We start from the raw sequence: 125,075 nt of genomic DNA on the forward strand, positions 1-125,075 counted from the left end.
CCTAGCATATAAGTGATTAAAATATTTGCTGATCAAATGAAAGTCATATCTATCACTTGTTAAAATTGTCCAAATAAGAACTTAAAAAAAAATTCACTTATATTTACAATTGCAGTGGTGTGGAAAATAATAGAAGCAGTAGCAGCAAAAACAACAATCTAGTAGTTTTAAACCTGAAAACAGAAAACTCACAAATTTCTTTATGGCATTTATTCTGGATAGAAAAAAGTATAGACATTCTAATTATCCATTGTAGATGTGAAAAGTTATGTTTCTGACTACCACTTTAGACACCTGAAAGCCCAAATTAGTCGCTAGCTAGGTGGATATCTGTTTCTCTCCCTCTATATGAGTATATAGAGAGATATATTGGCTACATTTTATATGTTTTAATAATATAGTCACTATATATCTAGCTAATCTATTTATATATGGCTATGTATTAGCTATGTTATAGGCATATATCCAGTTCTATATCTATCTATATGGCTATATTAGAATTGGAAATACTGTTTAAAGAAACCCATGTGATTGTATGAACAATAGATTTAAATATGAGAGTTTCTAAGCTTTAAACTTGTTTTTGTTAATTTATTTCTTTGCTGTTCTACCTCCTACTATTATTTATTTAGAAAATGATGACAAACAAGTGGAATATCACATATGTTAGCACAGTGATAAGAATCTTTCACAATAGATAACAGCTGTGGTTGGGAGACTGGCCCAACTTTAGTTTCTGAATATATCACTTAATAGCTGTATGTATGACCTGGTGTGGGTCAAGGTCCACTCAGAAGAGACTGCTCCTATGCATGAAGTTGTTAATTAGGTCAGAACAAAGAGTGATTCATTGACATTGAGGACCTTAGGGGAGGGTTCCTGCGGGAGTGGGACCTGGCTCTCTAAGGAGAGGAGCTTGATAAAGCTGATTCTGCAAGTGTTGGAAAACCACAAACTACATTCTTATGCAATTACAAAAAGGACTTCTGCTGCTTCAGTGGGGAACTATGCCCAGCTAATATATGCCCAGTGGGAGCACGACCAGATAAGAAGAATACAGGAAACCCACGGGAAGCAGCCTGGAAAGTCTCCTGTCTTCCACCTCCAGCCTTGCAGTCACCCTCTTGCATCCCCTCTTGGCAGAGCCTAGCATAGATCCAGCTAGAAAAGCAGAAATGTGGCTTTCCAGCCTTAGAATTTCAAAGCCAGCTGAGGAGAGAAAGGTATTTTGAAGCTGGGATATAGGTTAATAATTAGTGCAGGTAGCATAGTGACAAGAAGTATATTGCATGGAAGATAAGAGCTGGGACTGGTAGATTGCTTAAATTTAGCACCTGACCCCATCATTTAATAGCTATATGACCTTTGGCTACTTATGCTTGATAAAATCAATTGGCCCCAGGTATAATATGGGAACAACGTCAACATCATGAAGTTGCTGTGAGAAGTAAATTTGATAATGAAGTAAACTGCTTAGCGTGCTGCCAGGCATAGCAGTATGTAACAAATGTTAACAACTACACATTTTGTTTGCTTCATATAGCAAGACAGTGACTTGATTATTTAAGTAAAATCTTTTGATTATATTGTAGCTCAGTTCTCAATTTCTGAACTAGAAAGTATTGGATTTTCAGTAACATGCCTGGAAATTAATACGCACATTTCAAACAACAGGAATTTGAAAGTCAATTATCATTCATTTATTCATCATTTTCCCATTATGTACATATATTTTTCATTATATAATTTACAGTTTAGCTCGAGGATGCAAACAACTAAGCAATTACATTAAAGCAGCATAAGGGCCAGACTAGGAGAAGTATAAAGATATAGTAGAGATGAACAACCAACCCTGAGAAGAGCTCAGAGGATATTTTCTGAAGGAAAGAGAACTAAAGTGAGTCAGGCAAAGTTTGCAAGAAGAGAGGCATACTACTTACCTTTTAAAATTAAAAATGAAGAATTTACAAATGAAGGTTTGGCAACATTAGTGACAATGGAGAAGCTGATATTCAAGGAACATATTAAAGATCTTCATATTGCACAGTGAGAATGTTTAGTCCTATCTCTTGAAATGACTAGGACAATCTCATATGCTTCTTTTCAGTCCCTCTCAATAACTCAGTGGGGTGCTGAGTCAAGACTCAATATACGCATGTTGAGAAGTACAGTTCTATAGTTTTGCATTGTTATGGCTCAGGTCTGTCTGGTTAATTAATATCTGTTTCACATTGAGCTAAACACCTTGACATATTGGAACAGAGATTACAAAGTGAGAAAGGAAAAGAATAGTATGCTGTTAATCATGTGTGTGTGTATTATATACTTTCAAAATCCTTTCACACACATATATATGTCATATATAATATATAAGCTATATATACTATATATAGCACTTTCACCAATAGCTGGGCATTCCTACCTACAAGACTGAAGGAGTGATGCTTCAAACCCATTGCATCATTTTTTATCCCTCTTGTTTTTTTTTTTTTTTTTTTGGCTTTCTACATCCATTGTGTTACAGAGATGAAAGAACTATTATTATGAACATATCAGCAGAGTTATCATTTCAGTGTGAAATGACTCTAGATGTTCCTGACTTCTATTTACAATTGAAATAACAACTTAATTATAAAAGATAAATTAAATTTTTGTATGTAATTTGCATACATGATGTTATTTGTTGGGTAACATCATTGGCCAGGAAATATAGCCTCTTAGTTCAATTCCAGACCTGCTTTTAATTATCTCGCATTCTCTGAGCCAATAAGGAAAACTTTGGCCTAGACTACTATTTCTTTGTACATGTGAGATTTATCATCAGGCTGCCTTAAATGATTCTACAAATGACTCCTGAGACAAGGCTTTCAAAGCTATTTGGTCTTCCCTGGGGAACCGGTACCTTGCATGATACCATCATTAAATAAGAAAATGCATCCATATATACCTGAGAAATAATGATAACATAATGATGATAATTCTTTACACTTTGTGTAATCAAACTGTATTAAGAAAAGAAAAATGATGAGGCTAAAGTGATTAAAACAATGTAATACAGGTACAAGATAAGCAAAGATACTAGTGCAACAGAAGAAAGTGTCCAGATTTAGAACCACACACTAACCTAATTCAGGTAAAAACTACTATTGCGATAAAATAGAGTCTGCAGAATAAATGCTTAATAAATTGGCTATTTCTTAAAAGCAGTTATTATGTATTTCCTCCTTCTATTCTGCTTTGGTGTAAAAGTCTTGATGTAGCTCAGCTATTTCAAGTCATCAGGATTGACAGTAAATCTTCATATTTCTTCCTTGAGTAGTTCTCACCACCTGAAATGGCTGTTGAGAAGTAACTGAGCAGATATTTGCCTTTCTAAACATGAATATTACTTTATTATATACATATAGAGGAAGAGAGTAAAGTTATAAATTTGTGACTCTTCATTTCCTCTGGATTATTTAATTTTTTCCTAAAATGGGAGAGTGCTAAGAATAGTAATCATAATCACAGCTTATGGAATTTTTGTGCAAGGCAATGTGTTTGGACTTCATACGTGGAATCTCATTCAGTGACAATTTAACTGGTAAACTTAAAAAAATAAACAGGTTTTAAAAAGGGGCAAGAGATTATTTTTATAATATTTTCTAACATGAAAGGAAGGATGCCAAAATATAAATGTGTCTATATGTGTGTGTAGTATGTGTTGAGAAGAAACTAGCTTTGTGGTGAATAATTGGAAAACACAGAGATTCTTGATGTCAATTTTAGCAGAGACAGTATACAATTGCAAAATAGGGCTGCTCATAGCAAATACAGAAAATCCATAAATTGTTCATTAATCGAATGGAGAAAAAGACTCAAGAAGAAGAAATGCCTTTTTCTAAAGTTGTACAAGTAGAGAGAACGCAGAGAGAGGGTGCTTATCTTCCAGGCCAGATCAGGTCAATAAATAAGCATGTGCTAAACATCTTCCTTGGTAAATGTCAGAGTAAGAGGCAGTTTTTCAGAAATGTTCAATTTAGTAGAGTTTCCAACTCTACATAGATTTCTACCATATTAAGAGAAGTAATGTGTAGGCAAGGCACAAACTTGGGGTCCTCGTGATTAAAAATACATCTATGCCCAGAGTGACGTGCTGTGTTATATATATGTGCATGTGTGTATGCGTGTGTGTGTTAAATTACAATATAATTAGGAAAGTTAAAATAACTTTTTTTTGGAAAAACAAAGTAGGAAAATGCAACAGGCCAAAGGCAAACAATCTGTTATGGAAACATCTTACACTGGGGTACAATAAATATTCATCAAATTAATATAAACATAATACACTAAGATCCTATGTCAGTTATACTTTCAAAATATCTGATCATCCTTCACTATTTTATATTTGCCTGTTATTGTCATATATTTAAGTTAGAAAGAAGAGTAGCTCCACATCTGGGAGGCATACTCACTGATACTAACTTTCTTTGTGGACTGATTTCCCTTCTTTTAAGTGTAGTTAAAATCAAATTCAACTATTTTGTTACGAAAACTACACTACTGCTCCCCCGGGGTAATTTTCATAAATACTACTTATATGACTTCTAAGTGAACATCTAAAGTTCTAAATAACTTTATGGTTTTCTAATTACTTACTTCGGTAATTAAGACATTTACACGGCAGAGCAAACTACTTAACTTGTGAAGGGCTGTGCCAACTACCATGGCTATATAATCTATAAAGTTTTTGTTGTTGCTACCAGTGTGTGGGCCAAGTCCATGCTCAGATATGCAATTGTGGATCTATGTAATCTATATTGCTTCTAAAAACCTAGGTAATTATTTTATATTATGAAGTTTCTCATGTAGGAGTATATCTTTGAATATGACAGTAGCAGGCCTAATGAAAAATATAGGGTCTATTATGACACATTTAAGTAGGCTACTTCCCCCTAAGCTGAATTTCCCAACACTTTAAATCAATAGGAAGATTACATTTGCTACCAGGTAATAATCATAAAATCATAATAAATTTCTATTTTCAAGCAAGTGTTCTTCAATCTATTACTTACTTAAGATTGACTGCAACTCAGTTATCCAATAGCATTTATCAAGTGCCTATTATGTTCTGAGCACTTAGGAGAAATGTCTGTAATACCTATCTTACTTCAAAGATATAGTTTAAATATATATATTTTATGCTAAGCTGATATGTTTGAGGCTAGTATTAAAATTAGTTTCTTGTGAAGGTAACTATACACACACAAACTGATTTTAAACATAATTTCTAATATAACTGCCTAAAATAATATTGTCCTTCAGGTAGATTCTGGGATGTCCTTCCTGTCTGTTCTCAAAGTAGGTTTAGAATATTCCACTTGGAATTGTTTCTAGAGTATGTTAACAAGCCATAATAAGCATATAAGATGTTTCTTAGTAGTCACTATTTTTGGACCAAAATATTGCCATACACAGCTTGACTACCTATCCAATTCTCCGGGCTTGGCTCAAAATAGCATTTATGTATTTCCAATAAGCAAATTTATTCACGAAAGACAAAGATTTCTTATTACTAAAAATAGTCCTAAGAGCTATGCCATAGGCTAATGGCAATGCTTTAAGATTAGTTCTTAGCCTGGCGCGGTGGCTCACGCCTGTAATCCTAGCAATTTGGGAGGCCAAGGCGGGTGGATCACCTGAGGTCAGGAGTTCGAGACGAGCCTGGCCAACCTGGTGAAACCCTGTCTCTACTAAAAATATGAAAATTAGCCGGTTGTGGTGGTGGGCACCTGTAATCCCAGCTACTCAGGAGGCTGAGGCAGGAGAATCACTTGAACCTGGGAGGCGGAGGTTGCAGCAAGCCAAGATGGTGCCACTGCACGCACTCCAGCCTGGGCGACAGAGCGAGACTCCGTCTTAAAAAAGAAGAAGAAGAAAAAAAGATTAGTTCTGGCTTTCTTTGACCAGTGGCTACTTTGGAAGTATTCAGTTTCTCAAGGTAAGTACTTTATAGGAAAACATTCATGTGTATGTCTAAGTTCCGGTATTTTTGTTAAAATGATGCTTCATTAATTTATATTACTTGATATAGGCATTGAGAGTTAAAATGTAATGATTATCTCTGCCATTTCACAGCTCTTACTGCCACTTCACCCAAGCTTTAACAAAATCATTTGACGGTAAGCATTAAAGCAATAATGGATTTTCAGGTATTTTTACTGATTAATGAAATCAAGGCCAACAAATATCTACTGTCTATATCACAGTAATTACAGAGACTATCTTTTGTGATGTTATAGGCACTAATGGTTTCTTTTCCAAGAGTTATTTTTCTTCCATCACTGTTAATAGAATCTCGATTTTGTTCAGGCATGATGTGCCAGCACTAGTGGGTGTATTTCAACTGTCTGGGCACATCATAGGAGTACCCTTCCTTCATGTCAGTTATTGTACTCTATAACTTGGCCAGTGAGAAGTGAAATCTGTTAAGAAATGTCTTCTAGATGGGCACGGTGGCTCGCGCCTGTAATCCCAGCACTTTGGGAGGCCGAGGCGGGCAGATCACGAGGTCAGGAAATCGAGACCATCCTGGCGAACACGGGGAAACTAAAAATTTTTAGTCTCTACTAAAAATACAAAAAAATTAGCTGGGCATGGTGGCGGGTGCCTGTAGTCCCAGCTACTCGGGAGGCTGAGGCAGGAGAACGGCGTGAACCCGGGAGGCGGAGCTTGCAGTGAGCCGAGATTGCGCCACTGCGTTCCAGCCTGGGCGACAGAGCGAGACTCCAACTCAAAAAAAAAAAAAAAAAAAAAAAAAAAGTCTTCTAATAAAGACATTCCTTATAAAAGAGAAGTGCTCAAGAAAAAAATTCTCTGTTCCTGTCTTTGCCTAGCCTTCTGGCTTGGAATACTAGATGTGCAGCTATGGCATTCATATTGCAACCATAAAAGTAGAAGATAGAAAAAGCCTAAATCCTGATATCACCATTGAATCACTGCACCAAACTTCGGATCTCCAACCTCCAGGCTTCTTACTATATGAGATCAAGATCTTATTATTTATGCTACTGTAGATGTGTAATGCAGTATTTGCTGATGAGAGCATCCTAACTGATACAAGGAATAAGAAGCATGCAGCAACTTTCAAGTGATGATCAAAAGGCATTTTGATGATGTGTAAAAGCTATTGATTCTGTAGCTATCAGAAGCAGAGATATAGTTTCCCCTAAATAAATAACTAACATGAATTGCCTGATTTTAATAAAATACGTCTATCAGAATCAGTAAGTATTATTTTTTTTGACTTCTTTTTTTTTTTTTTTTTTTTTTTTTTGAGACAAGGTCTTTCTCTGTCACCCAGGCTGGATTGCAGTGGCACGATCTCAGCTCACTGAAGCCCCAACCTCCTGGGCTTCAACAATCCCCCCACCTCAGCTTCCTGAGTAGCTAGGATGACAGGCATGTATCACCACACCCTGCTAATTTTTGTATTTTTGGTAGAGATGGGGTTTTGTCAAGTTGCACAGGCTGAGAACTCTTATCATTGCAAAATATTTATATCACACATTCTGATTACCTTTCTGTTTATTTTGCATAGCATCTTTTACATCTTGCATTGCCATCATAAGTCTTGTATCAGTACTTCTTTATCATTTCTTATTTTAGAAAACATCAAGTCTCTTTTTCTGTAAGTATATCACGTTATAGTTTTCTTTCAACATTCACTCAGGAAATGATTATGTGTGAGTATGTGTATTTGAGGGGAAGTTATAAGAGGTAAGATCAAATATTAGAATGAAAAGGTATCATTCATGTCTACAAGGAACTCACATTCTTAAAGGAATTTGAGATGTACTTAAATCAGCACAGACTCTATTAATTTCAAGAGAAAGACCTGACCAAAGAGCTATGGGTGCATGATGGAAGTCAGGGAGATCATTTCAGGAATGCCTCACCACGGAGCTGACGTTTCAAAGATGGTTAGTATTTCTTTTTAATGGAAACGGGGAAGCATATGTTCTGCAACTTTTTTTACCATACAGCACATGTCCATAGCTTGGAGACTCTTTCGTTTTGCTGGAGTGAAGGTTTTACAAAAGGATGCAGTCAGTTCAGGTTGTATCTCAAAGATTGAATGTCTATTCAATGTCTGCATTGAATGCCTATTGAATGTCTGCAATTAGTTTCTAATTTTTCCTCATTCTATTTACGTTCATCTGATCCAAAAAAAACTCTGTGAGAGTTTTTCATCATATAAATATTTGGTCCACCTGTGCAAGCCATGTAAATGTATGTATTTGTGGGGAATTGTAGTGGAATAAGCAGGTATGCTTGCCTTTTCCTCAACTTAAGATGACTTTTTATTTATTCTTATTATCAGATCCTTCCTATTTCCTAAAATTCTTCATAGCCACCATGGAAATTTGAATGATCTAAGATGGAGTCATCTGGTTAATCAGCTTGACTCATGCTACATTTCAAATTATGTGAAAAAACATAATGGTGTCAGGAGTTGCCATAAAAGATATTATTTGACTGTCTAGGAAGTAAATGTTTTCATTCAGCTGCTCCTATTGCCAAGTAGCCATTCATTTATTCATCCATTTAACACAGGATTTTTAGCATACCACGAGCCAGGTAGGTTTCCAGCAGTGAAGATACAAAGGTGAATATAAAAACCAAAGTCCCTCCACTCATGGAGATTAAATTTTGTGGTAGCTTCTATTAGTTTGAAAATAAATTATCTATCAAATTCTGTTCAAATGTGATTTTTCTCCAGAAAACCTTCTCAAACACTTTTTTGGCTCTGTTCCCATATTACTCTGTTGTTAGCGCTGCTAGAATTTTCTTTCTCTATGGCAGTGATTTGCTCTTCTCTCTCTCTCTCTCCTTCCTATTTATTTCCCTTCACCCCTCTTAATAGGCTGTCACCTACTTTAAGACAAAAACCAATATCTTATAATCTTTGCATTAAAATAAAATATACTCAATAAATATTTATAAGTTTATATTTATAAATATATTTATAAATATAAATATATTATATATATTTATAATATTATACTGAATATAGCAAATATTCAGTATCCACTCTATTTGTGAAAACTTTGGGGCATTTTCAGCAAGATCCTTCTCAACTTCATGGAAATGAATAAACTTAAATAGAATGCACTTAATAGAATCCATTCAGTATATGGAGCTCCAAGAATATGAACCAAACTTGAGATTCCATAATACATCATGAATCTTTGATGGTAGATTTAATTAGCAGTCAGCAGTAACAGTGTTTTAGCTTGAACCTCTGGGCTATAAGATACAAAACTCTTAAAATTATATTGGAGGGAAATGTAGGCAATTGCTCCAAATGTTTCAGATGGTTTGAAGCTGGGAGTTTGTATGATTTTAGGTTAATACAGTTGGTAATGATGCTATGTATTATCTAGTTGTGCCCATGTTACATCATACTATTTATTATTCTACGTTGTATTGAGAGTCTGTGGGAAAACATACAAGAAAGTTGTCTCCTAGAAATGAAATTAAAATTGAGTTGCAAAGGAAGGCATTGTTGAACAGTGTACTTCATTTTCACCATGTCTAAATATGTTGGGAAAGAATAACATTTAGAAGTTGAGTAGCAACAACCTACAAGACTTCAGTTAATGTAGTGTCTACTATATCCAAGTTCTCTGCACCAAGGCTTAATCAATTTAGAAAAAACTGATTTGACCATTGAAGGCCAATTAAGAAGTAACTATATTTTTTCCTATATAGTGCATGGCAGGGGTCCCCAACCCCTGTGCCACAGACCACTACTGGTCTGTGGCCTGTTAGGAACTGGGCCACACAGCAAGAGGTGAGTGGTGGGCAAGCAGCATTACCCGCTGAGCTCCACCTCCTGTCAGATCAGCAGCAGCATTAGATTCTCATAGGAGCAGGAACCCTATGGTGAACTGTACATGTGAGAGATCTGGCTTGCACACTCCTAATGAGAATCTAATGCCTGATGATTTGAGGTGGAACAGTTTCATCCCAGAACCATCCCCCACCCCCTAGCCCCTGTCCATGGAAAAATTGTCTTCGAGGAAACTAATCCCTGGTGCCAAAAAGGTTGGGGACAGCTGGTGTATGGGTGTCCTTAGAAACTGCAAAGTATTCTCAGAAGTGGAATTTGGTGACATACATCCATAATATACCAGATACTTTAGAATATTCTCATATATGTGCTACTTCATTTAATCTTTACAACACCTCTGTGGAGTGGGAATCCCGTAGCCATTTTGCAAGTTGGAAAACTGAGGCAATGGTTGTATGTGCTATACTTAAGTTCACACATACTTAGTAAGGGACAGTACCATTGTAAAATTCCAAAGCTCTTTTCACTAGAGATAGCTGTCTCTGTGAGCTAGCCAGATATAAAGGGAGGCATGTTAGAGGATAGAGATAATAAGAAAAATCAGTTGACAATAAAGTATGTTGTAAGTGTGATGGGTGGGATGAGAACCTGTGTGTGGAGGTGATTCCCTTCTAGGAAAACTACCAGGAAGTGGGTGTGAAGAAAAGTAGAAAACGTTAAGATATACTTAAGAAGGGAGGACTTAAGGAGAAAAGAAGAAACAGAAAATAGATTCCTATTCTTTTAAAAATGGATACTTTTCAGGCTGGACATGGTGGCTTATACCTGTAATCCCAGCACTTTGGGAGGCTGAGGTGGGCAGATCACCTGAGGTCAGGAGTTGGAGACCAGCCCGGCCAACATAGTGAAACCCCATCTCTACTAAAAATACAAAAATTAGCCAGGCCTGGTGGTGCGCATCTGTAGTCCTAGCTACTTGGAAGGCTGAGGCAGGAGAATTGCTTGAACCCGGGAGGCCGAGATTGCAGTGAGCCAAGATCATGCCACTGCACTCCAGCCTGGGCAACAGACAGAGTGAGATTCTGTAAGAAAAAAAAAAAAGAAAGAAAGAAAAGATGATTTTTATTTACTTTATTTAATACTAATGGGGGCTGATTTTGAAATCCACTCCATTTTTCAGTACCATTTTAAGGGCTTTAAAAATAAGCATTTGTTGCAATTAAACTACCACTGTTATATTGCTATAGTTTAGTTAAAACTCCAGAATACAAATTATGTTTAATTCTAAGGTATTTCAAAAAAACACTTGTAATCACAATTTACAATTATAATTTAATAACAATTATATTATCTCTAAAATTATTAGAATCAGGTGAGTACTTACAATTCAAGTGTCTCAGTTTTCTCATCTGCAACATGATGGGATAAAATAAATCTAAATCTGGCTGATAATCAAAATAAAATTGAAAGCTTCTATGTTTAACAATTTTAAAAAAATTTGAATAGTTTTAGATTTACAGAATACTAGTTAAAATAGTACAGGATTCTGATATACATCACATTTATCACCTCTTATAATTAACATCTTATTATTTACATTGATGTGGTACATTTGTTAAAATTAATTAATCAATATTAATCCACGATTATTAACTAAATCCATACTTTATTCACCTTTTCTTAATTTTTAATCTAATATCCTTTTTCTGTTCTTGGATCCCATCCAGGATACATTGCATTTAGTCAACATGCCTCCTTGGGTTGCTCTGTGTGCAACTTTCTTATACTTTTCTTTCCTTCCTTCCTTCCTGCCTGCCTGACTGCCTTCCTTCCTTCCTGCCTGTCTTCCTTCCTTCCCTCCCTCCCTCCTTCCCTTCCTCTCTCTTCTCTCTTTCTCTCTTTTTCTCTTTCTTTGATGACCTTGACATATTTTGAGGAATACTGGGCAGATATTTTGTGGAATATTCTATTGACGGTTGTCTGATGATTGTTTTCATGATTAGATTGGGGTTATCAATTTTGGGAAGACTGGAGATTTTTTGTTGCATTTCTTTCTAATTTGGTGAATCTGGAGTAGTGCCTGAGAATTTAAAACTTTTCAAGTCTCCTCAGGGATCACCGATGACATTTTCTCTTCTAGTAGGTGCTGGTTGGTCTGTCTAGTGAAAAGCAGATACTAGTTAACATCTGAGGACCTACTCTTTTCTCTATTCTGGAAAAATTCTTAGTTAATATTTTATATTTCTTTTGATATTTCCTTCTTTCTTTTCTTCTGAAACTCCAGTTACATATATCATTGAGTCAATATATTCTTCAGGCCTTTTGGTGTGTATGTGTCTGTGTGTCTCTGTGTGTTCCTTTCCTCCATCCGGATTGAATTTCTCATCTTCAAATTTGCTAATTTCTCTTCATAAATGTGTAGAATTTATTCCATATAATGAACTTTTATTTTTAAGATTTCCATTTTCGTTTTCATGTTCAAACTTTTATTAGGACGTGTTTCTGCTCTCAAATTCTAATGACTTTTAATAGATGCTATTTCTTCATTAAGCATAACTGTTCCATATAATTAATTTCTCCTGCAAGGAATTCATGCTGGGACACTGTGGTTTTTGTTTGCCTTCCTTAGCAGTAGCATTCTTCATAAGTCTTTGAATTTAGGTATACGTCTTCTTTCGACTGGAGGGAATGATTTTCTTTTATTTGGTCTCAGCTTCCTACACTAATAGTTTTCAAGTACCTGAAATTGCCGTCACTTGGTACTCCTGATCCACCAATCCAGAACCAAGTTTTATAACTTTCTTTTTCTTTTTTTGTTTAGAGACTGTGTCTTGCTCTGTTGCTTAGAAAAGCAATGGCATGATCATAGCTCATAGCTCACTGTGACCTCAAACTTGAGTTCAAGCAATCCTCCTGCCTCAGCTTCCCAAAACACTGAGATTACAGGTGTGAGCCACCATGCCCTGCCTATAACAGCATTTTTAAGGGTACTGATAGGTGTGGGGAGTGGGTTCAAAGATCCAGCTGCTACTAGCAACTTGACTCAATTCCTGGTTTTAAGTTCTCATACTTCTCTATAGCCATAGTTTTCTATTTAACCAGGTAACCAGCCTTTTTATTCAGACACTGTTCACATATGTGGGTGTGCTGGTTCTGCCCTGGTTTCAAGCAGCGAACCTGGCCTTGATCCTTTTCTTATGTAAGGTACTATATTAGGTATTCTCATATAACATATAACCACCAACTCAGCACATTAAAACACACATTCATTATCTCACACTTATCCCTACAGTCATGGAAGAAGGGGAAGCAAACAAGTCCTTCTTCACATGATGACAGGAAGGAGAAGTACTGAGCAAAGACGGAAAAGCCTCTTATAAAATCATCAGATCTTGTGAGAACTCACTCACTATCATAAGAACTCACTCACTATCATGAGAACAGCAGCAGGAGGTTAACCCACTCCAAGATTCAGTTACCATCCCACGACATGTGAAGATTATAGGAACTACAATTCAAGATGCGATTTGGGTGGGGACACAGCCAAACCATATCACACCTTTACCATATTCTAGTGACTAGAAGCAAGTCACAGATTCCCACTACACACATAAGGTGGGAATTATAGAAGGCATGAATGCCAGGGGGTGAGAATCATTGAATCACCTTAGGGTCCATCTGCTATATGCACCCTTAGTCCCAAAATCACCATCTATGTTCTGTCCCAGAAGTCACAGCCCTTGGCCTCAGCTTGGTTCCTTGCTTTGCATTTGCGTTTTATTTCTAGTTCATGAAAATGTTTACCTCATTTCTTAATTTCTCTTATTTTTTCCTTTTTTATCATTCTTCATTTTCGTTTGGAATAGAAAGGTTACATGAAAACATAAACTTACGAAGCCATCTTATTCCATCTGTGTTTTGTTAAAATTTTCACTTGAACTGTGCTAGGACAGATTTCTGAAATCCTAGGTATGTTCAATGGCAGGCAATTTTTTAACCAAATACTTTGGGGAAGATGATCTGGAAGAGAGGATTATTTTTGGTCTAAAAAAGAGAGATTAGATAAACATAACAAGGGGCATCTTTAATTAGCCATCACTTTTTAAAAAACTCTTATTTTAGGCTCAGGGTACATGTGCTGGTTTGTTATATAGGTAAACTCATGTCACAGGCATTTGTTGTACAGATTATTTCATCACCCAGGTGTTAAGCTTAGTACCCAACAGTTATTTTTTCTCTTCTCTTCTCTCTTCTTCCACCCTTCCATCCTCAAGTTGACTCTTGTGTCTGTTGTTCCCTTCTTTGTGCTCATGAGTTCTCATCATTTAGCTCCCATTTATAAGTGAGAACATGTGGTATTTAATATTGTTTCTGTGTTAGTTTACTAAGAATAATAGCCTCTAGATCCGTCCACAAAGGACATGATCTCGTTCTTTTTTATGGTTGCATGGTGTATATGTACCACATTTTCTTTATCCAATCTGTCATTGATGGGCATCTAGGTTGATTCCATGTCTTTGTGATTGTGAATAGTGCTGCAGTGAGCATTTGTGTGCATGTGCCTTTATGGTAGAATTATTTAGATTCCTCTGGGTATATGCCCAACAATGGAATTGCTGGGCTAAATGGTAGTTCCGCTTTTAGGTCTTTGAGGAATCACTATACTGCTTTCCACGATGGTTGAGCTAATTTACACTCCCACCAACAGTGTGCAAGTGTTCCCTTTTTCTCTGCAACCTCATTAGCATCCATTATTTTGACTTTTTAATAATAGTCATATTGACTGGCATGAGATGGCATCTTCTTGTGGTTTTAATTCTCATTTCTCTAATGATCAGTGATATTGAGCTTTTTAAAATATGCTTGTTGGCTGCATGTATGTCTTCTTTTCAAAGGTTTCTATTCATATCCTTTGTCCAGTGGTTAATGGGGTTGTTTTTCTCTTGTAAATTTGTCTAAGTTTCTTATTGATGCTGGAATTATACTTTTCAGATGCATAGTTTGCAAATATTTTCTCCCATTCTGTAGGTTGTCTGCTTACTCTGTTGATAGTTTCATTTGCTGTGCAGAGCTCTTAAATTTAATTACATACCATTTGTCAATGTTTGCTTTTGTTGCGATTGCTTTTGGCGTCATTGTCATGAAATCTTTGCCCATTCCTATGCCCAGGGTGCTATTGCCTAGGATATCTTCCAGAGTTTTTATAGTCTTGGGCTTTATATTTAGTCTTTAATCCATCTTGAGTTGACTTTTTTATATAGTGTAAGGAAGGGGTTCAGCTTCAATCTTCTGCATATGGCCAGCTAGTTTTATCCCAGCACCATTTATTGAACAGGGAGTCTTTTCCCTATGGTTTTTGTCAGCTTTGTTGAAGATCAGATAGTTTTTAGGTGTGCAGCCTTGTTTCTGGGCTCTCTATTCTGTTCCATTGTTCTGCGTGCCTGCTTTTGTACTGGTACCATGGTGTTTTGGTTACTGTAGCCTTGTAGTATAGTATGAAGACAGGTAATGTGATGCCTCCTGTTTTGTTCTTTTTGCTTAGGATTGCCTTGGCTATTTGAGCTCTTTTTTGGTTTCATATGAATTTTAAGATAGTTTTATTTAATTCTGTAAAGAATGTTTTTGGTAGTTTCGTAGGAATAACACTGAATCTGTATATTGCTTTGAGCAGTTATGGCCATTTTAATGACATTGATTCTCCCTATGAGTGGGCATAGAATGTTTTTGCATTTATTTGTACCATCACTGATTTCTTTGAGCAGTGTTTTGTCATTCTCATTGTAAGATCTTTTACTTCCCTAGTTTGCTGTCTTCCTAGGTATTTTATTCTCTTTGTTGCAATTGTGAATGGTAATGCCTTTCTGATTTGACTCTCAGGTTGGCTGTTGTTGGTGTACAGGTGTGCTAGTGATTTTTGTACATTGATTTTGTATTCTAAAACTTTTTTGAAGTTGTTTATTACTTGAAGGAGCTTTTGGACCAATACTATGGGGTTTTCTAGATATAGAATTGTGTCATTTACAAACAGGGATGGTTTGATTTCTTCCCTTCCTATTCAGGTTCTCTTCATTTCTTTGTCTTGACTGATTGCTCTGATCAACACTTCCAATACTATCTTGAATAGAAGTGGTAGAGGAGGGCATTCTTGTCTTGTGCCAGTTTTCAAGGGGAATGCTTCCAGCTTTTGCCCATTCAGTATGACGTTGACTTTGGGTTTGTCATAAATGGCTCTTATTATTTTGAGGTATGCTCCTTCAATACCTAGTTTATTGAGAGTTTTTAACATGAAGAAATTGTGAATTTTGTCAAAAGCCTTTCCGCATCTATAATCATGTGGTTTTTGTCTTTAGTTCTGTTTATATGAAGAATCACATTTACTGATTTGCATATGTTGAACCAACCTTACATCTTGGGAATGAAACCAAGTTGATCATGGTGGATGAGCTTTTTGATGTGCTGCTGGATTTGGTTTGAGAATATTTTGTTGAGAATTTTTGCATCAGTGTTCATCAAAGATACTGGCACAAAGTTTTCTTTTTTTGCTGAGTCTCTGCCAGGTTTTGGTATCAGGATGAGACTGGTCTCATAGAATAAACCTACTCAAGAGTCCCTCCTCCTCAATTTTTTGGAATAGTTTCAGTAGAAATTGTACCAGCTCTTATTTGTATGTCTGGAAAAATTTGGTTATGAATCCTTCTGGTCCTGGGCTTCTTTTGGTTGGTAGGCTATTTATTATTGATTCAATTATGGAGCTCATTATTGTTCTGTTCTGGGAATCCGTTTTTTCCTGGATCAGTCTTGGGAGGGTTTATGTGTCCAGGAATTTATCCACCTCTTCTAGGTTTTCTATTTTGTGTGCATAGAGGTGTTTACAGTAGTTTCTGATGGTTATTTTTATTTCCGTGGGGTCAGTATTAACATCCCCTTCATCATTTCTAATTCTGTTTGTTTGGATCTTCTCTCTTCATTAGTCTAGCTAGCAGCCTTATTATTTTTTTTCAGAAAACCAACTCCTGGATTTGTTGATCTTCAAAATGGTTTTTCATGTCTAATTTTCCATCAGTTTAGCTCTGATTTTGGTTATTTCTTGTCTTCTGCTAGATTTGGGGTTGATATATTCTTGCTTCTCTAATTCTTTCAGTTGTGATGTTAGGTTGTTAATTCAAGATCTTTCTAACTGGGCATTTAGAGCTATGAATTTCCCTCTTAGCACTACTTTAGCTGTATCCTGGAGATTTTGGTATGTTGGATCTTTAGTCTCATTAGTTTCAAAGAACTTATTGATTTCTGCCTTAATTTCATTATTTATCCTAAAGTTATTCAGGGGCATATTGTTAAATTTCCATGTAATTGCATGGTTTTGAGCAATTTTCCTAGTCTTGACTTCTACTTTTATTCTGCTGTGGTCCGAGAATGTGTTTGGTGTAATTTCAGTTCCTTTGCATTTGCTGAGGATTGTTTTACATCCAGTTATGTGGTAGATTTTAGAATATGTGCCACAAGGCAATGAGAAGAATGTGCATTCTGTTGTTGTTTGGTGGAGAGTTCTGTACAGGTCTATCAGATCCATTTGGTCCAAGGCTGAGTTCAGGTTCTGAATATATTTGTTAATTTTCTGGCTTAATGATCTGTCTAATACTGTCACTGGAGTTTTTAAGTCTGTCATTATTATTATGTGGTAGTCTATATCTCTTTGTAGATCTCTAAGAACTTCCTTTATGAATCTAGCTGCTCCTGTGTTAGGTGCATATATATTTAGGATAGTTAGGTCTTCTTGTTGAATTAATCCCTTTATCATTATGTAATGCCTTTCTTGATCTTTGTTCATTTAAACTCTGTTTTGTCTGAAATTAGGATTGCAACTCCTGCTTTTTTTCTGTTTTCGATTTGCTTGGTAGATTTCCCTCCATCACTTTACTTTGAGTCTATGGGTGTCATTACACATGAGATGCATCTCTTGAAGACAGTGTACCATTGGGTCTTGCTTTTTTACCCAGCTTGCCACTCTTGTGCCTTTTAACTGGGGCATTTAGACCATGTACATTCAAGCTTAGTGCAGACATGTGTAGATTCGATCCTATCATTGTGTTGTTACCTGGTTATTCTGCCTTGCTTGTGTGGTTGCTTTACAATGTCACTGGTCTGTGTATTTAAGTATGTTTTTGTATTTGCTGGTGGTGGTCTTTCCTTTCTGTATTTAGTGTCCCTTTCAAAATCTCTTGTAAGGCAGGTCTGGTGGTAACAAACTCCTAGAACGTTTGCTTACCTGAAAAGGATCTTATTTCTCCATCACTTAGGAAGCTTAGTTTACCTGGATATGAAATATCTGTTTTTCTTTAAGAATGTTGAATGTAGGTCCCCAATCTTTTCTGGCTTGTAGGATTTCAGCTGAGAGGCCAACTGTTAGCCTAATGGGGTTCTCTTTGTAAGTGACCTGTCCTTTTTCTGTAGCTGCCTTTAATATTCTTTCTTTCATTTCAACCTTGGAAAATCTGATGATTACATGTATTGGGGGTAATCTTGTGTAGAATCTTGCAGGGGTTCTCTGTATTTCCTGAATTTGACTGTTGGCTTCTCTAGCAAGTTTGGAAAATTTTTGATAGACAATATCCTGAAATATGTTTTGCAAGTTGTTTGCTTTCTCCCTTCCCTTTCAACAATGCCAGTGATTCATAGATTTGGCCTGTTTACATAATCCCATACTTCTCAGAGGTTTTGCTCATTCCTCTTCATTCTTTTTTCTTTATTTTTGTCTGAGTGTCTTATTTCCAAGAGCCAGTCTTCACGTTCTGAGATTCTTTCCTCAGCTTGGTCTATTCTGTTGTTAATACTTCTGATTGCATTGTGAAATACTTTTATTGTGTTTTTCAGCCTTGTCAGATTCATTAGGCTCTTTTTTATATCAGCTATTTTGTCCTTCAGCTCCTGTATCATTTTACTATGATTCTTAGTTTCCTTGGATTGAGTTTTGCTGTTCTCCCGAATTTTGATCTTCATTTCTATCCATATTCTGAATTCTATTTTTGTAATTTCAGCCAGCTCAGCCTAGTTAAGAACTCTTGGCCGGGCACAGTGGCTCACGCCTGTAATCCCAGCACTTTGGGAGGCTGAGGCGGGCGGATCATGAGGTCAGGAGATGAAGACCATCCTGGCTAACATGGTGAAATCCCGTCTCTACTAAAAAATACAAAAAATTAGCTGGGCATGGTGGCGGGCACCTGTGGTCCCAGCTACATGGGAGGCTGAGGCATGAGAATGGCATGAACCTGGGAGGTAGAGCTTGCAGTGAGCCGAGATTGAGATTGTGCCACTGTGCTCCAGCCTGGGCGACAGAGCGAGACTCTGTCTAAAAAAAAAAAAAAAACTCTTGTTGGAGAACTGGTGCAGTTGCTTGGAGGTGACACCACACTCTGGCCATTTGCATTACTAGAGTTCTTGCATTGGTTCTTTCTCACGTCTGCATGTGAGTGTTCCTTTAAGGAGGCATAGATTGAGTATAGTCAAGAGACTTCTTTTACGGATGTTTTCACAGGGCCAATGCTTTTCGCAGAGTCTTTATTTGACTCTCACTGACTTGTTGTCTTTGGTTTCACAGTGGGATATGTTAGCAAGGTATATTTGTAGCTGAAGCTTTGGGATGTGATCCAGTAGGAGGTGCTTAGGTATACTGGTCTCTTGGTAGACTCTTGCTTGGTTGTGTGGCTCTCCTTTCTTTCCTCATAGTTGCAGCTGTGTGCCCTCTCAATGCTCTGAAATTGTGGGCTCCTGTCCCCTTTGACTGCTGGCTGGAGATTGTGGCTTGGAACTCTTGGGCAGCCTGCTGTAGCTCTAGAACAATTTCAGGGTATATGTTCCTTCCTCAACTTGGAGGCAGCAGAGGAAAGGACCTTAGAAGTGGCTGTGACCAAGGGTCTTTTGCTTGTCCCCTGGGGGCTTTACCCTAGAAAGATGCAGGTCAGCAATCACTCAGTGCAATCAGCTTAGGATGGACAGTCTGTAGCCATCACATTTAAAAAACCAATTTGTAAAAGTAGTCTGTATCTGGTTTACAGTAAGAACTTCAAATTCTGATTACACCTTGGAAAAACATACGCAAACTGATGTCCTTATGTAACAGAAATATGCTATAACTGGCCAGGCTTTTTCTACCTAGCTTGCCCTTTTATGTGGAATATTCCTTTAGACAGTTTGTTTACTATGCCATAGTCCTTTATTACAGAAACTAAGGGAGGCAATGAATGAGAAACAAGGCAATGGAGATACTCACAATGAGATTCCAATCATGAAGTAAAATACACACAGGTAACATAATAAGTCTGAACACTAGGGGCAAAGTCCTTAGTGCTTATTTTTTCTCATGGATACAGAAACTACTTTCTTTGCGGACCAAGGGAGGGTCAGGCTTGGGACTGACATGTACAAACAAACATATACTTAGTAGTTTCATCTGGGAGCTAAAGCCTGACCTGAGAAAGTCACTACTTAAGCATCATTATTTTAAGATAACCAAGTGAAATCATGGACACAAAATATTGCTTATACCAATTTACCAGGGCAAGCCCCTTACTTCTTTCTTAAAACTAATACAAGTGGTTTTTATGTTAAAAAGCAGAGGGTATTGCCCTAAAAATAATAGTAGATTTTGAAGTCTTCTGTAACCTTCCTTAGTCCATTTTCTGTTGCTATAACAGAATACCAAAGACTGGGTAATTTAGAAAGAAGAGACATTTACTTAGCTCAAAGTTCTGGAGGATGAGAAGTCTAAGATTGGGAAGCTGCCTCAGATGAAGCGCTCCTTGCTTCATTATCTCATGGCAGAAGGGTAAAAGGGCAAGTGAGTACACGCGAAAGAGATACCAGGAGCCAAAATCACTTTATAACTCCCCCACTCCTGAGACAACAACATTAATCCATCCATAAAAGCTCTGCCCTCATGACTCAATCACCTCCTATTAGGCCTCACCTCTTAACACTGTTGCACTGTGGATTAGGTTTTGAACACATGAACTTTTGGGGGGACACATTCAAACCACAGAAGTTTCCAATAAGACTAGGTTGACTAGGTCGGGCACAGTGGCTAATGCCTGTAATCCCAGCCTTTGTGAGGCTGCGGCAGGTGGATCATGAGGTCAGGAGTTTGAGATCAGCCTGGCCAACATGGTGAAATCCTGTCTCTACCAAAAATACAAAAATTAGCTAGGCGCGGTGGTGGGCGCCTGTAATCCCAGTACACGAGAGGCTGAGGCAGAAAAATTGCTTGAATCCAGGAGGTGGAGGTTGCAGTGAGCCGAGATCATGCCACTGCACTCCAGACTGGGCGACAGAGCAAAACTCTGTCATGGAACAAACAAAAAAAGGGTAAGCTGACTATGAGAGAAACTGTTTGTTTTGGGAAGCACAGAAACCATGGTACTGGGGGGGATATGATATAGGTCAGAAAGTTTTGATATTTTTGAATTATGCTTAATGGAACTGAGAGCTGCCATAGAAGTTGACAATTAAAAGAAGATCTGGGTGAAGATTAGCATCTATAAAATAAAAAGAGGATATTGTGACCTCATTCACCTAGTGCTGCAATATTAGAACTACTTGGTATTTCCTGGAGCTTGCAATTTATTTACATAAAATAAAATAAATTATGGTGACACTAAGGTATTATATTATGAAGCTCTTTATTCTCAGGAGGTATTACAGCCCAAACCCAGAGAGGCTGTAATAGTAAGTAACACCCACAAAATGAATGGGAAGAAAGCTGTGTTTTGGGTATAGCCTTAACTTTGACCTCATGCAGTATTCTCCTCTAAAATCTTGATTGGTCTTGAATTACCAGAGACTCAATATAGGCTATCTAACAATCCAGTATAGCAAATTTTCCAGTCCTGAAAAGTTTAAGGGTTATATAAGATAGATTTTCTATTTCCATAGATTTTCTACAACTCACCAGAGTTCATCATGAAGTTTTTGAAATTGTTTAAAAAGATTCAACTACTAGGTATTAGATTAGAGAGTAGAGTTTCATTGATGCTATTTTCTAATCATGAAAATACATATTGCTTTAGAAGGACATATAGATGTCTCTATGTCTACATGATGTCTATAATCATGTAATTAAAATTATTAAAAATATGAGCATTTTTGGTTTGATCCTTTATGGGATAGTCCTTTAGACTGTTTATAAAATATTTAATGAGAGTCTAGAAGTTGTCAGGCAATACAGCTATCTCTATCATTTTCAAAGATCTAGAAATCCCTTTTTGCTCCTCTGATCCTTCTCTATTAAAATTTGATCCATGCATCAACATTATCTAATGTAGTCTCTAATGCCTAACAAAATATAATAAATTATTAGAAATGAAATAAATTAATCAACACATATAAAAATGTGCTGTGGTGTGTAGTTTATACATTTGAAGTATATAGTTAAAACTGAAAGCAAGAAACTAGAGTTTGGAAGAAAATAAGAGATGATGGGAAAGAAAGAATGAAAGAGCAAAAAGAGAAGGTGAAGATGTGATGGTATATTTTGTTATCATATGGACTTTGTGCATGATCCTCATTCTGTTTACTATCAGGTTTAGTGTTCTTATAAATATAGCAAGCCAGAATCTGCAGGAAATGGGAATTAAAACAAAAAATGGCACAATATTAAAACTGGATATATAGGAAATTAAGGCCCAATTATCATGGACATTTTTGGACCATGACTTATTTATAAAGCAGTTGTTCTGGGGTAAAAAAGGAGACATAACAAGGCAGTCTGGGATTATGTGCTCCTCGAATTTGTAGGGTTTCTCAAATGGCCAGATTGGAGTCATGCTCTTCAACCTTTCCTCCCATCAAGATTTAAACTGTGCTATGAGATCCAGTCTTAATGGCCTGCATAGTTCAGGGCATGATCATTGACTCAAACAGACCTCAATTCAGTTCTCAGTTTTGCAGCTTTCCAGCAGTGACCTTAGATAAGTTTTATTCCTAAACTCTCTGCTACTCTAACTCAAGCAGGGATAATAACAGTACCTACCTCAAGGATTTTTATAATTAAAATTACACAGTAATTGCACCTGGAAAACACTACTTAGGATTCAATGCAGAAGCCATAATTTTTATCATTATTATTATGGAGAGCAGCATCAAATTAGACCTAATGAATCTTTGTGTACATTTAGATGCTCTATGTTCCTCAGGTCTTCAAAATAGACAATCACATTTAAAGAGCTCAAAGAGAAGAGCCGGTTTGTGAAGTCAGTGATGTTGTCAGAGTTATAAGGTGCCCCATCACAATATATTCAAATACTTGGATCTGTTAGCAAAGGGGTGTTGGAATGTACAGCCACCCACATTTCTCTCTATGATTGAATTTAAATCCATTCTGGTCTATTCTACTTTACATGGTCTACATTACAGGGTCATTTGATGTAAAAGTGTACCATTAATAATTTATTTTGGGAGGTATCATTTTTGAAAGTATTAAAGGAAAATTTGTATATTACTTTTAAAGTATTCATTAATCATGACATTACAAAAGTATATTCTTGCAAGTAGTTTAATATCTGAACACACAAAAACTTTTTAAACCATGTTGCATTTACTATAAAATGCCTAAAACTCATGTAGAGCTTTGAGCACACTCTTTTTTCTCTAGTATTCTTTTTCAAAAAGTCTTCATTTTAAACCTATTCCTGACTTCAGTAAATTTTCAGGATACAAAATCACTGTACAAAAATCAGTAGCATGTCTCTACACCAATGACATTCAAGCTTAGAGCCAAACCAATAATGCAATCCTACATACAATAGACACACACACACAAAATAAAATATCTGGAATACATCTAACCAAGGAGGTGAAAAGAGAACTACACAGCACTGCTAAAAGAAATTATAGATGACACAAACAAATGGATAAACATTCCATGCTCATGGATTGGAAGAACTGATACCATTAAAATGGCCATACTACCTAAAGAAATTTACAGATTCAATGCTATTCCTATCAAACTACCAACATCATCATACTGTAAACCTCAGCATCACACAGTATAACCAAGTAAGAAACCTGCACATGTACCTACCTCCTGAATCTAAAATAAAAATTGGAAAAAACCAACCAACCAAAACAAAACCTATTCCCATTTTCACATTCTTCTTCCGCAAAAAGATGTATACATGTATTATAATACATGTATCTATCAATATTAAGGTCTACTCTTTCATTCATATATTATTTTGTCAGTGGGTAATGTCTCTACTATTTCTACTTGAAAATGAGAAAAAGAATCAATGTAGTAATTTTATCAGAAAATGTTTGAGTCAAAATATATTAAGGTAACTATGGACAAAAATGGATGAAGTTCATTAAAGTGTGAAATGTAATAACTAAATTATTCCCTCTAATTGAATTTTCCTTCTTTTTTTGACTTACGGAACTTTTATTCATCCTTTAAAACACTGTTCAAATGTCAATTATTTGTGAAGTCTTCTGAAACTTTCTCACACAATTATCGTACTTCCTCTGTATTACTTCCATGCTTTCATCATCTTCTATTTTTACATGTGTAATATATTTACCCGTATTTCCCACAATTCTGAGTTCCTTGAGGATCAGAGGATCATGACACATTCATATTTGTGGCTGGACTGTCTAACAGGGCCTACACCTATAGTGCTCAACTGTTTATTCATTTGGATTGAAACAGTATGAAAAGTACAATTTAACAAAGCAATATATTTCAAGTTTAATATATAGAAAGTACTTTTAAAATTGTAATATGTATTTTAAGGTAGGTTTATTCACTTGATTTATAAAATTGTCCAAGAAGTATTACTAATACATTATTTTATTCTCAGACAAAATACCCTTTAGTTCTTGAAGAACTAAAAAACCTACCTGTTCTTCATGCCCTCGTCAAGTACAATCTTTCCCAATATCCTTTGTCTAACAAGTCTAGCTAATATTAATTGCCTTCTCTTCTTTCTCACTACTTGTTTTTATTACATGTTTGACAGTTGATTACATTTAAATACAGTATGATTATATACTTACATTTTTTTCAAAATGTTTTTAAGTTACTTCTTTCCCCAGCTTGTTAAGGACAGAATCAATAAAATAATTTTTGTTGGGGGTTAAGGGAGCAAATTCTCTACAGTGTTTATTAAAACTGAGCATAAATTGGGTGTTTAACAAACATTTGCTAGATGGATGAATGCAGTACAGCTAGTGAGATGAATAAAATGAATGTAAGAACTGTTTTAAAGAGATACTAGGTTACTTACTATAATAAAAGGCAAAGTATTAGAAGAACTTGGTCTTGTCAGAACACTGTATGAAAAATCAGTCCTGCAGTCACAAAAAAGGTAGCAAGGAAGCTAAAAAAGGACATTTTCCATTATGCTGTGCTGCCTCCAGTAACAGAAAAATTCCCAATTAAATCTGTCAATAAATATAACAACCCCAACAAAACTTAGAAAGCTGGATAATTTTCTCAATTACCAGTTAGAGTTGTAGATAGAGAATACTGTTAACATGTATTGAGCACTACTAGGTGCCAGGAGCTATGTCTTGCTTTATGAAATAGACACTACTATTATATTCATTTCACAGATAAAGAAATCAAAACACAGAAAAGTTAGGTAACATGCCAAAAAATCACACATCTAACAAATGGTGAGGCAGAAGTTCAATTTGTTGTGGGACAATCAAAGACCAGAGAGATCGAAAAGGTTCAGGAGAGTCTATTAAGGTGATCACCGGCCCAGCCGGACATATGTCCAGAAAGTATGAGCCCCAAACTAAGGGCTTTTCCTACTTTTAAACATCTTAAGGCAGGAACTATGTGAGGTGGGAAGCAAGTTACAGAAGTGAGAAACAAAGGCAGTTAATCAAGCATTACAACATTTCTTACATCTTGAGAAAGACATGTCTTGCAACCTAAACGTAACGGTCTTGTGACCCTGCAGCCATGCAGGAGCTCACTGGCCTGTAATAAACCTGAAGTATTTGGAGTTGGGGAGTATAGATAAGGTCCACTGTCCACAGAGACAAGACAGGCTGTTAACATTCTCTTTTAACTTGAGTGTAAGGCCGGCGGGGGAAGGGGGGGCGTTGTCACACTTCACAGCAACTTTAAGAGGATTTTAAAATATGTATTACTACTACTATTAATTTATAGTTGATTTCATTAATTCCTTCTTCATTCTCCCCTTTTGGTGCTTGACACAAATGTACCTTTTCCATCGTCATCAATTTGTAAGCAGCAATTTGTTAAATTAAGTTTTCCACACACTCCTCCTAAAGCTAAAAGATAATCCAGTGCTAACCTGTTCTGATAAATGGCATCTTTCATCTAGATCACTTGTATGGCTAGCAAGCCTAAGGCTCGGGCTGTTTCATTGACTATAATTTCCAGAACTGCTGGCAACCTTATGATGTGGTTTAACATATAAATAGGAGTACAGTATCCCCATGACCCATCCTGTGCCCAGGTGGCTGGTCCACAGTATTTGATAATTCTTTCAGGGGGCCATTTATTATTGTTCCAGCTCCCCATTTCAGTGTCCTTTTTAATGTTAGTATTTATTTTTTCCACAGTACTTATTTTTGTAAACACATGTCTTCTGACTCTTTTTCTGCCTTCATCATATCCCAAATAGCTTGGATTTTCCCTTTGCTGCAGTGGGAGTAGGAAAAAAGATGGCTATATTTTTCCTAATACACATGCCCCTGTCCATTTATCGGGTAGTAATTGATAAACCTTTGTTCCACAGATGCAATATAACCCTGCAGGTTCTCTCTAAACAGCTGGAGCATCTAATTGGTACCATGATTGATTTAGTGTTGGGAACTGCAAAAAGGGATTAAAATCTGACACAGAGGAATTGTCTATAAAGCTTCTCCCTTGTGTTCTGTTTTCAATTTCTTCAAAATATTGTTGACCTAGGCAAGTTGTTTCCCCTACCTGGTTCTGAAAGGCCTTGCCCCAATGGGCGATACAGTATTTTATGATGATGGGGTTCCTTAATAGCCAAACACTTGGATTTGCTGAATTTTGTAACAAATTCAGGCAAGGTAAAATTGTCTTGTGGCATCAATTCTCTGGCATCCCAGGGCCATTGATCTCACATATTAGTACCTCCACATACATAACATGAAGTAACTCGTAAATTATTAGCAATACTTTTGGCTAGCTGGGCAAGCAGATTTTCAGCTGATATAGGAGGAATTTGAATTTCTGATATTTCAGGATTAAAGTGTTCAGGATTAAACTGAAAGATTTATAAAATCTAAACTGTTGTATCGGGCTAACTTGAATTTGGGTCCTTTGGGTTTTCTTTGTGATGACTAGAGGAATACCAAGTCCTAGGAGTGCTCCCACCTGATCAAAAATTAGTAACCCTTTATACCCTTTAGTCCAGAAAGGCATATTTGGCTTTAGTATTGTCAGATTGAGTGGGTTGCATGTTTCAGTTGTGCACCCTATAGTTGCCTCTTGGCTGGCAAATAGAGCAACCCTTCCTGTGTAGAGGTGCTGTTTAAATTCATGTGTGGTCCACTGATTATCACAATCAGGGCAGTCTTTTTTGGACTCTCCTATTACAGCCTTGGTGGCTCTGTGCTGACTCTTTCTTGTCCTAGATTTTTACAGATGGTCCCAATATTACTTAGCTTACTGAGATGTGCAGCTTGGCAGGCATCAAAATGTATGAAGACAGGCCCTTTATGAGAGTAAGGGAATAATTCCATTTTGTTTACAAGTTTACTGACCCCGGTTTCTGTGGGGTTTGTGTATGATGGCATTACGGGTTCGCCAATTTGGACTTCAAACCAGAAGTCATAGGGCAAGAACTCTGGGTCATAACATACTTGGGGCTGCCTGTTTCCAGGATCACAGACTGAGTAACTAGTCTGGTTATAGACACAAGTTCCTGTATGAGTCCCTGTACACTCATAGTAGGTCTGGTATAACAGAGTTTTAGTCACACCTTTTCTGGACCAGTCTTCTATCATACAGTGATGACAGTCATCCTGCTCCCCTTTTATGACCATAGGTGAAAGTGTCAGTGGCTTCAGTATTACTAATATGATTAAACTTATACTATGCATGGGCACCCTTCTGGGCAACAAGCTTGGCAGCATTTACAAAGATAATATGACAGCAAAATAAATCAGTACAAGTAGGAGTATAACTATTGTTTGTAAATTCAATCCACATTTACTTATCTACCATTGACTTCCTCAGGCTTCGGCCATGAGTAGACTAGTCAGCTTCCGGTTGTGTGACTAGAGCAGGGCTTGATGTTTTCTCAAGCTTCAGCTGTGCGTGGACCAACCAGCTTCCAGTGTGATCGGAGCAGGGCAGTTGTCCTTGTCAGCCGTGGCTTGGTTTCACCAGTGTCGGGTGGTCTGGATTTTGTTGACTGGTCCACTGGTCCTGGGCAGTGGCTGCTGCTGGTTTCAGCTGGCTATGATGAACCCAAGGTGTGATACCTGCAACTTTAACAGCAGTGGTGGTAGACAAGATCACAATATGGGGGCCATCCCATAAAGGCCCTAAAGTGGTTGGGTTTCATCATTTGACCTAGACAGAGTCTTCAGGTTGGAAGGGATGTACTGCATCTGTGAGGCTAACAGGTATTCTTTTTCTTACCCACCCTTGTATTTCCTGCATGGCCTCACCTAAGGCTTGCATTTGCCTTCTTAAGGTTAATCCCCCAATTTCTTTCTTTCTTTCTTTTTTTTTTTTTTTTTGAGACAGTGTCTTGCTCTAATCCCCTTTTATCTGAGTTATGATTGCGGGTGGTCAGCTGAACACTATCTCATAGCGTGAATACCAGTTAATTTAGTAGGGGTGCACCTGACTCGGAGAAGGACCATGGGGAGCACCTGATCCCACCTTAGATGAGTTTCTTGGCAAAACTTCTTTAACAGCTGTTTGAATGTCTGGTTCATTTTTTCAGCTTTTCCAGAACTCTGTGGGTGATAAGCTGTATGCAGTTTCCATTTGATTTTTAACATCTGCATTAACTGTTGTACTATTTTCTGCCGCAAATGCTGGGCCACTGTCTGATTCTAAAGTTAGAGGCAGTCCAAATCTAGGAATAATGTCCTTTAGTAAGATCCTGGTTACTTCCCGAGCTTTCTCTGTCCCGGTGGGAAATGACTCGACCCACCCTGAGAAAGTGCAGACAAACGTTAACCTCCTGTACCGGTAGCCTCCAACTCGAGGCAGCTTGGTAAAGTCCACAAGCAGGTTTTCACAAGGTGTAGCTTCAGTTTTTTGAATCCCTGGGGGCTGTGTTGGCCCCTGCAGTGGCTCACAAATGGTTCGAGTGATGGCAATTAGACGCGGCACATAGAAATGCCATCCTACAAGAGTCTCTAATGCAGTTTTCTCCATATGCGTTCCTTGATGAAACTGCTTTATGAACTGGGGTGGGGGGGCTATTGCTTCTGGGATGGCGAGCCTCCCATCTGAGAACTTCCACCAACCTCCTTTCTGGTAACTTCCATTCTCCTGCTCAAACCAAGCCTTTTCATTAGCAGAATAGTTAGGGGGTTCTGTAAGGGGAAGCTCCAGTAAAGGCATAGTAAGGGTTTCCTTTTCCTTCTTAGTTACCTCTGTCATTGCAGCTCTTTTGGCTTCTCTGTCCACCTTTCTGTTTCCTCTAGCCTCATCACCTCCTTCTGTTTGATGCCCTTTGCAATAGATGACTGCTACTTCTTTTGGAACCCATACGGCTTCTAAGAGCTGCTCTATTTCCTTTTAATTTTTTATTTTCTTTCCTTCAGTAGTTAACAACCCTCTTTCCTTATATATGGCTCCATGGGCATGCAAAGTGGCAAAAGCATACCTTGAGTCAGTATAGATGTTTACTGATTGTCCTTTTGCCAAGAGCAATGCTCTAGTGAGAGCTATTAGCTCAGCAATTTGGGCTAAAGTTCCGACTGGCAGAGGGTGGGCTTCAGATACTGAATTCAGTGTTACCACTGCATATCCAGCCCATCTGACACCTTCAGATATGAAGCTGCTCCCATCAGTAAAGTATTCGACATCTGGGTCTTTTAAGGGCTGGTCCTTTATGTCTTTTCGGCTTGAGAAAACCTCATCCAGTATTTCCACACAACAGTCATACCCAGGGCCACACAACATGGGCTTTCCATGCTCTACCCATTCTATTGGCAGCAGTGTGGCTGGATTTAGAGTATTCACAATCTCCAAGGTTATGTAGGGGTTTTCACACAAAAGCCCTTGATATTTTAACATCCTAGGGTTAGAAAGCCAGTGATGCCCACTCTGCTCCATCAGGGTGATGACCGTGTGGGGAACCCAAATTATCAACCTTTGTCCCAATTTGAGCTTGTTAGCATCTTCTGCTAACAGGACAGTGGCTGCCAATGCCTTGAAACACGGTGGCCATCCCATAGCCACCAAGTCTAGCCCTTTGGACTAATATGCCATGGGCCAATACCATGACCCTAGTATTTGTACCCAGACTCCTGTAGCTATTCCTTAACTTTCATGAACATACAGGTAAAAAGGCTTTTTCATGTCTGGCAGTCCTAATGCTGGGGTCTGGATCAAAGCCTTCTTGATTTCTTTGAAGGCCATGTTCTGCTCTTTTCCCCATAGGAGGGGTTCCTTTTCCCCCTTTTTGTGGCTTCATATAATGGCTTAGCCATGAGCAAGAAATTTAGGGTCCAAATGCGAAGAACCCTGCTGCCTCTAGGAACTTTCTTATCTGGCACCGGGTGGTTGGAGTAGGAAACGCACAAACAGCCTGCTTTCATTCACCACCGAGCCATCTTTTCCCTTGGCTTATACAGAAGCCTAAATACTGGACACTTTTAAAGCAGATTTGAGCCTTTTTTGCCTGACACTTTATATCCTGCCTTCCACAGCAGGTGCAGAAGGTTTTGGGTTTTTCCCGGGTGCAGTAGCCCTTGGCCAGTGGCTTTCTTATACCATGGTCCTGACCATTTTCCTTATTCTTGACATTCATCCTTTCAGTGTCCTTTCCTTTTGCACCATTCACATTAATCTTTTTCTAGCCTTGGCCAGCTCTTAAATCCCTGTCCAGACTGGCCTCTTTCACGACTGCACCCACGCCTCCTTGCAAAGTCAGCTTCCCTTCCCGTGAGGGCTGCTGCTAGTAAATCTGCCTTTCCTTAAGCTTCCAATTAGCTTCCTTCTTTGCCTCCTGATCTCCGTTAATGTACACCTTCGTAGCCACTTTAGTAAGCTGAGTAGCACTCACGCCTGTGGAGCTTCTAACTTCTGCAATTTATGCCTGATATTTCCCTGGGCCTGCCTTACAAATGCCATATTTACCATGTACTGTTTTTCAGCAGCCTCAGGGTCAAATGGCATATGAAGCCGGTAAGCCTCGCAGAGCCTCTCGTAAAATTCACCGGGACTTTCATCTGGCTTCTGGTGGACCTCTGAGACCTTTCTGATATTGGTGGCCTTTTTCCCTCCAGCCTTTATTCCATTTAGGAGTGCCTCTCAATACCACTGCACTTTGTAGCCCTTGAGCCTGATTAGGGTCCCAGCCTGGGACAGCCTCCATCAGAAGTGCTTGTTGTGCATACTGCCTGATATCTCCTGTGCCTGCAGGCGCATTGTTCTCCAGCCACTGGAGAGCAGCTTATATAACTCTTTGGTGCTCTTCCATATCAAATAATGACAGAAGAAGTTGTTTGCAATCAACCCAGGTAGGATTGTACATTAGGAAAATGGGCTGCATTAAATCTATAAGAGCCTGAGGCTTTTCTGTATAGGAGGGAGTATGTTGTCTCCAATTTCAGAGATCAGTAGTAGAGAAGGGCTGATAAATGAAGAGCCATTCTCCCCCTTGGACTTCATTCTGTGCATTCAAATAAATTTGTCCCCATGTTTATCGGAGGGGCATCTGCATTGCTTGGGCATGACCTGACCTAAGATAGCCAACCTCATCCCCCTGGAATTCCTCCCTTGGGTTTTCAGGTAAGGGCTCTGACTTCTGTCTGTGTGGTGTTGCCTGAGGGATGCTGTCTTCTGAGTCTGAGCCTCCAGAGGCAGCCGGGGCAGCCTCCTGTCTAAGCCTTGCCAAGGATGGATAAATTGGTGCATAGGGGGTAGAGTTCTAACTCTTCAGATGGGGCCTGTAGGACAGGTTTTTTCTGCTTTTCCTGTGACTCTTTTTCTTTTTCTGATGACTTGCAGTCTCTTTCTATTGTTCCTGGTTTTGTCCAGGCCATTAGAGTCTTACAGTAGGTCTCAAAGCAGGTCTGCAGCCACTTAGGGAGGGTCTGAATTACACTTAGCTGGGAGTCTGTATACGGGAACTGATCTGGGTGCCTGGGCTATTCTCCAAGCCCAGTGACCACCTGAAACACTTGGCCAATTATCTCCTTGTGTATGGTCCCCTCGGCCAGCCACCCTACATTAAAAGACAGCCGGTTTATCTCACAAAAGGTTCTCAGTTTCTGTGGAGTTAGCTTAACCATTTAATCACCATTTAAACCTTTTTTAAAAGTTTTTCAGCATGCACTCCAGTGGAGTAGGCTTTGATGCTTTTCCTCCCATTTCTTCCCTCACGGCATGCTTTCACTGTCACTTTCACTCTTGGATCCACCAGACCAGGTCCTATTATGGGAGGTTCGGATGCTGCTTAGCCAGGAGAGTGCCTTCATTCCTGTTACAGCTAGCTGCAGCCACGGTGGATGCTGCTTAGCCAGGGGAGTACCTTAATTCCTGTTACAGCTAGCTGCAGCCATACAGCTGGTCCTATGGGCTGTATGCAGTGTTCTAGGTCTGGTTTTTCCCACACTCGCCTCGGAGCACACAGTGCATGCTAAGAGATCTGTGCCTCCCCATGTCATGCCCCGCATTGGTCTCTCCTGAGACTGTCTCTTTCACACACCTCCCCCGTCCCTGAAACTGTTTTCCTTTCTGAGCGACTTGCGAGCCCCACCTGCATCTGGTGTCGGTTAGGGCGTGAGTTTTGTCTGAATCAATGGGCCTCTCCCATTGTCCCAACCCCCTCGGGTCAGATCAGTCATCATGCCCTGGGAGGTGATCAGGCTCCCCTTCCGTCCTTATGGGACGGGTCTTGCCTTAGGGCCCAAACTTTACCGTGGTTCAGATGGCTGCGCGCTGCTCCCGTGACTGTCCTGCAACCCCTTCCACTGGTTCCATTTGTGCTGTCGGGGGAAGGCCCCAGAACGCGGGAGGGCAGTTCTCCTTCTGGGCTGAAACTCTCCTGGTGGTGCCAAGGACCCCAGATCTCCCATGTGCTGGGGCTGTAGCCCACAGGCAAAGGAGACAGAAAGTGTTCCCTCTCCAATCCCGGATGAGCCCCCAGAAATGTTACAAGACAATCAAAGACTGGAGAGACTGAAAAAGGTTCAGGAGAGTCTATTAAGGTGATCACCGGCCCAGCTGGACATATGTCCAGAAAGTATGAGCCCCAAACTAAGGGCTTTTCCTACTTTTAAACATCTTAAGGCAGGAACCACATGAGGTGGGAAGCAAGTTACAGAAGCGAGAAACAAAGGCAGTTAATCAAGCACTACAACATTTCTTACATCTTGAGAAAAACATGTCTTGCAACCTAAACTTATTGGTCTTGTGACTCTGCAGCTGTGCAGGAGCTTGCTGGCCTGTAATAAACTTGAGGAATTTGGAGTTGGGGAGTATAGATAAGGTCCACTGTCCACAGAGACAGGACAGGCTGTTAACATTCTCCTTTAACTTGAGTGTAAGGGGGCAGGGATCACACTTTGCAGAAACTTTAAGAGGATTTTAAAATTTCTATTACTACTACAATTAAGTTACACTTGATTTCATTAATTTCTTCTTCCAATCCTAGGGAGTCTGATCCCAGAGTTAATGGTGAATGATTACAAAACTTATATAATATCTCACATATGGTTGTTTATATTTTCCAATAAAGTTATATGGGGTGAATAATTATAACAAGTATTTCTGAAAAAAATAACAATTGAGAATACTGATATATATAGTCCACAGAAATAATGAGGGTATTTTAATACCATACTCCACATTGGCTGAAACTTTCTCACTGCAGGCTATGCTGTCGCATTCAACATTCTATAAACTAAAGATGATAGGGAGAATCTTGTTTAATCTGAATGGGAGCTTGAAGGATACATTAAATACGGAAAATATGCATCCTTCCTTAAAGAGAAGTAGCAAATGTTTTCATTATTCATTTATTCAACCACTTAGCCAATAATGTTAACAATTAAAGGTGGGAGCATTAAAAAAAGGAAAAGTGGGGTGGGGCGGTGAAGTGAACCTCACTGATTTCTTGCTTTTATCATTTCAAACTCCAAAAGTGTATTTCAACTATTCATATGATGATTGAATAAACTTGTTTTACATTATGGAACACCCTTACTGTGTAGAGCTGTGAGAAATTCAATAATCAGTATTTAATGTGGACAAAAATAGATAGAGAAACAATAAACATGGACATATCTACACATAATATATACTCCTTTTCTATCCAAAAATCTGACAAAAACCTTACACAATGGTCAGTTTACACCATTTTAAGGATAAGGATGTGGTGAAACAATTTTAAACATTTTTATATAATAAAAGAAAAAAGTTGTTTTAATTGCTAATGATCAAGTTTTTACCAAGAATTTACATATGCATCATCAAACAGTAGCTTGAAACTGAAGCTTGACCTTTGAGAAATAAAGCTTTTAAAGTAAATGTCTAAATTCTCTTTTCCTTATTATGTTACATTTCATTTACTTTAGGTTTTCTAGTGCAATTTAAATAAGAAATAAATAGAGAGTATGGTAATCAGGTACAAAGGCTGTGAAAATATTCCCTGCATTTTGCACAGGGAATATGTTCAAATTCCTAATCTGCAAAGAAGAAAAGTGCATTTTCTTTTTTGAAATGGTATTTGAAGATCTCTCCATCCATGAACATTCTTGAGCATATGGATTTTATAATAACAGCAGTGTATATTAGTTTTTTAATTTATCATTAACTGATAACACATACAGTAAAATATAATTTCCGTTTTCTTATCTAAGGGCAGAAAATCCCAACCTATTTCTGAATCTCACTTTGGAACAAGGACAGAATGACCTGACATGGCATTTTTGATTTCCAACGTTTAAACGCATAACGTTTGTGTGCTATGGCAGCATCTTAGCTTCTGGAATTTATGCTCGACACGAAACATAAACAATAAACAATTCAGTTCACGTTATATAGATATATCTCATATATATATGAGATATATATATATAAAATATCTTACGCACACGCACACTTAGACTTTCTCGGTTTTCATGAAACTCACAATCTACCTCAGGCTCTCAAAGACACTCGGCCTCTCAGGTCTGAGGCGCCACAGAGAGGCTTCCTTGGGCACAGTTGCTTGCTGGTCAGGACGCCAACTTGGCAAGGTTATGCTGCTGGCAAAGGCAGATTCGTCAGAATAAAGTCGCCACAGGCTCAACCAGGCAAAGCATGAATGGCCCTTTCAGCAGGAGCCTGAGAGGAGGGATGTTATTCAGCCCAGCAACCCTATTTACTTTTTTTTCAGGATCCCCAAACTCGCGTTTTTTAAGGCTTTCCGCTACAAGAGAGCCAGAATTGAAGCCTGGGTTGGCGGCAGTGCAGGTACCTGCTCACCTAAGCATCCCTCTTTTAATTTTCCTAACTCCTCCACCCACTTGCCCAAGTATAACTTTTGAATGGATTCAGCAGAAGTGAGGCAGGAAAGGTAGGAAGATGAGAAAAGACGCGATATCAACACGCAGAGCTCACTGAGCCGCCTTGATGATAAAAGGCGGGCACAGGGACTACGTGGGTGGTGGCAGAAAGGGCCGGGACACGCCTCGCAAAGAGGGAAGAGTGGGCGGGGCCACGTGCCGGTGTCAGAGTTCGCAACTCGAGCGCCCAGAGGGCTCGCGAAAAGTCCCAGCCTGCAAGCCAACCGCGCTCAGCGGACGACTGGCGGGATCCCAGCGCGCTGCCCCTTGCCCAGCCTGCGAGCGCGTGGTACGAAGGCGCGTCTGCATCCATGCCCTAGCCGGGGGAGCTGGAGGCGCTCGCAGTCAGAGGCGAGTGATGCTAGGCTGAGCGCGTGGCTGCCCGTGTCGTGCCCCGCTGAGCCAAGTGCGGAAGGGCAGCGGCGCGCTCCAGCTCTGCTCGCCGCGCGCAGGGCGGGGCGCGGCTGGGGGGCGGGGGGCCTGGCCGCCCGCTGGGAGCTGCGGACGAGCAGGCGCGCTGCGGACCCGAGGGAGGACACGGTTAAAGCATTGCTATCAACTGTGAACCCAGAGAGCCCTCCTTAGCCAACACGCTAACTCCGAAGCCTCCCTTACGCCCCCGAACCACCGAAGGCGGCGACACCTGATTCAGCGCACAAACACAGGTCCCTTCTGTCCCGGATACAATTACGCGGCAGACACACACTCAAACTCGCGCGGGGCAGCCAAGAGACGAGGTGAGCGGAGGGACCACGCCGTTCCAGAGGGCGGAAGGGGGGGCGGTCTGGGTGGAGGAGAGGGGCGTTGTTTGCTCCCTGAGGTGAGTGCTGGGCGAATGGCTGCTGTCCAGGGGCGGGGGGGTGGGAATTAGAATGCACAGACAGGGTTGGGCTGAGGAAGTTAGAAGTGGTTAGTGGGGGTTGGCGGGGTAGGGAGAAAGGCTAGGGGTTGAGGGGGTGTGAAGGAGATCTTTTTAGGCTGGCCCCTCATAGCGCCCGCGATCCTGTTTCTCCCATATGGCATCCGTTCGAGGGTTCTCTCGCGTTTGTGCGCTCAAGGCAGAGGGAGGGTATAACGGGGAGGCGATTCGGCCGAGGACCTTGTACTTGACCCCTGAAGGGATGGGCACCGCGGAGCCCAGAGGCCAGAGCCAGCTGCCAGGGCAGGGATGGAGGTGGGGGACCAGGAGGAGCTTCGGGACCTCTTCAACTCCCCTTTACTCCGTCTTCCCCCTAAGGAGGAACAAGAGCGGGATGTGTTGGGGGTGGGGAATGTCTTGGGGCTGTACAAGCTCGCTGAGACTTTTCGGGGCCCGCCGTTTCCGCGTGCCCGCGCGACTCTCGACAATGGACAGTGTACAGTGGTGGCAGGGTTTCACGGGTCCCCGCGCCGATTTGGGAATGGTACGGGGTGCCCTTGCATTAGAGAAGCCTGTGCGGGCCCCCGGGATTAGAGAAGAGGTGAGCGCCTGCGGGCGGGGAGAGAAGGACGCGCTGCTGGCAGAAAGAAGGGCGCCTTCCATGGACTGGAGGAGCGGCGAGGGAGCCTGGTATGTGTGTTTTGGATTTGAAGGAGGCAAACCGCATCGGAGAGTGCAACTAGATGCAGTGCGTCGGGGCAAAAGGACAATCTGAGGAGGTGGGCGGGGTACCCAATCTCTATATACAGGCTCTCTGGTTTAATTGAGGGTTTATAAAATTGAGTACGGTAAACCTGCCATTGTGCAGCACTTCCTTAGGAAAGGAATAGCCTCTGTACCTGTACCGCGAGTTCCCATCACCTTTCAGCATCTAGGCGGGGAGAGGAGAGAAGGTAGAGAACTTCTGAGAGAGTTCTGAGAACTAACGCGAATGGCTGGATTGCGCTAACTAGGCGTTCTCAGCAGGAAAATGTCGCCAAGGGAAGGAGTGGGTGGCGGTATCAAACCAGGCGTGCTCTGGAGAATCACCTTTATTATGAGCCAGTGTTAGCAGTGACGATAGAGTCTTTTATTTCTGGGGATCCTATTGGTAAAAATTAGAAAAAAACCACACTACTCCAAATACTCCAAAAATCTTCAGTCCCCTCAGGCTGTCACCTTGTACTACCAGTTTTTCAGTATCAATGACGTGAATGTTAGGGAGTTTGGCTAGATGCCAAATTGTTATCATTTCTGATAATTTCATGTTCAAAAACGTCTATATTCACTCAAAATTGGCGTGCTTCTGACATATCCCCAGAAAAAAATCACCACCATTTGAAGGAAGGATAGAAAGTGCCCTTTTTTCTTTTCTTTTTTAAAAACTTTTATTTTAGGTTTTGGGGTACATGTGAAGGGTTGTTACATAGGTAAACACATGTCACAGGGGTTTGTTTTACATATTATTTCATCACTCAGTTATTAAGCCCAGTACCCAATGGTTATCTTTAACCAATATTTTAATAGTGTTAAGAGTAACCATACTTTGTCCCCAGGAGATTTTAAAATTAGAGTCATGCATCTTAATATTATATGGTAAAGGAGACCAGAACTTTGTGTTACTTGAATTAAATCTTAGCCAGCTTAGTTTTCTCGTATGGAAACTGTCTCTTGGTGGTTTGAGGTTTTGCTTTAGGAATGTGTCTGTGTTCAGCAACTCTTCTAGATAATGCCAGAGAAAAACACTCTAGTATTGTATGATTTGCCTGCCACCTACAAGGTTAAGTTGACATCTAGTGTTGTGTGACTTAGTATTATACAAGTCTTTAAAAACTACAATAAAGCATAGTGCCCCGATATTTAGTAAAGGCTTGATACTCTATTAGGAGGTTGGGCATAACTGAACAGAAACTATACTTCTGACTTTTTCCAGGTAATACTACTATACAGATTCAAACTCTTTTTAAATCTAAGATTTCCAGAGGACTATGCTTGTTGTATTTAAGCTTGGTACACATCTTAGAATAAATAAACCAATGCAGTAAATAAAGATGCTTATGACAATTTTTTTGGATAAAAACTACTTTTCGTTTAAAGATTTTGAGTTTACATTTCCCAATAATTTAAATTAAAACATTTTATTGCACCTTATGAACAACTATCAGCTTCATTACCATTTAAATATTGTTAAAAATCCCATCTTCAATCCTCAAATCCTTTTTAAAATCATGCACCTGTTTATCAAATAATATCAATTTGTTGCTTTTTAATTCATACTAGGATTTTCCAACATACACCTGGGAATTTCTAAGATATCCTTGGAGAGTGAGAACTTTTGATTTTTTATGCAAGATATAGTATCTCATTTATTTGACCTCATCTGCATTGGTACTTATCTACATAAGCACATTTTCTAGGTAGCTGACTCTTCATACCGTTTATTACTGAAACTTAAAAAAAAAGAGCCATTATAACCCACAAGCAATTTCTAAATCTTACTGTCTTCCTTGTTCCCTTGGAGAATATTGGATATAAGTTATTCTTTCTTGTTGGGTTGTCTTTATGAATTCATAAAGAATTGAATAGTGCTATTCGCTAGGTGTATAGAGCTGTTTTTGTTTACAATAAATGGTCTCAGCCTGCTGGGTTGAAATACTAGAATGGAGACAGAAGTACCATTCTTCTTTTTATGGTTTTTTTTTTTTTTTTTTTCTGGGTCCTCTTTCTGTTATCGACTATCACTTTCTGCTGCTGTCAGACTGTGAGTGGGCCCTGCTGCTATATTATCTGTTGTCTTTTTTTCCATCAAATAATGTGGGCTATTGCCTGAGTGTAAATCCTGTAGCCTTTGTGACAGACACTTTCAGTTTACATGCTTTATTTGTGGTTTGGACTGTGAACTGAAATGTTTAGGTTTCCAGAAGGGTGAACTCTATATAAAAGGTTTTAATGTACCTTTTATAGAAAAAATTTGTGTATGAGATCTTTAGGAGGGTGTCTTAATTTCAGACAATTCAGTCTTCTGGAATATCTTGGTGTTTCTGAGAAACTGAAGCAGCCTTTAAAAAAAAGTTTGCTTTCTTATGATAGGCCCAGATCGTCTTTGTTTAGGAATATGTATACTAGAATATTTTACGTATTACTTTCTGCCATTGAAACTTACTAACTATAATGTAGTGTAGTTAATATTTTTCTACCCCGGAAGTCCAGAATAAGAAGTATGATTTGAGAATCCTGCTAACCATACTTGAGGCTACATTAATTATTTAAATATTATTTTGCAAATCTACTTATGGAGGAGGTACATAATCAAATACATATGATTAAAATGGTTTAATTTGGTCTTGAAAACAGTGGTAATCATATCTCCTTAATCTGAAGCATTTCACAAACATTCATTCTTTTATTCAACAAATATTTGTTAAAAGCATACTGTGTGCCAAGCACTGTGCTCTGGGGATGTGCATACAATTAAGGCCCTGGGAGGGCTCTAGGTTTGAAAGGGGGAGACAAGGAGGAAACAGGCTATTTTCAATATCTACAGTATAGTGCTGGCTGTTCTGTAAGTGCCGTGATAGAGATACACACACAGTACCCTGAGCAGAAATTTGGAAGTGGTCAATTCTGTGTGGGGACAGGAGATTCGAGGGTTTCTTAGAGGGTGACATAAAAGATGAATCACTGGAGGCAGGAGCAAGATCATGGAGGGCTGTTTGCCATCCTCAGGAGTGTGGACTATTTTCAGTTTAAGGTTGTTTTAACAGAGGAGCTATGTGATGAGAAAACAGCTCTTACAGCAAGCAATCTAGAAGGATGGATCTGAGGAATGTGAGATTTGGATGGTAGTTTAGAAGATATTGGGGTGGCTTTGGTAAGAGAGGTTGAGGTCCTTGTACCAAAGTGTTGGCAGTGGGATGAAAAAAAGGGGTTTGGTTACAAGGATATTCAGGTGGTAGAACCTCTAAGATTAGGTGACCAATTTGGTTGGAGGATTGGGAGTGGGTGGTATAGGAGGATGGGATAGGAACTTAAAAGGAGATCCAGATTTGAGAGCAAGAGTGATAGAGTTCAATTTTAGACATGTAGAACTTGAAGTGCTTATAGAAAATCGAACTGGAGATGTGTGTCCAGTGAATCATTGTATGTGAGTTCTGAGCACAGAGGTCCTGGGCTAGATAGGCAGGTAGATAAATGGTAGGTGGATAAATGGATAGACACACAGAAACATTTAGGAGTTTTCAGTGTATAGGTAATTATAAACCGTGAAAGTTGATAGGTTTTCCAGGGCAAGTACCAAAAGTTAATAGGGAAACAGAGGCCTGGGGAGATCCTAAAATTTAAGAGTTGGGTAGAGAAATAGGAAGCAATAAAGAAAAACGAGAAGGTACAGAACAAGAGAGGCAAGAGGAGAGTTAGGAGGGTGTAACTTTTAAAAGCAGCTGAAAACTGAGAAAATTTCAGAAAGTGAGAAGGTCAGGTACTGAAATGAGGGGGTATTAGACAGTCTCGGTTCCCACCCGCTCTCGAGCCCCGAATAGCTCTGTGACCTTGAGCTCACAATTTAGTTTCATTTCCTCATTTAGCAAATGAGGGGAGAAGCACCTACTTTATAGGGCTACTGTGAGGATCAGATGAGATAAAATCTATCAAGCACAATGCCTGGGAGGTTACTCCTTTGTGTTTAACAAATGCTACCTGTTTTATGGAAACCAGGACTTGGATTTGTGATTAGAAGGTCCGTAGTCATTTTTGCTTTCACAAGTACTCGCTCTCAGAATTCACAGAGAGTGATTGAAAATATATTTTTAAGATGAAAATTTGATCATACTTTTTAACTTTTTTGGTTAGAAGCCAGTAGAATAGCAGCCATTGAAAGTTTTGAAGGGAGCAGAGGGAGCCAACTGAACATAAGTTCTTGAAGAGAGAGTGGAAGTTGCCTCAAGAGCGTTGCAGAGATGTTGGGTTTCTCAGGACAATCCATGCTTCCACCAGTCAGGAGGGTCTGGTGGCATATGCATTGTGTTTAAAAAGCACCTGGTAATTAAACCAGGCTTCTAATGTCTTGTTTAAAGTACTCTTAGTATTTTAAGTGTGTTCTAGTTCCTTAGATAATCTATAAGGACATTGATTATACATTTTAGTATTAGCTGAAAACAAACTCAGAAAACAATACAGATGATTTCAAAATTTAACAAAATGTAATTTAATATTTGATGATTCCAAAGGCACCTCTATACCTCATAGGGTCTTAAAAATCAACATGTGAAAAATAATTATTAGCCTGTGTAATAGGGGAAGGACTGATCTGTAGAGGTTTGTTTGCTTTTGCTTTTTTTTTTTTTTCCCAATTAAGACTACTATGGTAATATTTAAATATACTTACTTTTTTCCTAGGATTTTCTGTTTGGATGAAGTGATGCTTTATATTAGAGATTAATAAACATTTTAAATTAGATTTCTATTTTAATATGTATATAAGTTTTTTACTCTGTAATTACTGCATAATTTGAGAAAATGTTTACATCTATGCAGTGGTTTGGAAATCAACCAACAATTGCACATAGTACATATTGTTTACTAATTGGTTATAAGGCATATAATAAATATTTGTTGTCCCAATACATGTTTGTTGAATAAAGCAAAATTAGATATTCCATATTTTTAAGATGAAATGAATTTTATATCTGTAGTTTTAATATTTAATCATATTCTTTACCTGAAAATCGCTAGCCATACTTTTCGTTTTCAGCACCTCTCTATTTTGCAGTTGTGTTTCAGTGCTTTTTTTTTCCCACTGTGCTTAGTCCTTCATGATTTATGGTCCTGTTATTTGTAAAGCATAGTAATCTAAGCAGGTGATTTTCAGTTTAGGATTTCTTCTAGCTCCATGTTGTATATTCACCAACTCAGTTTTAGACTATATATTGTCATGCTCAGCACTCCCTTACAGAGATAACAGATGCCAAGTTGAAATTGACTTATACAGAATGCCACACTTAGGTAAGTGTTTAGGAGTGCATAGCCAAAATAAAAATGGTACCTTTGGTTTATGAATGGCAGGGCATTTAGGACAGTGTAGGTCAGTTCGTATTCTCTGGATGGAAATTTATGTAAATATTAAAACATTTAGATTAGATGGAAAGATGTATAGTAGGAACATTTCAGAGATACTGTTTCCTTGTAGCATTGTACTATTTATCTGAATTGTTAATTTGGAATAATCACTATATTGATTTTATTTTGAAGATATAATTTATTTCCATTGACTTGATATAAATAACAGAAATGCATCTGCAAGGAGTCCAGTTCATTAAAGAAATTTACATTCGTATCTGATTTGGTAAATATGTGCTTGATTTGGGAATATTATATAACAAAATATTTGTGAAATCATTTTGTACTTTTTAATTGTTTTGAAGAAATTTAATACTCAAAATATTTCAAGACACCAAATCATGACTTTTTAGTTATTACATTAAGCTATAACTTGCTTTATTAAGTAAAAACTGTGGAGCTAATTTTCTTCCAAGTGAAACATTAAGTTTAAATAATGTGCACATGAATTTACAAAGTAGAATCAAGTGTGCAAATATGCTATATGTTCTGTAATAGGTTCTTGAAAAGCTGTATATAAACTCAGCTTTTATAAATTGAGTCATATTTATAGAATTTAAGAAAATAGGGCAAACATTTAACACTTCTTAAATATTAAGTGATGGGCATACAGATGTTTGTTATGTTAATCTTTATATTTTTCTGTATGTTAGAAATAGTTTACAGAAAAAAATTGTGGTTAGTGACATTAAAGCACATTATATATTAAATATACTCAGGGACTTTGAAATTTAAAGCAATATCAACATACAATTTACCATTGAAAAAATCCTATTCTGATTTTATTAATACCTGTTTTGCAAATTCGGAATTTTTAATGGGTTTAATTAAGCAGATACACAACAACAACAAACTTGGACACACTTCTGTAACACATCTTGAATATAGTCTCATCTGTTGGAATTTTTTAAACTTCTACACTTAAGTCTTAATCTGATTCTCCCTCATCCTCATAATATTCATTATTCAGAGGAGAGGCATCAACAGGAAGAATTCAATTTTACTTAAATAAAAATTTTTTACTAGCAACGGAATGAGTGATTCAGTGGTGGTGTCTTCCTGCTTTGAGAGAGCTGTTCTAAGACTAGGCAGTTAGTCTTAGGCCTAAGACTAGGCAGTTAGTCTAGGGGCTCCACAGCAGGCCCTCCCTCTGGGTTCTTTTTATGAAGAAGGCCCTTGTGTTTTACATAGATTTTGCATTTGTGCTGCTGTCCCTATTGAGTTGTTCTCACCAAGCCAATCTGGGGAGCAGCTCTTAGGGGAAAACTAGTCAAACAGGTTTGCCTGTCTATTCAAAAGGAGGGAAGAACGGTGAAATGTATGGATAAAGGCCAAGAGTAAAACTGTTTTAAGTAATATTCATGCTAATCACTGACTGTTGGTTTTGAAAATACTTTGTAGACATTTGTGAGAATGTATCTTAATGGAGATAAAGTAAAAGAAACTGGAAGGGGAAGTAGTGTAGAAGGAGGGGATAAGGACAAGATGGGGAGAAGGAAGGGAAAAACAATGAAGGCAAAAAAAAGCTCAAGAAGGAAAGAATAGTGTTTCAGTGTCATATCTGGGCTTTATGTAAACTGGGTGTGTTATAGCAGGAAACCATGGTATTGATCTGAGAATGAATTTAATTAAAACAAACAAAAAACCCCCACATGCCTGTGATCCTCAATGTCCAAAATAGGGAGCGTCTTGCCAGGGCAGGGCTGAAGTTTACTAGGAATATTGGTGGAAAAATGTTATAGTTAACCATCTCTGATACTAATCTTATGTTAGAGATAGTACTTGGTTTCCCCTAGTAAAATGTTAGAGTCATACAGCTTTATTGTAGTTTGCAAATCTATTACACATATATTTCTACTGTTTAGTTCTCATTCTGCCCCTGAAGCATACCCCTATAGGTAGTAGCATTTTACAGCTCATAACTTGGTAGAGTCCCAAGTAACCTTTTGAAGTCACAATGACAATCCAGTCTGGGGAATTTGATGTTAAAACTAAAGCTTCTTGCCTAGAACAAGTTTTTGAACTATAGCTCACCACCTGCCTCATGTTCTGGGAATGCTGAACCTTGATCCCACTGAAATTACCTTTAAGTAGTCTTTCTGTAGTCCTCAGTAATCTCCTCCTTTGCTCCATGCTTCTTCCCTGCTCCTTGAGAGTTCCTTCTCCTTTCTCATCTGTAATGGTAACTCCCCATCTGATCTTTGGTTGTGCCCCTTCTTCCTTCCTGGCATTTTTATTAACATCTTTTGTCCCAGCACCTCTCCTCTTCTCTATTCTCACTTCTTTGGTGTAGTTATTCATGCCCATAGACTGGATTTTTATTTATATATAGATGATTAAAAAATCTGTTATTTCTAATTGTGATTTCTTCTATACTCTCAAGAGCTTAGAGTTCCCAGCTTAACTTCCTAACTCAGATCTGACATCCCCATTTGCCTCAGTCTTCGAAGACAGATTTTGGTGTTGTGGAATTCACTTTTTTACCCTTTATATCTAATCTATTCCTAATTTGATCACTGTGTCCTTCATGAAGACCTTCTTCCCTTGCCTGAGTCTTTCCATTCACCTCTTGATGTCTTGGGGTAGTCCCACATCACTTCTTCACCAGTGGTACTAAATGACTCATTTTCACCATTACCTGGGCCTTCCATCACCTCCTACTGCCCATAACCATCAGTCACTTGTCCTTACTGACCCACTTGCCTTCTTTGAGTGTGATTTGACTATGCGTTTATTTTCACATGGGGATCCAAAATTTTTAGCATGGCTTTTGAGGCTGTCTGTTGTCTAGCTGCTTTCTGATCAGACTTATTTATTTTCTCATATTGCTGAATAGGATTCTATTCTGTTTACCCACTGGGGCATTCATTTCAGGATATCCCCCCGCTTGAGATGTCCTGCCTTTTTTTTCTTCTGCACTTCCAAATTCTCACCCAAGGTTTTGACACTCAAGTCCCACCTCAGACTGTGGCTTCCCAGTCTCTGTCAGTTTTCTGTGACTTTGGTTTGTACATATATTGATGTTAGCAATTAGGTTTCATTCTCCCTCTAAGGAGAGTATGAACTCTTAGAGGGTGGAGTCTCTTGTCTCCTCATACACCTTGGACAAACACTATTGATCAGAGAGAAGATATTCAAACATGATTGAATGGTATCTTTAGTTTGTCATGAGGCAATAAGGGTAAGTTTCCTAATTTTCTATACGTATTTTGATTTTTTCCTGTTGTTTTTTCCAGAACTGCATCATTCAAACTTGAAACATTCCCCTATTTTTTTTTAAACAAGGTGTTCTATATAGGAACAACATATCTTATAGGGATTGCTACATTATTTAGTCACAATGGAAAAAAAGCTTGATATATAGAAAGATTATATAATAGTTACATGGAACTCTACTATAAAATTATAATGGTTTAGTGGGTTTTCTTTTTTAAATTTACCTGGGGCTTCTATAGATGGATGTGCATTCACAACTAATTCTAGGTAATGCTAATAAAAGAAAATAATCATGGTGATAATTAACTGTATTTAGTTTTTATTTTGTATTTACATTTCAATGTAAGTATGCCTAATGTCATGAAACCATAGTTGGAGAAAATAATGATTATATGCATGAGGAAGATAACTTAGGAAGCATTCTAATTGTCCAACTCCCCACTTCCCCATAGACCTTTTATAGCAATTAAATCAAAGCACCAGCCCAGGAATAATTCTTTTTTCCATTCTTTGTGCCTATTTCCTCCTTTGATAATTGCTGAATTCTTCTGGTCAGAATATCTCCCTTTCCATCTCCCTCCGAGCAGAGCAATAGGAATAGGAATATATTTTAAGCCAGGTGAAGTGGTGCAGGTCTGAGGTCCAGCTACTCTGGTGGCTGAGATGGGAGGATTACTTGAGGTCAGAAGTTGAGGCTCAGGCTGTAGTGTGCTGTGGAGATGGTGCCTATGAATAGCCATTGCACTCCAGCCTGGGCAACATAGTGAGACCTTGTCTCTTAAAAAAAGAATATATTTTAAGAAAATTCCTCAGCTAAAGTAAAAAGAAAAGAGAGATAAGCTAGGTAAGATTATTAATCAGAAGTAATGCTTGTTTGTTTAATTTGCCAGTGTTAAATAATTCTTGAAGGCATTTGAGAGGTCATTATATTCTTTTAATCAGTTAGACTTTATCTGAGTATATGCTTTGGAATATACTTTTTCTTCAAACTTCTAAACTATGTGCAATATACAGAAACAAGGTCCTCTGGCTGTCCTGCTTTCTGCTTGCTTTTTTTCTCTCCCTTCCGCTTTTCTGGAGATAATTTTTCTGCCTCTTGTAGGGAATTCAGAGGAGGGATCCTAGTGATTGGCTTTACAAATTTGTGTGGGGCAGGGATTGGATAGAGTGGAGATGGGATAGGCATCTGTCCATCAGTAGGATTTGGTTGTTTGTCCAGCCTCTATATGGGCTTTAAATGTTTTATACTTTCTGACCATTATTTTTGCCAGCAAAAATGATGTAGCTTATGTTAATACTACTTAAATGCAGTCCTGTCCTTATTCTACCCCTACTACTCCATCCAAAGGGAGACTGAAGGGGAGACATTTTGAACCAGACATGTTGATTTCCTGGTGGCCTGTACAGTGAGTATTTTGTAACATTTGGAATTAATTCAGTCATTCATTTAATAAGTAACCTAATATATGCTAGAAATCTTCTGTCTTCGAGCCAAAATGTATTGTAATTTTTTCATAGTCTAAGTATCTAAGACTTTACAGTATAAAAGTTTAATAAAGTCATGACCAAGGCTTTACAAAGACTGCTATTTTGATTCATGTAAAAAGTCAAACTATTATCTGACATATGGCAGTGACAACTTTGGAGGGTGTTTATATGGTACAAATAGAAGATGCTGGATTAGGACCTAGGAAACCTGAATGCTGATTCCGACTCTGCCAGCGAATAACTGAACTAGCTGTGTAATGCAAAGACAACCACCCCATAGAGACTTTGCCCCTTTCTCTACAAATGAGGGGTTTGAAATCACCTATCTTTAGTTTTTAAATTGTGACTCATTTATTTAATGAAAATATATGGTTTTTAAAATTTTGATATCATTTTGGCACAAATGTATTGTGTCAATGTTTAAATATATTTATCTTATTTTCACAAGACAGTGGCAATGATATACAAAAGACTTTCTCTGGACTTACCTCATTGTGGTGAATATCGGTTATAATCATAGATACTTAGAAGACACAAAATTATACATTCTTACCTGTTAGTAAAGGAACATCAAAGAAATTCATTCTGTTTTTCTGCAGAAACTATCAAAATTTTTCGACTTCTGGGGATTAAGATAACTGCTGTTTTTAATCTAATACTCAACCTACCTAATACAACCTTGTCCTAGTGATGATGGTAGAATTTTATAAAATAGGGAAGTTTGTTATTTGTTCACCTGTGAAGACCTTCAAGGAATTGAATAGGAAAATACCTAGAGTTTTGTTTCTTGTTCTGATTTGCTTGTTTATATTTGGCCAGTTTTGTCCTGAAAATATGTTTGAGACATTACATGAAAATTTATTTTGTGACTCTTAATATAAATGTTAAAAATACATTTAAACTAGTGATAGTAAAGAAAGAATATCTTAATTAGTGGGGGAAATAATCCCATGATCTTTTGTGATTCTACAACATTACTGTAGCCTTAAGAATCTCTAGTAATGTTGTATTGAAAAGCTGTTTCTCCTACATGTGAATATGTTTCATTGCAGGAGAAGATGAAAATTTGATCTGGATATTCTCCAGATTCACTTGCTATATTCTACTAATTAAAATCCCAATAAAAGAGAATTATGAAGAGTCCTAACAACATTTTAAAATGTCAATCATTGTTTTTGTATTTTTTAAAAATAAAATGTATACATGTTAGACTGTAAAGCCTTAGATAATCTCAGTTGTATGATTTGTGAAACTTTTCTCACTTGTGTAAAGATGGGATCAGAATCAAAACAATTAATTTCCATATTGTTTGCTGAATGTTTATCACATGCTGCAGATGCGTGGAGATAACTGTACCAGGCTAGTCTTGGGGAATTGCAGAAATAGAAACCCACATCTTATTCTGTAGGATAACATAGCCATATATATCCATATATATATATATATATACACACACACACACACACACACAGATATTAGATATATGTAATATCTATATTATATATTAGATATCTATATATAATAAGATAGCCGTATATATCCATATATATATACACACACACATAGATGTTAGAAGACACAAAACTTTACATTCTTACCTGTATAATCATAGATACTTGGAAGACATATATTGTAGATACTTGGAAGACATAGATTCTTACCTGTATAATCATAGATACTTGGAAGACACATATTTACATATGTATAAATATGTATACATATATATTTTTAAAATGAGGTATGTGATCAAGACGAAAGTTTTAATACCACTGTTTTCTTTACTAAAAAGGAAAATTGCATTTTTTAAAAATTACAATCTTTTATCCTTATTGTCTAAATTTGGTTTCTGGAACAGAAGCATCAGTGTTACCTGGTGACTTGTTAGAAATGGAAATTCTTGGGCTCATCCCAGATCTGTAAAATCAGAAACCGTGAGGGCAGGCCCCATAGTGTGTGTTTGAACAAGACCTCCAGGTGATTGTGATGCCTGCTGAAGTTTGAGACCCACTTATCTATGATACCAGATATCTCATCAATTCACTTTTCTCGCATAATGAAAAAATTCTGATCATCTTAAGGACAAAAGAAAAATTTAGTTTAGATTTTAAAATGCTTTCCAGGTTAGTTTTATAACCTAAACTCGTATCTTATTTTACTTACTAATTGGTTATTGAGGCATCAACAAATATTCTTAGTTGAGATAAACCCACACATTTCTCAGTTTATTAAAAAAAAACAGGGTTGAATTAGTTGTTTATTTTGGTATACTTTGCTATGACATTGTACAAGTGTAGCCTAGATTTTCTTAATTTTTAATTACAGGGAATAAAGGGGAGGAGGGTTTAAAAAAAGCCAAAAACCCTTAGTCCTAGGCCTCATCCCCAGAAATTCTGATTTGATTGAACTACGTTGTAGATGGCAGGTTTTCAGGCATCTCTATTTTTCCAAAGCTTCCCAGGTGATTATTATGTGCAGTTGGACTATAGCCATATGTGCAAAGATTGGCCCATCTAACACGTATAGGTCCATTAAAAAATTGCACATTAGATCTATTAGGTTCTTTTATTATTTTAAGCAAATTGTCCTTTCATCTATGTTTAATTTAAAAATATTTTCTTTTCCAGTAGGTTATTGGTATTGTTGATTTGCTTAACCATGTTATTGATCCTTTTATTACTCTTTATTCAGCCTCCTAGTTTTGCTGTAAGTCCTTGCTTCTTCAAAATGCACTCCAAGCACCAGTAGTCCCATATTACTAGAGAGCTTGTTTCATAAATAAGTATGATGGGGCCCTACCCTACGTCTACTGAACCACAATTTACATTTTAATAGTGTCCCTATGAAATGTGTCTTCACATTAATGATCCTCTATAACTTAAAATTTAAAATCAAGGTAAATTCTTTTTCTTTTCATTGTTTCTTAGAATTCATTGGTTTGATCTTAACTGCTTTTTATGAACCAAAGATATCAATCTCATTAAACCTATTCTTAAACCCTTTTTTTCCCAGTAAGTTTTAGAATAGTAAGGGATATTTTAAATTATCAAATTTCATAGCCCCACCTGACAGGTGAAGAAAATTAGGGACATAAATTAAATGACTTGGCCTAAATTACAAAGGGTACTGATTTGGGGATCCATAGATGCATGCTGCAATCATTTTATTTTTCTTTTCATTATATGTCACTTAAAATGATATCTTTGTAATTTAAACTACTTGAACTGTGAGCTAACTGAAAAGATAGTCTTAGATTACCAAGTACCATACATGTCCAAAAAACCTCAACATTTTATATATACATTAACAATTATTTTAATTATCTGTCTAAATTGATCTTGATAATGCTTTTCTAACATACTACTTCAAATTAGTTTAGAATTTAATTAAGTAATAATGGGGAAGTTGACTATTAAACAACATGAAAATGAAAGGAACTACTATATGTGTTTACTACTTATTAAGTACTAAAAATAGTCATGTGCTTCTGAGAGACTGCTGGTACTTTGTATACAGAAATTTAAACGGAAAGTTGTTTGGAATTGTTTATTCTGAGTTCCTGGGAATCTAGGGCTATGTGCATTATATTTTTCTAAATTCCCAAGATAATTGAGCTTTAATTCAGGTCTCGATAGTTGGATCCACATTACCTTCATTGTATTACCTGTATTTCTCTTATGCACATAAGTAACGAGTGCTAGATCCCTATCTGTCAGTTCGGTGGGAGAATTGCATAAATATCCCCAGCTGCTTACTAAATATGCAGATTCTTGGGTTTCTCCCTAGACTCCATAACAGCTTATTTGCTGAGGTGACTTTGGAACCTGTATTTTTAGTAAGTACTTGAGGTGATTCTTTTGGACGCCAGAATTTGAAAACAACTTCATTAGGTGATTATATCTTTGTGTTTTAAATAGTTAAATTTAATCACCATCATCAGGCATTAATTGGATACATACTGTGTACAAGGTACTGAGTGCAGTCTGTTGATATTCGTATTATCTTATTTTTATTTTCTCACTATATTTTTGTTTTTATCTTACCTTCCTGCTTAATGTTTTCAGAGAAACTCCCCAGGTGGGCCTAAGCCAGCTATCACTGATAAGCGAATAGGGTTGAGTTTCTCATTACAGCTTCACCACCTGTACTGTGGATGTCTGAAAAGAGATAACTGCAGATACTTGTGTTGAAGAAGTGGTAAGTGCAACTAGCTTGGAATGGTACAACAGCAACAACAACTTTCTTTATAACCTCTCCTTCAAGAAGAGGTTCTTTTGTATTTCTCTTGGCACTTATGAATGTTCCAGGTGCAAAACTGAATTTTTTGAGTGGTATTCCTAATGGTCTCTTCCTTTCATATTTCATGTGTGTAAAGAAAGGTCTGCCTCTTGTAATACTCGTAGAGATTTCTATTAATCTTATTTTTCATAAGATGACATACTAGTTTAAGGAATGGAATAGTAATACAATATTTTTCTTTATGCTCTTTTAAATGAGTTTGTTATCAGGCAAAGCAATATTTTAAAAGCAAAAGTGATTGTTTTAGAAATTTTGACCAAAAACTTCTGACAGGGACTTTGGATTAATTTATTTCATTAAGTTTGTGAAATGGAACCAAATTCCTTCTTCCTTTGCATTCAGCATTTTTCAGTTTTATTTCTGCAGTTAAGTTGTGGGCTTCTATACAAATAAATATAATTTTTCTGATGGAATGAAAAACATTAATTTAGTAATGTGGAGGATTTTGAAAATCTAGAGTTACTTATATTTATTAACTGCTGACAGCCAAACTGAGTTCTCTCTGTGTAAGGTTTTCACTCAGATTGTACTCTTAAAGGTGCCAGACTTTTTTTTTTTTTTTTTTTTTTTTGGGCAGGTGGAAGTTTTAACCAACAACAGGTGGCCTCAATTTTCTGAATTATTTCTTCTCCTACCTCAAATCAGTATGTTCCCATTCTAGTGATTTTAGGGGATTCTTTGCTTTTAGTAGTTTACTTGCTAATAGCCACCATAAATAACTTAAGATTACCAAGAATTGCCTACAGATGAAAGATACATGTTTAAAACGAGGGCTATTTAACAACCAAGTAGATATAAAGCTTAGTTTTTCCCAGTTTGTCCACAGTTAACAATTTTTTTTAAGCTTTCTTTTTTTCTCTCTTCACATGGTGGGATATGAGTACATTAATTTACTAGATACTAGATCTTTGTCAAGTTTTTATACTCTCAGTCTTATTATCTGTAAAGTGGGAGCCACTTTCTTGCCTTCATGTGATCTCAATATGAAATGAGATAATGTTTAGAAAGCTGGTAATGCAGGGGGAAGGCATGTAGCAATTAAAAACAGCTGCTGTTTATTGATACTTGTATGTTAAGTCAAAGCAATAGGGTGACCAGCTTGTCCCCGTGTGCCCAAGACTTTCCTAGTTTTAGCACTGAAAATCCCACATCCTAGGAAACTTCCCCCCTCCCACCCCAGTTCTAGGCAAACCAGGATCCTGAGTCCCCCTAGGGCTTCAGTGACTTAGAAAAGGTAGCTTAGTTGCTTCACACACAATAATTTGGGCATAAGCAGGCAGGGCTGGTGTTATGGTTTCACAATCTCAGGACCCAAGTGTCTTTGTTGTTACACCTTTTCTGGTTTATAATTCTGTCTGTATGGTCTAGGATGTTAATCATTACCATGTCTCATTCCAGCTGGCAGGAAGGTGAAAAGTGAAACTCCAAGGGCATACATTAGAAATTGCACATAGCAATTCTGCTTCCGTTTCACTCTCATTAAGTGGAACTTATTTATGTGACTAAAACAAGCTATTAGAGAGGTAGAGAAAAATTGTCTTTCGTCTTTTTGGCTATATGCCAAACTGAAGTAGTGGGTAATACCATTGCTGGAAGAAAGAACAAAGGCCACAGCTGTCTCTCATGTGCCTATGCCTGGCATCTAAGTTCTAGTTTCCTTTCATAATTCTTGTTATTACTGAAGGTAATGGCAATTATCTTGGTCATTTATAACATTACTGTGAATGTGTAAAATGAAAGACCCCAGATTCAAGGAAAAGCTGTAATGAAATCAGTACTTTTACTTGCTACTTTCTTCTTCCACCTGTAGTACACATTAGCCCAGAAATTTTCTCTGTAGTTGAGTTGTGTAAATAACTTCAGTGCCTCAGGCAAAAGCTTTTGATTCAGAATTTTGTTCAAAAGTAAGACAATTCATATAATTAGAAGGTTCATTTATTTAAAATTAAAGAAAAAAGTGGGGCTGGTAGTGTAGATGCATGTGATTCATCTATATGTCCTGGTTCAAAATAATAATTGCAGTCATTTACTCAGTAAATAAATGTTGAGTGCTTACTACCTAGTTAGGCAATGAGAATAAAGCAATTACCAAGTTTAACTGAAATCCCTACCTTTATGGAGCTTAAGTCATACTAGGGAAAGGCAGAAAAATAGATTTTTTAAAATAAAATTTATATTTATTTAAAAGCACCAGTAATGATACTCAATCAATATTTATTTTGCTGAATTTATATTTATTTATTTTTTATTTTGCTGGATGGCATTTTCCAAGGCTTACACGTAAGGGGTGCTTTGAAGAGAGATGAAGTTTCTCTTACAATATTCTATATAGTACAAAGTTTGACCTCTGGTGGCAATTGATTGGTGTATTTGCTCACATTATTGCAGTCCACATAATAGTAAATGCCAGGGAAGCTTAAAAGTACTGAAAACCTCAGCTGTTCAGATTACATAATCTGCTTTAGACTAAATCATCCCCTTTATTTTTCTAAATATGATTCACCATATGCAGACATGATTTTATATTTTCCATAAGCCCTTATTTTGTTTTTCCTTTAATGCAAAGATACTTTGATTAATTCTTGTTTAAAATAACGAATTGCTGAGCCTCTGGGATGATAGACTCTCAAAAATCAACTTATTTCATGTAGTTTATGTGCTTGTCATTTTTTTCTTATATGGTTTGATGGTTCATCCACATGAATGCTTTCCAGTTCAGAGTTACTAACAATGAGCAGCTCTTGAATTGGAGAAATGAGAGGAATGATTCTTTCAAGTGGTAGTAAAAGGTGACTCCCCACTTTTTTTTTAAATAACAAGGGTGGAGGATGGGAGGAGGGAGAGGGTCAGGAAAAATAATTGAGTACTAGGCTTAATACCTGGGTGATGAAATAATCTGTACAACAAACCCCCGTGACACAAGTTTACCTATGTAACAAACCTGCACTTATACCCCTGAACTTGAGTTAAAAATAAAAATACGAAATAAAGGAAGTTAACATATTTCAAAAAAAAAAAAGTAATATAACCGGGAGTCTCATAAGGTATTTTTTTTAATAAGCATTCATCTTTTTTTTTATTATACTTTAAGCTTTAGGGTACATGTGCACAATGTGCAGGTTTGTTACTTATGTATACATGTGACATGTTGGTGTGCTGCACCCATTAACTCGTCATTTAACATTAGGCATATCTCCTAATGCTGTCCCTCCCCCTTCCCCCCACCCCACAACAGGTCCCGGTGTGTGATGTTCCCCTTCCTGTGTCCATGTGTTCTCATTGTTCAGTTCCCAACTATGAGTGAGAACATGCGATGTTTGGTTTTTTGTCCTTGCGGTAGTTTGCTGAGAATGATAGTTTCCAGCTTCATCCATGTCCCTACAAAGGACGTGAACTCATCATTTTTTATGGCTGCATAGTATTCCATGGTGTATATGTGCCACATTTTCTTAATCCATTCTATCATTGTTGGACATTTGGGTTGGTTCCAAGTCTTTGCTATTGTGAATAGTGCCACAATAAACATACATGTGCATGTGTCTTTATAGCAGCATGTTTTATAATCCTTTGGGTGTATACCCAGTAATGGGATGGCTGGGTCAAATGGCATTTCTAGTTCTAGATCCCTGAGGAATCGCCACACTGACTTCCACAATGGTTGAACTAGTTTACAGTCCCACCAACAGTGTCAAAGTGTTCCTATTTCTCCACATCCTCTCCAGCACCTGTTGTTTCCTGACTTTTTAATGATCGCCATTCTAACTGGTGCAAGATGGTATTTCATTGTGGTTTTGATTTGCATTTCTCTGATGGCCAGTGATGATGAGCACTTTTTCATGTGTCTTTTGCCTGCATAAATGTCTTCTTTTGAGAAGTGTCTGTTCATATCCTTTGTCCACTTTTTGATGGGGTTGTTTGTTTTTTTCTTGTAAATTTGTTTGAGTTCATTGTAGATTCTGGATATTAGCCCTTTGTCAGATGAGTAGATTGTGAAAATTTTCTCCCATTCTGTAGGTTGCCTGTTCACTCTGATGGTAGTTTCTTTTGCTGTGCAGAAGCTCTTTAGTTTAATTAGATCCCATTTGTCAATTTTGTCTTTTGTTGCCATTGCTTTTGGTGTATTAGACATGAAGTCCTTGCCCATGCCTATGTCCTGAATGGTATTGCCTAGGTTTTCTTCTAGAGTTTTTATGGTTTTAGGTCTAACATGTAAGTCTTTAATCCATCTTGAATTAATTTTTGTATAAGGTGTAAGGAAGGGATCAAGTTTCACCTTTCTACATGTGGCTAGCCAGTTTTCCCAGCACCATGTATTAAATAGGGAATCCTTTCCCCATTGCTTGTTTTTGTCAGGTTTGTCAAAGATCAGATAGTTGTAGATATGCGGCATTATTTCTGAGGGCTCTGTTCTGTTCCATTGGTCTATATCTCTGTTTTGGTACCAGTATCATGCTGTTTTGGTTACTGTAGCCTTGTAGTATAGTTTGAATTCAGGTAGCGTGATGCCTCCAGCTTTTTTCTTTTGGCTTAGGATAGACTTGGCAATGTGGGCTCTTTTTTGGTTCCATATGAACTTCAAAGTAGTTTTTTCCAATTCTGTGAAGAAAGTCATTGGTAGCTTGATGGGGATGGCATTGAATCTATAAATTACCTTGGGCAGTATGGCCATTTTCATGATATTGATTCTTCCTACACATGAGCATGGAATGTTCTTCCATTTGTTTGTATCCTCTTTTATTTCATTGAGCAGTGGTTTGTAGTTCTCCTTGAAGAGGTCCTTCACATCCCTTGTAAGTTGGATTCCTAGGTATTTTATTCTCTTTGAAGCAATTGTGAATGGGAGTCCACTCATGATTTGGCTCTCTGTTTGTCTGTTACTGGTGTATAAGAATGCTTGTGATTTTTGCACATTGATATTGTATCCTGAGACTTTGCTGAAGTTGCCTATCAGCTTAAGGAGATTTTGGGCTGAGACATGGGGTTTTCTAGAAATACAATCATGTCATCTGCAAACAGGGACTATTTAATTTCCTCTTTTCCTAATTGAATACCCTTTATTTCCTTCTCCTGCCTAATTGCCCTGGCCAGAACTTCCAACACTATGTTGAATAGGAGCGGTGAGAGAGGGCATCCCTGTCTTGTGCCAGTTTTCAAAGGGAATGTTTCCAGTTTTTGCCCATTCAGTATGATATTGGCTGTGGGTTTGTCATAGATAGCTCTTATTATTTTGAGATATGTCCCATCAATACCTAATTTATTGAGAGTTTTTATCATGAAGGTTTGTCGATTTTGTCAAAGGCCTTTTCTGCATCTATTGAGATAATCATGTGGTTTTTGTCGTTAGTTCTGTTTATATGCTGGATTGCGTTTATTGATTTGCGTATGTTGAACCAGCCTTGCATCCCAGGGATGAAGCCCACTTGATCATAGTGGATAAGCTTTTTGATGTGCTGCTGGATTTGGTTTGCCAGTATTTTATTGAGGATTTTTGCATCGATATTCATCAAGGATATTCGTCTAAAATTCTCTTTTTTTGTTGTGTCTCTGCCAGGCTTTGGTATCAGGATGATGCTGGCCTCATAAAATGAGTTAGGGAGGATTCCCTCTTTTTCTATTGATTGGAATAGTTTCGGAAGGAATGGTACCAGCTCCTCCTTTTACCTCTGGTAGAATTCAGCTTTGAATCCATCTGGTCCTGGACTTTTTTTGGTTGGTAAGCTATTAATTATTGCCTCAGTTTCAGAGCATGTTACTGGTCTATTCAGAGATTCAACTTCTTCCTGGTTTAGTTTTGGGAGGGTGTATGTGTCCAGGAATTTATCCATTTCTTCTAGATTTTCTAGTTTATTTGCGTAGAGGTGTTTATAGTATTCTCTGATGGTAGTTTGTATTTCTGTGGGATCCGTGGTGATATCCCCTTTATCATTTTTTATTGCGTCTATTTGATTCTTCTCTCTTTTCTTCTTTATTAGTTTTGCTAGCGGTCTATCAATTTTGTTGATCTTTTCAAAAAACCAGCTCCTGGATTCATTGATTTTTTGAAAGGTTTTTTGTGTCTCTGTTTCCTTCAGTTCTGCTCTGATCTTAGTTATTTCTTGCCTTCTGCTAGCTTTTGAATGTGTTTGCTCTTGCTTCTCTAGTTCTTTTAATTGTGATGTTAGGGTGTCAATTTTAGATCTTTCCTGCTTTCTCTTGTGGGCATTTAGTGCTATAAATTTCTCTCTACACACTGCTTTGAATGTGTCCCAGAGATTCTGGTATGTTGTGTCTTTGTTCTCGTTGGTTTCAAAGAACATCTTTATTTCAGCCTTCACTTCGTTATGTACCCAGTAGCCATTCAGGAGCAGGTTGTTCAGTTTCCATGTAGTTGAGCAGTTTTTAGTGAGTTTCCTAATCCTGAGTTCTAGTTTGATTGCACTGTGGTCTGAGAGACAGTTTGTTATAATTTTTGTTCTTTTACATTTGCTGAGGAGTGCTTTACTTCCAAGTATGTGGTCAATTTTGGAATAGGTGTGGTGTGGTGCTGAAAAAAATGTATATTCTGTTGAACTGGGGTGGAGAGTTCTGTAGATGTCTATTAGGTCCGCTTGGTGCAGAGCTGAGTTCATTTCCTGGATATCCTTGTTAACTTTCTGTCTCGTTGATCTGTCTCATGTTGACAGTGGGGTGTTAAAGTCTCCCATTATTATTGTGTGGAAGTCTAAGTCTCTTTGTAGGTCACTAAGGACTTGCTTTATGTATCTGCATGCTCCTGTATTGGATGCATATATATTTAGGATAGTTAGCTCTTCTTGTTGAATGGATCCCTTTACCATTATGTGATGGCCTTGTCTCTTTTGATCTTTGCTGGTTTAAAGTCTGTTTTATCTGAGACTAGGATTGCAACCCCTGCCTTTTTTTGTTTTCCATTTGCTTGGTAGATCATCCTCCATCCCTTTATTTTGAGCCTATGTGTGTCTCTGCACGTGAGATGGGTTTCCTGAATACAGCACACTGATGGGTCTTGACTCTTTATCCAATTTGCCAGTCTGTGTCTTTTAATTGGAGCATTTAGCCCATTTACATTTAAGGTTAATATTGTTATGTGTGAATTTGATCCTGTCATTATGATGTTAGCTGGTTATTTTGCTCATTAGTTGATGCAGTTTCTTCCTAGCCTTGATGGTCTTTACAATTTGGAATGTTTTTGCAGTGGCTGGTACTGGTTGTTCCTTTCCATGTTTAGTGCTTCCTTCAGGGGCTCTTTTAGGGCAGGCCTGGTGGTGACAAAATCTCTCAGCATTTGCTTGTCTGTAAAGTATTTTATTTCTCCTTCACTTATGAAGCTGGATATGAAATTCTGGGTTGAAAATTCTTTAAGAATGTTGAATATTGGCCCCCACTCTCTTCTGGCTTGTAGAGCCAAGAGATCAGCTGTTAGTCTGATGGGCTTCCCTTTGTGGGTACCCTGACCTTTCTCTCTGGCTGCCCTTAACATTTTTTCCTTCATTTCAACTTTAGTGAATCTGACAATTATGTGTCTTGGAGTTGCTCTTCTCGAGGAGTATCTTTGTGGCGTTCTCGGTATTTCCTGAATCTGAACGTTGGCCAGCCTTGCTAGACTGGGGAAGTTCTCCTGGATAATACCCTGCAGAGTGTTTTCCAACTTGGTTGCATTCTCCCCGTCACTTTCAGGTACACCAATCAGACGTAGATTTGGTCTTTTCACATAGTCCCATATTTCTTGGAGGCTTTGTTCGTTTCTTTTTATTCTTTTTTCTCTAAACTTCTCCTCTCACTTCATTTCATTCATTTCATCTTCCATCACTGATACCCTTTTTTCCAGTTGATCGAATCGGCTACTGAGGCTTGTGCGTTCGTCACATAGTTCTTGTGCCGTGGTTTTCAGCTCCATCAGGTCCTTTAAGGACTTCCCTGCATTGGTTATTCTAGTTAGCCATTCGTCTAATTTTTTTCAAGGTTTTTAACTTCTTTGCTATGGGTTTGAACTTCCTCCTTTAGCTCGGAGTAGTTTGATCATCTGAAGCCTTCTTCTCTCAACTCATCAAAGTCATTCTCTGTCCAGCTTTGTTCCGTTGCTGGTGAGGAGCTGCATTCCTTTGGAGGAGGAGAGGTGCTCTGATTTTTAGAGTTTCCGGTTTTTCTGCTCTGTTTTTTCCCCATCTTTGTGGTTTTATCTACCTTTGGTCTTTGATGATGGTGATGCACAGATGGCTTTTGGTGTGGGTGTCCTTTCTGTTTGTTAGTTTTCCTTCTAACAGTCAGGACCCTCAGCTGCAGGTCTGTTGGAGTTTGCTGGAGGTCCACTCCAGACCCTTTTTGCCTGGGTATCAGCAGCAGAGGCTGCAGAACAGCGGATATTGGTGAACAGCAAATGTTGCTGCCTGATTGTTCCTCTGGAAGTTTTGTCTCAGAGGAGTACCTGGCCATGTGAGGTGTCAGTCTGCCCTTACTGGGGGGTGCCTCCCAGTTAGGCTAGTCGGGGGTCAGGGACCCACTTGAGGAGGCAGTCTGCCCGTTCTCAGATTTCCAGCTGCGTGGTGGGAGAACCACTACTCTCTTCAAAGCTGTCAGACAGGGACATTTAAGTCTGCAGAGGTTTCTGCTGCCTTTTTTGGGGCTATGCCCTGCCCCCAGAGGTGGAGTCTACAGAGGCAGGCAGGCCTCCTTGAGCTGCAGTGGGCTCCACCCAGTTCGAGCTTCCCGGCCGCCTTGTTTACCTACTCAAGCCTCGGCAGTGGCGGGCGCCCCTCCCCTAGCCTCATGGCCGCCTTGCAGTTTGATCTCAGACTGCTGTGCTAGCAATGAGTGAGGCTCCATGGGCGTAGGACCCTCTGAGCCATGCAGGGGATATAATCTCCTGGTGTGCTGTTTGCTAAGACCGTTGGAAAAGTGCAGTATTAGGGTGGGAGTGACCCGATTTTCCAGGTGCCTTCTGTCACCCCTTTCTTTGACTAGGAAAGGGAATTCCCTGACCCCTTGTGCTTCCCAGGTGAGGCGATGCCTCACCCTACTTCGGCTCATGCTTGGTGTGTTGCACCCACTGTCCTGCACCCACTGTCCAACACTCCCCAGTGAGATGAACCCAGTACCTCAGTTGGAAATGCAGAAATCACCCGTCTTCTGCGTCGCTCATGCTGGGAGCTGTAGGCTGGAGCTGTTCCTATTCGGCCATCTTGGCTCCCATGTATGGTATTAAACTCTGGTATTTTAGCTTTAGTCTCTTTGGAAAAATGGGAAATACAGGGGATTTATAAAATTCTATTTTCATCTTTAAAATATTTCAGTAGTATATTGGGGTGTTCCTGTATCAAATTTCAGCATATATGAACCATTGATACCTAGGCACAGAAGCATTGTAGCTAATCTAACTTGTTTTCTGGAGCTCTAAGGGTTTAAAACCTTTCCTTTGTGCTGTGCATGGTGGCTCATGCCTGTAATCCCAGCACTTTGGTAGGCTGAGGCGGGCAGATCACACGGTCAGGAGTTCGAGACCAGTTTGACCAACATGGTGAAACCCTGTCTCTACTAAAAAAAATACAAAAATTAGTTGGGCACGGTGGTGTGTGCCTGTAATCCCAGCTACTCAGGAGGCTGAGGCAGGAGAATTGCTTGAACCTGGGAGGTGAAGGTTGTAGTGAGCTGAGATTGTGCCATTGCACTCTAGCCTGAGCTACAGAGCAAGACTCCGTCTCAAACAAAACAAACAGACAAACCCTTCCTTTGGCCTTGGAGAAATCACTTTTACAGATGAACGTTTTGGATGTGCACCCCAATATCCTGATATCTTACTGTTTCGCCCAAATTAATTCACACTGAAATGTTAAATGACTTCCCTGTGGTGAGTGGTAGACACACCTATTAAAATGCTTTTGGCTTCCTGTCTTGAAAGCAAGCATAGAAATAATTTTTAATAGGAAGAAAAAAGGGTAGACTGATAATGCAGTTTGTGTAGAGTCTTCAAATTTTTGTACATTCTTTGAATTTTGGATTTTCTTCAAGATTCTGGCAGCGTGTTACTCCACAGCCAGAATCTTGTAGTCAAGAGGTAGTAGTATCCTAGAAGCTAAGAGAGAATTTAGAGGAAGAGAGAATCACTAGTGGCTGCTGTTAAAGGGAAGTCCAAACAGATAAGTGGAAAATGGGCATTTGTATGAATTCTGGGAAGCGTTAGTGCCCTTAACAGTAAGAATTTGGTTAGAATTGTGGTGCATTCAAAGGCTGACAGTAAACATCTGGGGAGTAAGTGGAGACCAGCAAATAGAGACTGATGTTTTAAGATGCTTAACTCCAAAGGAAGGATGAGAGTAAGGCTCCAGCTCCAGGGATGTGCCAGCTGAAAGCTGTAGAATTACCTACTTTTGGTAGAAATCTTTGAAAATCCTGAAAAATATAAGAAAAGGAAAGAAAATTGTTCAAGTCCATAACCTTAACATTGTTATCAGTTTCATCGTTACTTCGTTATCATTATAATCACTTTATATATACATATATATATCATATACATAATTTTATTTCTGATCTTCTTAGTGTTATGTTACAAGTATTTTCTGATATTAAAATTATTTTCAAACATTATTTTTGAAGTTCTATAATTTTCCATGATAAAAATATAGTGTAATTAAATTAATCTACTGTTGGCTTTATAGTGGTTTCTGGCTGTTTGCTGTTGGCTATGAATGCAATGGACATTTTTCTACATAAGTATTGGTATTTCTGTAGTGTTATAAAATAATATGCTAGTTGTATTTCATAACATTTACACCAGTTTACATTTTCACCAACTTCTTAAGACTACACTGTGCCTTTGCAAGAGTTGAGCATTATCACTAAAAATAACATCCTTGCCGGTTTTATAAGAGACAAGTCTAATTTGTTCATTTGTTCAGTCATTCCACTGTAGCCCTGTCAATGCCTCATACCACTTTTCAGAACTCATGTGTATTTGTTTTCTTTTATATTCTTCACTCAAATTTCCAGTGGAGCTTTGGGAGAAAAGGAATGGAAACACTTGTTTTAATCTGCCATTTTAAACTGGAAACCTCTGCTTGCTCCAGATGTTCTAAACATTCCAAAAATATTAATGATTGTGCATTTAAATCTAATATTTGTAAAAGCAATTGTTTGCTTTGCTTTATGCTTATTTTTTTCTCTTTCCAGATAATTCTTTAAAGCTAAACATTTTTAATGGATTTATTTAAAAACTTTTAACACTGTGCTATTCAATTTACTTTAAGGAAGGTTTAAGGTAAAAAATATAGTGATTTTATTTTTCAAATATAAAGCAAATTTTTAACACTATTGAATAAGTTTTTCTTTCCTCATCTATTTATGGTACTTCCTTCGCCATCTATTATGCTTATATTTATTCAGGGAATTCCAATAGGCTTCCTACACTGATGCATTGATTTCATGTAGAATTCTTGGGCTAATTCCAGTTTTTAATTATTGGGTTTTAAAATATGTTTTAAGATTTATATGGATATCCCAAATCATTACTGTTTCTTTTTCAAAAATGTATTCTCTCTTCTTTTTATATTTTTCCAATGAACATAGGTATAATTTTGATTAAATTTCGAACAAAACCCAACAATCATCCAGTGGGATTTGGAAGACATGTATCAGTCTATTTATAACATGGGAAGGATTAACTTTTAGAATATTTTCTTTTGTGAAAACAAAAGTGTTTCTATACATTTAGAAAATATTCCTGTGTATATATCTTCAGGGGAAGTCTGGCCATGTTATAGGCAACAAATATTCTATATTGGTAATGTAAAAGGTATATTGTTATTGTACACTTTATTGTTATTGTGAATGAAGTATTTTTTCATCATATGTTACTTTAAAATAATATTTATTTTTATTTCAATGAGAGTAACACATGCGCACTGTGGATTCCTTTGTGAATACATAAAAGGAAAAAATTAAAACTCCTATAATTCACACTATCCAGAGAAAAACAATACTATTTTGGCAAGTATCATTCCCATATGTGTACACATGTATATATTTTGCAAAGTGCTACATGATATTTATAATGTTTAGTATCCTAATTTTCAGTCAACATTTAATCTTGAATATCTTATGCCATATTCTTTTTGTAAGATTTTTCTAGTGGCTGCATTATATGAATGAATGACAGTCTATTTAACCAATCCCCAGTTGTTGAGAATTTAACATAACTTCAAGATTTGCAGATGGTAATAATCCTCTCCTGCACTAAATGAAGTCAGGAGAATACTTAGGGAAGTGAAATATCTATTATGTATGTTGCAGGTTGTATTTCTAAGATATCATTTGTCATTATATTTGTTTATGGTGCATTTGATATGTCTACATATTTTATTTGTATTGCTTAGTTTGTTTTCTTTCTATTGAGTATTTTTCAGGTTTCTTTAATATAAATAATATAGGCTATTATAATAACAATTATATTAAAATATAAGATAATTATATCTTGACAGTGCTATTCTAAAATATAAGCAGTTCATTAAAAATTATGTGATTTCTTTTTACTTTGTAGTAATTACTGAAATAAAATATTAAAATTAAAAAGGAAAAATTAAACAAAAGCACAGTGAAAGCATTTGTTCTCTATGATCATTTTTGTTTTAAGTTATTTATGATAGATAAAGTAGTTTTAACTGTAGCTGAACAGAGTGTACCTATGGTCTGCTCAGCTAGATCCAGAACCCAGTGGGGAGACCAGTTTTCTACCATTGTTCCATCATCAAATACTCACCTCTCGAATATACAAGAAGTGACAGCAGTGAGCAGTAGCTGCTGGAATACCTACCTGTTTTGGCATTAGTCTTATCCCTGGAGTTCATAATATTTCCTTGTAAAATATCTCATTTTTCCTTCTTCAGATTTGTGAGAAGGCAACATTGGAGAGACACATAGGTGAGGCAGTACAGTAGAATAAACATTTGGAAGGTTTTTCTAAGATCGGCTCCTCAATTTTCTTTCTTCACTGATCTTGTAATTGTAGTCAACTTTACTATAGAATCAGTATCTTCTCCAAAGTTAATTATTTTTAAAGCCTTATAATAATGTAAGTGACATTTATATTATATGTTTGTAATGTGCATTACTTTTACTTATTCTTAATGGTATAATTTCAACTTTCAAATAGTTTGAAACTTCCCTTAGAGTAGGAGAGGAAAAAAGCATCTGGAAATATATGTATTTTAGAGTTCAATCTTGTTATTGGAAGAATCTATTAGTTGCCTGCTATTGATTTCTTTACATTGCTTGCAGTGTTTGAATGTTGAGAAGGTATAGTTGTTAAAACTGCATTTAGATGTTGGGAATTTATACAAATAGGAGGGTTAATGTATTCTAAGGAGTAAAAATAGATATCAGTTTGGTTATATGTGTGTTGGTGATGTGTGTATAAATCTATTTTGAGATTTTTGAAATGTGTCCAGTTTGCATGAGCAATTGTTTAGATCTTTTTTCTATTTGGGGGTCTAATTTAGAGTCTAAGAATTCATTATATTGAATAGGTTGGTGGGTGTATTTGCACACTATATGGTCCCCACGTATAGTGTATTTATCTCTAAAAACAATAAAAGACAACTTTATTACACATATCTGTTAACATGAAAAGGTAGGAGAAGTACTGGCCCTCAAGTATACAGGCATCATCTGACTTGACATTTGCACCTGAGTTAAAGGTACAACATAGCAAGTGTGGTCTGAGACATAATCATTCATCAGTCCTTTTTCAATAAGTATTTACTGAGCTCCATTAACCCTCTTGAGCTTTTCTATTAAAAGTTTCTCTTTTACATAGTGCCCTGAAATGCATCAGCAAATTGACATAGATTACATAATTATAGATTGCTAGGACAATTATGGTATTTAGGTAAAGGGAAAATATATGTTAAAGATCATTTTTCCTCTGGAAAAAAGTCTTTTCTGCAGAATTACCAAACTACCATTCAAAATAATTATTTTCTAAAACAATCTTTCTTTGGTATGCTTTGATTATAACTGCAAATGTAACCATTGAATTAAAATGATTTAAATAAGAGACACATGCTGATATACCTGGAAATTAAAAAGGTCAGCTCTTCTTCCTAGGATTAACATTGACATTCAATTAGAAGATGAACAGATGTTCCACAGATATTTCACAGATATTGTTCCAAAAAGATATATTATGTGTCATTCAGCCTTATCAAAATGTTATTTCAAATGTTTGAAAATAGTTTACTGATTCAATTTTCTTCCCAAACAGATCCATTTTTAATATATTTCAGTTTATGTCAACTTTGCTTTCAATTCTATACTTAAACATAATTGATCTTTCAAAAATAAAGAGGTAATTAGAACAAATATCAAGATAATTTTTAATAGTGATTTTTTTTGTATGTTAGTGTATAATACTATATAATGCATTCTTTTTATTATTATACTTTAAGTTTTAGGGTACATGTGTGCAATGTGCAGGTTAGTTACATATGTATACATGTGACATGCTGGTGTGCTGCACCCACTAACTCGTCATCTAGCATTAGGTATATATCCCAATGCTATCCCTCCCCCCTCCCCCCACCCCACAACAGTCCCCAGAGTGTGATGTTCCCCCTCCTGTGTCTATGTGTTCCCATTGTTCAACTCCCACCTATGAGTGAAAATATGCGGTGTTTGGTTTTTTGTTCTTGCGATAGTTTACTGAGAATGATGATTTCCAATTTCATCCATGTCCCTACAAAGGACATGAACTCATCATTTTTTATGGCTGCATAGTATTCCGTGGTGTATATGTGCCACATTTTCTTAATCCAGTCTATCATTGTTGGACATTTGGGTTGGTTCCAAGTCTTTGCTATTGTGAATAGTGCCGCAATAAACATACGTGTGCATGTGTCTTTATAGCAGCATGATTTATAGTCCTTTGGGTATATACCCAGTAATGGGATGGCTGGTTCAAATGGTATTTCTAGTTCTAGATCCCTGAGGAATCGCCACATTGACTTGCACAATGGTTGAACTAGTTTACAGTCCCACCAACAGTGTAAAAGTGTTCCTGTTTCTCCACATCCTCTCCAGCACCTGTTGTTTCCTGACTTTTTAATGATTGCCATTCTAACTGGTGTGAGATGATATCTCATTGTGCTTTTGATTTGCATTTCTCTGATGGCCAGTGATGGTGAGCATTTTTTCATGTGTTTTTTGGCTGCATAAATGTCTTCTTTTGAGAAGTGTCTGTTCATGATTTTTTTTTTTTTAGACAAAGTATTAGATCAGATATTTTTGGGGAAAAATGCTTTGTGATTGCTTGTTTTGAATGGTGAGCATTGTATTTTGTTTTAAGTTGTTTTCTGGTTGTTATTACAGCTATGAAGTCTTACACTCCATATTTCATTCTCCTGTGGAGTGCTGTTGGGATAGCGAAGGCTGCCAAAATCATCATCGTGCCGCCAATTATGTTTGAAAGCCATATGTACATTTTCAAGACGCTAGCCTCAGCCTTGCACGAGAGAGGCCACCATACAGTGTTCCTCCTCTCTGAAGGCAGAGACATCACCCCATCTAATCATTACAGCCTCCAGCGCTACCCAGGGATCTTTAACAGTACCACCTCAGATGCTTTCCTACAGTCCAAGATGCGGAATATTTTCTCTGGGAGATTGACAGCAATCGAACTGTTTGACATACTGGATCACTATACTAAGAACTGTGACATGATGGTTGGCAACCGTGCCCTGATCCAGGGTCTGAAGAAAGAAAAATTTGACCTGCTGCTGGTGGACCCTAATGATATGTGTGGATTTGTGATAGCTCATCTTTTAGGGGTTAAATATGCTGTATTTTCAACTGGCCTTTGGTATCCTGCTGAAGTGGGTGCTCCTGCTCCATTAGCATACGTCCCAGAGTTTAACTCACTCCTCACAGACCGCATGAACTTGCTGCAAAGGATGAAAAATACCGGTGTTTACCTCATTTCCAGATTAGGGGTCAGCTTTCTGGTTCTTCCCAAATATGAAAGGATAATGCAGAAGTACAACCTGCTGCCGGAGAAGTCCATGTTTGATTTGGTTCATGGGTCCAGCCTGTGGATGCTGTGTACTGACGTAGCACTGGAATTCCCAAGACCCACTCTGCCTAATGTTGTTTATGTAGGAGGAATCCTAACCAAACCGGCCAGCCCACTACCAGAAGTAAGGTTTGCTGAATTCCTTGGTAATTCTTTTTTAATGTAAAAGTCAATTTTGATTTTTGGAAGAGATATGATTTGTTATTTATATATATTGTATATATGCAGTACACTAAAAGGTGATTAGGACATGGGGCCTCCAAAGTCCCTTTATGTGGGTCCACCACTTCCCTGGGAAACATTCCTGCTTTGAATGAGCATTTCTGTAATACTGAAAAAATACCACTATGCCATATGGTCAATAGACTGGCTGGGAAGTAGTTTTCTGATTAAGTAATAGTTATAGTATGTGAGGAGAATATAGTTAAATGGTTAATTTTAATGAGTATAAGTGATTTTATCTTTAATTACACACAGAATCCCCTCTGTTCTGCCCCAAATAGCACAATTAACAGGTATATATGTTTAGCTTCAGGTCAGTGAACAGAGGTTCTTCTCTGGGAGGTTATTACCACTAGTTTATGTCCAATAATGAAAGTGAGGTGGTAACTTCCATCAAAGTAGGGAGTCGGTTAATTTAAGCTAGTAAGTAAATGTAATGGTTTTAAGGAAAGCATGCTCTATTGCAATTTCATTTCAATGATGGAATCAGTGGCACTTTAAGAAACTCTGTTCTCTATGTCAAACTTAAATTCTTTTTATTGATTGAGCCAACAGTAAATCCCTTGGTATTCTGTTCACCATCCTTGTTTTTTATTAGGTATCCCACATTAGCAGAAGCCATACACATACCTATTGTTGTAGTGAGTTTTGTAACCTCAGATTGAATCTCTCAATTTAACCTCAACGTCAGATCCCATTTACTAGGAAGTGTAGGGCTTGTTGCAGGACTTTATTCAAGTTACTTTTAATCCTACCTCTGGAAATAGCCACTCAAAACAATTTTGCTAAATTGTTGATTTCTAGTTCTGGTACTACATATTAAAAATTCTGTCAGGGCCTTGATGAAGAGTAAATCCAGATTTTCTCGTATAGATGAGGACAATCACGTGGCTGAATTTTGTCGTGAGGCAATAAGGTGATTAGAAATATACGACCTGTAGGCTTTTCTAATATGGCCATTAGAGTTATAATTAATAAATAATATATCGATATATTTCATATAAGATGGAAACAGAAATGGCCTGTACACCCACAGCATTTCAAATATATACAGCCACTGGAGGCCATGAGGGCACACTTGTTCTCTCTGACGTCAACTGTAAAGGATAGGGATTAATCTCAGCTTATCTTAGCTATTCATGAATTTATCCAAGCTCATTTTGAATCCTCAGATCTTCTCTGGCAGAGTCACCTTCCTAAAGGTAGCTAAAATCAGATTTTAGAAGCAGCTTCTAAAAGATTTGGTAATCAAGGTATATCTTTACCTTAACTGAGTCATTTAAAATGTTACACAAATCATCCTTGTTCTCTCTAGGTCATCATCTTTTCCCAGCTAGAACACTCCCCTTCTGCCAGCTCCCTTTGGTTTTCATCTGGGTGATGTCTCTCTTCTTCAGTCACTTGATTGAAGAAGAAGTATATGATGAAAAGGAGCTGGACGCGGTGGCCCATGCCTGTAATCCCAGCACTTTGGGAGGCCAAGGCAGGAGGATCACTTGAGTCCAGGAGTTCGAGACCAGCCTGGACAACATAGTGAAACCTTGTCTCTACAAAAAATAAAAATTAGCTGGGTATGGTGATGCATGTCTATAGTCCCAGCTACTCAGGAGGCTGAGGTGGGAGGATCACTTGAGTTCAGGAGGTCGAGGCCACAGTGAGCTGAGATCACACCACTACACTGCAGCCTAGGTGTCAGAGTGAGACCCTGTCTAAAAAAAAAAAAAAAAAAACGGAATGTCCTGTCCTGATTGCCTTTTCTTTCCTTCCAGTTCCTGCTGTATATTTGTCTTGAGTTGCAGCAACTTGAATGACACAGTATAAGTGTAGGAAAATATTTTATGTTTTATTTTCAATACTCTACTTTTCAAAAAGATGCATATCATGTGATAATTTTTTTTCTACCATCCAAGCATATTTTTCTGTCATGGATTCCTCTGCACACAGATGTCCTTACTAGTGTCACTATTTTGTTTTACATGAAAAACATCTTTTTAGTGGTTTTTGGTGCTCGACATAAGGTATTACTCAAAATATCCTTTAATTTGCCATAATTTCTCATTTGACACTGGCTTGACTTTCTTTGTGGAGTTCTTCTTTTTCCTCTGGGCTATTTGTAGTGGTTCTTTTGAAATGCGTTTTTTATTTACAAAGTTTGCTTTGTGCCAATTAGTTTGGTTGCATGCACAGACATGGCATGTGTGCATGTGTTATATAGAGTATGTGGACATAGATAAGTATATTATTATTATTGGAAGTCTATTAGATTATCATTGTGAAGGGCTGTTTTCATTTCAGAATGTTATTTATAGTTTTTGAGCAGGGAGTATTTTGAAGAATGATGTGCAGTACTCTTTCAGGTATTCCTTATTCTGGTGTGGTTTTATATGCTTATGAACACATGTTCCCACTGAGATTTTTCTAGTAGATTTATTTGAGATAATAAACTATACCTTTTCATTCTAAAAGTTAATGAGTTTCTCAAATGCCTGTATTATTTACAGGGCATTGTTGTGACAGTAACACAGGAAGGCTCAGAAAGTAGCTGCGTAGAACACATGATTCACATATAGCAGCTTAATTGTTAATTGCCCTGGTATCTTACACTGGGCATAGATTAGGTTTTCCAGATGTCTGTAAATGATTGTACAGTGGGACTGAATTTCACAACCTGGGATGAAAGGGCAGAGAAAATTTATAAAGGACATTTTCAATAAGCTTTCACAATGTTTGATCCGAAAGAAATCCTGCAGAGAGCATATAGTTCGGCTCCATTCATTTTATTTATTCTTTCCTTTAAAGTAGGTAGAATAGAGATAGGGAATAGTCCATCCATTTCTCACATAGTAGATACAAAGACTTCATCAAAAGCCACACAGATAGTCTGTGGCAAAGTCAGGTGTAATGTGGGTTGTTTTGCTATTTATTAGGTGTTTTTTCAAGGTGATTGCATCTCTTGTCACTAATTTTAGTCATTTACTTACTTACAATTGTGTATAAAACCATGCAGAGACAGCAGTTTTTTGAATCTTATATATTTTATGTCTCTCAAAGATTGTCAGGGCTTAATACTCAAGTCAAATGAAACCATATGGACTCTTATTTATGCTTTAGAGATTTGATAAACTAAATCAGCCTAAGTTCAAATGCTTTTGATTACAAAATGTTGTGTCAGTGTAGAGTGAAGAAATTGTGTGCCTTGATAGTAGAAATCATTTTAAAATCCATGTTAGAAATGTGCCTGGAAAGACAACTTATCATCTACTACCTGGCTGCCTCTAATAGGATTCTTTAAACAATGTGGACTAAGGGGAAGAATTCTGAGTTGGATCACATTCATATAGTGGTTTACCTACTCTATCATTGCAGGCCAGTAGAGAACATGGATAAAGATTAAAAAACAGGCCGGGCGCGGTGGCTCACGCCTGTAATCCCAGCACTTTGGGAGGCCGAGGCGGGTGGATCACGAGGTCAGGAGATCGAGACCATCCTGGCTAACACAGTGAAACCCCATCTCTACTAAAAATACTAAAAATTAGCCGGGCGTGGTGGCGGGCGCCTGTAGTCCCAGCTACTCGGGAGGCTGAGGCAGGAGAATGGCGTGAACCCAGGAGGCGGAGCTTGCAGTGAGCCGAGATCGCGCCACTGCACTCCAGCCTGGGCGACAGAGCGAGACTCCGTCTCAAAAAAAAAAAAAAAAAAGATTAAAAAATAAAAATGCTTTGGTCAAGAAGGAGGTCTGTAGACAGGCCCCTATTTGAATAGATTCTTTTTTTTTTTTTTTTTGAGATGGAATCTCTTGCTCTGTCGCCCAGGCTGGAGTGCAGTGGCATGATCTCAGCTCACTACAACCTCTGCCTCCCAGGTGCAAGTGATTCTCCTGCCTCAGCCTCCCAGGTAGCTGGGACTACAGACAAGTGCCACCATACCCAGCTAATTTTTCGTATTTTTAGTAGAGATGGGGTTTCACCGTGTTAGCCAGGATGGTCTCGATCTCCTGACCTTGTGATCTGCCCGTCTCGGCCTCCCAAAGTGCTGGGATTACAGGTGTGAGCCACCACGCCTGGCCAAATAGATCCTTTAAATATTAAATGTGAATGAAATAATGACATCTAATTGGAAAGTGATTTTAATTTTTATTAATTTTATTAGCAGATAATCCACCAAAGAATAGTACATGTTTACTTAGGGAATCTAATAGTTATTAAAAATAAATGTTTCAAGTGATACTTTTTAGATGATTTCCCATTGGCTGAAATGGCCTACGCTGCCAGGCAGTTGCTCTCTGCCACTTTTCAACTTCTATAGCCTTGAACTCTTATAGCACCTAATAGCACTTTAACTACTGTTTGCTGTTGTTGTACTGTTTTTGTTGTTGTTTGTTTGTTTTACATGGCTCTCTTAACTAGAATGTGAGTACCTCAAAAGGTTGATACTCTATAACCTGAGTGCCTGAAAAATGGTTGGTACTCAATAAAACTTTAATATTTAATGAACTGTATCAAATAGAAATAGTTGCCAAAAATAGGTGATTCAGTTAGTACAACAATGTTAATATTATAACTATCATCTGTTTGTTCTAAATTTGTGTCTGTGTACTGTCCTAGCCATTAAGCAACCCAAAAATCCATGCTAAGTTGTTGAGTTTTTTTTTTAATTTTTATTTTTTGGGATGGAGTCTCACTCTCACCCAGGCTGAAGTGCAGTGGCATGATCTCGGCTCACTGCAGCCTTTGCCTCTTGGGTTCAAGCAATTCTCCTGCCTCACCCTCCCAAGTAGCTGGGATTAGAGGTGTGTGTCACCACGCCTAGTTAATTTTTATATTTTCAGTAGAGACAGGGTTTCGATATGTTGGCCAGGATGGTCTCAAACTCCTGACCTCAAGTGATCCGGCCACCTTGGCTTCTCAAAGTGCTGGGATTACAGGCATGAGCCACTGCCCCAGCTGGTACTAAGTTATTTTAATGAATTAGAATAACTACTCTAATGTTACTGATAGTGAGGAAAGAAGATAACCATACCATTACCCAATTGTGAACTAAAATAGTCTTTTCTCTCTTCCAAATATGCATGTAAACGGGGACAGTGCTGAAAGTCAGGCCAGCTATTGCTGTCTTGAAAGATGATTTGAGGCAGCATGGCACTCATTTGGTGCTCTTCAGAGATACTATATTTCCACATTAGGAGTATTTATGGCATCTTAAGTTCACCAGTTGTGGAGACATTTTTATTTAAGGAAGCATAGTCTTGGGGAGAGATAAGATATAAACAGAGATAAGAAAGCACATGGGACCAGGGACTAGACCAGGAGATATTCACTGTTTGTCATTTTGTTATTTGCTGGAACTCCCTCAGAGAATGATCTTGGGGACAATGAGAGATTGAGCAAGAGTTATTAGATTAGGCACTTGTGAGCAGGTAAGTTTATGAGAAGAAAAATGAAATGAAGAAACAAAATAGTGGCTTTCCATACTTGGTATTCCTGATTAACATAGAAGCCATTACTTCCTATTACATATGGTGATCGAAAGCTGATTTCACCATTAATGAATGAAGTCTCTAGGCTTGGATATGAGACCAGGGTCCTTGGGGGTAAAAGACTTGATCCAGGGTTGCAGCAGATGTGGAAAATTAAGGCCATTTTTATTAATAATTACATATGCAATTTGTTGTCTTATGAAATTTAAAGCTGGAGATGTAAAGCTTCATCTATATAGTAGTACTATGCTATGTTGTTAGCTATGTGGGGGTCAGAAAATTGAGGATGACAATGTTTAGAAGAGACTAATAATTTCATTCCAGTTACTAATTCTGAGTTCAGAAATGGTAGTACTTTAACTACTGTTTGTTTGTTTGTTGGATGGCTCTCTTAACTAGAATGTGAGTACCTCAAAAGGTATGGTACTCTATAGCCTGAATGCCTGAAAAGTGGTTGGCACTCAATAAAAGTTTAATATTTAATGAACTGTTAAATGATAGTTTGGCAGAAAAAATAAATTCTCTAAGGGAACTCATTAATGTAAAATGTTTTTGCAGATGCTTTATAGGTTAATCATGTATTTTCTTATTATTTTGTAGTAAGAAACCAAATTTATAGTAAGTAACCAAATTTCTTGTTAAAGAAATCTATCCAGGAAGTAAGTAAATCAAGCACTGTTGAAACTATCAATGACTTAACTGTTCAGTTCACTGATACAAAAATTTTCTAAGCAACATTGTAGTTTTTAATAGCTTGTCATCTGCTTCTATAAGCATTATGGGCTTACAAGGATTTCCTGATATGATAGGAGATCCAATATATGAACGGAATCAAACAAACTTGTTTTGAATTGATATTGCAAGATCTGACATGATTTTAACTCCAGCACACATTGTTAAGTTTTTAAGCTTTAATAAGCCCTAGAGAATTGTTCATTTAGGTATTAAGTCAAATACTGGCAATATTTTTAAGGGAAATATTTTTAACTGATAATTTTTAGAAATGACAATTTTCTCAATTAAATTACTGTTGACACCAGTTTTGGGGGGTGATATTCTTCACAAATACTCTTATTCTAAGCCAAACAGGTTTATTTATGAAATTTAAATTGCTACTGCCAAAGGGTTTGTCAGATCTATTTCTGAGCTCAGATTTTGTGGTGTAAGCATGAGCTTGTGACAAATCAGTGGCACTGAAGACAAACTACCTATTTTCTGGCTTTGTATATGAAAAATTGTATTTCACCTTTCCAGGTATTGTTTCTTGTACAAAATACCAAAATGGGAAAACAGGGGCTTTTTTAGTCAAATGGCCCTGACTTTTAGTCTTATCTTCATATGACTCTTTTGGATAAAGGAATCAGCCCAATTAAAATGAGGATAGCATGTCAGTACTTACTTCAGAGGACTTTTGGTATATGAGAGCCACGACAATACCTGGTGGTGGCAGTTATTACTGTATTACTCTTATTATTGCTGTAATAACCCTCGTAACTTACAGTGAGCCAAGAGTATGGAATCACTGATCATTTCTTATTATCCACATGCTGAGAAGAAGAATGGTTCTCAGGAGAGTGGATAGAGATGTAGGAGGGATGTGGAGCATCTATAGTTTCACCTCTCTTCATTCGGGCAGTTGACACTGGTACTTCTGTTTCCATCTTGGGGATTTTTTTTTTCTTTCTTCCATTATTTTTCTTAGTGAAGTAGAAGGACGATGACAATTGTGTGAGATACGTGGTTCTTAGATCACCTGGAGTTTCTTAAGAAATGAACAGAAATAGATAGATATATCTTCTCTAGGATAGAAAGAAGAATTAAGGGAGTAGCTTCATCAGAATGCTGGCTTCTTTAACCTCTGGGACACTGATTTTTCAGGCCTTTCAGTGGAGGAACTGGGACTCCAGCCCCTCTTCTGCTGGCTCCACACCTATCCATTCTCCTGACTCTGTGATTCTCATTTTTGAGGGAGTTTAAGGGAGAACTCTAGGCAAATAAATGATTGCCTTCCTTCTAGCCCAACATTGTACTGAATCTCCTCCACACTCAGACTCTGAAGAACTAGACTCAGTAACCTAGAAATGCCAAAAAAGCCTTAGTAGTTTTTTCTAAAATCTAAGGTTCAGACTCGGCAACCAACCCCAATATTTATACTGACTTCTTCCTATATTATTTATTAGGTTGGTGCAAAAGTAATTGTGTTTTTTGTCGTTAAAAGTAATATCCCAGCAGGGCTCGGTGGCTCACATCTGTAATCCCAGCACTTTGGGAGGCTGAGGCAGGTGGATCACCTGAGGTCAGGAGTTCTAGACCAGCCTGGCCAACATGATGTAACCCCATCTCTACTAAAAATACAAAAAAATTAGCAGGGCGTTGTTGTGGTGCATGCCTATAGTGCCAGCTACTCGGGAGGCTGAAACAGGAGAATCGCTTGAACCCATGAGGCAGAGGTCACAGTGAGCTGAGATCGTGCCACTGCACGCCAGCCTGGGCGACAGAGTGAGACTCCATCTCAACAAAAACAACAATAAAAGAAAAGTAATGTCCCATTGTATCCTTTGTATTCTCCTTCAGTATTGTATTCTCTTTCAGTATTGCTTAGATCAGAATTCCATGAAATTCCTGTCAGCACGTGATTGTAGGCCACTTAGTAGATCTGGGGTGGGTCTAATAATTTGTACCATGTTACCTGGTAATGCTGATACTGTTGGTCAGATGACCAGCCACTATTTGAGAACCATTAATTTAAACTCATACAATCCATGTGATCCATAAATTTTAATAGCATTGCGTAATGTATTTTGTATGAGAATCTTTTTTCTGGTAATTAAAGATTTTCTCTGTTTTAGAAAGTTATTTTCAGTGTAAATTGCACCCAAACAAATGAATATGTATCTAGATTTCAAGAACTGGAAAAGCCCTGGATTACACTGTAGATCTGAACAGCTCATTACCTTACAGTTCCATTTTGTGAAACTAAGATGATGCTGTTGAATGATCAGTTCTTGCTTTAAGATATAGATCTAAATAGAATGGCCATGTACAGCCATGTCAATAATAGGTAAGGACCTCAGAACTAATAACTTTCAACTCTTCTCCCTGTTTTAATTCATCTTCACCATTTGCTTTTGGCCTTCGGGTATATTTTGGTAAAGCAGCATTTATTGCTGTTTGTAGGAACCACTTCTAGGAGAAGATTCAAGAATTCTGATTAATATAAACATAGAGAGTTAATTAGCTGGTTAACAGAGCATCCATTCTAGAAAGAGCTGTGAGAGATGAAAATGGTATTAGATAGGAGAAAGAAAAAGAGACAAGCATGTCTTCCTTTGTCCTAAAACTTCAAAGAAGTTCCTATAAAAGTGGTCATTTACATATAGTATTTCATTTGGATGGCCTTTGACAGGGTGGATTTTCAGAAAAATTATGGTGTTCAAATGCAGGAGGGGAAACTTAAGACCACGTGGTGGATACTAACTTCCCTTGATTTTCTTCTGCTGTTTTCCTTTCTGGATATGTGATAGAGTAAAAATAAACTTTACAGAGTAAGCTGACTTGGTTCTACTTCATTGAATATAGTAACTACTTAATGAATGTCTATTGAATCATTTTATACTGAATTAGATTTAGAGAAAAGGTCTTCTGATAGCATTTAAAAAGATTTGATTTGCACAGATCTTTAAGAAAAACATTAGGTTCTAAGGAATTTTAAATATTTCAGAAACAAATAATGGAGGAAGCAATACTGAGGGATCTCAGGTCAGTCAACTTTTATGTCCCACCCACTTTCATTCCTAGTACTACAGTACTTGCACAGTATGGGCTTTAATACATATGTTTTGAATTAATGTAATCCGAAGTTGCAAAAGTCAATACAGTTGCCTAATTTATTTTGCAAAAATGGAATAAAACTTTTATTACACTATGCATTTCCAGACTTTTTATCAGTGAAAAGCAACTTAATTGACTTGATAAATATTGTTAAAACGTTGAGGCTAACTAAATTCCTTGACTGCCATTTTCAGGCCATGATGAGAAACAGATAAACTGACTTGACTTTTTTTTCACTACAAAGTCCTCTTAGAACTTTTTCACATGTATAACATTGAAAAGGTTTTACAAATCACAAAGAGATGGCCACACTTAAAAAGGATAGATGGCCATTTAGTTATACATTGAGTGCAGATTTATTGGGTACCTAATATGTGCCAGGCACTGAGCTAGCAATGTTAAGTGCAATCCATAGTTTTTTTGTTTGTGTTGCTTCTAATCTAATAGGGGAAATAATAAAGATGTAAACAAATTAATATGATGCATATTTCCAAAGCTAAACTGCTGTAACAGAAGCCAAAAGAATGCAGTGATAGAAAATAAGGAGTCTTCTCAGACGATCAGAGTAATGCCTCCTGAGAAAGTGGAGACAGCTGATGGAAGGAGAGTATTCCAGGCAACCAACACCCACCCCAAAGTGGGAAGGACTTTACATTTTGAAGAACTGAGAAAGATCAGTGGGGGCTGAGAAGCTGATGGCATGGAGCTAGGGTAGAGTGACTGAGGTGACCTTAGAGCGATGAACAGAGATGATATCATGCAAAGCCTTGTTCACTGTCCAAGGTTTGGATTTCCTTCTGAGGCTTTAGATGGGCTTTAACATGATTGGATTTACTTTTAGAAAATCCACACTCTGGGCCAGGCATGGTGGCTTTCGCCTGTCATCCCAGCACTTTGGGAAGCCAAAGTGGGCAGATGAAGAGGTCAGGAGTTCGAGACCAGCCTGACCAACTTGGTGAAACCCCGTCTCTACTAAAAATACAAAAATTAGCCAAGCGTGGTGGTGTGTGCCTGTAATCCCAGCAACTCGGGAGACTGAGGCAGGAGAATCACTTGAAGCCAGGAGGCAGAGGTTGCAGTGAACCCAGATGGCGCCACTGCACTCCAGCCTGGAGGACATAGTGAGACTGTCTAAAAAAAAAAAAAGGATCACTCTGGTTGCTTTGTGGAAAAAGAACAATAAAAGGGGAAGAGAGGAGACAGGCAGGATCAATTGGGTGAATGTTGCAGTAGCTCAGAGGTGCATTGATGGCTGCAGAGATGGTGAGAAGTGGGATAATTCCAAGTATATTTGGGAGGTAGAATTGAATGGAGTGAAGTTGAGTGATGGGCAGTTCTAAAAAACCCAGTTTTCTTGCTTGAGCAACTGGTGGATGGCATTTCCTTGATGCGAAAGAGTAAGGGATGAAGAAGTTCTTTAGGAAAATACATTGTTTAGTTGGGGGCATATTGAATTTGAGAAACCTGTGGGTATATGAGTGGATTCAAAAGTCAAATTGATGTTTGAACATGTGAGCATGGAGTTGATAGGAAAGGTCAATGCTGGGTATTCAGTTGTGGGAGTTACCTTCCAAGAGATTATAGTAAAGCCATGGAAATAAATGCAGTGGCTTATCGACTCTCCAAGGAAGAGGAGGAAGGAAGAGGAGTCTCCAAGAATTCTGAGAAGTCATGACTAGGAAAGGATAAAGGATAACTAGAAAAAGTGATATCATAGGTCCATCCTTTATTGGTGTTGGTGAATTGGATGTTTCCATGAGTTAGTTGGGTATGTATACCTGTGGTCCTGAGTCACTGGACAATTTTAGTTGTTGCTAAGTAGATATATAGTAATAAATGACTAAACTTATACTCTCCTTTAACAATCTTCTTACATTTGTGGCATCAGACCATTGGTAGAGGTGACAGAGTACTCACTGGGAACCAGGTGAATATCTAGTCCTTGACAAGACCACTTTACCTTTTTTTATCACTAAATTGTGAGTGGGTCAGTGATAGGGCTTGGATGGTCTTTAAAGTGGCTTCCACTTCAGTGATGGTGTGAAAGAGAAAATTTTGAGCCTTATACATACATTAAAATACAGACTTCCATTCTTAAATCGTTCTTATTTCTAGTGCAGTTGGCAGATCTCTGATAATTCATAAAGCTGGAGTCTTGCAGAGGATGGACAAGTGAGAGGCATAGAAAAGGATCAGTTTTACAATTTGTGTACTAGTGAAGCTGTTTTTTTTTTTTTAGTAAACCATGAACAATAATTAGAAATAGACAAGTAATATTTGTTTTTTAAAAACCAATGATTAAAAATTCAGGCCACCATCACTTGAGGTCAGGAGTTCGAGACCAGCCTGGCCATCATGATCAAACCCCATCTCTACTCACAGTACAAAAATTAGCTGAGCATGGTGGCACGCACTTGTAATACCAGCTACTGAGGAGGCTGAGGCAGGAGAATCACTTGAAGCCCGGAGGCAGAGGTTGCAGTGAGCTGAGATTGTGCCACTGCACTCCAGCCTGGGTGACAGAGTGAGATTCTGTCTCAAAAAAAAAAAAAAAAATTCAAGCCACCATATTATTTGATTTTGTACGATACAGAAAGTACATATTTTTCCCCAGGGAATATAATTGAATTACCATTTTTATTGAAAGACTTTTTTTCTTCAACTATAATCCTAAAGAGAATTTTGAAATGCATCAAGCCATATACATAATTTTCTTACCTTTTAAGAATTATACCTTTCAGCTTTTTGTGATAGAGAATTTGTGGAAAAGATTTTGTAAAATATTTATTTAGAAACATTTTAAGGAAAAAATTGAAATTATAGAAAAATGCTTCAAGCTTTTGCAAATTTATTTTGGTAAAGTTCAAATGCTTTCCCCCCTCATAAAAAAGATCCATTTATTTCAGTTAAGTTTTAAGTATATTGCTTTGTAAATAAAACTTCAAATGAGGCTTGTTTACCAGATCTTTACAAATTTAAAGAGCAGAAATTTATTCTGATGTGTAATTTGAATCAGTTTCCTGTTATGAAGACAGAAAAGTCTCCATTGTTTCCAATTTTTAGAAGCATTAGATGTTACAAGAAGAGATAATGTAAGAATGAAAAGAGAAATTATGTACTAGATTATATACAACTTTTCATATGAATACAAAAAAGCTCATTTTTCAGAACATATGGGATTCTGATAATGTTTTGATATGGATGGTATAGTTTATCCCTCTAGACTTGCTTAGTAATAACTTTAGTCTTTTAAAATTATGGTTTAATGGAAATCATGGTAATATATATGTGATTTCAGCTGAATACATTATTTAAGCTAGGCTTATTTTCCATCTAGTCCACATAACTTTTTAACAGAAATGTCAAATAATACATAGATACAAGCTTTATTCACATATTGTATACAATCAGTGCTTATGTTGATTACTTCTTTCAGCTGAATAGGGAATAAGGCCTCAAAAGGTTTATATCCAGTATTTGAGTACTTTTGTTATTCTCTTTAAAAAGTCAGTATTAGGCACTACTGGTTACTACCAGCTGGAGCCTTACACAGCTGTGTATTTAGCATTTAATCATGCTAAGAATTGCTAATTAGAAAATCAAACTGGACAAAGCATACCCAGTGGAGTTGATACAATACCATTTCTGTTTGAGAACCATAAATAAATAATCTTTACGCATTAGTGTTTCATTATAAGCATTTGTGCTGAATGTGTAAAGCAGGCAATATTTAACAAAATGTTTTAACTCACTAGAAATGATTTCTTGATATTATCCTTTCACAGAAATCCATAATCTCTTTAAAATATGGCCAGCCTTATCAAAATTAAGTTTCTATTTAGCCTTTGATTTCTCTTTTTTCACTTTCTTCTATTCTGCTCCATTTCAGCATTCTGCTGCCCCCTCTCCCTTCCCCCAAACTTCCCGCTGCCTTCTCCACTCTGCTTTGTTTTACCCTACATTGGAACCCTGTGGCCACAAACCAACTGTAGCATCCTCAGTTAACCTTATTGTGGCTCAGGCTCCAAAATTCCCTTTTCTCTTCTCTCTCTCTGTGTTTTTATTTTCTTAAATTTAAACCGCTTTGTTTCTAAACCTCAGATACAGTTAGCTGCAGCAAAGAATGAGGGAAAAGACATTCATTCAGCACTATGTGTTAATGGCTGATAGCAATTTAACATATTACCTTTCAAGCAGTAGTGAATATTTTATACTGAAATTGGAGGTCTAGTAACAGTGAGGCATTAGTCAAAAGAATCAATACCAGCAGCATAATCTGGTTAGTAAAAGTCAGAGAGGTAATGGTTCCAGAGGATTAGGAAGACACAATATGAATGCCCCTAATACCAGTTTTATGGTCCACTCCTACGGGCGATTATGGCTCAAACTTTGAGGAAGGAGGTAAGGCAGCATTTTCATCTGCATCTCACATCTCACGGTCATTGTGAGTTCTACAATGCTACAATGACTCGCATGGTGCTTAACATCCTCCTGTAGGTTTAATTATTTCTTTTCTGGTTTGAGAATAAAATAGGCCGGACACATCCCATGTTGCTGTTTAGACTGTACATATTTTGTTGCGTTATGTGTTCTTGTTTAGAAATATACATTTTAGGAAGTAATGAAGTTGTGATTTCCTGAAATTCAGTAAGTACACACTTAGTTTTAAATGAGCTGCATTTTTAAGAGAACATTTAATGGAAAACCAAAGATCTAGAGTTTTGGTGTCATTTCTTCTACTAACTCCAGTAATAAACAGACTTTTTCTGGAGGTCTCATTTACCTGAACGACACCAAGAGCTAGAAAGAAAGTCACAAAGACATTTGAGAGGCCAAAATAAATGCCAAAATGTCCAGGAACTAACATTTATTTACTTGACTCACAGTAGCTGCCCTTAGGCCTTCATCACGCAGAGTTAATTTATTCCAATTATATACCTGCTAAACAGCTTGGTTATTTTATTTCCAAGCCTATGAAGGTTAAAAACAGCAAGTACATTTTTGAGGCAGGCATGCTGAAAGCAATGAATACTGACAATTTAATAACCTGACAGAACAGAGAGATCCAGAACTACTTCATCATGATAGGCCCACTTTATTCATTTGCAAAATAAAGAGTTTGGGCTAAACTAACCTTCAGAATTACAGGCTAAAATATGTAACCTCATACTTGTTTTCTACCAGATTAATATATTTTAAACCTCTGGCAGATTTTTTTGAAATTAACTTTACCATAGAATACATATATGATATACATTTAGAATGACATGTGGTGCTTGTTTTATTTACTTAAAACAGCAAAAAATACCCTTTTATCATTATGATCAGACCAGAAAATGACACTTAAAAATAGTAAATCATGTATTCATTTAAATCCAGTGACTGTGTTAGCTCCTGAGAAGACAAGATTTAGCAGAACACACTTGATTTTTGCCCTCATTAAACTACGAATCCCATTATTCAACATTTAGAAGTGCTAGCATAGGAAAGCATAGGGTGCTGAAGAGTATGACATTAGGGCCTGGGAGTAAGGAACAGGGTCATTATGAGCTTTTTATATGAGGGTTCCAAGGGTGTTCCACTGTAGTTTTTCCATCCCTGACTTTTGGATCTGTGCTAAGAAAATGTTTACTAGGTAACTGACATCAAGACCCTCTGGAGAACCCAGTAACTAAAGCTCATTAACAGACGAGGCAAATTTTAGGAGCATTCATCTGTCCTCCCTCCATCTGTTTTCCTTGCTCATTTCATTTCTTTCCATAGTAATTTATTGAAGGTCTCCACATGTGAGACACTGTGCACTGTCACTTTTAAACTCATCTCCTGTGACAGAGAGCAAGGAGCTCCTTCCTCCTAACATGACTGACATTTTAGGTCATTCTGATCTTTGGTTATGCTGAATGTTCTCTACTTTATTGGAAAGTTTAATTCCTCCCACTGGCTACTTGTTTGGGTGATGAATTCTCTACATCATTTTATGATTCCACTAAGTTTTGTAGGTCTGTTGTGGCCCATTTATACTCAGGCCTGACTGGTATTTTTACATATCACTTACTGCAGAAGATTTTCTAGCTTCCATTCCAAGCTCACTGAGGATTTCTCACAGACTTTCCTAATATGGTAGGGATCTTAGTAGAGAATATTTATCCTTGTAAAAGAAAATGCCCAGCCCTTCATACCTATATCGTTGGCTTATTCTATTACTTATTGGAAAATATTTATTGAGTACCTGTCAACTGCAAGAGATTCCATTAGATGCTGGAGATACAAAACAAAATGCCGTAAACCTTAAAGCCCTCAAAGATCTTTCAGGCAATCTATAAGTTTTCTAGCTCACTGTGATTCCAATGTCCTTTCCATTTGTGAAAGAACACCCAAATGGAAATAAAGAATAGCAAGTCTCTGACTCTCTTCCACACTCATTATCAGACTCCATTCACTCGTTTCAGTCATTCATCAATTCTCTCAGCAAATATATATTCAGTATCAGGACCTATTCCACTCAGATACTCGAAGAACCTGCCACTACAAGCCTCATCTTCTAGGTGTTCTGATGTCCCTGGTTCTCTTGTTTAACATAAGAACATTCACATTCTCATTAAACCTAGGCGTAGTTGAAGCCAAGAGTTGGAATGGGATTATGTATCCAGAAAGTGGTGCCATGAAAGGTAGCCTTACTGGCCTTTAGTTAATTTGTAATGAAGAATCTGTGTTTTGTAATCTTTCCCATTACTTTGCTTTGCCTTTTCTTCTTTTATTGTCTCTTGACTTTTCCATAACAACTGAGCATGGTGCCTTTTGGAAACCATCTTTGAGATGACCTAAGGAGGTTGGTTGGTACTAGAATGAGCACAGGTTTTAACACAAGGCAAACCTGTGTTGTGATCCTGGGTTTACTATTACTAGTTTTAAGTCATTGGGAAAATGACTTAATTTCTCAGAACTTCAACTTATCCATGAAATGTAAAACAATAAACAAAATAAAAATGTAAAACAATAAACAAAATAAATTGTGTTAAGTACTTGGCACACAGTAAACCTACTTCTCCTTAGTTGCCTAGTGTTGTCTTCCTGAAACAGAGCTTGCCTGGAGGAGAAGGGGATCATATGAAAGCAATGAACTGGAATCAGGATGATGGATGCCTTATTGGGTTCAGGGAACATCAATTGTTAACTTCAGTTTAGTGTCATATTTAGTGCATTTCCCTTTTTACTGTTAAGATCTTATAGATTGATAGTTTCATGTAAAAATAAAGTGGTTTAATGGAGAGCCCACAGTTCCATTTGGCTGGGGAAGCCTCACAACCATGGTGGAAGGCAAAGAGGGGCAAGTCACATCTTATGTGAATGGTGGCAGGCAAAGAGAGAGATTGTGCAGAAAAACTCCTGTTTTAAAAATCATCAGATCTTGTGAGACTTATTCACTATCATGAGAACAGCACGGGAAAGACTTGCCCCCATGATTCAATTACCTCCCACCGGGTCCTTCTCATAACACATGAGAATTCAAGGTGAGATTTGGGTGGGGACACAGCCAAATCCTATCAGGACCTATCTTAGAAAATATCACCAAAAGGACAGGCTAGTCTTACCTTATGTGAATCTCTGATCTTTGTGGCATTTTAGTCATTGTTATCGGTCATAGAGTATTTCTGTGGAGAAGTTCTACTAAACTTTTGCATGTGCTGTGTTCAAAAAAAGCTGGCAGGCAATATCTAAATGTAATAGTTAAAATTAATAGCCTTAAGAAAGGCTAAAGCTAAAGCCTGAATTAATAATTTGTAATGAATCTTTATCAACTGATAATCAATTGCTGCTAAAAGAACCACAAAAGCTCTACTATTGGTGGCATTACTATCTTCATAGACAAGGTTACCCTAAAATAAGAGCATCATTAGGAGCTTATTCCTTCCCTTTCATCCGTGGGAGAAATCTGTTCCTCTTTGTTCAGTCTCACTTTGTTTTTATTCCCACAATCAAAGCAATACTTGGAATTTTGATTATATTAAATTTGAGTTTGGTAACTGCCCTGAATGACCCAATCATAGACTCCAATTCACGGAAGCTATGAGAGAGTTATTTCATAATTTAAAATGTTAGACCTAGAAAGATTTCATAATATGTTAGTTTTTAAAAAACTGTGGTGTCTGTAAACCCTAATGGATGCTGGATGCTAGACACAGGTTTATTCATATACGTTTATCTGGCCAGGGTTACAGTGATATGAAGACCTCTAATCTATTGATGATATTTATGATTCATAAAGCGAGAGATTAACCATTGTAGTAAAGTGACTGTAGTTATCCATGTAGTAAACCACTGTAGTAAACTGGAGGAAAACGAGAGAGGAGAATGGAACAGAAAAAAAATTTATTAGATTTTTGGAACCTGAAACAGAAACAAACTTGAATAAATTATAAGATCAAAATTTCTTTATTGCCTGAATTAATCTTCTCATTTTCTTTTACACTTTGACAGAAAAAGGAAAAGTTGGTAGACATTATATTTTTCGATATAGCTGTGTACTGAAAATAAAATCAACGTGACTGATAGTTTCAAAAGTGAATTTGAGATGTTACAAGATGACATGCAATAGTTTATAAGTTGGAAATTTACATTAAAGGGATATAAATAAATATCAATAAAAAGAGGAAAGGGGGCTTATTATCCTTGTAAAGTAGTTGAGATGGGAATTAGTGCTACCTAGATGCTTAACAGCCTCCTCTTGTTAAAATTGTTAACAGGACCGTTATGTATGTAATAGAATTGTAAGGTCAGATGCAGCAACGTGTAGCTGAAAGATGATGAGCTTTTTCAACGTATATTAAACCTTTGTTGACCTTTTTTTTTTTAGCGATTTATATCTTTGAGATAGTGGGACTTTCTGAGTCTTCTGTTCTCATTTTTAAGGGAAATGATCTATTTTATAGTGTTGTTTTGCAGTTTAAATGGGATAGTAAAGTGAGAAAGCACCATTTTCTGCCATGCTCAGCACATATTAGGCCCTCAATGAGCAGTAGATATTACTTAGCTTGTAGCAAGATTAACATATGATTACAATTTTTGGGGGTAGAGTTTTATTGATGTGTTCTTCCAATATGAGACTGCTCAGCTAAACCTGATATTTTTTACCAACTAACTTCTCAGGCTGTGACTATTTTTCTTCCTGAATCCTCCTATATTTTTACTTGAATGAGCAGCTGTATATTGAATCACCCAGCATGGACAGCTGTATAAACTAGCACTCATCACTGCAGTAAATAAAAGCTCATTTTATTTATTTCATCTTTCTTGTAGCTGTTTTAGTTTGTAAGCAATAGGATTTGTTCGCTTGTCATTTGGCTTTCTTTTGGTGTATGAGAAAAATTTATTTCAAAAAAATTGTTGTTTTAAAGGCCCTTAAGGGGAAAGTGATAGAAAATAAATAGGGTGGAATTGTTTAATGACAATATTTTAGAAAAATTCTTTTTAATGCAGAATATGGTATTTTTATTTTGTGAATTATTATCTACGGGTCTCTGAGATCAGCTATGTGATCTCTGATTAGTATCATACCTCAATCAGAACAAAATTAGAAACAACTACTCCTTTAAAGGATTATTTTTGTCCACAATGGGACATAGCTTTTTTAGATATTTGAAAGAAGAACAAAGGCTTTTTTGGTTCTTATTATTTTAATGTTGTTTTAGTTTGTATAATTGTAGGTGAAGGTCCAAGGTAAAAACTATGAAACAGTAGTGCCCAGGACTTAAGATGCACAGTCACATACTCTCTGACTTTTTTGTTTGTATTAAGTTATAAAAACAATGTCTGGATGCGGGTCAATGGCAGTGGCTTCTGGGTAATTAGGCAGTCATATTCAGGAGAACAGAAAGAAATACTATAAACAGAAGTTTAAATTTTAATAGTTACACAGGTTTGGAGAATGATAGTGCACCTAAATAAGCCACTTGAATTACAGTTGGGACTAATAATTAGACAGGACTGTCCTTTAAAAAAATAGCACTGAGCCATATAGTAACCAGAAGAAGTTGTTCTTGTTTTGTGCTTTTCCATTTGGTACTGATAAAGAGAAACTTATGGGGATTAGAAAAAATGTTATATTATCACATTTTTCTGAGTGAAGCTAATACTAATTAGCCTTTAAATAGCTTCAGGGCATTGTTTTAGATCATATTTCACAAACAAAAGATAAATCACTTCAACTGTATTTCCTTCTGATAGTGCTGAGCACAGTATGTATTTGGCATTATGCACAGTAGGTACTCAGTGAATCTGTTGGACAAATAAATGCATTTGTAGTTTTTACATCAGTTTCTCAGGTGGTGGAAAAACTAAGACACTAAGCATATTACATAAGAGTTAGAGAAAGGGAATCACTTTGGCTAACATAGGCATTTTTTTTTAATATGCTATTTGGATCCCTTAAAAGCCACAACACATCAAACATGAAATACACATTTCTCAAACTCTCAATGCTTCTTTCTTTCTGGTTTCAACAAATACTGGTGGTTCCTCCTTAGAAATGTCATCTATATTTTTCTGTTCCATTTTATTTCTACTCCCATTTTCTGCAAATTGCTGTGACCTCGCGTGTGAACAATTGCAGCGCCTACTACCCTGTTTTCCAGGCTTTACCCTTCGGCCATGGTGCCTTTCTTCTCTGAATCTAATCTACACTGAAAACAGTGACTGAATAATCTGCAAATAACACAGCACTTGTTATGCCATTTCTCTCTTGAGAAATAGTTCTTTTGGGGCCCCATGTGTAAATGATGATAAACACAGCCTGAATTCCCTCTCAAAGTTTCCTTATATTTTTCAAACCTTGAAGATGGTTAGGAAGTCTGTCCGTGAATTGCATGTGTAGAGTGCTATAATTAATTATAGTAGAAGAAGCTGAAAGTAGGTTTAAGGAGCTAATAACCAGATTAGGAATATCTGATGCTGGCAGTCAGACCTACCTGTTCATTGGTATCCTTCTCATTTTATGCCTCACAGTTATTCACTTCAGGTAAACTGATCTGTTTCCCATTTTTAACATCACTTCATTTGGAAGGCTTCCTGGACCCTTTGATGTTTTTATCTGAATCCCATAACCTATTTTAGCATATCACATTGAATTGCAATGATTCTTTTACTCACCTTTCCCTGCTTGGACTGTGATGAGTTCTTGGCCCCTCATTTGGACCTCTTGAGGTAGGCACTCATTGTCTCCCTGAGGCTGGTGTATTATAGTCCTTTCATAATCATAAACTGAATGGATGAATTGATACAATTTATAATTTGTTATCTATGCCTTTCAAGCCTTTTGCTGCCTAAAATGTTCTATCCCTTGCTTTATGCCTATTAAAATCCCACCTATCCTTCATCTCTTTCAGTTAATGCTTATTGAGTGCCTCATATTGCAGGGTGTGTGGAGCATGGAGTTGTCAACATACATCTCTGCATGGTCCCTCTACAGCTGAAAGTGGCCCACTTGCCTCTTAAGTTATCATTCTTAGGCACTACTTTCATATGTAGTTATACATTCAAATCTTTATGTCTTAATATTCCTAATCTGGTTATTAGCTCCTTAAAGCTACTTTCAGCTTCTTCTACTATAATTAATTCTGCTATATTCTTCTACTATAATTAATTATAACACTCTACACATGCAGTTCACAGACAGACAGACTTCCTAACCATCTTCAAGGTTTGGAAAATATAAGGAAACTTTGAGGGGGAATTCAGGCTGTGTTTATGTTGAAGAACATTCAATGAGCAAAAAAATTAACAAATCCAAATATTGGTTAAAAGTTGTTAGCAAGCCATGGGAATGTGAATGAGGATAAGCATCAAGAGTTTCACTACCAAGTTCTCTTTAAAACAATCCCAGTGGTGATTGGTTGGTGAGTGCTTACCATGAAGAAGTGTAGTGTTGAGTTCTTTACATGTACTATTTCATTTTATCCTCATGATATCCTGTGAGGTGTAAGAAGTATTGACAACCCCATTTTCCTTATCAGGTAAGAGAAGATGAGTAATATCATTCAAGTCGCAAAGCGAGATATCAAGCTCAGGTCTTTTTGAATGCCTGTATTTCTAACCACTGTTTTTGGACACTATAGAGTTAATTTTTTTTCATCACGCCATATTACACATAATTTTTTTTGTGCTTCTATATCACATTGTTAGAAAAATACCACAAATGGTAACTGTGTACTAACATTTCTAATATTTTATACAAGATGAAAAGAGAAATAGAGACAAGGAAAATTCTCTTATGGTCATCATAGAAAAACCTGCTTATACTAAAGAAGTAGTCATCGAATATATACCAATGACCTTAAGTTGACATGTCATCTGGGAAAAGACAATTTCACAAAGGCTAGATTTGTTAGATTGGTGCCTTGATATGATACACATGTATGGCTTCTATTTATCTGAGTTGTATAGGGATAGATTAGTGAAATAGGTAGATTTTACACATTTCAGGACTCTGTTGATTTAGCAAATGTTTATTGAGTGCATACTGTGAGATAGAGCTTGTCTAGGTTGAAGGGACAGAAGAGAGAATGAAACAATAATGTACATTTTTAAGCAGGAAGTCAGATGTAAGCAATTAAATAGATAACTGCACAGAGACACAATATCTTTTTCCATATTATGTAGTATATGTAATAAGAAGTATTGCAGAGTATCTATTTGTTGATCTTTCAAAGTGAATTAGCTCAGGAGATATACTTAGATATACTGTTTAGCAAGATTTATGTCTGATATGATACTTAAAGAAAAACTTCCACAGGATTGATTAGTGACAAAATAAAAGTGCCTTTCAGGGAAAAAATTCTAGTTTGTTTTCATTGCCAATTAAAAGAACCCCGAATCAGATATATTTATTTGAACAAAAGAGCAACATGAACTATTTGTTTGAAATTCAATGTGAAAAAAAGCTGCTAATTTAAGGTATATCAGATGAACATTATATATATATATATATATATCTGTATATATATACATATATCTATATCTATCTATATATATATGCATAATAAAACACTTCAGCCTTAATGTCATAGAAACAATGTGATAAACAGTGAAGTTGTCATCATTATGATAATAATCATCAAGAGTATCATGGGCATAATTTCTGTTTTAATGAAAAAAATTATTTTCCAAAAGTAGCATTTCACTACTGGGGTTTCACAGGAGAATTAAGCCCTGCAGAAAGACACAGAGATAGTACCATTTCCAGATGCATTCAAGAGAAGTTAATTCATTGTACACAATGGACACCTTGGATAGGGCATTAGTTCTAATTCTCTCACAAAACCAGAGATGAGAAAGCAAATTGGCAAGTCTCTTGAAATAGATTTCCATGCTATGTGATGCTAATAATTCATGATTATGATGTAGTGTTTTTTGATATGCCTAGAAATGACAATATTTTTTGTTTCAATTTGGTCAAATTGTTGAGGCCACTGCCATGTTCATGTTGGAGTCATAGTCCTGCAGAAATGCACTTCCACAATCACTGGGGACAGGCTTTTGTGAAGTTTCAGAGATTGAGACAGAGCTAAATCTTTTGGAATTCAGAAACATGACTATTGATCTAGGGAAAGAAGCATGTTTCCGTCACTGGGATTTAGTCTGAACTCTTCATTCTAAAGCAGTTTGATTCTGTTTGTAGAAGTATACGCAACTAGAAACAGATTGACAATTTCAGTGGTAAATAATTTATTCTTTTTAGAAAGTCATATTGACACCTGTAGAGATTTTATAAAATATATCAATTATAACTTTAATTTGTAAGTAGTCTCCAGTAGTATTGCCTGAGATGTTATAAAAGATGTCAACTGCTTTCTTCCTGAGGATCTATAGTAATAATTTCTGATTTTCTTTTATGTCATTACTTACAATGACAGTTAAATAATAATAGCCAATGCTCGTTGAATGCTTTTATATACCAGTTACCATTCTAAACAATTTACATGAATTAGCTCTTTTGTGTGTGTGTGTGTGTGTGTGTGTGTGTGTGTCTCACTCTGTCACCCAGGCTGGAGTGCAGTGGCGCTATCTCAGCTCACTGCAGCCTCAGTCTCCCAGGTTAAAACGATTCTCCTGCCTCAGCCTCCTGAGTAGCTGGGACTACTCAGCTGCCACCATGCCCAGCTAATTTTTTTGTATTTTCAGTAGAGGCGGGGTTTCACCACATTGGCCAGACTGGTCTCGAACTCTTGATCTCAAATGGTCAGTCCACCTCAGTCTCCCAAAGTGTTGGGATTACAGGCATGAGCCACCAGAATTAGCTCATTCAAGCCTCATAATATCCCTAGAAGGTAAGGACCGCTTGTATCTCCATTTTCAGATTAGGAGCATGAGGTCCAAGGAGGCTAAGTGACTCTAGGGTACTGGAATTTGCAAAGATTACACAGCCAGTGAGGGGCAGAAGACAGAATTTGAACTCAGGCTGCTGGCTCTTAGGCATCACCTTGCCTCTGTCCCTTATATCCTCTTATTGCTTTGTCCTTGTTCTTGACGGTTAATTGACATAACTGTGGAAGAAATTTTGTGAACATAGATAGATATTCCAATTCATGGACAATGTCGTGTTCTTGCTTATTTTTATGTTTAGTGGATGTCAGTTCGGTGCACTGTTTGCCAGAGAGATTTTCTTATTTCCTGAAGACTCTAAAATCCACTTAATTCAGCCTGCCTTCTGAGGTCCTTTGCCTAGTTGACTTTTCATATATAATAAAAGATTCGTTGTTTTGATTCCCTTTATTTCTCTTCATTGTATAGGATAGAATGCCATTCCAACATATTTCGGCTTACTCCGAGCAGATCAGTATGTGATAACATTTATGTGCTTTATTAATACTCAAAAGCATATGAGAAATGAGCAGTATGCACTTCTTGCCTGTGGTGAGGAAGGAGGGGTTGTAAATGCTGTGAGCATGAGCATGTATGTTCAGTAGTATCATTAATATGTGATCTCAGACACACGGAAAATCTGTTATTTATTTTTTTTTTAGTCAAATCAGATTCAGGATACTTAATGAATGGTATTTAGGCCGTATTGTAATAGTTTTGGGGAAAGGCATTATTTTTTAAATCTTGCCATTATGGCACAAAAATGAGACTTCAGGTATATATAATTTATTTCAATTTTGTCATGGATTATAATTAAATAAGAATATATTTATGAGGAACAAGCTGTTGACATGTTTTTAAAACTTCAGTTGCAGAGCTTAGGGTAGATTAATGCCTATGCAATAAAACAAATTCTTTTAAAGGAAAGAAAAGAATGACCAGCAACTACAAAGTGTTTACCAGTTGCGAAATTGGTTAAGATTTCTCTATGTATATCATTGTTTGTCCCTTCAAATATATGGCATAAGGGAAGAAAAAGAAATGTAACTTTGGGGAATATAATATAACGTAATTTCTTACCATTGAGCAAATTTGTAAAAACATATGAATTGCTTCAATTTATTAACTTTATCCTTCTGAGGAACTTTAAATAGCCTAGATTATTTCACAGAGTATAATAAGGCCATGCTAATATTTTAGGATGGAGGGCACTGGACTAGAACATAGAACTGGAGCTTAATTCTAACTCTGCTTCTGATTACCTCCTAGCAGTTAATATCTTGCTTCAGTTTCTTCAGCTGGAAAATAAATTACTAACGCAATATGATTTTAGCTTTTCTTTAAAATTAATGATGCTGGGGATAATATTGGATTGCATATTGGATATGTAATTTCTGATCCCTAGGGTACTAGAGGTTGCCAATGTAGTGTGGGTAGAGTATTCTAGTTTTAAAGCAACTCAAATGACACAGAGATTAGTATTATACTAATAATTTACATTGCAGTCCTTCTCAAACCTGCACACCACAGAGGAATCAGTTTGCCTATTTGAGTGATACTGGCCTAGCCATATTTACAGTCAATCAGAAGCGTGAACATTTATTGATTTATTTGAAGTCTCCTGTTTTGTATTCTTCTTTGTGGTTGCATCAATTAAGATTATGTTTTAACACACATAATTGAAAAAAATTAAGTAGCTATACACAGTGGAAGTTTATTTTTGTGTCACATAAAGGAAGTTCTGAGATAAGCAGTCCAGGGTGGTATGACAATGCTGAGAATCAGTAGGGACCCAAGCTCCTTCAACACTCTGCTCTACCATCCTCCTGTGCAACCCTCAACCCCACGGTCAAGATGGCTGCTTGGCTGCTGCATTCTAGCCATCAAATGGTGCATTTTTGTTACATCTCATTGACCAGAACATTGGCTAGCTATGTGTCCACACTTAGGTTCAGCTAAGACTAGAAAATGTAGTCTTTAGCTGGGCTGCAGTATGCCCAGCTAAAAGTTGGAAGTTGTTACTAAGGAAGTGGAGGAAGTGTCTTCCACAATGATCTACCTATGTTTGTTTTCATATTTAAAAAAAAAAAAACCCTTAAACTTTATGAATTAAAATTAAAATTTCATCTTATGTCTTTATAGTATTAACTCCTTGGTACACTTTTGTGTTTTTTCACTTTGAGAAGTACTGATTTTTATGTGATTATTTAAATTCAATAAACACTGATATAAAATTATATGTGAGCTGCTAATTAAAAGCAGCAATGTTTTGGATCAGTGGGTTTTTTAACCACTTTCATTGGTATGCAGAGATTTTACCCACCCTGAGCTCACATGGCGATTCTGCAGTTGCCCTGAGGACTTGAAGTGTATTAGGATCATTGATTCTCCTCTCCTCAGGTGCTAAATCTTTTGGGGTGACTCCAGCTATGTAGTCACATTTGTTGTCTTTGGAGTTGCATTATTTCAGAATGCCTGGCAATTGGCTTGCCTTGGAGACCTTTTCCTAGCATCTTATCTGCGTGTTATCTTCCTGGAACGTTTTGCAAATAGCACTTATTAAAGAATTTTTCCACATTTGTATCTATTTAACCCATTTATGCCGGAGGTTGCAATTTTTTGAATTTTTGCATGATTGGAAAATCAGAACTTGGTGATGACTTGAGCAGTAGGATATAAATAACTCCCACATGCGTAGCATTCCAATAATGGAACACTAGCCATAAGTGGGTGTGAGCTATTTTTTAAAGCCTCATATCTTTTGAAGCAGTCTATTACTACAACTAACAAATATATTAAAGTTGATTTGTCAATTTTTATTTAAAGTGTAATATATGTATTCTTATATTTTATGAGATACTTAGTCCAATATTATGACTACGATTTCCCATTCCTTAGAAAGAATTGTTTTCCTGGGGATGTTTCTGACTTTTGGTCATTGGTTTTTAATCTATTTTGTGGCATATTCAGTTTGTCACAATCAGTCTTCAGGTTACAGGAATCCAGAAGAACTCATAAATTCAGGGCTTTGTTTAAAAACAACAACAACAAAACAAAACAAAAACAAAACTTTTGCGCCTACTCTTTCACTGATATATTTCTTTCTTGCTTTTTCATACAAAGGTTTTGATTCTGAAGATATGCAAGTTTTTTTTCTATCCTGCAACACCTTTTTTTTTTTTTTCATAGAACATGTCATTTCCATTGCCCAAAACGTCCTTTTTCATCCTGCCATTTCCTGTCTCTGATATAGACTTTCCTACCTGAAACTCACCTTTTCAAAAACTCCTTACTTGATTGATCCTGGAAAGATCTTATCTCTACTTTACTTAACATTCCTTCTGTACTTGTGTTCTCCAATTGCCTAATCTTAGACTCAGGTTTTTAGAACTTGACAAGATATTTGAGACCTTTGCCAGCACAGTTTTTCCTTGTAGCTGTTAATTTAGTGGGGAAAAATTACTTCCCCATTTTTTTCAATTTTCATTCTATTGAGTAGTGTCTCTTACCGATTTTCCTGTGAAGTTACATAGTAAAATAAAGTACACCAAGAAAATATGCAGTTTGACTTGAAAAGACTTGACAAGTTACGATTGGCTCTTTCCATTTTTCCACAGTTGGGAATACTTCAAGTGTTCTTTTCTAGTAAGCATTACTTAAGCTTTTTTCTTTATACATGTTTCTCTTTTATAAATATAGAAGTCTCACATCTCATTTTAATTTTATGTGAAATTTAAGGCAATTTCAAGATTAAAAGCAAGAACAAACTAGTTTTCCATATATACACCACTTCTGCCTTCTTGCTGAAATACACTGATAAGGGTTTTCCTCCTGCCCTCTCTGTTACAAACATATCTTAGATTCATAAGCTCTTTAACATGCTCACTGTTAAGCATATGCAGAGAATCTGTCATTCTCTGACACCCAGGATTAGAAGTAGAGAATATTAATTTGTGGTACCCAGGACCTTAAGTTATCTTCCAGAAGTCTTTTGAAGTAATCATTAATCCAAAATATACCTGAAATACTGAAGTGTAACTTTATCCTAAATTATCATGTATAACAATAACATTTTGGGAAAATGTGCATAGATTTCTGAAAAGATTTACAAATGAGTTATTGGAATAAACTCTTATGAGTTGATGGATTTTTTATGGATTTGATTTAGCAAACAATGAAAATTATAAGCTATCAGATGACTATTGAGTGTACACAAATTATGGGGAATACACTATTTGGGATGCCTTGAAATTAAAGGAATTTATAGTCTGCAAAAAAAAAATGACATATGTATACAAATAATTTTATCACACGTTCAGATATGAACAGAACCAAAGAAGCTATAAAGTACTCTCAAAGAAGATAAATTCTTAAATTTGGCATAATTAGACATGAATTGATATAGTAAGTGACGTTTCAACTGACCTGGAAGGATCTGTTGAAGTTAGCATTTGAGCTGAGCTTGAAGGACCTGTTGAATTTCAATAGATGGAAGTACTTCTAACAAAGGAAATCAGAGAGAATAAAGTCACAAGAGTGGTCAGGGATGGGATAAGCTAAGGGAATGTAGAACCATGTAGTGTTGATCAAAGTAGGAAGTAAGAAACAGAAGGACCTTGGATGTCAGCTGGTAGTTGGACCAATGAAAATTTCAAGATTTTTCTCATGGGTATTTTTTTTTTTTAAGGAACTTGAGCATTGGCATTGAGTGGAGAGTATTTTAATAGGTCTTTTAAAATAAACTGGTTGGCATTGGGAAGTGCACTTTTATGATGGGTCTAGGAGTTAAGATAAAAGGAAATTGGTGAGAAAGTACATTTTGGGCTGCTTATTCAAAGACATACCTCTATTACAGACTTCTCTGTGAGCATAGTGATAAATTGTATTAATGGAAAGAAGTCATGGTATTGAAGGATTAGAAGAGCACATAAATCCAAATTTTAGTTCCACAGAATTGGCTGTATAGAATATAATGAGATGAAAGAGTGCTCTTGGCAGGTCAGTTCCTTTAAGGGGAGGCTGGGGGTCATAGCAACCCCAAATAGCTATGTTTGATAACTGATGTTTATTCTAACGTTGGAGTCTTTGCTGGGTCCAGTTAGGATTTTTATCTTATTCTGATCTCATTGTTTATGCAGGAAAAGAATAAGATTTATTTTTAAATTGTTTTTATGTAAGGTAGTACATGGAAGAGTACACAGTCTAGAAGGCACTGTATCATGGCTCTACATGTTTCTGCCCAAGGTACAAAATCTTTCCTTGAGATGACCAAGTCACTCATCCCAGGATTAATGTACCATTGCCCATACCATTCTGGATCGTTGACTTTGTTGCAAACGAGTTTACTTCCTGAATAGTTGTAGAAATAGATTATGAAAAGTGGGGAGTGAGATGAAGGAGAAAGGGTGATCAAGTTCCTAGTTTTCTAGTCTATATAATCACTTACCCCATAAAAGTTAAAGACTTCTCTTCCCTTGAACATATATGCTATTCATGCTCATAAGATAGAAACACTAGAGCTAATGAAAATATCCATGACGTTATAGTCGTAGGATATGACCTTATTGCATATTGTGGTCTTTGCCTAGCTTTATACATACTACGTTAGGCATTTAAGAGAAGCTGACTCAAGTATACTTTGATATTGTCATTGACCTGGAAGGATCTATTTGAGTGATTTACCCTGGAAATTATGTGAATTTGACCTGTTTTAGCCAAGTCCTGCACTTACTGTCTTTCTCTATATAGATGTATAATCTAGAAATGCTAAATATCAGTATTACATTAGAAAAAGAGAAGTTTTCTTTAAGAAGGGAGTCTTTAGTTGCCAATGAATTTTTGACATATAATTTAACTGACTATAAATGTATTTCTAATTGGTTTGGAAATGTTGGTGTGCAACCTTTAATTGCCTGTCACTAAACTGTTCCTTTAGAAATTCAACTCTGAAATCAAGAGAAAACTGGGCTACAATTTACAGAGATTTAATATAAGTGCATTTTTGGAAAATTTATTATTTATTTTTAGGCTCTTTATTTCCCCAGTCTTCAGGGAGGAAGTAGGGCAGAGGCAGTATTAATGTGCTGTTAATGAAGCTCATGAATCTGAAATGGACTATGAACTTCTGAGGAGGAAACCATATCTTGCTCTCTTATATTCCTGACACCTGGTGCCTGGCACATAGAAGGTGACCAGCAAAAGTTTGTTAACTGATATTGAATTATTGATGAAATGAATATGCATGCAGGTTAAACAAGATCTGCACTGCACTCTGTCTTTGTTGGTAATATCAGTGGACTTCAAAAGGGAATATAGCTATCAGAATTATTTTGGAAATTAATTTGGAAATGTAGTAAGTATTACATTTTCTTTGTTGGAGTATTATTGAAGACCATAGGTTAATGGATTAGAAGTAGGTTATTTGGTATTATTGGCCTCAACTTTATCCACTCTCGTATTTTCTTAGAAGAGATAACTTAATGTGTTTAAAGTCACAAAGTAGGTATTCAGTGACTGTTGGTTATGTTCTATTCTCCCTGATCTTTATGAGAAAAAAAAAATGTTAGGGACCTCCTGTGGATCTCTTAGTGCTGTTTTTCAGATTCCATTTATGACTCTTGAGAAAGAAACCAAATGAAGATGCATTAGAGACATTTCAGCCCCTAGAGCTGCAAAATCTACCCTAGTAACGTTTAAGCAACCACCTATTATACCTATAGTTGAGGAATTCAGACAGAATAGCAGGAACAACTTTTCTGTGCTCTATACTGTCTGGGGAATCAGCTAGAACACTTGAGAGCTAGAGGCTGGAATCATCCTCAGGCTTGTTCAGTCTCATGTTTTGGCAGTTAAAATTAGCTGTTGGCTGAGACTTTAATTGAGCTAGTAGCTACAACACCTTCCCTTGTCTTCATGTTGCCTTCTTTACTGATATGGCATAGTGTTTGGAAAAGAAGGGTGCATTTTGCAAGAGAGAGAGAAGTAGGTGTCAAGTGTATCTTTTGTTATGATCTAACCTTAGAACTCACATAGGATTACTTCTTCTGTAATCAGTTGACCAGAGAAGTCACGAGTCAGCCAAAGCTTACCTGCCCAAGTTTATACAGTGTGGACGTAGCACCTCTTGATGGGGACTTTCTGAAAACACATGTGGGACTGGAAATACTAATTTAGCTGTTTATGGGAACATACAGTCTGCCACACAATATAATTCCTATGTCTTTTGCAATGGCTTTATAATTTTCAAGTATGACTGATAATTTATATTTCCCTACATTGTTTTTACAAAATAGACCACTTACCAATTCCCGGTACCTAGTTTTTTTTTTTTTTTTTGTAAAGTAATTTGCAGCTTATTATGTTATTTCGATGCTGAAATTGATGGAGGGAAGTTTAAATTTAAAAATAAAAATCGATTATCTAGATTTTTCCACAATAAACTTTTATTTCTTTAGTTTGCATCATCCAGAATCCTGGGATATTTGTTTTTGTTTGTTTTGTGTGTTTTTTCTCTAAAACAGTTTATTTGGGAATAGCAAGGGTCTGCAATGCTGGATATGCATGCCGTTGCAGACCATGGATGCATCTGTGAGGGGTTTGGAGTAAGGGAAAGCTTTTAGAGACAAAAAGAAGTCCACATAAGTTGTTTTGAAACAAAGATTATTGGTTACAGGGGCTTATTCTAGGTGGTGGTGTTTGTTACTTCGTGGTAATGCTTGTTGATAGTAAACCATGTTTCTCATGTGGAATTGTTAAATTGAAAGCTGTCTTTTTTTATTTAATTTTTCTTTTGTAATATAACAATCCCCAACTACATTATTTTTAAAACAATATTAAGTCTGCAGGAAATTTGCAAACTCAGTTCAAAGTTATTTTTTTTTACCAGAACCATCTGACAATAAGATTTCTATATGATACCCTGTCACCCTCCAAAACATTGATATATATTTTGTGCACACGAGGGCATTTTTCTGCATAATCACAGTACAAACCATAAAAAAAAGGAAATTAACAATGATATATTACTACCATCTAAGTTTTACACCTCAATGAAGTTTTGTGAGAGCCACTAATAATGTCCTTAATAAGGAAAGGATCCAGTTCAGAATTATCAGTGGCCTTTATTTGCTATGTCTTTAGGCTCCTTCTTGAACACTTACTCAGTGTTTCTTAGATTCTCATTGTTTTGATGTTGTTGAAGGATATCGGCCTGTTGTATAGAATGTCCCTCAATTTGGGTTTATCATTTGTTCCTCATAATTGGATTCAGGTTTTGCATCCTTACAGGAATATCACAGAAGGGATGCTATATTCTGCATGTTGCATCTGATTAGGTGGTACGTGATTTTGACTTGCTTCATTATTGATGATGTCCACTTTAATCGTTTGATTAAGGTGTTACGTACAAGACTTCTTTGCTGTCACATTACTAATTTTACTTGGTAGTCAGAATTGGAAGCTATGTAAATATTTCTCATCAGTCTCTGTGTCTTTATGGCATAATACTGATTATCATGAAAAAAATTGGGTGTTTTTTTTTTTTTTTTTTTCTGGAAAGAAAGGAGGCAGACAGATTAGCTAGCAAGACTGCCTTTGTTTTGTTTATGTAGGTCACATAATTTAGTAGCTAAGCTTGATTTTTGAAAGGAGACATTTCTTTAAAGTGCTCAATAGTTTGTTTAAAGTTCTAGGGAAAAGACAGTGTTATTTATCCTGTTAACTGAATGGCAAAATAAAGCAGTGTACTTGCTGTTTATCCTTTCAAAGACTTAGATTACTATTAGTTTTCTTGATTTATTAAAAGAAATAAGTATTGAGCACCTACTGCATCTTACACCTAGGAGAAGAAAAGTCTTGTGAATAAACTCACATGCTACAAGAAGTGTGGTAGGTGCCCTGTTGAAAGAACAGGTCTCACAGGGGAGAACAATAGAGGAGATACTTTGTTGCGATCTTGGTAAATAACTGTGACCTGAGGGGGAAGTTTCAGGCACCCAAGGCAGGCTGTATTTGGGGGAGTGAAGAATAGATAAAATATTGGTACCTGATGAATCTGAGGGCAGGTTTCAATACTTTATCTGCTCTTCATTTCCCCATATCTACTTACTGTAGGTATGGCCTCATTAAAAAATATAAACTCTCTGAAGACAGAACATTTTGTTTATTTATTCTTTGATATGTCCCAAGTGTCAGATATGGTACATAGCAGCTGGTCATGGCTATCAAATAATCATTTATCAAATAGTGACCCAGCAAATTAGGTGGGTTTCCAAGTCCATTAATCAATTTTCTTTTGTAACATAAGAAAGATTTAGATATCATTTCCGTAGTGATTTTTTTTTTCTGGTGAGAGTTTCACCTCCATTTATTATTTCTGTCCTTTTTTTCTATCTCGTGGTTACTTTCCATATCTCCTCAGTACCTTGCCATCATCATATCCTCGGGATGTCCCTGCTGCTTGTGTTCAGTTCCTTGAAGGTTTTAAGAACCTTGAAAATTTAACTTTTCAAAGTCAAATCAGGGTTTCAAATGTTGCTTACTTATTTTAATTGTAACTGTATTGGCAAAATTAATCAAGCTCACAATGAAGAAAAACCGATACTGCAGAATCTCAGTGGAAATGAATACACCCTTCTGGGTGCTTATTTCATTCTCCTGAACTTTCACTGTGTTGAAGGCATCTTTTGAGATTTTAAAAATAGAACCATTGCCTTGACATTGATCTCTCTATTGCTTCTGTAGGGTAATTGTAGTTTATACCCTTCTAGATGATCTGGGAAATCATTTGAGTTTTCTGAAAAACTGAAAACTAGATTTGATGCTGCATGTGAACATTTTTGGTACTACTTTTCATTTATGTATTTTAAACAGCTTTATTCTGAAAAGTCCAAAACATAGTGAACAAATACAACTGAGAGAAAATATCTTGGTGCAGAATGACCTTTTTTTTTCCTTTTCTCAATGTGGATATCATTTCAGTCCATAATCTGTGTATTACTTATCAGATATCATGGCCAGGGAAGAGAACAGCATAATTTTTAGTTGACAAAGCACTTTTATATATTTAATCTCATTTAATCTCTGCAGTGTGCTTGTAAAGTATCATAAGTGTTTTTAGAGATGAGGAAGCTGGGCCTCAGAGAGAATAGGTGGCATCATTAAGATCATACAGCAAATTGTGGAATTGGGGTTTGAAGCAAGCCTCTTGCCAAACAAATCAGTGAAAACAATGATTGGTGCATTTTTATTTTGAATGGTGACCTTTATATTTTCAGTGTTGTTTGTTGTTGTTGTTTAATAAGTCTTGGTTAACTATATTAGCAGTAGTCAGAGATCACATTTGATATCCCAAGATTTTTTTAAGAGCATTTGCTATCAAAATGTTCACTATCATTTTACCTACTAAATTTTGCAGAATGAAATTCTTTGCAACCCACCTGACCAAAGCAGAGCATTCTTTGTATCAGAAACATTAAATGGGAAAAGAGGCCTATTGATGTTGGTGTTGGGAATAAGAAAAGGAACTCCAACACCCACCCCCCTCATCTCCCATTATCATCTCTGTGTAGGATTCTCTCACAGTCCAGGCATTCTTTTCCTCAGAATGGATGGGGCCAACAAAGGATGCAGTGTTATAGGTTTCTCTACTGTGCTGGCCCCTTCTCAAGGCTCCCATTCTTGGAGGAGAGAAAAGAGTGGGTTTGGGTTGCAGGCTGGTATCAGGAGAGATCTGGAGTGCAAACATGACAGCCTAGTGTGTCCCCACACCTCAGACCTGTTATACTCTCTAGAGGTCTAAAAGACTCTGATGTCCTCAGAATCCAGGGTAGCAAGGATGGAGGTGGGCTTGCACCGTTCAACTTTTAATTATTCTTGCACTGTTTCTGAAGCTCATTTTTTAAGAAGCTACTTACAATTTTCTTGCATTGGGATGTGTTTTACATTGGCCACAATGAGTAAAAAAAAATTGTTTATTTTCGGATAGGGGGATGAGTATATTTTTAAGAAGGCATTACCCAATGAGTGTCTTCTTTAAAAGTTTCAAGATCTTGCTTTCCACTTCTTTGAATATTTTTTCACCATCTTCCATTGTTTGACATCCCTAATATCAAAACATTACCTGAAAATAATGAAAATTTTATACTTTGGGAGTAGTTGCTCCCCGAGTCTGACTCTGGTACATTGCTTAGCTTCTGTTCTGCCCCATCTCCAGCCTCACAGAGCCAGGCTGCTTTACCGGCTTAAGCTGGACAGCACCACATGGAGGGACATGGGAGGACAACAAGCCCCTCACTACATTCTTCCTGTGGTCCAGTCAAGGCATTTGGTATATAATTACTCTAGGATAAGAAATCTGGCAATACTAGAAACAAATCAGTGTCTATCCGGATCACGATCATTAAAATAATGCAAATACTTAACATATAGCATCTGATTATAGGAAATAGAATGTATATTATCCATATTTCCTTGTTATGCCACCTTTTCCCATAAAAGACTTCAAACAGATGACTTAATCCTACAAGAAGATAAAATGATTATTTTTATTGTAAGGTTGTCTTTTCAAAAGACATAGAAAATTACTTTATAGCTATAAAGAAAATTACTTTATAGATAGATATCTGTTACTTAAGTTGCATAGGAATGGAATTATTCATTCTGATATAGTGAGGGGAGTGCCTATGAGTGTTGCTGATTTCTGGTTCAGTATTTGGTCCCTTATTGTGATCATTTTCTTTTCAATTTGAAGATGTCAGTTTTTCCCCTATACCCATAGAGGTAGTCCGGGATTGGGCATGTAAGCAGGTTGAGCCCAGATGTCGCTCCATTCCTGTCCTGCCATCTAGTGGAGAAATATGCATGCAGTGCTGGTCTACTGTACAAGACAATGCAATTTCTAAATTCCTGTATTGAGGGAAATGGAAGGCTTATTCTGTATCTTATCCACAAATATTCATAACTTACTTAAGAAGTAGTAGTACTGGTAGTAAATGGCCATTGATGAGTTACCAAAAAAGATGGGTCCTTAAAAATATGCTAAGTATAAGAGTAACAGAATCCCCAAAATGAAAAGTAATAAAATCTAACATTGCAAATATAAAAATGTAAAATAAAACTCTTTGGTATTGGCACAGAGATGGATAGATCATTGGAACAGAATAGAATTCAGAAACAGACTGTGAGGGTGGCATTTCAAATAACTGAGATGATGAGATATTAAATAACTAATGTTGACAAGACTGGCTAACCATTTGGTTAAAAATAAAGATGGATGTCACTGTTACTCTTTCCTTCAGAATAAATTCTCATTGGATAAAAGATTAAAACATTAAAGAAATGATGCTGTAAAATTATGAAAAGAAAATATGGACCATTTCAAAGATAATCTTGAAGTGAGAAAAGCTTGCTAATAACAGTAAACCCAGAGGCCATTTAAAAAAAGACATTTATCCTTCCAGCAAACAAACAAAAACAGTTACAAGAAAATTACAAAAAAATAATATCTAAAGGGTAAATTCTAGGTTCTATTCTTTAAAATGAATTAAATATTAATGCAATATTAAATATCGACAGAGTCGATATAGACAATATGAAAACAGACTATATAGACAGTGTGAAAACAATTTGAATTTGTTTCTCTGATTATTCATGTGAAACAAAGGTTCTTTTCATGTTTATGCCATTAAGTTGTCTTCTGTGAATTGGGTGCTTTCTGGTTTTCTGGTGTTTGTGGTTTTATTCCCCCTATTTTATTTTAGTGTTAATCCTTTATTATGTGTATTGTAATATTTCTGCCAGTCTATTAATTATTTTGTTGATTTTTAAAATGTCTTTTTAAAATTATAATTCAATTTAACTTTTAGGCTGGGCGTGGTGGCTTGCGCTTGTAATCCCAGCACTTTGGGAGGCCAAGACGGGCAGATCACGAGGTCAGGAGATCAAGACCATCCTGGCTAACACGGTGAAACCCCATCTCTAGTAAAAATACAAAAAATTAGCCGGGTGTAGTGGGGGCACCTGTAGTCCCAGCTACTCGGGAGGCTGAGCCAGGAGAAAGGCGTGAACCCAGGAGGTGGAGCCTGCAGTAAGCCGAGATCGCACCACTGCACTCCAGCCTGGGTGACTGAGCGAGACTCTGTCTCAAAAAAAAAAAAAAAAATTATAATTCAATTTAACTTTTAATCCCTCTTTGACTTCTACTAGCGGAGGGATAGAACCTCATATTTTTTTCTTCAGTCAGTAGCTGATTGTCTCTGTCATCATGTTCCATTGTCCCCATTTATTCAGATTTCCTTCCTTCTTTGTCCTTTAGAAAAGTTTTCATGTTTTCTTCATGTATGTTTGGTATATTTGGTATATTTCTGTTAGGTTTATTCTTAGGTCTTTATGAATTTTGTTGCTATTATAAATGAATTATTTAGTCCAGTTTTAAAATTTGGTATTTGACCAGGAGCAGAAGATATTTGACCAGGAGTAGAAGTACTTTTACTTGTAAAAATGTTACATTTCTGGAGTTAGGATTTGTGTGTGTGTGCGTGTGTGTGTGTTGAACACATTTACCATGGAGTTTGTTTTCTAAGAGCTGTTATTAAATAAATTTGCTTTTTATAACTAGGTCTTAAATTCCAAAAACTCCTGTATGTTTATATATGGCTAAGATATCCTGAGGGCCTCCCAAACCACTGGAAGATATCAGTATTCTTATCGTGAAGTTCCAATTTCAAAGTTTTGCTGTGAGTTCAGCAAATTTAAGATTGCTTCAACTTCTGGCTCTTGCATCTGTTCATGACTCCAGAATCACCTGCTTGTCAACCGAATCCAAAATCCAACCCCTTCAATGTTCTCATAAAGCATCCATCACACCAAATGTTCTGTGAATTTAGGCTGAAGATTAGAGATCATGGGGAGGGATTACATTGAGGGACAGTAAGGCATCCACTTGCTCGCTATCTCTGCTCCAGCCTTTCATCTCTAACTCAGGAAACAGGAGTTTGCATGTCACCTTGGTTCCCACTCTTCCTTCTAAGCCAAGTGGAATAATATCTTCTAAAAGTACTGAGATTTTTTCCTGAAGGAAACATGATGAATATAATTTTTTCTACTCTTTCACCTATCAGTAAAGGCTATATATGGTGCTTACATACACCATGTGTATTCATATGATTTTACTGTGTAGCGTTTATGTTTAAGTACATCTAACTTAGGACTGTACATAAAATTTTAAATCATTCTTCTCTTGTTTATTTCAATCTACGGATAACATTTAAATTTTCAGCATCTTACATATACTTGGTAAATGTAGCAGAATATAAAAGTTTTAATTCAAAATTGATATAGTCTCTATTTCTTTTATATACATATGTTCTTTGACTTACAATGGGGTTCTGTCCTGATAAAACTATCATAAGTTGAAAATATTTTAAGTCAAAATGTGTTTAATACACCGAACATACCAATGTCATAGCCTAGCCTACCTTAAACGTACTCAGAACACTTCCATTAGCCTACACTTGGAGAAAGTCATCTGCCAAGACAGTACACAGTTGTGTTTTGGCCATTCAACCTCATGATTACATTGCAGAGTAAGAGCTATAGCTCACTGTCACTGTCCCAGGCATGTGACAAGCCTTGGAAAAGATCAAAATGCAAAATTTGAAGTACAGTCTCCACTGAAGGAGTATCGCTTTCACAGCATCATAAAGTTGAAAAATCATAAGTCAAGGATTATCTGTATTTATAAATAGAGCTTCCTGGAAAATACAATGTTTTGGTAAGGTTTTCTTCCCTACCAGATAATGGTAGCCTATTTTACTCATTGAGTAGCTAGAAGGATGTACCTCCTTTCTGTCATCAGTCTCGGTCATGCAGTGACATTATTCGCTAATTTTTGAGGGACAAAATGTGGGTCTCTCTGTCCCCTGCTGAGTACAATAGAGAAAGTTAATACAGATCTCTTTAGGTGATAAAATGAATAGAAAAGGGAAAAAGGGAAAGGAAGGAAAACTTAGGCTTACTGTTCCATTAAATACTTAATTAAGGGGTGCAGTGATGCCATTGTGACCATGCTTTTTTTTTTTTTTTTTTTTTTTTTGAGACAGAATCTCGCTCTGTCGCCCAGGCTGGAGTGCAGTGGCACAATCTTGGCTCATTGCAAGCTCCGCCTCTCAGGTTCTCCTGCCTCAGCCTCTCGAGTAGCTGGGACTACAGGTGCCCGCCACCATGCCCAGCTAATTTTTTTTTTTTGTATTTTTAGCAGAGACGGGGTTTCACCATGTTAGCCAGGATAGTCTCCATCTCCTGACCTCATGATGCGCCTGCCTTGGCCTCCCAAAGTGCTGGGATTACAGGCATGAGCCACCATGCCTGGCCATGATGATACTTCTTATTGTGCAGTACTCCTTAGCTACAAATCACGTTATGCTACAAAGTGGTGCCAAATGCAGAAGCATGGCTGACACAGCCATGGCAATAACTCTTCCTGAGCTAGAGACCTGCAGGGTCTATGAGATATAACTGTGGCAGCTCACTCTACACATTATGAAAATGGGTCAGGCTTCTGCTTCTGCTTTCATGACTGCATTATGGCATAGGAGTCATCAATGCACAGCAAGTGTGTCATTCTTACAGTGGAATTAATGTGTTCCTCAACGTGCCGTGGCTCTATTTGTTTTCCTATGGGAAACTGAAGCTGGGTGTCTTTGGCAAAGATTTATTCAAAAGGATGGCATCATTAAAAACAAGCTTGTGCCTATAGAACAAAATGAAGTAAGGGTGGTATTTCTTAAAATGAACTGCTTTGATTTTCAACACAAATCAATCATACTGGCAAAAATTTGTAAATGATGCATTAACAAATTTTTGCCAGTATGATTGATTTTTCATATGTTTAATCCACATCTTTTGCTTGTGTCTGCATACAGATTTTTTTCTGAACATGCATCAGTTGTCATTTCCAATTTTTGCCCTTTTTCTGAGATTTTAAGCCTTTAGCAACTGATTTTTTAAGTTGTTTTTGTTACTTATTGATCTTACCAAATAAACCACATGTCCTCATTTCAGTTAGCATTATCAGATGAAATGTTGTAAACAAAAGCAGTTATTTAGAAGAAAATATCATATCCTTTTCTTTACTTTCTAATTGTTTAAGAAAATTACTTAAAAGGTTTTTTTTTTAACTGGGCTGTTAATAACACCAATTATAAACTACATTGGTCTTCGTAAAACTTACTGCCATGTTTTGATTTACAGGATCTCCAAAGATGGGTAAATGGTGCTAATGAACATGGCTTTGTCTTGGTGTCTTTTGGAGCTGGTGTCAAGTATCTGTCAGAAGACATTGCTAACAAACTGGCAGGAGCTCTGGGGAGATTGCCTCAAAAAGTGATTTGGAGGTAAGGTAATAATGTAGATTGTTTCTTTGCTATTGACAATCAATATCTCCTTGTTTAGTCCACAGGTCCCAGTAAAGCACAGCACATTGTTTCCCTAACAAGATTAACAAGATGCCCTTGACTTTCATTTTGTTTCTTAGCGTGTTGAAATCTAGGAATTAATTCATAAGGCTCTATGATGGATAAAGAAACCTCTGACCTATAGCACAGAAAGAAGATATGATTCAGAATGACTTTTCCTTGTGTCAGATGCATACTTACGTTTCCCTCAGAGTTCTACCCTCGTTTACTCTTTTATTATTTATTATGATTTTAAAAATTAGTTTTAATTGCATGCCTTTTTATATACTCCTTCAAATCAGTTTTGAAATGAGGAAGAAAATGATGGATTAACGAATACCTAAAATACCATGGACTCTTTTGGGCTCCCACTTTGTCTCCTTTACATTATGTTTTTGATTTATTTTATTTAAGAAACCTGGCCTTTAAAAACACAATCACTTACCATTTAACACAGTTTAAGACAGAACCATAGATTGACCCCAGCTTCTTTTGGAAGGCATTGCCAGCACATGACTGTCTTTGGAATTTCCAGCCCAATGCTGAAAAATCAGACGTGAACACTTTATTTAGCGTGTATTTATTGAGCATGTACTACCACTGTTGAACTCTAGGGATACAACGTCGGTCCCATAGTTACTACCATGAGTGTAAGAAAGTGCCCCTTAAGCCATTGCAAGTAGGCTTTGAGTAATAGAGATTTTCCCTTTATAGCAAATGAGTAAGGATTAGCTCCCACTTCTCCTGGCTGAACTATGCAATGATATTTATTTTATTCTAACTGTTCAGGACTTTTCCCTTCAGATTCCAGTCCCATTGGGTTTCCTCTGTTAGGCTTAACCCCAGAAAGTACCTCTTCTGCTTCATTTAGGACAGTTTATGTCTACTCCATTCAGACTCTTTTGTCACCCTCTTAGTTGTTAAGCATATTTCTGTTTTATCTTTTAAAGATCAGGCAGGAAACAACCTAATTATGTGCTTCCCCCCACAAAACTTTTATTTCTGGTGAAGCTAAAGAAGAGAACTTACTGATTTTTTTCAATACTTGTGCCTTCCCTCAGACTCAGGGTGTTAAGGATTTAGGGATATTGACTGCCATAGCAGTGGCAGCTCTCCCTGCCCCTTCTTGTTCCAGCTTCTGGCTGTTTGTGGGGAATAACTTCTAGTGTAGGTTTATTTGTTTGTTGTTTGTTTGTTTGTTTGTTTTTCCCATCTCTGTATGTGTATAGGCGTGAGGAACCAATGGAAAATAGATCTCTATGTAAGCAAATTATTTCTTGTTTTTCCTCCAACCAGTGAAAGTTTTTATTAAAAAGAAACTTAATCAAATATTTGTTGTTACCAAAGCATGGTTTCATTCTTAAGAATATCAACAAAAGATCATCAAACATTTATTTTAAATCTCATAATTTAATCAGAGAGCCCATACTATGAGTAAGGTTTGATTTTTAAAAGACTAATTGTCTGGTGTACATTTTAGGTTTTCTGGACCCAAACCAAAGAATCTAGGAAACAACACTAAACTCATAGAATGGTTACCACAAAATGACCTGCTTGGTAAGTCAATGATGTGTGGTTACTTACTTGGCTGTTAGGTTTTAATTACATAAATGTGACTTTTTTTTTTTTTTTTTACTTCAGAGGTTCATACGGTATACGGTATGTGTGTAGTATATGGTAGAGTTATTATGTTTTTTATCCAGTATCTCAAATCTTAAATTTGAGGCCAAAATTTTAAGTCTTTATTTATTGGAAAACAGTTTGTAAAATGTAAACCTTTGGGCCTCTATATTAAAATTTTTAGACCAGCCATCAATTTTAATTATCTGGAAATTATGTACTTAATGAACTATATAAATTAGTAGTGAATAAGATTATACCTAATTAGAGTAATCAGATGAAAGTAGAACAGTTAAAACAATAAGAATGTAGATTTAGGTTACAGGTTTATTACAGATGGTCTGAGAACCAAGAGAAATTAGAAGTTATTCATTTGTCTGAAACCAAAGAGAAGCAGAAGACCATGGGAACAGTCAATTTATTTTAACTTTAACTGGATTATCTGCTCTGTTTAGTCCTAAATCATTGGGCATTTTTGAAGCATTTTATATTATTTAATCTTGGGGATTTTGATTCTCAAAATTAAAATGGTAATTAGTATATGCGTATCTTTTAAGTGTGTTTTTTAACTAAATTAGTTTTTTAACTAAATTTAACTAAAAACCAGTAAAGAATTTTATTTATGTATATAATTTATTTTCATCTAGCTTATTATAATATTATTCTATAAATGCTAAAACTGAAGAAAAAAGAATACAAGGCAATTTACCTTTCTTGATCCTTGTATTTTTTTATTTTTAAATCTTTTATGGCTTTACTGTTATGACTTAGATTCCTTAGAAGATAGGAAAGAAGCAGGAAGTTTAAGTGAGATAACCTGACTATCAACTATTTCAGTGCGACAGTGTGACACTGTTATGTATGAACATCTAAACTTTTATTGTGTGTGGGTTTTCCATTTCTTATCTTTTTTTTTTTCTTTTTTTCTTTTTTTTGACTGTGAGGCTCTACTGCAAGGTCCATGCCTGAAAACTCTCCTCAAGTCCATAGCTGCTCTAGGCTTCTCAGTGTCAGAACTCTGACTTTTTCAAGATTAGTATCTTTTTTAACAATAGGCACTATCCTTGTGAGTCCTCTAATAGCTTCTAACTATGATCAAAAGATTCTTCCGGGATGAGAAGTAGGAACCAAATCAATGTCTTTCCCCTCCCCTCGTAGCCGCCCCTCCTCTTTACACAGCAGCTCTGCTTTATTTAACTGTTGGGTTTGGTGGTAGGTTTTGTTCAAAGAGAGGGGTTTTTGGCTAAAAATAAAGTTTGAAATCCACTTCTAGGGCAGATCCTTTAGTTGGACCTAAGAGTCAGAAAAGCCACTTGTGGGTAAGGGCTAGAGACACTAACTAACCAATTCCCCAGTCTTCAGAATGGAAGAGCTCTGGGAGCACCATTGAGACCATGGTTCCCATACATATTAATTTTGTACCTGGCACATGTGTATTTTAAAAGATCGACATTTCAGCTAGCTATAATTTCTTTCTGGCCAATAACATATATCCTAAGTACAATGTTTTTGTTTTGTTTTGTTTTTACAACTCTTATGCCAACTTTTGATCCCTTTTATAGAAATGTAGGCCATTTACCAGGAGAGTAAATCTAGGTTTTGAACTTCCATATTAATTTTGACAAATTATCTCTTTTATTCCCATAACAACTAAATGTTATGTGATGTCTCATGTCTTACAAATGATTATAAATGTTTACCTCTACATGTTTGAGCACATAAATGTAAAATTAAACCTTAAAATTGTGAAATATTAATGCTGATAGAACTTGAATGTTGTAAATAGTGATTACAACATTTCTTTTTGGAGAAGCACACAAACTCTTCATGGACTTCTGGAATCCAGCCCTTTTTTACATTTTTTTAAAAAAGTGTTTTTGACTTTAATATTGATAAACATTTGAGTAGCCAGAAAGTAGATGTCTGTTTTTTCACTCTGGTATTGTTTGGCATTTCTTGCTTTCATTGGCTTCATAATAATTATTGGCCATTTAAATATGTGTTGTTAGTCATGCAATGTTTGTGTTAAAAATAGTAATATACATTTCAACTACTTAAAAATGGCTTTTAATTGATATATCAAAATCTGACAATTAGGTATATAACAAATATTTTAATTGGTGTGGAGCAGGAATCAGTGAAATTACACCTTTAGGAATCCTTTATCTGAAATGCATGTTTACTGTAGTGTCGATTTTTAATGAATTTCTGGGAAAATCTCTTCTGTAGAGTAATAATGTTGTAAGTTGTTTTCTTTTTCATCTTTCTTCAGGGCATTCAAAGATTAAAGCCTTCCTGAGCCATGGTGGTTTGAACAGTATTTTTGAAACTATGTATCATGGTGTGCCTGTAGTGGGAATTCCACTCTTTGGAGACCATTATGATACTATGACCAGAGTACAGGCAAAAGGCATGGGGATATTGCTAGAATGGAAGACAGTTACTGAAAAAGAGCTCTATGAAGCACTAGTGAAGGTTATCAATAATCCCAGGTAAGGTTTCAATTAACATTAAAGCTGATGAACGTACATACCACAGTATATTGTCAGTAGCCAGTTATTTTCAATAGATTGTCAATAAATTATCAAATTATGGAAATATCCTTTAGATTCCTGTGATAATGCTTTGTGCATGTTTTCTATTATTTAGAAAATGGAAACAGCAGTCATTTGACCAGCCATGTTATGACACCAGATAATATTCTACAAGGATCTTCCAAACAGGGAGAAACTGCAGTGGGAACAATCTTTGGATATCTACATTGTGTCAAATGTTATGTGCTTTATTTCATTTTCATACTTATAACAGCTGTATATCACAGTTTTTATTATCCACATTATAGAGGCAAGGCACTTGATATTCATAGAACTTAAGTAATTTGGCTTACACAGCAATTGTAGTTGAAATTAGAAGCCAGGACTGTCTGATTCCCAAGACAGTGTTCTTTGTACTGCATGGTAAGCCTGGTGTTGCTGGGTTTCCCTAGCACTGAGTATTGCAGAAATACGGAGATTTATTTACTCAGGTGAATGATGAAGCAGAATCTTTATTTTGCTTTTTAAATTATTGATGGGTCCTGAGTTAAGCTGGTTCACCAATGAGTCTCAAAGGGTGAAGAACTGGCCTGTGTAGTTTTAAAACAAAGCAGCAGTTTTCTTCATTTGTAGATATTATATTTAATTTACCTTGCATTTCCAATAGCATTAAATATTAGAAGCGTATAAGCTTTTTCTTTTTATGTCTAGGGGATATGGCTTAACACTGAGAAACACTTGAGAAACACTGCCACATTCTAAGGAACAACCAATAATAAGAAAAATTATTTCATATAAAAGGATGCAGCTTGCATATAAAATGTTGAATTCAACTGAAGTTCATTATGCTGCCTTTATGTGAGCTCAGGGGTGACCTTCATGCTTTGGACTCTTAAAGGATCCAGTGTCGGATACAGCTCTGCCATTGGAGCAATGTGTTCCATAACTAGGGTTGCCTAAGTATATCCCTTCTTCTGTTATCTATAGTTTTTCTTTAAAGGTGTGCTTTTCAAAACATGATGTTATTTCATATATATATATATACACACATACATATACATCATGCATGTATCACATATGTGTGTGTATGTATGTATCTATCTGCAGTCTTTCAGGAAAGTTTGTAAAATATAGCCCTAAGTAGAATTATGGGGAAACAATTGCAGAACTGCTGAAATTGGCTCAGATGAAAAGGAAAGAGCAAAAATCTAGGTTATTCACAGGAAGTTAGTCCAGCTGTGTTTTGCGAGGCATGAACCAGGCTGAATCAGAGCAAGAACAGGTTGCAATCTTAGGTCACATGGCAATTAAATTCCAGCTATAGAATATTGAAGACATGTAAGTGCTTAATTTAAGGATTATTCAATGCAGTGAATAAATTTATATCATTCCCAAAAGTATGCACATCAGATAATGAGTTAACTGCATGTAACTTGAAAACCTTAAATATTTAACTGAAAGGATTTTGTGCATAGAAAGATGTCTTAGTCAATGTAAAAATGCCAGTGATTTGTGTAGCATGTCCTTTGCTAAAAGTCATTATATAAACTGAAGTCACTTATCTTTCTTTGTTTCAAATGTGATAATATTCCACATTTAACAGGTGATAATTATTGAAAATATTAGTTTGCCTCACTAATATTGTGTCCGAGATATTCTGGTTTAAACCAAGTAACTAATACTGTAAAAGAAGTATTCCTTTTATGAAGCCAGCATTATCCTGATACCAGAACTGGGAAGAGACACAACAAAAAAAGAAAACTTCAGGCCAATATCGCTGATGAACATCAATGTGAAAATCTTCAATAAAATACTGGCAAACCGAATCCAGCAGCATGAGGCGGGTGGATCACAAGGTCAGGAGAATCGAGACCATCCTGGCTAACATGGTGAAACCCCATCTCTACTAAAAATACAAAAAATTAGCTGGGCATGGTGATGGGCACCTGTAGTCCCAGCTACTGGGGAGGCTGAGGCAGGAGAATGGCGTGAACCTGGGAGGCGGAACTTACAGTGAGCCGAGATTGCACCACTGCACTCCAGCCTGGGTGACAGAGCAAGACTCTGTCTCAAAAAAAAAAAAAAAAAGCTTATCCACTATGATCAAGTTGGTTTCATCCCTGGGATGCAAGGCTGGTTCAACATATGTAAGTCTATAAGGTAATCTATCACATAAACAAAACCAAAGACAAAAAAACACATGATTATCTCAATAGATGCAGAAAAGCCTTTGATAAAATTCAGTATCCCTTCATGTAAAAAACTCTTAATAAACTAGGTATTGATGGAACATATCTCAAAATAATAAGAGGTATTTATGACAAACCTACAGCCAGTATCATACTGAATGGGCAAAGGCTGGAAGCATTCCCTTTGGAAACCAGCACAAGACAAGGATGCCCTCTCTCACCACTCCTATTCAACATAGTATTGGAAGTTCTGGCCAGGGCAGTCAGGCAAGAGAAAGAAATAAAGGGTATTCAAATAGGAAGAGAGGAAGTCAAATTGTCTCTGTTTGCAGATGACATGGTTTTATATTTAGAAAACCGCATTGTCTCAGCCCCAAAATTGAACTGAAAGGAACTTCAGCAAAGTCTCAGGATACAAAATCACTGTGCAAAAATCGCAAGCATTCTTTTACACCAACAATAGGCAAGCAGAGAGCCAAATCGTGAATGAAGTCCCATTCAGCAATCACTACAAATAGAATAAAATACCTAGGAATACAGCTATCAAGGGATGTGAAGGACCTCTTCAAGGAGAACTACAAACCACTGCTCAAGGAAATGAGAGGACACAAACAAATTGAAAACATTCCATCCTCATGGATAGGAAAAATGAATATTGTGAAAATGGCTATACTGCCCAAAGTAATTTATAGATAGAATGCTATTCCCATCAAACTACCATTTACATTATTCACAGAATTAGAGAAAACTATTTTAAATTTCATATGGAATCAAAGAAGACCCCCTATAGCCAAGACAATCCTAAGCAAAAACAACCAACCAAAAACAAAAAGACAAAGCTGGAGGCATTATGCTACCTGACTTCAAACTATACTACAAGATTGCAGTAACTAAAATAGCATGGTACTGGTACCAAAACAGACATATAGACCAATGGAGCATAACAGAGACCTCAGAAATTACACCACACATCTACAACCATCTGATCTACAAACCTGCCAAAAACAAGCAATGGGGAAAGGATCTCCTATTCAGTAAATGGTGCTGAGAAAACTGGCTAGCCATATGCAGAAAACTGAAACTGGACCCCTTCCTTACACTTTATACAAAAATTAACTCAAGATGGATTAAAGACTTAAATGTAAAACCCCAAACCATAAAAACCCTAGAAGAAAACCTAAGCAATACCATTCAGGACATAGGCATGGGCAAAGACTTCATGACTAAAACACCAAAAGCAGTTGCAACAAAAGCCAAAATTGACAAATGGGATTTCATTAAACTAAAGTTTCTGCACAGGAAAAGAAACTATCATCAGAGTGAAAGGCAACCTACAGAATGGGAGAAAATTTTTGCAATGTACCCATCTGACAAAGGTCTAATATCCAGAATTTACAGGGAACTTAAACATATTTACAAGAAGTAAACAACCCCATCAAAAAATGGGCAAAGGATATGAACAGACGCTTCTCAAAAGAAGACACTTATGATGCCAACAAACATATGTAAGAAAGCTTAACATCACTGATCATCAGAGAAATGCAAATCAAAACCACAGTGAGATATCATCTCATGCCAGTCAGAATGGTGATTATTAAAAAGTCAGGAAACAATAGGTGCTGGTGAGGCTGTGTAGAAATAGGAACGCTTTATGCTGTTGGTGGGAATGTAAATTAGTTTAACCATTGTGGAAGACAGTATGGCTATTCCTCAAGGATCTAGAACCAGAAATACCATTTGACCCAGCAATCCCAGTACTGGGTATATACTCAAAGGAATATAAATCATTCCGCTATAAAGACACAAGCACATATATGTTTATTGCAATCCAATTATAATAGCAAACACATAGAACCAACCCAAATGCCCATCAGTGATAGACTGGATAAATAAAATGTGGTATATATACCATGGAATACTATATAGCATTAAAAAGGAAAGAGGTAACGTCCTTTCCAGGGACATGGATGAAGCTGGAAGCCATCATCCTCAGCACATAACACAGGAACAGAAAACCAAATACTGCGTGTTCTCACTCATAAGTGGGACTTGAACAATGAGAACGTATGGACACAGAGAAGGGGAAGAACACACACCAGGGCCTGTTGGGGGTAGAGGGTGAGGGGAGGGAACTTAGCGGATGGGTCAATAGGTACAGCAAACCACCATGGCACATGTATACCTATGTAACAAACCTGCACATTCTGCACATGTATTCCATTTTCTTTTAGAAGAAATAACAAGAACAACAAAACCCCCAAAAAGTATTCCTTTTATTAATCCACAACTTAAGTAAAATTACACATCTTACATCTCTGTTTCCTAATGCTTTGGATTCATTTAATAAAGGCCTATTGCTTTTTTGTTTGTTTGGGAGGATTCTTTTGAGTCTGGAGCTTTTATTATTACAAAATAAGTTAGAAAGAAAGATGGAGAATCGATCATTATTAACTTCGCACATATCCAACCTGTGGTCAACTTTTAATAGAAGATATTTATACTTTTGTAAAATTTAATGTACATGTGAGCCCCTTACAAGGTAATTGTTTTATTAAAAGGGGCTTTATCTAAGAGATCTCTTGGAATAACTTAGAGGTGTCTGGAGTGACCATTTTAATCACACTATTTTTTTGCAATATTCATATTCTTACTGGAAGGAATTTTGAGTTGTAAAATAAACTATGCTCATGGGACAATGCCACTACATTAAATTTGAGACCAGTTTCAGCATGGAAAATACCTGCCCCTTAAAAATTTATCTGTGAGTTCTCCAATATTCCTTTCCAGTTGATCCATGGACCTCCTCTGAACAGAATAGTCATACAAAATGAAATCGGTTAGTAAGCAATCCAGCTTTATAAGTCTACTCCTAGGTGGGGCTAAGAGTCTGACCGATGAAAGTCCCTGTTCAGATAAGCTGAGTCAGATGTCAAGAGCTTTTCTGATAATTAGTGATCTAGGACCAAGTAAACATATTGGAGTTCCATATGAGTTAATAATTTATTCAAGAGTACAAGAAGTGAGATTTCCCATTAAAGCATCTGTATAATCTGTTTAATCATCACCAGAGAAAGGGTTATATACACAGTGACATTAAGGTACCTGAAGACTTAAGATTGTTTTTATCCTTCTTTTCCATCTTTGTTAAAATAAAAGATTGGATTTTATTTTCTAAGATGTCACGTTTCATTTTTGTATTTTAAAGATACTCCTTTGCCCCATAAGCATTTTCTCATAAAATGGAGTAGTAGAAACTTTCTAGTTTCCCTTTTGCCATCAGTTAGAAATTATGATAAATTACAAAGCAACTGAGGGATGGCCTTTTAATATTTGGTGAGGTTTTTGTACTTTTAATACAACTAGATTTATTATTTGGTCGTAATTTTCTTATGAGGCATTGATGAGAGAGAAAACGTGCCTGTTAATTACATACTTTTATGTAATAGCCTTCATTTGTTTTTTCTCTCACTCCTAACAACCTTCTGTTCACTGCCTCTCAATTTTTTTGCATAATTGTTAAAACTTAATGTTTAGGTCTAGAGTGAAATCATAAAAAATAAAGGCTCATCAAATCAACTCATAAATCTGAGTAGATTTTTCACTGGGCTTTGTAATCTTATAGCTCCATCCTCACATTTCTAGTGGCTCTCTCGACCTTTCCTTTCATTACATCCCAAACTGTAATCATTTCCAGCAGCATGTCCCGTGTTCTGTGTTACTGTGTCCTGTTAATTAACTCTGCCATGTGAGTCATTCAAGCTGGAAACATTGCAGTTACATATGATCTCTCCCTTTCCCTTCACATTTAATCCACACTCTTACCAACTCCTGCCAACTCTTCTACTACACCATTTCCCTTCCCTTTATCTGTCTAATCCCACCACCATTTTTTTACTCAGTCTCTCATTGGTCATTATTGAGGTCTTTTTAACGGACTTTCCATCACGAGTATCTTCCCTCTGCTTTAACAGCCAGTCTCCCTGATATAATGGCTCTTTGGTTCTAAGAAAGAAGCTATTATATCTTGTCATTCAGAATACCCATGGGGAAGACTCATCTTCTTCCAATCTAATTTCTAACTAAACTTCATACTTTTTCCAAATGAATTTGTTCTGGGCATATTCTCAGTCTCCCACTTTTATGATTTAGTTTACACTCTTCTCTTGATTTATCAAGTCTTCACACATGTCCAATCTTTGGTTCCTCTATAATGCACAACTCAGTAGTGCTATATCCTCCATGATAGATTTTGTATCTCTCGAGGTGGAAATTATTTCTTATGTCTAAACAATACAAACTTCAGTCATGAATTCATGCAAGGGGGATTTAGCCGTTTGTCAAAGATTGGCACATGAATGTGCAGTCACATGTTTTTAGATTAAAATAAAATGCTTATATTTTATCACTTTGTGATTCCCCATTTTCCTTGGTCTTTTAATCATTTAAGAGGGTGTTTTCTTTATACATATATACATGCATACATTACCTATACATATATACTGCATATAACATCAAATCTGACTTCATGGTGTTTCCCAACTCTTTTTTATCTCTTTAACAATATATCTTCACCCCATATTTAATGTTATTTTAAATTAAAACAAATATTATTGCTTAAAAAGTGGTAGAATGAAGTTCTGTATCTTTTTCTCCATCTTTCTTTTAGAATCTAATAAATTTAGTTTCCATCCTGGTTGAAACTTGTTGATTTATACTATTTAAAAGTATGTGGAGAGAAGAACTACATGTAATGTAGTGTGGAAACAGCATAGGGTTTGGAGTCAGAAAATTCTGGGTCTCAACTTTGTAACATAATCAAGTTAGTCTCCGATTTTCATTTTTCTCACCAATTTAAAATACATTTTATTGGGTTAACATAAGATAATGTGTTTAAAGCACTTAACACAGTGCTTGTACATGCAAGGTACTTACTAAAGAATAGTTGTTTTAATTATTTCCCCTTTTTAAATGAAGATATGCATAAATATAGAACTTTATTATAAGCATCATCATTCTGTGTTTTGTCCCCTCTCCATAGCTACCGTCAGAGGGCCCAGAAGCTTTCGGAAATTCACAAGGATCAACCTGGTCACCCTGTCAATCGAACTATCTATTGGATAGATTATATTATTCGTCACAATGGAGCCCATCACCTACGTGCCGCTGTCCATCAAATCTCCTTTTGTCAGTATTTTTTACTGGATATTGCCTTTGTGCTTTTGCTTGGTGCTGCCTTGTTATACTTTCTCTTGTCTTGGGTGACAAAATTTATCTACAGAAAAATCAAAAGTCTGTGGTCTAGAAATAAGCATAGCACAGTTAATGGACATTACCACAATGGAATCCTCAATGGCAAGTACAAAAGAAATGGCCATATTAAACATGAAAAGAAAGTGAAATGAGCCAACAGCCCAGGTGATAGAAATAAATTGGTTCACTCATTGAATTTTTATTGCTATTATTTAGTCTAACAGCTACTAAAAGTAAAACATCAGTAAACAATTCTAACATGCCCTTATGAGATCTACTAATGAAATTCTGTGGAATTAAGATGGCTGTAAAAAGCACAAACCTAAAATGCAGAAATGTATTTTATTCAAATACTGATGTAGAGAGTTTTGGCACTGAACCTTTTAGAAGCCTTAATTATTTAAATCAATTCAGTGACTGTGTCAGACCTTAGTTTTAAATCTTGATATGTGTGTGTCCCGGATCAGGAATGGTTTCATTTTTCTTAATAACGTGTGTGTGTGTGTGTGTGTGTGTGTGTGTGTCCTAATTAAGAGAATTTTTACTGGCTGCTTGTTACATTTGTTGAGGGTACAACACACTCAAGAATAAAGTAAAAGGATAGTCAGGATCCAGATGTTTCTTTTCTAGCATTTAATGTGTGTGAACTCAGAACACTACTATGAAAGAACACCTCCCCCCAAAACTGGATGCAGAGGAAGAAAAAAAAAAGAAATGGCACAGTTTTTTGTATTTTTTGTTTTAGTTTTTTGTTGTTGTTGTTGTTTTTATTGTTTTTCTTTTCTGATAGAGTATGGCCACTTCTGGGGGAAAAACGTAATTAAGTAAATGTATACATTGGTTTTCACGTTTTACTTTTGTTTTCCTACTACCAATAATTTTCCTCTGGAAGAATTTTATAGTTTTTTCTATTTCATTTTAATGAGTAACAATATGTTAAATGCATAATTAAGACAAAGCAATGAAATTCTGACTTTATTCAAAGTACTGAAGATTATTGCTTCTAGGGCATTTTTAAACAGCACCATTGTATTGTTGAATGTTTATGTAACTGATGGCTTTTCTATAATGTAACTTTTGAATGTTCAGGTGTTACATTTCCAAAGTTTAACTTTTAAAAAACCATCTTCTGATCCCTTTTATTGTCCGGGCCATACAATCTATATTACATAGGTGCCAACATTTAATTTTTTTAAATGGAACATTTGCAGTTTTCCATATTGGTACCTGCTTTTTCTGGAGAGGTTTGAGATCTTGTTAACAAATCAGACTTTACACTATATACAGATGTGACAGATAAATTGAACCACTTGTTTGTGAAAATGAGTTCCTGTCATCTTCCTCATTCACTCAGCCCTCACCCCAGCAGCCTTTTCCGGTCATTGTAGCTGACATGGAGCAGTGACAGTATTCATTTGAGAACAGGGATGCAAGTCACAGACATCATAAAATCAGGGTCTCCCTGCTGAAGCATTCACTAGTTGGCAACTATGAATTTATTCCATGTCATTCTGTTTACTTAGCACTTGCACTACCCTTGTTGGTTGAGTGTATGCTTTATTTGTTTCTAGTTTGAAATCCCACATCTGATAGCTGAGAATAGGCAAATACAACATTTACCTAATGTCATTCACTAACATGGAAGAGTTGTGAAAATTCTAGAGTGCTGTAAATCCTTGGCATACACTATGACAAACAACTTCATTACTCTCCCACCAGGAGCTGCTCTCCTGCACTTAGAAATAATGTCACAAGTAGTTTTCTAATGTACAATGCAGACAAATGTACTGCTCTCTGAATACTTGAAGAAATGGTATTATACATACATAGAAACTTATTAGTTATACCTTTTCACAATCTTATTACGATGTTGCCGTTAAAAGGAAAAAAAGACACAGGCAATGAATGGTGGGATAGTAAGAGGACTTAGAGTGTATGAATGAGTTGATTTTACTTTTTTGGAATTTGATTAAGTTGACAGTAGGCACTGATTGGATGATTAAACATAAGTTAATCTCCACTGTGATAAAAACTTAAATAATAAACATGATTTAAAATAGAGAAGTGTTGTTGGAATAAAATTTTTATTCAGATTTTATTTCATAATATTATATATATTCATTTTAAACATGTTTCTAAGACAGGTCTCCCAACTTTTGTATGTATTTATGAGTGTGGAAACAACGTGTTAAATGTGAGACTTTTTTTTCTATTGTTAAACAGAGGGAGTTACCTTACAAGGACATGGACATGGATCTTAAAATTCTGTTCCAGAATTCAGAATGTTAAGTGTAGGTATTTACTGATCATTGTTGTTTTTTTTTTTCTAGTAAGATTATTGTCAGACAGTTTTGGTAAATAGGGTGATTTTTAAATTTTCCACACTTGGGCTAGATTCTATAATAAAGTAAAGTTTTCAAGAAAGTATTTATTCATTTATTATTTAGAAAGAGTTTCTGCAACTATTAAAATATTCCCATAACTGGTTATCATCATGTCAAACACAAATGAGAATTAAGATATTTTTCCTCTAGAGTGGCAGCTTCTAATATCCCTCCACATACACATAGGGGCAGGATTTGGATGTCCAGGGTTGAAAAGAGCTAATGTTTGGGTTAAAGTAATAGTTTATGATTGAAGCTAGAGATTCTCTTCAAAACTCAGCTACTTACTCAGTCCCAAATGCTACTAAAACTGAACGACTCCACTTCAAAAATAAAAGGTTTATAAATGAAAGAACCAAAATAAGTTGAAGAAAAACCTCAAGGGATAATCCAACAATCTGTTTTACTGAAAGTATAATTCATATTTCATTCTAGCTTCTAAGTAATTCAACCAGCTTGTAAATATTAAATCACATTAGAGAATGGTTATTTGCAGTTGATATAATCAAAAACAGTCTGAAATAGAAAAATTTTACATTTCATGTGATGAAGTTTGAGAATTATAGGAGTTCTGTTATTGAAACTTCTCCAAAATGTGCATTAAAGAGCTGCTTATCATGCTTCCAAGATGGTAACATTTTAGCCAGCTTTTGAAGACATGTATTTCATGTGAAGATACTATTGATATTTTTGACAGCAAAAACATTTTTCCAACAAATTTAATTAGAAGGGTCTTAGATGTCCACACAATTAAAGTATTCATATTGTCATTTTTCTACAAGTCCTGCAAAGTGTTAAAAATCCCCGATCACTTGGGTGTTTGGGTTGCTGAGTTGGGGTTAGCAGGGCAGGTAAGGAGTATTGGTACCAAGACTCCTAACTTTTAAAATATGGAAAACAAAGGCACACAATACTTTTATGAGTCATATCTTCACTTTTGGGTAAGGCAGACATGATGTAAGAGAGAATTCATTTATATTGTATCCTGCAAGATTAGTGATCTTCCTTATTATAAATAAAACCAGCAGATTATTTTCAATAGAGTAGTATATAATCCAAGTTCAGACTCTGAAAAATCAGAACTACTTGTAGAATTATGTTATTCAAATAAAACTATTATAATAATGTCCATCTACTCAAAGAAGTCCAACATCAACATTAATCTCAGGTAATATATTATCTCAGGTTTTTCATTTATTAACCAATAAAATCTGAAGTTCTTGCTGAATTTTATAGAATTGAAAGTATTTTATTTCTGTGTTAGTTTCTATCTATAATTAGTTTTACTTTTCAGTAACCCTATTTTGTGCAGTGATTATTCCATATTCCTGACAGCAGAGGTGACCAGTTCCACTGTGTCAATTTAATATTTACTTACTTAATTAATGTATTTGGAGACAGAGGCTCGCTCAGTAGCCCAGGCTGGAGCGCAGTGGCACAATCCCAGCTCACTGCAACCTCCGCCTCCCGGGTTCAAGCAATTCTCCTGCCTCGGTCTCCCGAGTAGCTGGGATTACAGGCATGTGCTACCACGCCAAGCTAATTTTTGTATTTTTAGTAGAAAAAACAAATGCTAAAGACATATATTAAGTTGAACAAAAATATGTATTATTGATAGCATTTATATATATTTATATGTGTAGTTAGCATTTAAATTATCCTCGTAATTCTTTCAAAATTTGATTTTTAAAAAATTTAAAATGGTCTCTCAATTTTTTTAAAAGAATGACAGTATTATGAACTTTTTGAAGTCTTTTAAGAAACAAAAACTATCTTTTTTAAACTAAATAAATTTCAAAAGGACTAGTAAGTTTAGAAACTTGGTCAGATGTACCCTCCATAACACTTCTTACTAAAATATTAGGAATAAATAGGATGAAATTGTTACAAAATAAAATCAAGTCACTGCTTTGAATGTATTCTTTCTTGTACTTCCATCTTCTTACTCTAAAATGGAAAACATTTTGAAATTTAGAAATTTAAACTACACTTAGATTATAGTATAAATAACATTTTTCTTACAACTGACAAATGACTTCTCATTTGCAATCTCAAAGATGAAGGCAAGAAAGAAATTTACTTTGGGTACCTCTGAATAAATTTTATGAATCCAAGAGAATGGATACACCAGTTGCACCATTTGAGAAAGTGCAATTAATTTCGAGTTTGAATATGCCATACTCCAGGTCCAGATTTCGTACTACTGACATGACACAAGCTTCCTTACCTGTTCTCTCCCATCTTCTTGCTTCCAAGCTTTCAGTTTCCTCTCTTGGGTTTTCTATTACCCTGAGGTATTTTCCAAGCTGCCTTATCCTTTTCAAGTTTATGGTGCATAGATTGTGCCTATCTATCTAATGTGTATCTAATGATTTTTTTTTTTGAGACAGAGTCTCACTCTGTTACCTGGGCTGGAGGGCACAATCTCAGCTCACTGCAACCTCCTCCTCCCAGGTTCAAGTGATTTTCCTGCCTCAGCCTCCTGAGTAGCTGGGACTACAGACATGCACCACCACGCCCAGCTAATTTTTGTATTTTTAGTAGAGACGGGGTTTCGCCATGTTGGCCAGGCCCAGGCTCTTCTCAAATTTCTCACCTCCAGTGATCTACCCGCCTCAGCCTCCCAAAGTGCTGGGATTACCGCTGTGAGCCACCATGCCCAGCCAGATGCTTTTGTTTTTTAACAACGTGGAAATAAAATAAACTCCAACATTGTAATTTACAAAGGCGAACTAAGAAAATATCTAGCTGTTTTTTTAAAAAAAATGTTTGATCTGTACTGGTTGAATGCCATTTAGGATGTAAGATCAAAAACAATGGATGTGCATATGGTGCTTCTTATGGGTATTGGGAGGAGGGCTACCACTGAATGAGTTTGCACTCCCTCAGGGCACTGTGTGACGCTCTGGATATGGCACTGAATGAACTGTTTGGGGCATAGCTCAATGATCACTAAACTATCAAGCCACATACAATCTTCTTATCCCCAACTTGGTCAGCTAAAATTTTTAGACAACTACCTTGTACAGATAGAGACGTTGGTTTTCCCCTGTGGAAGCCTGTCTCAAACATTCATTCTTGGTGCTCCTAACAGGATCCTTTTGTACCAGAAAATGAGTACTGTC

At 36.8% G+C, this 125,075-nt stretch overlaps 1 protein-coding gene and 1 non-coding gene across 3 annotated transcripts; both read left to right on the forward strand.

Moving 5' to 3' along the window:
- Nucleotides 1–35,724: 35,724 nt before the first annotated feature.
- On the forward strand, nt 35,725–121,662 carry UGT8 (UDP glycosyltransferase 8). 2 transcript variants are annotated; one of them, XM_004040310.5, is made up of 6 exons: nt 35,725–36,312; nt 66,939–67,762; nt 107,771–107,913; nt 109,454–109,530; nt 111,866–112,085; nt 119,355–121,662. In XM_004040310.5, the coding sequence occupies exons 2-6, from the start codon at nt 66,941–66,943 to the stop codon at nt 119,716–119,718; spliced, it is 1,626 nt and encodes a 541-aa protein (XP_004040358.1). In that variant the 5' UTR covers nt 35,725–36,312; nt 66,939–66,940; the 3' UTR covers nt 119,719–121,662. The 2 variants fall into 2 exon arrangements, with proteins under 2 accessions (XP_004040358.1, XP_055240084.1); XM_055384109.2 differs by lacking the exon at nt 35,725–36,312 and adding an exon at nt 36,583–37,124.
- MIR577 (microRNA mir-577) lies at nt 100,527–100,636 on the forward strand. The gene has a single exon (NR_106378.1). It is a non-coding gene; the product is annotated as a microRNA mir-577 (primary transcript).
- Nucleotides 121,663–125,075: the final 3,413 nt, after the last annotated feature.

Source organism: Gorilla gorilla, chromosome 3 (assembly GCF_029281585.2).
Source record: "Gorilla gorilla gorilla isolate KB3781 chromosome 3, NHGRI_mGorGor1-v2.1_pri, whole genome shotgun sequence".
NCBI classification, from domain to species: Eukaryota; Metazoa; Chordata; class Mammalia; order Primates; family Hominidae; genus Gorilla; species Gorilla gorilla.

Bases quoted from the DNA above. Each gene is read 5' to 3' on its own strand.
- UGT8 (XM_004040310.5), top strand. From the start codon at position 66,941: ATGAAGTCTTACACTCCATATTTCATTCTCCTGTGGAGTGCTGTTGGG. The intron at 107,914-109,453 runs GTAAGGTAATAA...TGTACATTTTAG, and splicing joins CCTCAAAAAGTGATTTGGAG to GTTTTCTGGACCCAAACCAA. The intron at 112,086-119,354 runs GTAAGGTTTCAA...CCCTCTCCATAG, and splicing joins AAGGTTATCAATAATCCCAG to CTACCGTCAGAGGGCCCAGA.